This window comes from Coffea arabica, chromosome 2e, assembly GCF_036785885.1.
Source record: "Coffea arabica cultivar ET-39 chromosome 2e, Coffea Arabica ET-39 HiFi, whole genome shotgun sequence".
In the NCBI taxonomy this organism is placed as follows: Eukaryota; Viridiplantae; Streptophyta; class Magnoliopsida; order Gentianales; family Rubiaceae; genus Coffea; species Coffea arabica.
The window spans coordinates 76,256,955-76,383,092 of record NC_092313.1 but is presented as its reverse complement, the minus strand read 5'-3'; the positions used below and the strand labels follow the sequence as shown (position 1 = coordinate 76,383,092).

General features: G+C 37.0%; 15 protein-coding genes and 1 non-coding gene across 31 annotated transcripts; 10 read left to right on the top strand and 6 right to left on the bottom strand.

The window, feature by feature from the left end:
* Positions 1-3,118: 3,118 nt before the first annotated feature.
* Positions 3,119-5,939, top strand: LOC113733321 (transcription factor MTB1). 5 transcript variants are annotated; one of them, XM_072081277.1, is made up of 2 exons: positions 3,119-3,381; positions 3,805-5,939. In XM_072081277.1, the coding sequence occupies exon 2, from the start codon at positions 3,823-3,825 to the stop codon at positions 5,641-5,643; it is 1,821 nt and encodes a 606-aa protein (XP_071937378.1). In that variant the 5' UTR covers positions 3,119-3,381; positions 3,805-3,822; the 3' UTR covers positions 5,644-5,939. The 5 variants fall into 5 exon arrangements, with proteins under 5 accessions (XP_071937378.1, XP_027115452.1, XP_027115451.1 ...); XM_027259651.2 differs by having other exon boundaries at positions 3,802-5,939; XM_027259650.2 differs by having other exon boundaries at positions 3,613-5,939.
* Positions 5,940-11,858: 5,919 nt separating this feature from the next.
* On the bottom strand, positions 11,859-18,302 carry LOC113733320 (uncharacterized). Its single transcript, XM_027259648.2, has 4 exons — positions 17,681-18,302; positions 16,847-16,952; positions 14,047-14,137; positions 11,859-13,646 (listed from the first exon to the last, which is right to left on the bottom strand). The coding sequence occupies exons 1-4, from the start codon at positions 17,996-17,998 to the stop codon at positions 12,380-12,382; spliced, it is 1,782 nt and encodes a 593-aa protein (XP_027115449.1). The 5' UTR covers positions 17,999-18,302; the 3' UTR covers positions 11,859-12,379.
* Positions 18,246-18,317, bottom strand: TRNAQ-CUG (transfer RNA glutamine (anticodon CUG)). Its single transcript has one exon. It is a non-coding gene; the product is annotated as a tRNA-Gln (tRNA).
* A 2,560-nt stretch (positions 18,318-20,877) lies between these two features.
* LOC113733318 (uncharacterized) lies at positions 20,878-21,753 on the top strand. Its single transcript, XM_027259647.2, has one exon. It carries the CDS (start codon positions 21,153-21,155, stop codon positions 21,582-21,584), a length of 432 nt encoding a protein of 143 aa, XP_027115448.1. The 5' UTR covers positions 20,878-21,152; the 3' UTR covers positions 21,585-21,753.
* Positions 21,754-28,190: 6,437 nt separating this feature from the next.
* On the top strand, positions 28,191-30,474 carry LOC113733317 (aspartyl protease family protein 2-like). Its single transcript, XM_027259646.2, has one exon. It carries the CDS (start codon positions 28,452-28,454, stop codon positions 29,925-29,927), a length of 1,476 nt encoding a protein of 491 aa, XP_027115447.1. The 5' UTR covers positions 28,191-28,451; the 3' UTR covers positions 29,928-30,474.
* Positions 30,475-40,165: 9,691 nt separating this feature from the next.
* On the top strand, positions 40,166-45,472 carry LOC140037127 (E3 ubiquitin-protein ligase SINAT5-like). Its single transcript, XM_072081275.1, has 3 exons — positions 40,166-40,831; positions 44,097-44,483; positions 44,965-45,472. Exons 1-3 carry the CDS (start codon positions 40,562-40,564, stop codon positions 45,325-45,327), a joined length of 1,020 nt encoding a protein of 339 aa, XP_071937376.1. The 5' UTR covers positions 40,166-40,561; the 3' UTR covers positions 45,328-45,472.
* Positions 45,473-46,336: 864 nt separating this feature from the next.
* LOC140037124 (uncharacterized) lies at positions 46,337-52,226 on the top strand. Its single transcript, XM_072081272.1, has 5 exons — positions 46,337-49,116; positions 49,833-50,467; positions 50,603-50,812; positions 51,368-51,582; positions 51,750-52,226. Exons 1-5 carry the CDS (start codon positions 46,458-46,460, stop codon positions 51,793-51,795), a joined length of 3,765 nt encoding a protein of 1,254 aa, XP_071937373.1. The 5' UTR covers positions 46,337-46,457; the 3' UTR covers positions 51,796-52,226.
* A 120-nt stretch (positions 52,227-52,346) lies between these two features.
* On the bottom strand, positions 52,347-53,263 carry LOC140037126 (uncharacterized). Its single transcript, XM_072081274.1, has one exon. It carries the CDS (start codon positions 53,118-53,120, stop codon positions 52,494-52,496), a length of 627 nt encoding a protein of 208 aa, XP_071937375.1. The 5' UTR covers positions 53,121-53,263; the 3' UTR covers positions 52,347-52,493.
* Positions 53,264-53,894: 631 nt separating this feature from the next.
* LOC140037125 (phosphatidylinositol 4-kinase gamma 4-like) lies at positions 53,895-57,313 on the bottom strand. Its single transcript, XM_072081273.1, has 2 exons — positions 55,407-57,313; positions 53,895-54,550 (listed from the first exon to the last, which is right to left on the bottom strand). Exons 1-2 carry the CDS (start codon positions 56,769-56,771, stop codon positions 54,176-54,178), a joined length of 1,740 nt encoding a protein of 579 aa, XP_071937374.1. The 5' UTR covers positions 56,772-57,313; the 3' UTR covers positions 53,895-54,175.
* A 3,005-nt stretch (positions 57,314-60,318) lies between these two features.
* Positions 60,319-64,404, bottom strand: LOC140037123 (uncharacterized). Of its 6 annotated transcripts, XR_011841077.1 has the most exons (4): positions 64,235-64,383; positions 63,393-64,140; positions 60,779-61,126; positions 60,319-60,605 (listed from the first exon to the last, which is right to left on the bottom strand). XR_011841077.1 is itself a non-coding variant. In XM_072081269.1 (3 exons), the coding sequence occupies exons 1-2, from the start codon at positions 64,260-64,262 to the stop codon at positions 60,965-60,967; spliced, it is 1,032 nt and encodes a 343-aa protein (XP_071937370.1). In that variant the 5' UTR covers positions 64,263-64,403; the 3' UTR covers positions 60,319-60,605; positions 60,951-60,964. The 6 variants fall into 6 exon arrangements, 4 of the variants coding, with proteins under 4 accessions (XP_071937370.1, XP_071937369.1, XP_071937372.1 ...); XR_011841076.1 differs by having other exon boundaries at positions 63,393-64,402; XM_072081269.1 differs by having other exon boundaries at positions 60,951-61,126; positions 63,393-64,403.
* A 2,679-nt stretch (positions 64,405-67,083) lies between these two features.
* LOC140037122 (dynamin-related protein 5A-like) lies at positions 67,084-74,747 on the top strand. Its single transcript, XM_072081267.1, has 16 exons — positions 67,084-67,434; positions 68,400-68,463; positions 68,575-68,679; positions 69,221-69,322; positions 70,087-70,137; positions 70,255-70,316; positions 70,513-70,603; positions 71,110-71,174; positions 71,959-72,153; positions 72,367-72,486; positions 72,737-72,807; positions 72,900-73,125; positions 73,283-73,333; positions 73,704-73,932; positions 74,049-74,188; positions 74,289-74,747. Exons 1-16 carry the CDS (start codon positions 67,306-67,308, stop codon positions 74,415-74,417), a joined length of 1,830 nt encoding a protein of 609 aa, XP_071937368.1. The 5' UTR covers positions 67,084-67,305; the 3' UTR covers positions 74,418-74,747.
* Positions 74,748-76,792: 2,045 nt separating this feature from the next.
* Positions 76,793-80,324, top strand: LOC113733309 (wax ester synthase/diacylglycerol acyltransferase 11). Its single transcript, XM_072081266.1, has 7 exons — positions 76,793-77,301; positions 78,008-78,598; positions 78,746-78,812; positions 79,045-79,154; positions 79,320-79,529; positions 79,659-79,796; positions 79,899-80,324. The coding sequence occupies exons 1-7, from the start codon at positions 77,029-77,031 to the stop codon at positions 80,046-80,048; spliced, it is 1,539 nt and encodes a 512-aa protein (XP_071937367.1). The 5' UTR covers positions 76,793-77,028; the 3' UTR covers positions 80,049-80,324.
* A 2,034-nt stretch (positions 80,325-82,358) lies between these two features.
* Positions 82,359-83,396, top strand: LOC140037385 (pathogenesis-related protein 1C-like). Its single transcript, XM_072081507.1, has one exon. The coding sequence runs from the start codon at positions 82,615-82,617 to the stop codon at positions 83,221-83,223; it is 609 nt and encodes a 202-aa protein (XP_071937608.1). The 5' UTR covers positions 82,359-82,614; the 3' UTR covers positions 83,224-83,396.
* Positions 83,397-86,225: 2,829 nt separating this feature from the next.
* On the top strand, positions 86,226-86,798 carry LOC140036472 (uncharacterized). Its single transcript, XM_072077910.1, has one exon. It carries the CDS (start codon positions 86,226-86,228, stop codon positions 86,796-86,798), a length of 573 nt encoding a protein of 190 aa, XP_071934011.1.
* A 1,127-nt stretch (positions 86,799-87,925) lies between these two features.
* LOC113733308 (cytochrome b561 and DOMON domain-containing protein At3g61750) lies at positions 87,926-90,058 on the top strand. Of its 2 annotated transcripts, none has more exons than XM_027259629.2 (4): positions 87,926-88,292; positions 88,560-88,956; positions 89,073-89,368; positions 89,457-90,058. In XM_027259629.2, the coding sequence occupies exons 1-4, from the start codon at positions 88,074-88,076 to the stop codon at positions 89,730-89,732; spliced, it is 1,188 nt and encodes a 395-aa protein (XP_027115430.1). In that variant the 5' UTR covers positions 87,926-88,073; the 3' UTR covers positions 89,733-90,058. The 2 variants fall into 2 exon arrangements, with proteins under 2 accessions (XP_027115430.1, XP_027115429.1); XM_027259628.2 differs by having other exon boundaries at positions 87,930-88,292; positions 89,064-89,368.
* A 541-nt stretch (positions 90,059-90,599) lies between these two features.
* LOC113733307 (protein REDUCED CHLOROPLAST COVERAGE 1) lies at positions 90,600-110,652 on the bottom strand. 6 transcript variants are annotated; one of them, XR_011841075.1, is made up of 27 exons: positions 110,254-110,651; positions 109,915-110,050; positions 109,760-109,821; positions 108,673-108,765; positions 108,012-108,084; positions 107,552-107,890; positions 107,376-107,443; positions 107,126-107,257; positions 106,525-106,566; positions 105,860-106,384; positions 105,590-105,747; positions 103,452-103,983; positions 103,306-103,368; positions 103,081-103,182; positions 101,812-102,129; positions 101,051-101,143; positions 100,853-100,954; positions 100,512-100,616; positions 100,193-100,326; positions 98,702-98,885; positions 97,294-97,425; positions 96,852-96,964; positions 96,223-96,313; positions 92,679-95,096; positions 91,998-92,164; positions 91,142-91,206; positions 90,600-90,849 (listed from the first exon to the last, which is right to left on the bottom strand). XR_011841075.1 is itself a non-coding variant. In XM_072081265.1 (25 exons), the coding sequence occupies exons 2-25, from the start codon at positions 109,973-109,975 to the stop codon at positions 92,886-92,888; spliced, it is 5,658 nt and encodes a 1,885-aa protein (XP_071937366.1). In that variant the 5' UTR covers positions 109,976-110,050; positions 110,254-110,652; the 3' UTR covers positions 92,720-92,885. The 6 variants fall into 6 exon arrangements, 1 of the variants encoding a protein (XP_071937366.1); XR_011841074.1 differs by lacking the exon at positions 91,998-92,164; XR_011841072.1 differs by lacking the exon at positions 90,600-90,849 and having other exon boundaries at positions 90,869-91,206.
* Between the last annotated feature and the right edge of the window lie 15,486 nt (positions 110,653-126,138).

Below are 126,138 nucleotides of genomic sequence, written 5' to 3'. Positions count from 1 at the left end.
CGAATGCTTAGTATTTGTAAGTATTTCATTTTAACAACATTCAATTATATTCATTTGTAGAAATATATCATTCCTTTTTTAATATAAATTTTTATTATTTTTTCAGGATCCATCTTCCGAAAAAAGACAGTTCTTGAATGATATACACATTCTATCATATTTCAAGTTATTGTTAAACAGATATTACATTTTAATTTTGTTGCTACAATTTTTTCACCTTTATTTACTCACCCTTTTATTTTTATTTTTTTCAATAATGTCAGCACCGTGCGTGGCACGGGTATTCCCACTAGTGTTACAGTAATACACAATGACTCAAAAAACATCTTATCCATACAATATATCAAAAAATTCAAAAAATTTTCATAGTAAAAATTTTTCATATATACTGCTACGGTAAAATTTTTCAAAAATACCTCAAAAAACAGTTAATCCAGACGAAGACACAGTTATTGAAGACGTTCTTGTTTGATAAGTGCGTTAAATACGTAAAATCAATGAATTAAGTACTTATACTATTAAATTTGTATGATAGCATAAAAGAAAAAAAGTTTTTATGATAACAAATTTATGCTATCTCTTGAGACATAAAGAACTAGTATTTAATTTGCTCACAAATGAAAATTATGTCACTTAACTTATTAAATGTTAATAAATTCATACTTTTAGACACGCATGCTTTCTCTCTTGCAAAGACTATAAACACGGACACTTTCACAAGTACACGCTAAATATATATATATATATATTCTCTCTCTTTCTCGTATAGACACACGATTTTTCCCTAACACACGCTTTCAAACATAATTTCTCTCTTATAAAACGCTAAACACGGTTTTATCACATAAACGCATTTTCATATCTGTAGTTTATCAATATTAAATAAAAATATTTTCAATAATTTGTCTCCTAGCACACACTTAAAAACATTTTCCATAATAGTAGTTTATCAATATTTAAAAAAGCATAGTTAATATAAAAGTAAAGATCTTTTGATCGCTATTTTTGGGAGTTTTTGTAAAAAAATGCTCTGTAACAATTTGATATATATGTGAGATAAAAAAGTAATTAGGAAATGCATTTACAGAAAATGTAATTATTTTTTTTGTGAAAAATCACAATCCAAACAAGGTTGATTATAATATTTTTATTTCAGTATTCAAATTCCATTAATTATCAATCAAACATTTATGATTTCATGAGAGTCAGCAAATTTATATCTCAGCGCTTAAATTTTAATCTTACTAAATGCCCCTTTAGTGCCCTTTTCTGTCTCCCCATCTAAAAATTTTAAAGAAAAAAATTGATAAAAAAAGGGGCTATGTAAAAGCAAGGCGATTGGAATCCAAAACTTTATAGGAGGAGCACAGTGAAAAGGTATTTGAGTCAAAGAAACGTAGCAGAGGCAGGAGGCAGAAGGAGGGCTGGCTAATGCCTAATGGCTGTGTTCCGTGAACCGGAAAAGTAGCGGAAGGCTCGTGAATCACACGTGAAACAAATATGTAGCTGTGGTGTAAGAAGCACGTGACGCGCCATTTATTAGCCCCCCCCTTTTTCCGCTAATTTTAGATTACCTTTTTGCACTGTGCTAACGTGTTTAGCGTGTGGCATAACTTAGCTGAACTACGTACGTCGTCTTGTGCGTCACACCATTTTCTTTTTTCTTTTTTTTCCCCTCGGGGGTGCACACACTACCGTGTTTTTTTATCCGTCGGTACCGCAACATCAAACGCCAACTTCCACTCTCAGCCGCATAATCATTAAATTCTCAAAAATTAGACCGACAAAGGGAAGGGAATTTATAAATAACTTATTAGCATACACAAAATTTTCCCCTTCAATTCAACGTGAAGAAACTAGAATTATTGAATCTTAAGTCAGTCAAATCAATCTTGCAGATACACAAAAAAAAAAAAAAGTTTAAAAGCATTGGAAATTATAAATTTCATGAGAGTTTGACTTGCTTCTTACCTAACATCGTCATGTGCAAAGTAGACTTGGAAGGAAACTTGTGACCTAACATCATGATTAATGTGTTTGAACGGAGGATTATTTGGCCAAATTTATTTATTTATATCACCATTACAATTTTCAATACATCACATCGCAAAAAATACTATATAGTAATTATTCTAAATATAATATTTCAAATAATGTCCTATCCAAACACATAATAGCTCAATTTTATTCGCTCTGCCGCATTGAGAGTTAAGTTAACCCCGTAGCAGGGAGTTAATCCAGATTAATTAAATAAATCCATGGAGTGGCAATTTTTTGATTTGATTTTTACTTTTTTTTTTAAAAGTATATATTTTCGGGGTTGCTGTGGGGGGGGAGCATTCTAATCTTGTGGATTACAGAAAAAAAAAGAGAAAGCTAGTTGCAAAATAAGGAAAAATGCATTATTGCTTTTCTTTTCTCGCTTGGCATTGAACGAGCATATTCTTATCATATCTTTTATCTTTTCTAAAAGCGCGGTTATAAGAAAGAAAGGATTAGATTGAGTAGTCAGGTTGACGAAACACGCACCGTAACTTTTGCAATCAGCTAATAACAACGGTGAATGATGAGTTTCACCACATTAGACTTGATAATGCGAATCAGATGATGAAGGACGAGCGAGTAGTTTGTTTTAATGTCATCACATCCTTCGTTTTTAGAAAATAAACATTAAATACGCTCAAAGTATATATGTGAAACGTCGAAAACGGAATTAATTATTTTAGGAAAAAATCATCCGTGCCATTAGGGTACTTGGAAGCTGTACGATTCCGCGTTCTTCAGATTTATTTATATTCACATCTATCTATCTTTCTTTCTTATTATTAAATAATAAAGAAGCAAATCCAAAAGAGGACCCAAACCTCATGCTTTTCTATATTTTATTTTTATTTTTTAAAACCCCTCGATAATGTCAAACTCCTTTCATTTTCAACCTAACCACGGTTAACTTTTCAACCCCTAATCAGAACTCTCGACTAGCTTTGCAGTAGCGGCTAAGACACACGTCGGACCAATACAGTTGAGATTTAGACAAACGATTCTCCAGAAAAATTACATCTTCACTCCAATCCCAGAATCCCCCCACCCCAACCCCCCCCCCCCCCCCCCCCCCCCCTTTCCCCCAATCCCAGAAAAAGAAAAGAAAAAAAAACCGTTCTTTTGTACTGCCCAGCTATTTTAGTAGGAGAAGTGGTATTTATTATTGGTAGAATAGAGAGCTTCTGGCTTTGGCTTGTGAAACAGGTGGTCGTTTGTTTTCCGGAAAAGGGAGCGAGTTTTTGTATTTCTTTTTTATAAAATTCCTCCACTTGAGTTCTCAATCTCACTTTCCTGGATAAATCTTCACTGCAGAAGCAGAGTTGGGTTTCTCTACTTCTGGTGTGTATCCATTTTTCCTTATCATCTACCAGTGCTTTTTTTTTCCCCCTATCTGTAAGCATGCATATATTTTAGCCTTAGGCAGTGGTAAATATTGTGGGGTTTTCTTGATTTTAGCTAGTATGCTTAAAAAAAAGCCGAGCTTTCGAGATCTGAAACTCAAGCTATGGCCAATTCCGGCATTAAGGTAATAAAAGCTAATATGAATTTGTCTTGAATTGGATTTTTCAGCTGTTGAATGCTTTGAATTTCAACGTGCCTGTTGAGAAGATTCTTCTATTTTTCATTTTTTCCAGTATTTGGCTGTTTTTCTTGGTTTTTCTCCTTCTTTCTCCTCTCTCTCTCTATCTCCCCCCCCCCCCCCCTCTTTTTTTCTTTTTTAGTCGTTTGGGTATTGAAATTTGGAGTCTTTTCTGGTAGGAGGGGTGGTTAAAATTGGAGATGAAATTTGAGGTCGGTATGGGGGGATTGATTTGGAATGATGAAGATAAAACTGTGGTGGCGGCTGTTTTGGGGACTAAGGCTTTTGATTACCTGTTCTCGAGCTCCCTTTCTGCTGAAGGTTCATTGATGGCAATGGGGAATGATGAGAATTTACAGAATAAGCTTTCAGATCTCGTGGAACATCCCAACTCCTCGAATTTTAGTTGGAATTATGCGATTTTCTGGCAAATTTCCCGGTCCAAGTCCGGTGACTTGGTCCTAGGATGGGGAGATGGGTGTTGTAGAGAGCCTAGGGAAGGGGAGGAGTCCGAAGTTACCCGAATCCTTAATCTTCGCCTCGAGGACGAGACTCAACAGAGGATGAGAAAAAGAGTTCTTCAGAAACTGCACACTTGCTTTGGGGGAAGTGACGAGGATAGTTATGCTTTTGGATTGGATAGGGTTACTGATACTGAAATGTTCTTCCTTGCCTCCATGTATTTCTCCTTCCCGCGAGGAGAAGGTGGTCCGGGGAAGTCCTTTGGATCTGGGAAGCATTTGTGGGTATCAGATGCACTCAAGTCTTCTGCAGATTATTGTGTGAGGTCATTCCTTGCAAAGTCTGCTGGGATGCAGACTTTAGTTTTGATTCCAACTGATGTCGGAGTAGTTGAATTAGGCTCAGTTAGATCAATCCCGGAAAGTCTGGAGCTCATGCAATCAGTAAGATCTTCTTTCTCGTCGTTTTCGTCTTTCATCAGGGCCAAACAAGCAGCAGCTGCGGTTATGGGAGCTGACAAGAAAGATGGTAATGCGCCTTGTCCGAATTTGGGCATTGGAGAGCGGCCAGATGGGATTCCTAAGATATTCGGGCAAGATTTGAACCCAGGTAATCCCCAATCTCGGGAAAAACTTGCTATTAGGAAGCCAAATGAAGAGCACTGGGATGGTTATCCTAATGGAAACAGAATTGCGTTTCCAAGCCCTCGAAATGGTATTCACGGTGCAACGTGGACGACTTTCAGTCACGTAAAGCCAGGGAATGGCGCAGAACTTTACAGTCCTCAGACACAAACAAGCAAGTTACAAGGACTTGTTAATGGCTCCGGTGATGAATTTCGGCTTGGCAACTTTCAGCATCAGAAACCAACACAGATGCAAATTGACTTCACTGGAGCAACCTCCAGGCCTGTAATTTCGAGGCCTCTTTGTGTGGACTCTGAACACTCAGATGTTGAGGCCTCATGTAAGGAAGACGTTTCAGTTCTAGGCGATGAAAAGAGGCCTAGGAAGCGAGGCCGAAAGCCTGCCAATGGTAGAGAAGAGCCCCTTAATCATGTAGAGGCAGAGAGGCAGCGGCGAGAAAAGCTGAATCAACGGTTCTATGCATTACGAGCCGTTGTGCCTAATATTTCCAAAATGGACAAAGCTTCCCTATTGGGAGATGCCATTGCTTACATAACAGAGCTACAAAAGAAGCTCAAGGACATGGAATCAGAGAGGGACAAATTCGGTAGTGCCTCCAGAGATGCATTGCCTTCAGAAGCTAGCCCAAGCTCTGACGTTCAAAGCCTAGTTCCTGAGATTGACATTCAAGGTGCCCATGATAAAGTCATTGTGAAGGTGAGCTGCCCTTTGGACACCCATCCTGCATCCAGAGTCATCCACGGATTGAAAGAAGCGGGGGTTAATGTCATCGAGTCTAAGCTAGCAGCAGGGAATGACAAAGTGTTTCACACATTTGTTGTGAAGCCTCAAGGATCAGAGCAGTTGACAAAGGACAAGTTGATAGCAGCAATTTCGCGCAGCTGCGAATCGACCTCCTTGCAGGCATTGTGATCAGTTGGGTAAATGATAGCATCACATTTGACATAGTCATTAGGTATAAAATGTAGTGAGCACCCTTTTGAAAAGCTTCTGCAGAGATTTTGGTATACAGCAAGCAGTTCAAGCTAGAAATAGAGAAATAATTTAGCTTTTAACTGTGTAGGATATTATTTTCGTTTTTGTGTGTTTGTTTATAGTATACATCGTCTGTGATAAGTGAATTTACAAGATGAATTATGTTCTAGAATGTATTGGTCCTATAAATTAGTTGTTTTTCAATTGGATTATATATGGTTCATCTTCTTTAATATTCGATTTAACTGTGCAAATGACTGCAGTGATGCGCTAGTTATTTCATTAGCTCAGCAGTGCTTTTTGTTTCTGAAGAAGCAGGAGGAGGTAGGTGAGGAAAACGAAATTCATAAACAGCGAGCCGGTTCTCCTTGATTTTGTTTCCTCTTACGGTTTTTTTTCTACCCACCCAATTTTGGAGTGGCATCTCCTCCTCCGATTAAAATGGGAGGACCACTGCTTTGAGGATGAAACTGCTCTTTTCTTCTCCTCTTTTGGGTAAAAATGGGAATGGGGCCTGTTGGTTTGGTTACGCAGGTGAAATGCTGTACAACTTTATCTAAACTTGTCATCTATGTATATACTGGAGTGGTAGAGCTGGGGGGTATGGAAAATGGAGCTGACGTGGTTCAAACCTGAAAGAGAGATTATTCTGTGTTTTTCTTGGTTGCACATTTGCTTGGCGGTAGGCTGGTAGTGGTAAAGTAATGAGTATAGCCCAGATTGCTGAATGGACGTGAGATCGGAAAGGGTCCATTTCCACATTATTATTGTTTCTCCTTGTTTAGGTAAATTTGAGGTATCTTTGTCGGTTCCAGAATGAACGAACGAACGCCCTGCCGCACTGTGACTGACTGTGCGGAAGGCAAAAAGATGGTAAAGCACACAAAAAAGTAACAGAACCGATTCTGCACGGTAGATAAGTGGTTAAACTTTTGACTCAACCCCCCCCCCCCTCTTCTCTCCCTCCGGCCCCAAGAGAGAAAAAAAAAGGATCTAATTACTGAGCAGTAGTAATTATTATTATTTTTTTTATCGAGACGACAATTGTATAACCTATCTATTATAGACTACCGGAGAGAGAGAGAGTCTAAAGAGGTTTTGTATTGAGGGCTAGTAAGTACACAAACTTTACTAGACCAAGGGAGTGCAGTAGTAATTCATTGCTCAGTTTCATAAAGAGGTTTTGTATTAACAGTACACAAACTTTACTAGATCAAGGGAATGCAATAGTAATTCACTGCTCAGTTTCATAAAGAGGTTTTGTATTGAGGGCTAGTAAGTACATAAATTTTACTAGATCAAGAGAGTGCAGTAGTAATTCACTGGCTCAGTTTCAAGAAGATGTAAGAGGAAAAGTATGAATGAGATTGAAAGTGGGTGTAGGAAGTGAAGTAGATGTGTCTATAAAATGGGATGGGGATGCTGAGCCTGAGGGGTACATAAAGAAGAAGCCCGTGGAAAATGCGTGTGAACTGTGTTAGGTTAGTAGTAGTAGTACTTAATAATGCTAGGAGCAGCAGTACCGCAGAGTGGAATTCGCGTGAATTGGATGGAGTATTCAATAATAATAATTGAAAAGGATGGAAAATTTGGCCATTTGGAGCAGTGATTGTGATTGTGATCGTGATTGGTGATGATGCAGTGTGGAATGGCGTCCTGCGTAACGCTCAACCACCGGTTTCAGTTTTCAAGTTTCACCCGCGCCAGCTGCGTGTGAATGTGGTCAATCAAATACGACATCCCTTGTCTGCGTCTCCATTTTTGATGCGTTTAAGGAGAAAAGGTGTGGCAGTGGATAAAAACATGTGACCGAAAATTGGATAATAATAGTAATATTTACTACAGCAAAGGCCTAGTCGTCTTTTTCCTATTTGCTTTTCTTTTGCATTCTAGTAGAGTACCTTTTAGCTTTTCTGGCCATACTTCTCTGTCTCCACTCTAATTTTCAACACTTGTACGTGCATTCGAGTTTTCAGTGCAATCGCTTCTATGCAGCAAAGGCCTCCCACTGCTTTTTCTATTTTTCTGTTTCTTGTTTTTCTTTTTAAAAGAGTCTGGGTGCGTTCGATTTTCATCGTTATAGAGAAAGCATGTGCCCAAATTTATTATTAGTATAAATTTATCGACGGTGACACTCTTTTTTTTTTTTTTTTTTTGTCGACACAGAGGTGTTCGGATCAATTCTTACGGAGCCCGACTAATCCCCTGCGGCCCGGGAGAGAAAGTCCCACTCCACACTGAATACGTTAACAGCGGGACTCGAACCCTGGACAGTGACACTCGAATATATAATTTTTCTTCTTTTATTGAGAAAGTCGGTTACTATTACGTTCATTTGGTCCAAACACCAAAGGAAGAGGAAGGAAATGGAGGTGGAGGACTTAAAAGAGGGCAAATAGAGACCAACCTCCATTTAATAAAACCAAAAAAAGAAAAGAAAAGGGGAGTGTGTATTAGACGGACCGACACTGTGAGGGGCATGCATGTGCTTCTTGGCAAAGACAAACTAGAAAAAGGCCGAAGCATGATCCAGTAGTTGTGAAAAAAGCCTAATGGTATAAAATATACGTCCACAAAATGCTATCCTCTCGCGGGCCCTGTTCAGCAATGATAATACACAACTAATTGATGGGGAAAGATAATATGAAATGAGCATCTATCCATACATTATTGTTTTTTTTTTTTTTTGGTAAAGTAGACTTAGAGAATCATCATGTGGTCATTGGTCTAATTCCATTTAACCTAGCATTTGTGTGTGTTAAACATGCACATACGTATGGTAGCATCAACCACGTTCAACTCGAGGACCACCTAGAAATTGAATGGAAAGAAAACCAATCCCCAACAAACTTTCTTTTAGCAGGTCGGTCGCGAGCACGCCTTCATTCATTGACCTTGAGTTGGAAATATTTTCCGGATTCTCGCAAATGGAAAACCAACCCCTACTTTTTCAAGTAGGGATTAAAAGATGAATCAAACTATTTAATATTTAAATCAATACTAGAATTCGTTTGAGATTCGATAAAAGTTCGTTCAAGTTCGGTTTAATAAAATAAATAAATTAAATTTAAACAAAATTTTAAACGCATTAAAATAATCAAATGAGCTTGAACATTAGGATGTTTGATTGATTGGACTCATTTATACCCCTAACTCCAAGGCTTAAACGAGCTAAACCCCACCCTGGCACCTGTAAAACATTGCAGCATGTAACGCATATTTTGGCCTCGATTCGAGTTTTATTTTCAACGAGTCGGAGCTCAAATTTAAACAACAATTAAGGTTCAATTAGAATATTGAATTGAATTCAAGTTCACATATATTTGACTTGTTAATCTTATATACATTTACTATTGACATATTTTAAGGCTCGAATAATCTTTTTATTTTTTTTATTTAAATATCTATTGATATTTTACACAAAATTGTACATTTATTATTTTATTATATCAAATTATATACATATTTTTTTTATTGATAAAATGACACTAAAATTTTAAAAAAATTAAATGAAATTTTGAGCTCTTGTATCAAAATTAAGTTTTAAACGAGTATAATATTCAAGTTTGAGCCCAAAGATTCGAATTTTAAAATTTGATTCAATTTGACTTGTTCACAACCCTAATCTCTATTCTTTCTTTTAGCTTTCTGTTACTTGGCTTCAATTACAGAATTAAAGGGCAAAAAAAAATCTCATCAGTGTTCTCATTTCACAGGCCTAGAAAATTGCAATGGGAATTGCATCATGATCTACCCCTAGTACTACTTCCCGAAGGAGATGCAAAAATTGTCATTAACCTCCTGCAGCAGCCGCAAGAAGTCAAGAAGACTTCTCTTCCACCGGTGCTTTAATGGCAGAACTTCGGAGCAACTATCTTTTTTTTTTTTTTAGGGGAGCGGGGGCGGCTTCTTGAACAGACCGATCTTGTAGATTTAGTGACATAGGTTTTGCCACATTTTCAATATTTGAGTTGGTGAGATGGTGTCCATTGAGCTCCCTTCCAGTCAACAATTGTTTGGACAGTGAAATTTAGTGAATCCCCCATTTAACTGATTGATTTTCAAGCGTTGTTGAAAAGAGATGATGTACTCAAATTTTGCCAGTAAATTTATATAAATCAGATCTACTTAAGTATTTACTATTTAGCATACATCACATACAATTTATTTTAAATAATTTTTAAAATAATCTCCGATCCAAACACGGGGGTTTCGATTAGCAATTGGCACACGAAATATCCCAAGATTCACTTAAATTGGTAAGGTCATTAATGAGATTCCTAGTTTGACTATTAATCCCATTCCATTCTCTTCATGAGGCATAAAGTTTTCCTTTGAATCATAAAAAAGGAAAAATACAAATAAAACTAAAAATTGAAAAACAAACAAACGGAATCGTGATTAATGGGATGAAGGATATTTTCTCGTAATGCTTCTTTAATCAGCACGTGCTCGGAATGCGGTTAGGTCAGACTCATCGTTTTTGGTGATTGGCTTTTTTAATAAAAGGTAGGCATCAGTCGGTCAACGCGTGTTTTGAGCGACCTTCGATATTCATGTGAACGTGACTTCTTGTTTTAAAAAAAGAAAAAAAAAAAGAATCTCGCCATGTTCAGTGATCATCATCGTGAGGTGTACTGCTCTCAGAATTTCAGAGTGTTTAAAATCCAATTCAGAATTGTCAAAAGTCAAAAGCCATACATTGACAAAGATCTGGGATCACAGGCCCACATTAAATTTTCTCCACTCCATATATTAGCTTATCATTAGTGTTACATTTTTCTAATATGTAATTTTGGCCTTTTGGGGTTGAAGATTGGTTATTTGATTGGCCATCAGTGAGGGTGGCAGTGCTTGAAGTGGATGAAGAAGAAACCGAAGAGATGAAGTGGAAGGAAAATAAAAAAAAGGGGGAAAAAAAAACAAAAGGGGTTAAAAAGATTAAAAATGAAAATTGATTCTCATTCCACCACAGGTACCAAACGCCAGTTTTTACAAAAAGGAATCTTGATAAATCCATTGCTATTGAGTGTGTTTGGATTGTAAGTTATTTGAGATATTTTTACTGTAGCACTTTTTGTGATGTGATGTATGTGAGATGAAAAGGTAATTGGGAAGATAAAAAGGTGTATTGAAAATTGTAATGTTGATGTAAGCAAATATATTTGGACAATCTAACTTACAATCCAAACACACTCAAACGAGATACGAGTAATCCAAACACACCCAAACAGGTGATCATAGTAATCTACTAAGCAAGCAATAGATACGAGTGTCACTAACTTTGGTACTCATTCCCCCCTTCTTACCCATTTGCCAAACACCTTCTTAGATTAAGAGTTTTGGTTTTTGGTTTTTTTTTTTTCCAAATTTTTAGCAAGGAAAGAGTGGGATCTACAAAACGCAGAATTAGAGCAGGGAGCTTTAGATTATCTAATTGCAGCACATTTTAAAATAGAGGATTTTAATGAACCCATATTACGTTAAAATGCAGAAAAATTTATAGTGCTGTAGCTATAATTATGAGCAAGCTAATGATTAGGGTTGGCTAAGCAAATTTATCATTGTTTGGGAATGATTGTTTGAGGAGAGAAAGTAGGGTGTAAAAAAAAAAAAAAAAAAAAAAAGAGTTCTGAGCAAATTATTGAAAATACAACTTTTTTTTTGCCTTTTTGTCTCGTTTTATATTTCTCAATTTCTATTTTGATTTATACAATAATACTTCTAATGGCTTAAAAGTAGAAAACAAATAAAGCCCACTTTTGAATTGTTTTCTTTACGCAATTTTCAAGAAAAAAAACATACTCCCTCTGTCTCATAAGGACAGGCCTATTTATTTTTTCACACAAATTAAGAAATTTAGTTAATGTAGTTACAACAATTATTTTTTGTTTATACTTTTCTCAAATACCTTTTATTAAGATTAGATCATTCATTCAAAATAAGAGACATATATTACTATATCTTTAAAAAATGATAAATCTAGTTATTAGTGATGTGTTTAATATTCCAAGTAGAATAATTAATTAATGGAGTAGTGCATTTGCTAAAAACTATGTACATTAAATATGGGTATTTTAGTAAAATAACAAACTAATTACTCTTTTAACAAAGAAATAGGCCTATAATTTGGAACAAACACACCAGGAAAGTGAGCCTAACTTTATGAAACGAATTAAAAATCAAACAGGCCAAGTAGGTCTACACAAATATGAATCGACATGGGGCACTGAATTTGATTTTTATGGGAGTACATTAGATTACAACTCTAAATTAGAAGCTGATTTGAAGATATCCTCAAGTTATATGCCAAACTGAGACATCAAAACAAGCTTGTCATCGGCAGATTGACTAATCCCTGACAAACATGAAGCAAAAGAAACTTGGTTGATTTGCAGTGTTCTTATCACCCAATGCATAATCTCATTTCAAAAAGCCATGGCAAGATGCCACAAACCACCAGAAACCCTCTACCTTTTCTGTCTTTTCATCTAATCAAGGAGGCTAACACCGCAATCACATGCAGGGGGTTTTGGCAAAATTTCTTGCATGGATGTTACCCAGCCTATCCCAAATTAGGTGCTTAGGCTAATGGTTGCTTCGTTCCCTCATTGGAACAAAACGAATTTCATTGGCTTACCATAAAACTTTGAGTATATTTATTGGTAGTTAACTAATCTTGAAACTTTTCCTCCACTTTAGCAGCTGTAACATTTGGGATAATTTCATTTTCCTTTCCATTGCTCTGTCCATGACTTTCGAATTTCTTTTCGGGACAGTATTTAGAAATATGCCCCTCCTTACCACACGAGTAGCATAGCCTCTTCGTCTCTTTTTTCCTCAGACCAGACTTGTTTTGAACTTTTGAGCAGTCCATGAAAGCATTTCTTGAAAAACTTTCTTGATTACGCTGATAACGCGCCTCCTCTTCGACCTCCAGACGATGCAGCAATGCAGTGAGCGATAAAAATTCCTCTTGCATCAATTTTGCACGGTACTCTTTCCAAGAAGGGGGAAGTTTTGAGATTATGACGCTAGCATGAAAATTTTCATCCATCCAGATTCCTGAAGCCATGATAGTAGCTAAAATCCTTTGAAGTTCGTGAGTCTGCTCCAAAACAGAAACACCATCAACCATCTGAAATTGGATATATTTGTTGACCTGGGACCTTATTGTTCCAAAATCCTCGTTGTAAACTGATTCAAGTTCTTCCCAAAGCTCTTTAGCACTGCAACCTTTCTTTGAGTACTGATTGAAGAGATTGTCTGATAGGGAGTTCAAAATGTAGTGGCGGCATATGTACTCATCATCAACCCATTTCTGTACTGCAGCTTTGGCTTGATATTTTTCCTCAAAACTCATTGATTCTGCAGAAATGCTCGGACAGGGGTCCTTGAGAACATGTGCAACCTTCAATTGCTTAAGGAAGAACTCCATCTGATGCGCCCAACAATGGTAATTCTTTCCGTCTAAACGGGTGGTCATGATCGGAACAAGACTTTGAGGGAAACTGGCAACCGAATGCTGTGGCATGTGTCCTCCAGGAGCAAAGGCAGATGTAGCAGCTGAATCCACTCGAGGATGGTATCTCTGATTCAATGTCTGTCCTTGAGAGCTGGGAGTGGCCACTGAGTGATTTACATCCAAACCATCATGTTTCCACTCACCGTCTCCCTGGCTTTGATGGTCCATCACACCAAAAGAATTTACTTGAACCAATTCAGTTTGTAATGATTGTCGTCCATTAGGGATGGCCATCCAATTGTTTGTCCCCAATGCAACACTGTTTCTTTCTCCAACTTCTCTTTGAGGATCAACTGCATCAGCACAATTTGATATATCTGTTTCCATTTTGTTTTTATCATCAGGAAAAATATCTTGAGAAGTGATGTCACCCACCAAGAGATCTACAGCTGACTGCTTTTCACCAACTGCTAACCTACAATTTTTTCCATTACACAAACTCATTAATAGACAAAGCAAATGTTTGTTGACATTGAATCTTATCATTGGATGACATAATACATAAAAATTTGATTTGGGGCAGGGAAGCAGAACACATTCACAAAAAGATTGAATATTATCTCCAATGCAGTGCAGATCTTAAAACAAATTGACAACTTTAAATCCCAAAAAAAATTATCAATAATAAAAACAAATATCGTTGCTAAGTTCAGGGCCAGGCGAGGGCTCCTAGAGTCCTCCCTGCTGCCAGGTTCAGGGTTTGAGTCCTGGGCCTGGCAGTTGGGGTGGGAAGCATGTGGAGAGGGGTGGGAGGAAAAAAATAAAAAGACAAGAAAGTTATTGTTGCTAAGTTCAATGAAAAAAAGGAAGGCCACCTTGTTTGTGATGTCATCTTTGCAATCGCTTCCTCTATGGCAGGGAAGCTACTCCTGAATAATGACCATTGCCTACCTGTCAAACTAATTCCTGGATTCAAAGTACACTTAATTATCAGTACCAGCCAAAGGAGTAACGGTTATGAAAAAAGCACTTCAATTGAAGGAAAATTCATCATTTCTACAAGATTTAATATGCTTTAGTTTCTCAGCAAATATCATAGAAAACCATAATCCAAAGATTTCCAAATCCAGATAGGTGCTTCAGATGAAATACTGTCTGCAATTATGTATCTTTTAACCACTTTTTAGTTCCCAGCCAAAGCATAGTGCACCACTCCTCTGTCTTCACAGAAAGCATTATGAAGAGATACCCTTAACAAATTACAAAAATTATATACCCTCCTAAGTGCAATTGCAAAATTCATAGGAAAACATAATCCTAGCCTGTTTGACTTAACATGTGCAAATGCATATCAAAATTTGTGGTACGAAGGATAGAAAAAATAGCAAGAGAACGTAACTGAAAAAAAACATTTGACAAAACAAATGTGCAAGAGAGAAACGAGAAATGAGATGCTTGACAGCTTAAGAGCCATGGTGCAATATGACATACAACATCTCAGGTGCCACTGATACCACTTAAGAAAAACAGGTTAGAGATGTGCTATGTCAGTGCCACCTTGTAAAGGTATGCTTAACTTTTTCCAACCCAGCTACAATTTCTTAAGAGAAGAAATGGACATGCAAAATGAGTTTGGAAGCTGTAGAGGCAGAACTTCCATGCTAGGGCATTTAGTTGGACAAAGAAAAGAAAAAGTTACCAGGAAGGCAAATACTTGGGTAGACCTGGTCTATGGCCCCACCCGTAGACCGAGTGACCCAGAATTTGCTACGTTATCAATGCGAATTTAATACTTAGAAGCCAAAAATTTTCCCATCTCTCTACCCACCATCCCGATCCACAACAACACCGACTGAATCAAGAAGTTCTTCTCTCAAGGCTTCTGGCATCCCTCCCATGCCTTCCATTCTTACTCCTGATGGTAAACATCCCAACCAAGTAGTATACTAAATATACAAAGAACCAACTACTCTTTTTTTTTATGGTCTTTATAACATCAACCAATTTTGCCTTCGAATCAGGCTTACATATGCAGAGCTAAGCCATTCAAAGTTGGAATTCATTCTTAAAATCATATGAGAAAGGAGACAGAATGAAAAAAAGTCTAACAAAAGAACTGGGGGCAGAAAATTTTGGGAGAAGAGAGGAAGAAAATCCATCAGTCACATCTTTCATTTGATTTCTAGATCTACTTAAAGAAATTATAAGTCTTGCATTTTTGGACGACATGAGAAACTATAAAGTAAGTGATGGGACTAGGTTAAACTCTTGCATGACATGACAAGACAAATAGAATTTGTTTGTTTGTTTGGCGATCTAGGTTAGTTGAAATAAATTTTAGGAATAGCCTAGCCCGGTTTTTTGCCCATTCCCAGCTCCTAGATTCCCAACACATGTTGCCCATTCTTTCCAATTTAGCAAATGGGAAGCCTTTGCAAAAGCTTTAGCAAATGGGAAGATTACCCTTAGCCTTTACCTTTAAACAAAAAAAAAAAAAACTTAAGGCTGCACGGCAGGCCTGGTTGTTGCAATTATTGGCCAACTATTGGCTACCGTGCTGACTAAGCATGGTAGCCTTGTCTTTTTTTTTTTTTTTTTTAAAAAATGTGGGTATGAGAACATGCATTTGTCGGAACAACATTTCACCAAAATTTTTTTCCAGCTATAATCTAAGGAATTAGCCGAATAACCGAGAAGATGATGTGGCACATTTTTTATCACTCGGTCTACAGGTGGGGTCGTAGACTGAGTCTACCCAAGTTTTTGCCTACCAGGAAAGACCTGCACAAGGTTGTCTTGGCAAATATAAAAAACCACCTGACATCACCCGGGTGACTAGCAGATAACAAGAAGCTTTTTATGTCCTTCAGGTTATACAGTATAACAAACCATCCAAGAACTACTTGTCAAGGTTAGCAACACTTAAGAACAGGATACCTACCAAGATGCGGAAGCATATAAAAAAACCTAATATTTAGGTTGAGACGGGCCAAGAAACTCTATGTGAATTTGAACAGAGGGTACCATTTGTCTAGTAGAGAGACAATCTACTTTCTTTCTTGGACTGAACTGATAGCTTTAGCTTTCCCATTATATATTGTTTTCTAGCCTCAAAAAAATAAATAAAAAAAAACAACTAGAGTCTTACAAGTGCTTGCTTTACATCCAGGTGTTAGTCAGAGCTAGAATTGATATAATGCAGGGGTATCTTTCAGCATGTGTCACCTTCTACAAACGCAGCCTGAGTGACCATTGGTTTAAACTCACTCAGAGTGTTGCACTCATGGCCATGCCCATCCCCAATAGGCAGTAGGCACATGCCACACACACACACACACACACAGCTTTCTTAACACTGTCACTAAAACCTTCCAAAAATTTGAAATGCTCAAGGCTTCCACCTAAATAATGCCTGTAGAATCTTGTAAGTTATATTCTTCACCGGAAAAGAATTGAAACCCACTTTGGTCCTCCAATGTTCAACTCAGATGTCAAGGAGAACAATCAATCATTGCTTGTGCAAATTTCTAAAGTTAATGTAACAGATTTAGAAACTAGTGTAGGCCGCCCATGATTAACTCAATTTTAAATCTATGCCCCCGGAGACTCTGATATAGTTTTTCTGACAAATATATCTAATGTCAAAAGATGGTAAGAAGACAATAAAAACATTACCTTTGCCAGAAAATAATTGCTTCCCATCTTTTTCAAGGTAATCCCGAATTGAAACCAAGCATTTCCCTCTAAAATCATGAACTGCCACACTCCTCTTGTCTGATAACTAAGTGCAAAACATATATGTGTTAATGAGAAAAGAAACATTTTAAACTGAAGAATAAAAAGCTACAAGTTAGATGCAGATGGTATGTTGCTCCCCAACTATCCTTTGGCTTCAAATCAGATGACAGATTTTGTCACCCTGGTTCTCGTGGCGAACTTGCATTCTCGTCCTTGTTTCATGTGATAACCCACAATTTACAATGCATACCATGACTTACACGCATATCTACTCACAGTGTCTTTTAAATTCATTGCCCAGTAAATTGAGACTTTTCTTTTTCAATCCTATCTCCGTTGACATATACATATATCGTGTGCATTGGTATTATTGGGAAATTAGAAAAGTAAATTGAGTGCCCTAAAAGAGAAAAAATCGACAAGTAAACCAAATAAGATTCAAGCAAAAACTCAAAAAAGAAACGGAAAAACATATAGAAAAAAATCTAGCTAGTAATCAAGTATAACAAGTAAAGCAACTCCCAGCTCCTTGCTTGTTGATAGCATTCGAAAACAAATCAGACTTCCGTACATGACATATTATAGTAGCATAAGAATAACCCGCAGTCAGCAAAAAACTAATCAAGCTGTGAACTTTTTCCAATGACATCCAAGCTGTCAATTTTCGACACTTCAATCCAAAAGCAAGAATTCAATCTGAAGTAAATAATGGGAAAAAGAAAAAATGCACAAACAAAGAAAACCCGGCAGCTATATCCAAATCCAACTTACTTTGCAAATAACTCTCCCAGTACTGCAACTAGGTAATTCTTGGTCATCTTTATTCTTTTGTGGCACAGAAACCTTGCAGGCGTTGTTGCTGTTGACATCATCCAACATTGTTGTAGCTGTTGAGAGCAGGAAGGATTCCAGAGCTTGTCTGACGAGACATTTGTGGGCCAAGTCAGAGAGGTCGGTGGACAGCTGGTGGGCTGCGGCTGACCGGACGGAGTACTCGGTGGCCGTTTCCAAGTCGGCATTTTTGAGGATGTTCACGACTGTTTCTTCGATTTTCCGGCGTTTGCTGGTTGGGATGATTTCTTGTTCCATTTTGGTGTCACTTGCCAAGCGAGAATTATGTTTAATAAGTCTTTCAAAGCGGGCTTGGATTGAGAAAAAAAGTTAGTCAGTTTGGGAAATTAATGGTTGGGCATTTGGAGATTTCATGCATCAATTGCGCCAAAAGAGGGAAACAGCTTTTCGATGCTGCTTAGGGATTTCCGATTTGGCACTAAGAAAGCGTTATTCATTAGAAGCACTGCGCTAAGGAAAAGAGGAGGCGCAAGGGAAAAACTTAAGGTTCCACCGAGATTTGAACTCGGGTTACTGGATTCAGAGTCCAATGTCCTAACCGCTAGACCATGGAACCATTTCTGATGGAAGCTTTTCTCGCATTCTCATATATAGTATAATCTTCCCCACAAGGATTTTTCTGAAGAGTCGTTTATTTACCCATTAATATACTAGCTAGACACTAGTCGACTAACTACCTTTTGTGCCTTTTGACCAAAAAAAAAAAAACTAACTTTTGTGCCAAACTACTAATAAAATATAACGATGTAACTCTGCAGTAAACAAAGCGTACCAATGTATGATGATTCTTTTGTTGCTAAGAAGATTTTAGTCTAGCGGTCAAGGTTGAGATATAAGAAATTAAAAGTTTCGAATTTTCAGATATAAATCTCCTATTTCCCTTCCCATTTCTTAAAATCCCACCATTCCTCTATTAAAGGAAGTATAAAAAAATGCGTTTGTTTATGCTAAAATTTAGTTCAACCTAAATTGATGTTGTATGGTCTATCTTCAACTTGAATATGATCCGAGCTTTATCCTTAAAAAGAAGTTTCGATGCTTAAATCAGTATAACCTTTTGGAGAGAGAATTCCGAAGAGATGAAGTTTTTATATTGAGAGAAACTCTCAAGATTCACTAATTGATCAAAAGATAATGAATAATGACCACATAAAAAAAACTTTGCTTTTTTTTTCTGTTATATACAAATATAGTGATAACGAATTTTTCTCATTGCGAGACACATTAAAATTTAATATAAGTTTCCAAATGAAAATTTAAAAAAAAAAAAAAAAAAAAAAAGGGACTTGACGGACCTGTGCTGTATCTTCACTCCTGAAATAATACTTGGGTCAGGGCCCAATAATTTTTAAGAGTAAAATCCAAATGACTTATTTTGGGTCAAACAGCCCTACCAAGTTCGCTAAGTTGTATTCAACAATTTTTTCAAAGAAAGGATTACTCCTGCAATCCATGCCAATCAACCTTCCAATATTGAGGGAGAGGATCACTGTATGGTGTCAGCACGTCGTGTCACTTTTTAAAGTTTCTAATCCACCATTAATTATATGGACAAATATGATTTCATGGCGTATTGGAATCACCATAGCCGAGGGCCCAAGGCCAAGGCCAGGCCTTGATGCCATCGCTTCCTCGTCTCTACAACTCTTGAATTAGATTATGATTTCGGTTAAGGAGCACTCTTTAGGATTTAAACGTTAATTTTTTTAAATAAGAGTGAGATTAACTCGAAAAAAGTATTTAAATTAAGGGATAATAAGTGTGAGTGTGTGTGTGTGTTAATAAATTAGGTGTAATTTATGTGTCTTAGAGAATGGGGGCACTTGTTTTTTGTTAAAAAAAAAAAATTCCTTATAATATAACTATGTAACTCAATAGTATAAATCAAATAATATTGCCACTATTCATATTTCAATGTCTGAGCAATTCTTTCTTTGAATAGACAAGATTACCCCTTTTAAATCCAAATGCAATCTTGATTTGAGAAGGGTAAGCGTGATAATTTATTTTAATGTTTGTTGTGGCATTAAAATGTGAACTTCAGCCATCTTTTAATCCTCCCATTTTAGATAAGGAATTTAGCAAGAGCACCTCCAATAACAACATCCTGAAATTGTCATAACAATATCGTACCCTCTTCAACGTACTTACTTAGAGACACTCAGGTTAGTTAATTTTTTTTCAACAAACGGAATTAGTACTTTCATATATTAAACTTGATAATACAAGAGTCAGTTACAAAACGGGGCAATTGCCCTCATATCTTTCCGAGCCATGTCCATCAGCCATACCGGAAACTCATTGTTCCATTCTATGTCATGTACTAGCTTAATTGCATTTTGAGCTAGTGTATGGCTACACGTGTTGCCTGTTCTATACACAAAAGAAAAGTTGCACTCTTGAAACTCTTTCTTCAGCTCCTCAATGTCCTCTAGGACTGTTGCAATGTCCTCTAGGTTAGTTAATCGTGCATCAAAAGTTGTAACACATATATTGAAGTTATAATTCTAATTTATGAAAAGAAGAGTTTTAGTGAAAGTAGTACCTAAGATATATACGCACGTCATGTTAATTAAAATGGTATAAAGTAATGAGTCTGGTTGGATAAAAGATTATTTGAAAATTTATTTTTGAAATAAATATTATATTATTTTTTCACGATGTGAAATATGGGAGTTAAGAATGTACTAAAAAAAACGTTGTTATCAAAAACATATTATTAAAAACATGTTCGAAATGTTGTTAATGTTCCTCACGAGCTCTCTCGTTGCCAAGGGGCTAATTACTCTGAATATGGTCGGAAAACAAACTTCGGACATCTACCGCTCTGACATGGGTCTGTTGCAAATCTATGGCTGCCGAGCTGTGTCAGTCAAAAAATTTTTTCCAGTCTGACACCGACAGAGTCCGGCAGTGGAAAAATCTGTTTTTTTTAAAAAAAAAAAGTTGTCTGTTACTAGGCTGACAAGGCTCGGTAGTTGACAACTTCTGCAAAAGAGTGCCGGGCAGCCGGTCAAACTTAAAAAAAAAATTTTTTTGCAAACTTGTTAACATTATTAAAATATGACCAGTATTGACCACTGGTCCAATTTTTGTCTCTTTTTATACAAGGAGAAAGCTGCTGGCGCCCATAAACCATAAGAAGCAAGAAATCAGGTCGACGCCTTCTGCTCATCCTTCTGAGGCATGCGAGGTGTTTGTTAGTTTGACTGAAAGAAACCGAAACCCTTTCAAGAGAAGTCCTCCTGATATGTAGTACTACAAAATTTTATTTTATTTTTTTAAAAAGAAAGAAGGAAAGAAAAGCTTTTGGGTCACAAGAATTGGTGGCATATTTATAAATTGTCAAGCGAGTAACTTCTTTCATCGCCAGAATTATTAGCAGTCAAGAATGCAATCTCTGAAAGACATAGTACCAGCAGCGGAGAACAATATAAACGCCAGGTTCATCTTGTTGGAGAAAGGGAAGGCGACGATAGAAGGGCAAAAGAAGACATGCTTGGCCCTGGTAGCCGACGAGACTGCGGCAGTGCACTTTGAGCTGTGGGGGGAGGAGTGCGATGCATTTGAGGGCGGTGACATTCTGAGTTTGCGTAATGGGATATTCTCGTACAACCGGAACAACAACCTTGTGCTGAGGGCTGGCAAGCGAGGACAGGTTCAAAAGGTAGGAGAGTTTAGCATGGCTTTTGTTGAAACGCCCAATATGAGCGAGATACGCTGGCTGCCGCCGCCTCATAGTTCTTCTTCTACTGCTGCTGCTAATGCCTATGTCCAGGATGCCGTCGTTTCCCCCCACTCCCGTATTTTTCCTCCAATCTAACTGAGGAGTTTTCTTTTACTAGTACTTACTTTGACGACTTTTCAATTTTAAGCCCTGGATTGAATCTTGAATTAGCTGTATGATGCTTCTGCATACCCGGTTCAGTAGTCCATTTGCATGCTTGAATACTCGAGAGTTGGTAGTTGCAGTAATCTATTGATCTTTTCTATGTTTTGGTTTTGATTATTGTTGAGCAATGGTTACTTGGATGCCGATTCTTCTTACAATTCCAACAGACCATGGGATTGAATTGAGTGAGTTAATTATTTTAGGCTCATTGTGCAATATCTCAACTCTAGGTTGCCGTTCATCTCCAAGCCAGCGTTTAACCATGCAAATTTTTTTTTTTAAGTTAGACTAGCTGCCGGGCTGAGAGTGCCCAGAAGCCAGCTTTTTTTGCAGAAGTTGTCGGCTACCGGGCTGACAACTTTAAAAAAAAAAAAGATTTTTCCGCTGCCGGGAAGCGGTGTCAAACTGAAAAAAAAATTTTGACTGACTTTTGGACACAGTCCGGCAGTCATAGATTTGCAACAGAATCATGTCAAAGCTGCAGATGTCCGAATTTTTTTTTTCTCGACCATATTCTGAGTAATTAGCCTTGCCAAGGGAAGGATATGATGTAAATATCTATCTCGTTCATTTGTAGTACATTCCCATGCTGCAGAGCAAACATGTACTCGTCATCCTTGACATTTTTCAACGGAAGAATCCACTTTGTTGTACCACGGAGAAACCTCTTTTTCTTGTTCCTCCCCTTTTTAATGAAGTCCTGTTCTTTTGCAAAACAAAGGTTCAAGCATCAAGGCGTTGAAGGGAATGGAAAAGCGCTCCGCGTCGACACCACCCACTGCAAAAGTGGCCATGACAATCAGCTTTGTCTTTTTACCAGGATTTCGCTTTAAAATTTCCTGCGATTTAAGCATACAAAATGGCTTCTTGCTTCCAAAACCCTCCAAGCCCAGTTCCAGACTTTGATGGATGGCAGGCCAGCGTGGTACCAACCAGCAATATTCTCGAATTTATTTATACCAGTAAATGTTGCAAGTTTGTGCAAATTAACAAAAAATTCGTTTCAATTAACATGAAATCTTGGAGATCGACCAGGCGTGATGAAGTTTGTTTTTGCTTTCAGACCAGGCATGAGATTACGATTGCTTTTCAATTAGCTATGGGATAACCGTGATCAGCATTAGAATTTCTTTCTTTTTTTCTTTTTGTTTTTTTGGCCTAATTGTGGTGATTTTACCCTTAAAATTGAGGTTATAGATGAAGGAGACTACAGACATGATACTCCAGTAGTTCGTGTTAGCACCACAGAGGCTTTATATCTTGTAGTAATACCATTTGATATACTCAGCCTCAGGACTCAAACACGGTAACGAGAATGTAAGAAAAATGTTGGCTCATTATGCTTGCTTGAGTAAGTAGTAGATGACAGATATAACTAACTTTAGCTAATGGGTCGCAGCTAAACAAAATAATTTAAAAAAATTAGCAAAAAAAAAAATTTATAAAGTATAAATTTGTGAGTTGACTCCACCAAGACTATTTCATATCGAAAACTTCTGGTGATTCGACCAATTTCTCGGCAATTCGTATATCTCCGAATCATCTCGTTCCGATGATGATTTTGATGACTCGGCCAAGTCGTCCGAGACTTTGAACCATGGTACTTCCAATGGATAACGGTGCGGTGCAGTAGTAGAAGTTTAATTGGGGATTTTTGGTCCCAGAAAGTCTGCGCACTTAATGGCAGCCGTCAGCAACGCTGGGCATTTATTTCTTGTACTATCCGTTATTTCTTGTGCTTAAGCTTTTTGGTACGCATTTAATTCTCTTTCAGGAGTTGGTTGAGTTCTTGATTCTACCAACGGCTTGTTCAGTTCTCTCCTGCTGTGGAAATTCCTTTCTTTCCCGTAAGAGGCAACTGGTTTCGTGACCCTTATTCTCTTGAAGCTCCACGACTTTGAAACGTTAAATTGCCATTGTCTTACTTTAAGTTCTTATACATCATGTTTTGATGGTTAGTATTTGCCGCAAATGCTTATTGGTTATGGTAGATCCATTGTTTCAGTACAAAGTTGTTGATGAATGTAGCACAAAAGCTCACTATGAGTGCAGAAATTTGTCTAATAATTTCACTCTTCACAGAAGCAAATCCATCCGCGGATCCAATTCTGGGTGGCATTATCAACTTAAGCAGATCCTTCCTCACACTTGAGCAGATACAAAGGCGGATCCGGTGCTTGGAGCAGGAAACATTCTGGACTGATTCCGTGTAAGGATCCTGAACCCAGAATTTGGAGACACGACTGGGGAGTGCTCAAGCTAGGATCCGCGCGCGGATCTTTAGTCAGTTTCAAGTCTCAAAGACGTCTTCCATTTACACAACTGGAGTGGTCAATACAACAAAATTAAAATTACTCATATAATACTTGATCTATTATTACCGGTCATATTTTTCTTTTGTGTTTTTTTCTTGAGAGAGAGAGCATTAGTCAGAAGCTTGATAAAATAATAATATTTTGCATGAGTTGTGCAAAATGCAGAAGGATCCGGAAAAGGTTTACGCGTTTGTATATTGTAGTAATTATCTGCACGAGCGAGTGCGGAGGCTAATGAGGAAAGGAAATCACGGGTGCTGCCCCAACCACCAACCCCCATTCCCATCCCTGTCCTGTAGCTTCATAAAATCATATAATTGATGGCCCAACGTCAAGACATCTACGATTGAAAAGCCGAAGCAGCGGCTACTTAAAATAGAGAGATTAGAGAGTTGTACAATGTACTTTACTGCCATATACTACTACTAAGCATGACTGTCAAAAGGATCCAGTCATCTCGAGTTTGGCCTATTTGGTTCGAAAAAAACCCAATGGATCTTACCTTTAGTTAAGTTGGGTTAAATTTGGATCTAAATATTAGGTTGGAATTAAATGTGAATCAAGTTTGAGTCTTATTATCCTCAAATCCGATATAGATTCGGTCATTTAATTTACATATATATATATATGTATATATATTCAGATTTGATATATACATTTAATTATGTATCTAAATATATGATACTAATACTTTATATTTATGAGTTATGTGTCAAAATATATTAATGTATGTAAGATGTATTAAATATAAAAAAATTATGTCAAAAGAAGAATGACAAATCTTAATACAAGCAAATTGAGAACTTTTGAAGATATATTGATCGTTTATCATGTTTTATTATTATTTTTCATATACTTTAAACTAATTGGATATATTATTGTTGAAAATTCTTGATTTATATACTTTTTAATGTATTGTTACTAGTTTGTGTATAGTTTTAATGTCATGGTCTTTGTGGATGTTGAATTAACTTTAGAAGTTAATAGTTTTAGTAATTATATTAAGAAAATTTAGGAGCACTACGAAAGTTTGAGCTACATCCAAATTAGGCATACAACTCGAATATTTTGTGAGTCAAGTATAAGTTTCACATTTTTCAACTCGAAACTCATAATCCAAAACTCAAAATAGCATTAACTACATAAGTCGAGTTTTTAAGTCTAAATTTGTTAAAACCCAACTCAGATGGGCTAATTAATAGGCCTACTACTAAGTTTTAAACTACTAGTAACTTATAAAGCGCTGCTGCCATTACTCTTTTGAACTATATCACTATTATTAATTTACCTTCTAATGTATCTTTTAGTCACTTTATCCTCATAAGAAATTCAACTCATTATGTCAACGAATTTTGCACAAAATACTTTTTATTTTATAGCATTACTATATTTTTGTTATCATTTTATCCCTTGACATTATAGTCATACAATCGCTTTACTCCCTAAAATTATTTTTTAGACATTTTACCCAATCATTAATTTAACCAATGTGTTTAAAAAATTTTAAACGTATTTACCTTTTTAATATATAATTAAAAATAAAAAATTTGAAATGATTATTCTTCTTTCTTTTTTACTCTAATAGTTTCAAAACACAAAAATTTTTAAAAAATCAAATTTATTTTTTCACATTTATTAATACTACGAAAAGAAAAATAGATAGGAGAGAATGAGACAGAAAATTAGATTTTGCAAAAAAAAAAGAAAAAAATTTAATATTATTGTATTACTTTAATATCGCTAAGACTAAGATTGGAATTGAGTGGTAAACAAAGAAATAAAGTAATTTTAAAATAATAAAATTCTTTCTTATTTATATTAAAAAAAAAAAAGAATTGATCTCTCTCTCTATCTCCCCTTCTCTTTCTTCCCCCTATCTTTCTATTTTTTTTCAATATTAATAAGATTGTGAAGAAGAAAGAAATTGATGCTTTGACTTTTTTTTTATACTAAAATAGAGAAGAGCCAATCTAAATTTTTATTGTTTTTATTATACAAATGAGAGGATACTTTCTGCTAAATTTTTTTAACTTGTTAAATTAGTTTAATGGTAAGATAAATTATCTAAAAAATAACTCTAAGGGGTAAATTTTAAGGGTTAAAAAATATTTTTTCACTTGAATTAACAAACTCATTTAAATTTGAACATTAGTTTTGGAGGCAAAGTAATTAAAAAGTAACAATCCAAACTTCTCTGTCGGATATATGTCTTTTTTCTTTTTTTCCATTTTTTTAACCATAAGTCTGTCAAATATGTGTTTTCTTCTTAAAGCAAGCATTAGGAGAGTAACACCTGGCTACAACTATATGAAGTTGACTACATCAACGACCACTTGAATTCTCGCTCACCGTCTGTCCCCAACTATGCGAGGTCAGTGTAACTAATACTGCTAGTGGAGGATAAAGCAGTCCCCATTTTATACAGTGGTTTACTTTTCGGGATAATTTTAAAAACCTCTCTTGAGGTTTCTGATAATTTTGCTGCTGTTCCTTGAGGTTTTAGAAATTTTACTTATCTCCCTTATAAATTATTTGGGACCTATTAGGCCACTACTTACCTCATGGATGGTCAAATAACGTTATTATCCTTACAACTTAGGAAAAATTACATATTTATATGGAGATAAATAATTGAGTCATTTGTACTAAATTAATCATTATTTGGAATATAAAAAAAAATTAAAAATTTTGAATACTAAAATTTATGATGATAATTTTTAACATTTTAATATATTTTATCTATATTTTAGTAGTTCTTATAATTTCTTCCCTAAAAAAAGATTAAAATTTCTATTGAGATATATTATTTCATAAATTATTCAAAAGAATAACAAGACGAACATGAAAATACACAAAAAAAAGGATAAAGTATTAAAATTTGTTTGCATTTGGATTTTATTAAGTTGTGAATAAAATATAACTACAAGTAATCTATTCTTTCATTTCTTCTCCAAAATATTTGGTGTTTCTATTCTTTTCTTTGTATACGTAATCCAAACATGATGATTAGAAATAATTTTCTCTACTTGATTTATTTGTTTTTTCATTAAAATCATACCCTTCTATTAATCCAAACATTGCCTAAGAGTTTTTTTTAATTACAAATGATGGCAATTTTTTGTTAATAATGTGAAATAATGGACCCCATAAGTTAAAGAAATAATTCAAAAAAATAACAGATTTTTAGCATATTTTATATTTTTAATCATTATCAATCTATTGTGATGTTGTTTTCTTGATGAGGCTCTACTTTGTCTTGTTCAATTCGTGTTCAAAATCTTTCAAATTCTAATACTAAGAATTTAGGAATTTTACGCATAAATCTTGATTCCAAATTAACAAGTTTTTCTCTTTAATACTTTGATTTTACTATTTTACGTAGTTCTATCAAAAATAGTCATTGTTACTAAATTTTATTGTGCTCATGTTAAAGTTTAGTCTTTATTTTCTATTTTTAACTAATATTTGCTTTTGATTCTAAGTCAACCAACGAGTAATAATTTGAAGGGTACTTTTAGTATGAAATATTTTTCTCACTTTTGAAATCATTTTTTTATTATTGATTTTTTTTTTGAATTGAGTTAGTTTGTTACAATAACATATTAGTTTTAAGGAAGATTAATGAAATTTTTAAAACCTCAAGAAAATGCAGTGAAATTGAAATTGTCAGAAACCTTAGGGGATGTTTATGAAATATTTTGTTTGGATTGCTTCATATTTCCCCAATTTTATTTGCTTACATCATCTTTACAATTTCCAACACACCTTTTTATCTTCCCAATATCTTTTTATCTCACATACATCACATCACAAAAAGTGCTACAGTAAAAATATCCCAAATAATTCCAAATAACTTACCATCCAAACAGACGTCCCGGATGAACAATCAATAATGCATCTCTCTACCGAACTAAATCGAGTGTCTCTCTCTAGACAGCTTTCAATTACTCCTGCGTTTCACATCCCATTTTCCTTTCAATCCCACATAGATGATTTGAAATATTAAGTGTGTTTGAACAGGGTTTATTTGAAATATTATTTAAAATAATTATTATAGTAGTATAATTTTGTGATGTGATATATATTATATAAAAAAATTTAATTAAAAAGATAACAAATGTCTGTTAAAAAATAACTGAGAATCCCCACGCCCCTACTATACTGTACTGTACTAGCATATTCGAGTGCTTTGTACCGGTAGTTTAATCCTAAGCAGCAGATGCCTCCAAACTAAAGCCGCTTTTTCCCTTCAACTTTAAACAACGCACCGGTACTGGAAACCTGGAAATAGCCCCATTCCCAACCCCCCGTCCACACCATCCCGGTGGGGCTCTGCACCATAAATAAGCACGAAACCCCACTCAACTCATGCTCACTGCCCCTTCGTGCCACCACTGCTACAGCTTGGCTAGCTGATATTTATTCGACCACACCTCCTCTTCCCTTTTTCTCCACTCTCTCTATCTCAAAATTCAAAAAAGGAATGAGGACTCCCACCATTGCCCTTTCCCTTCTCCTCCTCCTCTTCTCCACTTTCCTCACCTCCACCTCCACCTCCACCCCCACCTCCACCCCCACCCATAAGCTAGACTGCCAAACCTTTATCCCCAACTCTCTTCCAAAACCAACCCAGTCTATCTCCTGGACCTCCGACGGTGAACCTCAAACCATTCTCTCCCAAGAAACTGCAGCCGGTACAGAATTCCAGTCCAACAATTTCTCCCTGGAATTGCACCACGTGGATGCACTCTCCCTCTCGCCCCATGCCTCCCCTGAGTCCCTCTTCAATCTCCGCCTCCAACGCGACGCCCTCAGAGCCAAATCCATCTCCGACATGGCCTCCGGCCGGGGACGACAAGGCGTCGGCCTCGGCCGCATGAACTTCAGCAGCTCTGTCATTTCCGGTCTCTCGCAGGGCAGCGGCGAGTACTTCACGCGCCTTGGGATTGGGACCCCTCCCAAGTACTCCTATATGGTGCTGGACACCGGTAGCGACGTCGTCTGGATCCAGTGCTCCCCCTGTAAGAAATGTTACACCCAAACCGACCCCGTTTTTGACCCTTCTCATTCTTCCTCCTTCGTTGGCGTCACCTGTGCCTCCCCTCTCTGCCGCCGTCTCGACTCGCCCGGCTGCAACAACCGCCAGAAGTGCCTGTACCAGGTTTCCTACGGCGACGGTTCCTTCACCTTCGGCGAGTTCTCCACGGAGACCTTAACTTTCCGCCGAGTGCGCGTCAACAACGTCGGCCTCGGCTGCGGCCACGACAACGAAGGCTTGTTCATTGGAGCCGCCGGCTTGTTGGGCCTCGGACGGGGTAAATTGTCTTTCCCGAGTCAAGCGGGCAGGCGGTTCGGCCGGAAATTCTCGTATTGCTTGGTGGACCGGTCCTCTTCCTCCAGACCGTCCTCCGTTGTTTTTGGGGAATCCTCGGTTTCCCGAACTTCCGTTTTTACCCCTCTGCTAACCAACCCCAAGCTCGACACCTTCTATTACGTGGGGCTGAACGGGATTAGCGTTGGCGGGGCTCGGGTCCGGGGCATTACCGAATCCCACTTCAAGTTAGACGCCGCAGGGAACGGAGGGGTGATTGTGGACTCGGGCACATCGGTTACCCGCTTGACCCGACCAGCATATATAGCTCTGCGGGATGCGTTCCGGGCCGGAGCTTCGAATCTGAGGCGGGCCCCAGATTTCTCGTTGTTCGACACATGTTTCGATCTCTCGGGGAAGACGGAGGTGAAGGTGCCGACGGTGGTGCTGCACTTCAACGGAGCAGACGTGTCGCTGCCGGCATCGAATTATTTGATTCCGGTGGATGGCAACGGGAGGTTCTGCTTTGCATTTGCGGGGACAATAAGCGGGTTGTCCATAATCGGGAACATTCAGCAGCAGGGTTTCAGGGTGTCGTTCGATTTGGCGGGTTCAAGGGTCGGGTTTGCTCCGCGCGGGTGTGCTTGATTTGCGGAGTTAGCGGGGTAGTTTTGGGAATATGGAGAAAACTCTTGTTTTCCTTTACTTTTCCTTCCTTATTATTATTTTCTTCTTCTAATTATGTGTGAAAGAAAAAGGACCCAAAAAAAAAAAAAAAGAGGGCCTATAGCCTCTTTAGACTTCCCAAGAACCAAAACCGTTGAGTAGCAGATAGCTGCAGTTATGGTGGTGGACCTGGTTGCAGAGCAGAGGAAGTTCACATGTTGTTTGTTGTGTTATGAGATGTTGTTAGTAGGAACAAGGAACCTGATGATGGTTTAACTCAAATTGTCATTTGGAGTATGTGAATGAATCCCACCTAGAAGAGAAGATACGTCCTGGTATCTATGTCAGTCCGACAAGACGGCGTGGGCACCGGGCAGCCGCAGGTTTTTCTTGTTTTATTCGCATCTCTCCATAAGATTTGGTACCTAGCGTCTGTGACCTTCCTGCAAGCAGTCAGTCTGTATCAGCTTATCTTTGCTTGAGGATTTATTTACGTGATCCCGAATGAAATGATTTTTTATCGGTTAAATCGAGCTTAAAATTCCTGAAAACAGGTGCAAGTGATTTGATCGTACTAGCCATTGTGCAAATTTTTTTAAAACATTTTATCAGGCAAAGAAGAAGAAGGTACATTGCAAGTAGTGCATGTTGAAACTTGAACGTACGTACGTATATTGGTTGTATTTGTACCCGAAGATGCAACACAAGACATATTCAATTATTATTGAAAAATGAGGCGATGCTAGAGTACGGTATTATTTGTGGAATGCGGATGCTAGTACATTTTAAATACTCCTAGTAGATATCTATCACGCATTAAGATGCTACTAGCAGTGGTATTTACCACTGCTATTTGCACCAGCTACTATTATTGGCTTTTAAAGACCGTGGCTGATGGTGGTTGGAGAGATAGTAGCATTATTAGTTCTACCGATTTCCTGAGTATCGACGGATAGTATCATTTATTATCTCTTTTTTGGTGGGGGTAAGAAAGATGAGGACAACATGCGTTACTAAACAAACTAGGAGTCGTCAACAAAACGAGGCAAAGCAAAACCTCTACAATCCAATTCACGAAGAAGAGGAGAAATTTTCACTGGTCTAGAAGTAAACAAAAATAAATGTCTTGATTAGCTTCTGCTCCCTTTTTTGCCAAAAAAAAAAAAAATCAGCACATTGGTTGGCTTATCTATAGATATGCTCAAAGCTTTAATTGATTGGAAGCCTTCCATCCATAATAGTCTCTCAGTCGCACACAAGTGCACCTTGACTCGCACACAAGTCGGGTTTGATATGGGGACTGGGAAATCAAGAGGGTATAAGAATGAGGAAAGTGCAAAAGCTGCTTTGGCTGAGAAGGTGAAATTTGTTGATGGTTTTTGACTGGTTTGCAAAATGGTGTCGAGGAAAAGGGAGAAAAGTAATAGGAACCCAATGGGTTTGGTGGAAGGCAATGAAAAGTAATAGGAACCCAAGAGAAAAGTAATAGGAACCCAATGGGTTTGGTGGAGGCATTGCCTTCGCCTCTGAGAACGTCGGTTTTGCTTGTAAAACCATAGATTAACTAATGCTTTTCGATTTTGTCCTTAAAATTATGTCCACCGTGAGAGAGGTATGTTATTTTTAATCACAAAAATAAGTAAATACGAACATTATGATCAAAATGACTTATAATTTATATATGTTATGAATTATTCTGACTGATTTTAAACGTTAGGGATTAAATTTTTTTTTTTAAATGTTAGAAACCAATTTGTCAAATTTCCCTTACAACATAGTGCAAAATTCATCTTGGACTAATTTTCTTTTGGGTAGAATTGTTTCTTGACTTTCATTTTCATGGCACTTTGTTTTGAGAAGAAGATCATTATCCGAGTCATAGTAGTGAAACGTACGGTCACCCATCACCCTCCATTTGCTACAGAAATCTAAACCAAGAAAAAACAAGGAGGAGGAGGAGGAGATCCTGGCTGGCCTGGAAAACATCAATCAATAGAATCTCTGCACTTTGGTACGTACTGTACTGGCTCCGTTAATACGTCCAAGACTCCAAGGATGGATTGAATAACACATGGAAATCTCGGTTTCATCCGCATCAAACAAAATAATATATAATTGACGATCAAAAAGTATTTGCAACTTCTGCTTTAACTTTACTAATAATTCCTTAAAAGTATATTTCCTCTTTTGTGATTATGTGGATTAGGTAAGCATCCATGTGCGCGTGACGTCACATAGCAAACAACTGATTCATGTTTTACTTCTACAAACTTTTTTTTTTTTTTTTTTTTTGTGGAACTGCATGCTTCGTCATTATAATTCTTTTTCCCCTTACACTTGTCTATAGATTATTATAGAAATCCCTTACCATATGAAATATTTCATTACCACGGTACAGATTTTTAGCATTTGAACCAATCTTTACCACAAACATGCTTGAGAGGATCTAAATTGCAAAAATTTATTTCATTTAAGAAAAATATCATTTTCACTCCCATTTTTATTAATCAATCACACTCTGAATATCATTTGTTTTTAGTGTACGTAATCTAGATGCTTCGAATGCGAAAAATCTAACTTATATCATTTTTTTAGTGTAAGTGACATGATTTGAATCTCAAATATCTCACTTATATTTTCTCAATCGAACAACCTAATCAATCCCTCTTCCTCACTTTCAGTGTTATTTTAATCGTATAATTTTTATTTATTAAATTATATGATAAATAAATGATGAGAATACAAATAACACAAAAAAAAATTGGAGTTGACATAAACATTTCACTAATTTGGTGCCTCTAATTAGGAGTGAGGTCACGTCACAGGTGAGGAATTAGAAGGTTGAGGTTGAACCGCACTTTGCGGTGGTTTTCCCTTTGTGAAATGGCAAAATTTACGCTCTGACAGGAGAGGGGCACATGGGGGGCGGGGCCAGGGGAGTTGTACGGTGCTTTTATTGGATTTGAGATACAGTCAATGACGTTAACCTTGGTTGGTCTTGCTCGTGGACCCCAGTAATCTTTTTCCTGTCACGTTATATATTCCCTATATCCAACCTTTCGGTGATTTTCGCTGGGGATAATTTCAGAAACTACCTTGAGGTTTCTAACAATTTCACTTGATTCCTTTCAGGTTTGAATAATTATAGTGGCCTCCTTGGTCAAATAAAATGACTACAATGTACTCCACCTAATTAGTTAAATTCATGACGGGGCATATACAGTCGGGAAAAAAAAATTCAACTACTAAGTTGAGCCTTTTTCCTGCCTTCCATTCTCAAGCAACAGCCACCATTCTTCCAATTTTCACTTTCATCTTCCATCTTCTTCGTACTCTTTTATTTCCTCCCATAATCACCTTTTTATTTTCACCGATCATTGTCCTCCGTTGCTAACAATTGCAATTAATTTTTCATCACCTCCAATGCCTATTCCTTTCTTTCTTTATTATATGTCAATAATGTTAGACCCTCTTCCCTTTCTCCAATATCTTTATATTTTAAAGAATTTAGCAAATTGAAATTTGCCACATCAATAAGGTATTGACAGTAGATTTCATTTTCAAACTAGAGGGAAATGAAGTGCATAGCTGTGACTTAGGGAAAAAAGTTAAAATTGATAGCTAAAAGTGGATGAGGAGTATTATGTCTGTTAAGCAGAAGGTCATTCTAGAATGTTAAGAACTGCATTTTGTTTCTCTCTTTTTATTTCTACGACAATTGATTGTGATTTTTTTTTTGTTTTGTAAAGGTAGAATTCTCTATTTCTAGGTGTTGGTAATAATGATGAATTATACTCTTTAAGTTTGGGGTGTTGCTCTTATTGTTGGTCTTGATGGTTGTGAACTGTATTATTTGCGGGCGTTGGAATCCCAGTTTGGTGTTTGCAATTAGTTGTTAATGGAGCGTTGATTTTAGTTAAGAAAATTAGCTAGCAATTGTTTTTTGTGGTGGAAATTAGTTGATTTATATTGGAAGAATTATGGCACTAGAGGTGGGGGATTTTGGGGCTACCAAAAATAGTTATGATTTGCACAGACGTCGATTCGAGTTAGATGACTAATTCTGGATTGTGATGAGTAAACTTTTTTTTTTCTTTTCTACAAGAAGGTATTTTAGGATATTTGATTAAAAAAAGGCATATTACGCCTATGTTGTAATACAAACAATAAAAACAAGGGAGGTAGATGTTATTTTTTGAATTTGAGGGGAGCTCTGTACAATTATGATAAATCTTAAGGGAGCTTTCTAAAGTTATCCTCTTTTTGCTGATTTAAATTTGTTCTTAACAATGATGATCCCCTTTTTTTTTTCTCTTTTCTTTTTTAATTAAAAATTTTTTAATTTTCTTCTAGGAAGAGAATGGTAAAATTTAAGAGGCAAAAAGGGGACAGGGGACTAGAATCTGAAATCTTTAATTTCTAAATTAATTATAATGCAATACTCTTTTTTTTTTTTTTTTTATCATCACTGGGGTATCCGGGCCTACACCCGACTAGTCCCACAGCGCCCCAGCAGAGCGGGCTCGACCGATGCTGAAGAATTTAACAGCTGGGTTGCTGCCTGGGATCGAACCCAGGTGGAACTCAGCTAAGGAGCCTCCTTCCACCAGCAGACCAACCCAGCGCGGGCTATAATGCAATACTCGAATTGTCAATTTATCACTACTTTTACTTTGTAACTTAAACTAACAGTTATGACAATTTTTAATACTCTACATTATCAAGCTGCGAGGCATATTGGCCAACAATTTCTTTTTTGTTTAGAAAATTGTTTTCCATTTTGGGGTAGAAATTGTTTCTCTTTATTTATTTTGGTAAGTGGATGAGCAATCTAGTAGGAAATCACAGGTAGGACCAATGATATTAGACTCGTGATAAGAGTGTGAATGCCTGGACGCGTTTATTTGCATCTTCCATGTGAACAATGGATGATTGATTTGCTGACTCATAACTACAAAAGGCCAACATGGGTTTGTTGTTGTGATAGGAGACGTTGGAGCACCATCACATGATCAAATGCTTGCAAGAAAACTAAATAATTTTTTTTTTGTTTTTAGAAAAAAAGTAAAAAAAATCTCTCAGAAGTGAAGAAGATATTATTGATCTAGTGATTAAAGTTAAAAATTCAGGATTTAAATATAGGTCTGGGTTTCAAATTTCTCCTCTCTCTCTCTCTATATATATATATATATATATATTTAATCTCACTCTTTTATCTACTAGAGAAAAATTGAAAAAGACTAGAAGAAAAATAAAATAAAGAGATAGGAACATAGATGGATCTCTTTTTTTTTTTTTTTTGTCATCACTGTGAGTATCCGGATTTACACCCGACTAATTCCACAGCGCTCCAGCAGAGCGGACCCGACCGATGCTGAAGAAGATAACAACTGGATCTCACTGTACACATAGATGGATCTCACTGTACATGAATATCAATAATGATGTGTTGCTATTTCTCGTGGCACCAAATTCTGCAATGGCAATCCAAGAACATATTATTTTATTGTGATTTATCTATGAAAAACGGTGCACATGCACCATCTGGCAAGCATGTCAGTGTGATGAATTTCTTTACTCTTCCAAGTATGTTTCAGGTTGACCAAAACATTTCATCTTCATCATTAATATATAGTTTTTTCTTATTATGCGGAAGCATGTTTTCCCATTGTAAACCTAAAATACCAACCACCTCAACACCTCGAGGAGGATGAGAAACATATATTATTTATTCATTATTGTCACGGGTTTGTATTACCGATGATGAAACATTTTATTCCTTCCGTGCAATTACTATATGGTAGTACCAACATTCCTTTGGGCCTAGGCCTGCCGTTTCCCATTGGGCCACACATTTCATGATAAAAGACATTAGGGCTCGGGTTCACAGGTATTAGGCTCCCATGCGATTTGTCTTTTTCTTAGGCCCCCATGGTGTTGCGGTGCTTTTTGGTTAGGTGTTAAAAGTTTTTTTAAAAGAGTTTGGTGAATGTTATCCCATAAAATTAGGAATAGAATTTTTGGTGTTAAAAATGATTTTAGCAATAGTTCAAATATGGTGATTTAAGAGTAGCTTTTGTGATTTAAAAAATAAAACATCAAATTTAACCAATCTTATCCTATATTTTGAACCAAATAAAAAGATAAACACTTTTTAAAAATTTCAAATTACACATTATCCAATACAATAAGTACTTATTGAACTATGTCTCCACACAATATATTTAAAAGAATTTAAGCAGTTATTAGTACTTTTATTAAAAGCTCTACTAGAAAAGTACTTTTTAATAAGCTACCACAACCCCAAACGGGCTCTTAATCCATCAATATTGTGAAAATTGTGTGAAACCAGAACAATCGCCTTGATCTTGCCATAAAGGAGCTAAATTGAGACATTCAGCGTTCATTTCTTATTTGATGTGTTGAATTAACTTAAAATTTGTGTCTTAGTTCCTGGAATGTTAAAAACGAAATTTCAGCTACTGGAACAAAAGAGCAAGTTGATTCCAAGTAAAATATTGATTCGGTTATGTGTCAATTACAAGTTTATCGAGTCAAACGTGAAGATATTTTAGTTTTAATTTGATAGTTGGCTTGATCTTGTTGAGCTAATTTGAATCCGAATATACTCTGCTATTGGTATGGAGGTTTTTGAGACACTCAAAAAACGAAAGTGCACTCTGTACTTCACACTCATGATTCATGCATGGATTTTTCAATCTTTTCAGCATAGGCGGTGTAGGGATGCAGAAGATTCAAACTACTTGCTTGAGCTCACGAGTAGTAGATCGATTAACAGTTTCACTTTTGCTTGATATCGATCGCTACTCGTTTGAGTTCATGAATCGAGTCCGAACTCTAAACTCTAGTACTCGAAAGTAGACTCTACGAGCTCATTCGAGTAATTGCATTTTTTAATTAAATTATTAATATTACAAAATTTTAGTAACAAAGCATTTGGCTGCACTGCAAGAATGGATCTCTGTCCTCGTAAGAGTGGAAAGAGCAGATGATAGGTTCTGAGTCAACACACTGAAGGAGTTGATTGATATTCGAAATCACCTTGAATCGGCGAAGAGAAGAAGCGAAGATTCAGGTTGTGCTCATCCTGAAATTACGACTTCTGAGGAAGAAAATTTTTGGGAAGATGGTCCACTGGAATCATTTGCAAATGTTTTATCGAAGGGAAAAACAGTGAGTTATGTGTTGCATCCACTTCCAAACCGGGATGTATTGGCTAATCAGAGGGGTTTGGAACTTGAAACTCATTGGGTAGGGTACAGTGTAGACTTTGATGCAGTATTTCCAGCAGGAAGAAGAAATTGCTGAGTTGAATGCTCAGGCACATGATTAGAGAGAGGACCCCATTGAGATACACCCATGTCGGGCCCCTTTGAGGAAGGGGGGTCTTTGTTCGAGAAAAGACTCGAGAGTTTGTCCATTTCATGGACCAATCATCCCTGGAGGTGACGTAGGAAAACGAATCAATCTGAACCCAGATCTTGAATTGGGGTGTATCAACCACTTGGTGGCGGAGATGATTCCTGATTTAGTCGAGCAGTTAGTAAAACAGACTGAGAAATGTTCGTGAGAGAGACAAATAAGCAGCTAAGAAGAGACAGCATGACAAGCAGGATTTGAAAAGAGCAAAGCTTGCGAAAGTTCAAGAACACAATGAAGCAGTTCTACGGGATGCTGCACTCGCTTCAGCTTCAAGATCTTCATACATTGCTCAGGATAGCCAGTGGTTCAAGATCTTTGGCTACAAACAACAGAGACACCCTCGCATCAAGGCTAAAAAGGAAAGAAACTACTAAAGCCAGGCTAGCTCAGAAGCTACCGAGTGCCTGTGCTAAGGATGCTAAATTAAGACAATTAACTGGGAAGAGGAGTCAAATTACAGGCAAGCATTTCCGAACCAATGGTAGATGAAAAGACTTATTTTGATAACGGTGAGTTCAGCAAATGATTCACAAAGAAGGAAATCCCTTGGATCTGGTGTCATATTCAATGGAATGTAATGATTCTTGACGGATTTTTTAGTTTATCTAGATGGGATATAATCTTTCTTTTCACTGTTTTTTTTTTCCCTTCATTTTGTAACCTCGGCGGGTTTAATTGGTGAGCTTAAAGTTGGTTAGAATAAGCTGGTGTGAATGGTTTTTTTGGATGAACAAAATTCTGGACAAACATCTAACCTAAAATAGGAATCATTCTTAAACAAACGTTGTGTGATTTTGGTCCTCCAGGCTCCAACCGCCACAAACCACGGTGGTTCTTGCTGAGCAGGAATGAGTGTGTCAAAATTTTAGGTACCGACCTGCATGATTTTGGCCATGATAGGATATTGTGGTACTTCATAATCGTCCTTCCCTGCGCCCTTTACCCCACTTTCGACAATGCATGTATTATCTTATCTTCTCGAGTATTATATTCAATAAACAGCTTGGAAAACTCTCTTCTGTTTTTCTCAAATTGAGCAGAAGATTATTATGGTGCTGCAGCTGCTTTTCGAGACGATAACCTCAGTCCAGCCTGCACAGCTTTCAGCTTTCTTTATTGAAAAGAAAGTCCAACACAACAGAGGATTACTAGTTAAGTACTATTGGTTTAGCTGATGATCAAGTCCAATAATACAAGCAGAGAACTTTGATTAATGGCTTACAGGTTGAACTGCAAATTGTGATCAGTGGGAGGATGACGTAACATTCCTCCTCAATGATTAGCCCATTACAAGCAATGAATTGATTTGATCGATGCTTCTGTATGTTGTTTGTGGTTCTGTAGGCTGTAGTGGACCTTTTGCTTTGAAGTAACTTTTAAACTAAGCCATCATTTATGCCACTTTGACCCCTACTTTTCTATCTGCAATTAAATCATATACGCACAAACAGGTCTCTCATTCATAAACCACAGCAGTAGATAAAGAACGCACTATTCAGTTAGTCTATGCATGTTGTGAAACAGTAATCTTTTATCTTGTCCGCCATGATAAATCTTGTTCTATGAATCATCTTCTTCTTTTTTTTTTTTCCCTTTTTTCGTACCGCACTAGGCTCCAAACCTTTAAACTGCAAGACAACTTCGATTATGTCATATTGGATGCAATTTCATTCTCATTTCCTTTTTTTTTTTTTTTTGTGGGTAGGTACTAGTGAATTTGTTTGGATAAGAGTTTATTTGGATGATTTATTTGAAATAATTACTGTAATATTTTTTGTGATGTGATGCATGTGAGATAAAAATGTGATTGAAATTTGTGAAGTAAATTATTTTACTTTAAATCTTGTTTGTTCAAACACATCCACTTTTTGTGATGTGATGTATGTAAGATAAAAAGTATGTTTTATAATCTCCAAGAAAATACAAAATCACAGCCAACAAGCAAAGTATAGAGTTCTATGACATAAACTTCTCGATAAAATCACAAACTTCTCGATGAAGACACCTTTCAAGGATAAACATCCTCCAAAGTATAGAGTTCTATGACATAATCATCAACAAACATCATCTTGCTTCTATATCCACAAATCATTTCCAATTTTATAGAAAAGGAGAAAGTTAGTGTCACGCAACAAGCAAGACTTGAGCGAGATTAACTACTACTAACTACCAGTATTAATTGAGATTTACCGTACCCTTATTTATCCATATAGAGTAGCATTTTTTTTTCTTCCTTTTGGGAAGTTATATTTTGGATAATTTCTGAACACAATAGATCTACACTTACTCTATATTAGGGAAGGGGACCTGAAAAGACCTAAAGAAAACTCGAAGAAAACTAAACCACCGCCGGTCCAGACTAATTTCTACGCACTCGCTGACCACGTTCCAGAAAAACATATTAGTCTCTATAACATAATTTAGGATTTATCGTTCAGGAGACTGTTGCATATATAGCTACATAGAGGAGTCAATTTTCAATTCCATATATAGTAAGACGTAGTATATGGAAAACATGGAAGTTATTTACATTTACATTTCCATTTTCTAAATGCAGAACAAATTCTACCAATGCTATTTATACTGGTTTCTGAGGCTCTGTGCAACTGAATGAATCTCCACCGTATTTCATTTTACGGTTGTTTGGCAAAGTTTTACAGTACCACATAGGAGAAAACAAAAGCAAGAGCAATTTCAAAATTTAAACAGTCATTCGAAAATTTCAAAATTGGAAACGAGACGAGTTTTTTAAAGTTTAAACCACCTTGGAAGTCTGCTTAAAATATAGCACTAGTTAGTCCCTAATGTCATCTACCCCTCGCATCTCCAAACCGCTCTGGCAAAAGTGAGAGCCACCCCCCGCTCCCGATGTTTGGAGAGGCAGAAGAATAAGAAAAAAAAAAATCCCCCAATCAAAAAAAAGAAAGCATTATACTCTCTCTCCTTGTTTCCTTTTCTTCATCCTTGAAGAGATCAAAACCTGAAACAATTTGACCACCGCATTCTGCATATTCAAGCCCCATTACAGCCCCAGAACACATACTAATTGCTAGTATTATCCCTTTTTTTCTTTTAAATAAAACTGTTAGTAGTAATTGTTTCAGGTTTGTACATAATTGTTCCCTTTTTTTTTTTTTAATTTTTGTTTCTCGTTGAAGATTTGGGTTTTATGAATGGAATCAGATAGCATTGAATGCATAACATCTTCAGATGGAATTGTTGATGAGGATGAGATCCACCCCCACCCCCACCCTTCTTCTCATTTGAACATTCATTCCCAGTTTTCATCCTCTACAAAATCATCCCACAACATCAATCTCATCAACAATAATAACATCATCAACAACCAAAATGCTGGGGTCCTGATTCCTTCCTCTCCCAGTGTCCATGAGCTCCTTGAATGCCCCGTTTGTACCAATTCTATGTACCCTCCAATCCATCAGGTCTGTTATTTTCTCTATTCAGATTATGGGTTTGCACTATTTTGCTCTTTAGCCGTAATTCCCTCAAATTCATTTCAAAGGTTGGATCTTTATTCCTCATGGGTTAACTGATGCAAGATCGCCTTTTTTTTTTTTGCTTTTAATTGATTGTTCTGCTTTCTTTTTTCAAACTGTTGGATGATAGGGATTTGTGGTCCGTTTCATGATTCCGTTATATCCAATATGTGCACAGTATTATGTTAATTGTGTTTTGTTTGCTCTTCAATGATTCTTGTCAAGTTGGTGGAAATGATTGGGATGCATTCTTGGGTAATTTTGGTGGGTTATGAAATAAAGTTGGGTTTTTTGTAGAAAGGGCATTACTGGTTGAATAGATTTAACTGAGGTTTCCGAGTTGCCCTGCTTTATTGTTATCCGTTAGTTTGAGGATCTAGACATGCTAATTTGGGCTGTTATATGATACTAGAGGTTTCTGAAACTTATAAGAAACTTAGGTTTGCCTTTTTGTTTCTGATTGAATTTGTTGGTGTCAAATGGTCTGAGTTGAAAAGCATTCAAAGGAGCAAGATGTGTGTTGTTGTGGAAACTGGATATTGTACGTGGTGGCTCTTAATTCTTTTTCTCTGCACAGTCCTCCTTTATGTGCTACAGGTCGGAAGTCTATGCAGCAAATTGCACGATATATTGCTTGTCCTTCAGAAGTTTCTGTTTATGTGATCTAAATTCAAAATGAAAATTTCAATGACGCACTTTAACTTTACATTTTGTGGATAAAATTAGGTTCAGATGAAGGGAAAACAATTTAGGTTTTTTTGTTGGAAAATTGTGTTTATGGCACTTATGTTGTATATTCTGTCTTATGGCTCTTCTATAAGATTTTTGCTTTATTGGAACTTGGACTAAATTAATGTGTACTGAGCAGCATAGAGTATTAAGCTAAGTTGTCTGCCTCTTTCTTGATCAATGACATTTTTGGAATGTCAAGAAATGATCTGATAGGAAAATAATGACCAAAGGGATCAAAAGGCATACAGGGGAAAACTCCTATAGAGAAAGTGGGAAAGAAACTTCTAATTACTTTATTGGCATTAAGAAAAAAAAAGGACAAGGAGAATACTGTACAGGGACCAGGCTTGGGAAGGGGTGTAGTGGAAGAACAAAGTGTATGAGGTTATTCAATAGTTGCTGTTTCTCTTCTTTGTGGCGTAAACAAGAAGAAAAGAGGCTGTAAAAATTCAAAAAGAACGAGATAAAGGGGAATTTTGTTGGCATTGTATCTTCTATTATTTCTTGCTTGGTTTAAGGAAAACGTGGGGGATCAAAATTTTGTTTGTCCTAATTTCTTGTTTTGATAGCAGAATGAAACATTTTATGTTGGTGTAACTTCTACGTCCGAAGAGTTAGCTTAAGCAAGTTTCATTCACCTACTGCCTTCAAGGCACAAAGCAAAAACCATGGGATATGCAGGATCTGAATTTAGTCTATGGAACTAATGTGGCTCAGAATCTTTTTCTATCTATAACTTGTGCTGTTTAAAATCTTACCCATGTGTGAGTACCCAATATATTTTATCCTGTTGGTTTAGTGGTGTTTGCTTATATTTCTCTGTCAAGCACCAGGGATCTTCTTTTGATTTGCATAATTGTTACATCCTCTTTCTTTTTCTTATCAAACATGATCTGTGGTAATTTTCCTTAAATTATCATTGTCAACTCATAAAATTGTAGCTTCAAATAAGATTTTATTTTGAATTATCCAGCAGTAGTTGGGGGCTTAGACACCTTAAGTGTGTATTTCCAAGTAATGATAAAAGCATCCTAGGTTCTATTGGTGGAATCTTTTCTTTATTATTGTTGATCTTTGGTTGAACTTGGAAGTTATTGCTTCAATTATCCAGCATTACTTTGAAGTCAGGGATTTAATATTTCGAGAGCTGGGATAATCTCTTACTCTCAGCTATAATTTTGCAGCTTTATTTTTGAATAACGTCATATATGTGATTGTACATGATGTATCTCTATAAAGGGTTATTTTCCATATTAAAGATATTTTTATTGGAAACTAAATAAATATCGTTTCTTTGGTTAGTGGAAACTCTGTTGCCCGATTCTTAGACTCTTTCTTCTTCTTTTGCCTTTCTTCCTTCCTCTGAGTTTTACTTTTTCTAGCCAAACTCCCTTAATTCTTTCCTCTCCTTCTCGATCATTTTTCTATGCATATGTGAGAAGGGAATAATCAAGTAGAAGAGTAGACCGCATGCCGCGCTTCTGCTGTCCTCTTCCACTCCCAATCTTTTCCTCCACCACGATCAATACTGAACTGCCACTGTACAAGCCCTTATCAGGAGTAAGAGTAAACCCTTATTAATAAACAATGATGCCAACAAAAAGAAATTGCAGGGTTAGTATAAAAAAGGAGGTTATCAAGAAGTCAATGGTTACAAAACTAAAACTAGTATTACTAGTGTTGGGCCTTGGTGGCTGCACATCAAAAAGTGAATGGACTGTTTGGTTGGAAGATTTGGAGAAGAGACAGGAGGAGAAGGAGAGGGAAGAGTGGAGAACAGGAGAGGAGGAAATTTCGGAATAAAAGAAAAATAGTTGCAGACAAAGGAGTTGATACTAGAGTTTATACTCACTTTCTCAGGAGTAGTTTTCTCTATATTCAGGATATGAACAAAATCAACAAATATCTTTAATCTAAAAAAAATCATAAACCGTATACGTACATACACCTTAGAATAGTACGTCTTGTGGTAAAGTATTTGAAAGTTAAATAAAACTACTTCACTATGGAATTTTGCCCATGAGATAATGTACCATTGACTCTCTAAATTTAGTGGATATATTACATTTGATTACTCCTGAGTTGGTCAGATTAACTAAAGATACATCCTCATGAAAGCAATCGATGAATGTGAGTGCATGTGTAAGTACTTTGACTGCTAGAAGCATTTTAGACCCTCTAGTGGCATTTTGAACTGTTAATAATGCTCCACCATTTTCATTTATCTTGGAGCTGTTTGTTACATGTTTCATGTCAGTTCTCGAGTTATTTTTCTGAGAGTTGCTTGAATTGTTTCAATCTCTCTAACTAAATCTCTATTTAGTATTTAATCTATTGAAAGTGATTTGTTTTAATCTATTTACAATTTTCATAGCATCTTAACTGTTTCTTCCAGAAAGATCAGGTTTTCCCTTTTTTATCATTGCATGGCATTCTCTTTAACATGCTTTTTAAGCAAATGCATTGTTGTTTACTGCAGTGCCACAATGGGCATACGCTCTGTTCCACCTGTAAAGTGAGGGTACATAATCGCTGTCCAACATGTAGGCAGGAGCTTGGTGACATAAGATGTTTAGCACTAGAGAAGGTGGCTGAATCACTTGAACTACCGTGCAAGTATTGCTCCCTTGGATGCCCTGAGATCTTCCCTTATTACAGTAAATTGAAACATGAGGCTGTGTGTAATTTTAGACCTTACAACTGTCCATATGCTGGTTCAGAGTGCTCAGTTCTTGGTGATATTCCTCACCTAGTTGCGCATCTGCGAGATGATCACAAGGTGGACATGCACTCTGGCTGCACTTTTAATCACCGTTATGTCAAATCTAATCCTCGAGAAGTAGAAAATGCTACATGGATGCTAACTGTAAGTGATTTCCTTTCTGTATTCTTTCCTTAAATATTGCTTCCAAACAAATTTGGACTTTATGGTGGATATTGAATATTTAGTTGTAACTTATGGGTTAAACCTTGGAGCCAGCTGTACTCTGATTTAGTTAAGTTCATGAGAATACTTTGTTATTATCATATGTAGGTCATCGTGTTATGCAGAACCTATTCATTTCAGACTTCCTTTCTCTGTTATGCTCATGTTTTTTCCGCTGCTCCTTTAGAAGAGCTCTTGTTTCTATGATTTCAGTGCTTAGTAGTTAATAACTGCCCAGTGTTTCCAAAGAATATCTGCCCCCACCACCTCTTCCCCTTTTCTTTAAAAAAGAAAGATAAGGCCTAAGGGAACCAAATGCTCATTATGTAGCAGTGACTTCAAAAGAATTTGGCCAAGGACTGCATTTTGCTTCCCTTTACTGGTGAGTGATGAGCATGCTCTATACTGTGTTCCTTTTCAGGTTTTTAATTGTTTCAGCCACTACTTCTGCCTGCATTTTGAAGCTTTTCAACTTGGCATGGCTCCTGTTTATATGGCGTTTCTTCGATTTATGGGAGATGAGATGCAAGCTCGGAACTTCAGCTACAGCTTGGAGGTTGGAGGCAATGGCCGGAAACTCACCTGGGAGGGCACTCCTAGAAGCATTAGAGACAGTCACAAGAAAGTCAGGGACAGCCATGATGGTCTGATTATACAGCGCAACATGGCTCTGTTCTTTTCTGGTGGAGACAGGAAAGAGCTCAAGCTACGTGTAACGGGGCGAATATGGAAGGAACAGCAGAATCCAGAAAACGGGGCATGCATACCTAATCTCTGTAGTTAAAATTACTCCCAGTACACTAATCTATCTGTACCTTTGCTGATTTTTTTTCTTTCTCACGTTATATGTGCCTTGAGATGTCCAAAATCATTGAATATGTGCATCAATTGGCCGGAGTTGATTAATAAACTCTCTCGCTTTCTTGGAATTGTTGCTTATATTTTTTACAATCAAATTTAAGATGAGAGTTGCTAAAGAACAAGCCTTGTTCCTTGTCAGGAATGATGGGAGTATTTCTATTTCTATTTCTGTTGTGTGTGTTTTACGCATGCATGCAAGAATGGGCATTTTCACGGAATCATATGCTTTTTTCAATTGCACGGCTAAATTGTTTGAACTTTTATTTTTTCTTTTATTTGTTTTTCAAAGGTTATTGTTCAACAGTGATTTTTTTTTTTTTTTTTTAAAAAAAAATTTACCCCATAATTGGAAGTTAGATGCTGACAGACTTTTTCCAATATTATCTACCAATGGCAATTGCAGAGGAGGGTGCTTCGTGTAAATTGAGGAAAGAAGCGATGTGCAAGATTGTCATGTTCCAAATAATTGGATAAAATGCAAAATATTATTGAAAAAAATGAAGGAAAATTAATAAAAAAAAAAAGAAACGATAGAATGCAAATGAATTCGCATTTTGTATTCAGTAAGTATGCCGCTTGATAAGGAATGAAAAACATTAATTTTATTATGGTTTCTAACCTGTCTTCCCTTCCCATCTTCCCCATCTTCCCTTCCCATTAGAAGATGGCCATGGATGGGGCAAAATCTTCATTTCGAGGATTTTAGTCGTCCAAATAATCATTGTCTAACTGATCAAGAAAATCCCATCCAGATGTGGTTTTCAATTTCCCAACATTTGGGAGCAGACCATGAATACAATTCCCTGTTAGAATCCCAGAATCAGTTCGACGTCCGTCGCCCGCACTAGTTAAAAAATACTAAAAAATAACAAAAAAAAGAAAAGAAATGGATGCAGTTAATTTAAGGTACAATTCTAATTCGTGGCGTCTTCAAACAATTTTTTTTTTTAAAAAAAGGGAAAAAGAAAAAACGAAAAATACAGTCTCAAGCTATCTGCAAAATAATAATAATAATGATGATGAACCATTTGCACGGGGTTTTATTAGGAGTTTATGCACTTTTTCCCCCTATCGTCCAACAAGAATGTGAACTACTTAATACTTTCATCCATGGATCTTCTCAATCGCTCCACAACCTCGAGCAATCATCTACTCTCCCCACCACTACCAACTAGTGATAGTATTTTCTCTCCCAATTTTCCCTTCAAATCATGGAAGAAGAAGACCCGTTCATCAAGGCTCTCAATACCCAACTCCAAGAAATTCCCTCTTTCCCCAATATACTCACCCCTCTCTTCGCACTCAAGATTCAAACTTTGTGCTCGACTTCGCCGCCCCTCCAACCGCCAAAACTATCTGAGGAAAAAGCTCACTCAGCACAAACAGGTCAGTCCCAATTCTGATTCTCAGAACGCTGCTACTAGTCCTGATCCTGATGCTGCTAATCCTCCTGGGAATATCATCAGAGGAACTGAATTGGAATCAAAATCAAAACTTTTGGGTGGGAACGTGTTCTGGGATAAGCTAGAGGATTGGGTTGAGCAGTATAAGAAGGATGTTGAGTTTTGGGGTATAGGGACTGGTCCTATTTTTACTATTTTTCAAGATTCTGAGGCTAAGGTTGAAAGGGTTGCTGTTAAAGAGGATGAGATTTTCCGAAGAAGTGGGGTCGACCCTTTGTTGTATATGGAGGGAAATGTGAAGGATTTTACTGAATTAGTGAATGAGAGAGTTTCTCGTGCAAAATTTGTGGCTAGAGAATTGGAGAATGGCAAAGATGTGCTTCCCGGGAATAGTTCTGTGGTAAAGTTTGTTGCTTCAGAAGCAAAATCTGACCTTGTTAATATGATTCAGGGAGTTAGTCTAAGACCTGTTCTGCAAACGAAATTGCCCACGGTTGGAATCACAGTGGCATGTTGTGTCTTTGTAATCCTGGCTTTCAAGCGATTGTTTACAATCAAGGAAGGTAAGCCGGAGTACACGAGGTCTGAGAAAGAAATGATGAGGAGAAAATTAAAAGCTAGATTGGAGAAAGAGAAGACAAGGAAAGGCATGTTGGAAGTAATTCAGGATTCCACAGAGCCAGTAACTGCTTCTATTGAGCGGCCTCAGCTTGATAAGCAAGAACTAATGAACAGCATTTTGAAAGCGGGGGGATCAAATGACACTCCTGTCTCACCCAACTACGTGGTGGTTAGTGAGGATAACTTATCTGTGGATGTTGATCATAAAGTTCCGGAAACCAGAGCTCTGGCGAGGCAAGTGCGAGAAAGTGAAAAAGGGGATTCTTTACCTGATAATAGTGATGCAAAAGATCATCAGACTTTTAATGTATTGTCCAATGGAGAGGAAATAAATCAGAAGCATGGATTTGCCAATAGGTCTCAAGTGGAGCATCCTGATGGATATGAAGGAAAAGCAAGGGATGGTAGTGGAACTATTGAGCATACATCTTTGTCTGAAGATTTGGAAGATGAGAGTGGGCCTAACACTGATGACGCTTCAACTGAAAATGCATGGACTCAATCCAGTCAACTCATAAGCAAGAAATTCCTAGATGGCAGTGACAGGCCTGTGATAGAAAAGGATGTCACTAACTTAGATTTGCATTCATTTGATGCAGTGCAAGACTCTGAACAATCCAAGACTTCCAACGATCATTTGAACAAAGCTAGTCATAGTTCTGTTGCAAGGAAGTTTAGGGTGATAAAATCTGTTAAAGAAGCAAGAGAATACCTCGCAAAAAAGCATGACGATATAGGGTCAACTTTTGAACATGAAGCAAGAACTGAGGAACGGGTTCACCCTTTTTTGACTGAGTTAGACCAGAAGGAAAGAGATGTAGATACAAGCCAGAGGTCAGATGGAAGTGAAAGACCACCCCACACTTCCACTTTGACCAAGATCCATGATTCTATCTGTACACCTGAGATATCTTCTTCAAGAAGAACAGAATATCTTCCAACCATCGGTAGACATCCCAAGATTGTGGAAGGAGGTCAACAACTAAAGGATGATCTTGGAACCATGAGACTTTCAGAAACTGAATCATCTGCAGCAAAGTTACCTAAAGAGACGGAAACAGACATTGTCATGAGCCAGGAAGAGCAAGATGACAGCAAACCTTTTCCTCTTTCTGATTCCATTGAATCTTTAGATTTTTCAGTTACTTGTGTAGACTCAATCTTTGGAGGAAACCAGAAAACTCCAGCCAAGGAGCATAGTAGCAAGGATGTTAAAGAACCAAAAGGAGAGGTTAATCTTCAGTTGCCTGGAAATCCATCTGGTGAAGAAAGCAAAGGCAGAAATTGGAAGCTGGCTTCATCAGTGAATAAGGAGAACTGGCTAGAGGAGAACTTCCATGAAATTGAACCCATTGTTAAAAAGATTGGAGTTGGCTTTACAGACAACTATATGATGGCAAAGGCCAGGACAAATGATGATGTGAACTTAAAGGCAGACATGGGTCAACTTATGCCTGGTGAAGATGGCAATGAACTTGAATGGATGAAAAATGAAAGGCTGAGAGAAATCGTGTTTAAAGTTCGTGAAAATGAAATGGCTGGAAGAGATCCATTTCATCTAATGGATGATGAAGATAAAATTGCATTCTATAGTGGTCTTGAGAAGAAAGTTGAGCAAGAGAATGCTAAGTTAGCGAATCTGCATGAATGGGTCCACTCAAATATTGAGAACCTTGATTATGGAGCAGGTAATAAATTCTTTGTCAGTTTTTCTGTTCAGTTCTTAGCTCTTAGATACGGAGCTAAGAATCTGAAGTAAAGCACTCATAACTTTGAGAAAATATTGAGGTGGCCTATTACATTACTTCTGTCTATTGCTTAAATAAGTTAGACTCCAACTGTTTTCCTGGCAACATTAGCCGACCTCTCTCTCTCTAATTGGGGGTGTAGGGGTTTTGTCGGAATGAGGGTTGGGCAATGTTTGAATTTTTTATGAATTTGGAGTTGCAGTTTCATCGGAGTAGCGTGCTAAAGTTTTTTCCTAGATTTTATAAGCATGAAAAATGTACCTGAGAATAAGTCCTCCCTAGAGCTTCTTTCGGTGTTTTTTTTTTTTGTCGAAACGTGTTAGTTTTATAAATCATCACAAAAGCTATGCAGTAATTGGACAAGGGTACAAAGGGACAACTGTCCTATATTTCTTTCCGTAAAGCTATACAGTAATTCTTTCGGTGTTCATCTTGTTTTTCTTTGCCCTATATTTCTCTTATGTTGGAATTAGTGTTATTTTTAAAACTTATGAACAAGCTTCAATGAATCTGCCGCTGCTCTGAGTTTGTAGTATCTGTCTGAGATTCTATGGAAGTTTTCGTCTGTTTTTGACTGGTTTTTCATGTTTGTGCATTTTTTTCCCTTCAAAATAATTGCACAACAAAAGATCTGATATTTTTATCCTTTTTTATAGATGGCATTAGCCTGTATGATCCACCAGAGAAAATTATACCTCGGTGGAGAGGGCCCCCTGTGGAAAAAATTCCTGAGTTTTTGAAAAATTCCTCAGCTCAACGGAAAGAACTTGTTCCTGACAATGTTAGGAAGTCAAATATCACAAAGCAAAATGAGGAAGACTCTCTTCAGCTATCAAAAGAATCTTCATCAGGTGAAGCCTCGGCATTGTGTAATGAATATACAAAGCCTCAAAAAAAGACTCCCAAAACTCCCAGGACAGTTGTCGAAGGGAGTGATGGCTCTGTTAGAGTTGGCAAAAAATCAGGCAAAGAGTACTGGCAACACACGAGGAAATGGTCTCAGGGGTTTCTAGAGTCTTACAATGCAGAAACAGATCCAGAAGTCAAAGCCATTATGAGGGATATGGGGAAGGACTTGGACCGATGGATTACTGAGAAAGAAATAAAGGAAGCAGCTGATTTGATGGATAAATTGCCTGAAAGGGGTCAAGAGTTAATTAAAGAAAAACTCAATAAGGTTAAAAGAGAAATGGAAGTATTTGGTCCACAAGCTGTTGTGAGCAAGTATCGTGAATATGCTGATGAAAAGGAAGAGGATTACTTGTGGTGGCTGGATCTACCCTATGTACTGGTAAATTGTGCAATAAATCTCTTCTACGCGATCAAAGTGTTGGTGGTCTCATGTTTATATGTCAACTGTGGTGAATTTTTTAAATATAATTTTTTTGTTTTCTGAATAATGTGGTTTTCCCTATTTGGTTTGTAGTGTATCGAACTATACACAGAGCAAGAGGGGGAGCAGAAAATAGGATTATATTCGTTAGAGATGGCTGCTGATCTTGAATTGGATCCTAAGCAGTATCATGTGATTGCTTTTGAAGATGCTGGCGATTGCAAAAATATGTGCTACATTATTCAGGCACATATGGAAATGCTTGGAAACGGAAATGCCTTCGTTGTTGCACGACCCCCTAAGGTAAATGGTGCCTGCGTGTATTTATATCACTATGCTTTTGCAAATTTTATGTTAAAATTACTTGCAATATATTGTACTTCGATTGGCTGTAAGTGAGAAAATCAAGGTGACTCAAGGATATTTCTAAACAACGGTAGCTATTATTTCTGAACCGGGAGAGGTTGTTTAGTTCAGGGGAGCTATCAGTTGTCTCTTCCAGAAGTAATTGAAGAATCTGATTCAGGGTTTACCTTGGATAGAGAGGATGGTGAAAGTAAATACATCTAGGCAGTGCATGTTGCCTGATTAGTTTGGTGAACTAAAGCAAAGCTATTGGACTTCAGCAATGCTTGAATGATTATACTCGAGTAATAGTACTTAAATTGTTAGAGAAAATCAAGGTTTAATGGACGTTCTTACTCTGCTGAATCTCATATATTTTCTGTACTGCTACTGGACGACTTTGTTCTGTGACTGTGTAAAGATTTTCAGTAACGATAAATCTCGAAAGTTATCGTTGTTATTCAAATAGGCAACCCTCTCATTCCCGCCCTGACTGTTGCTAACTGTGTGCAGGATGCTTTTCGGGAAGCCAAATCCAATGGATTTGGTGTATCTGTCATCAGAAAAGGGGAGGTGCAGCTCAATGTGGATCAATCACTGGAAGAAGTAGAAGAATTAATTGCCGAAATTGGAAGTAAGATATATCATGGTAAGATCATGCAGGAACGCTCTGTGGATATCAACGGCCTAATGAAAGGGGTATTGGGTGTGAAGAAACGTGTCAGAAGGTAAACTTGGTCTCCTGCAGGCCTGTACAAAAGTGCAGCATGCTTCTTTTTGGCTCTACAGCAAATTTAAATATGTTGTGGATGAGTACGACCATTTTTGTGTTTGTTTTTTTCCCACCTCCTTTTACCGGTTTGTATGTTATAATCTCGCTCTTGTTGTGAACCAGGAAAAGGTCGAGGAGGAAGCTGAAAAAACCTACCAGCTCCTTGTAACTCTTGGTCCCACAAAGTTGGATGGTTTCCACTTTTTCCAGTTCAGAGGGAGGGAGTTTTGAGTTATGGATTGGACCCTTGGCATATGCATGTTTTGCTTTCTGAAGCTGAATTTGGAAAGTCAATTTGCGGCTGGTCAAGCTCGAAGTTTTTCTTGGCCATTGGTTATTACAGTGCTGATGTTAGACGTTTGAACTGAATTGGATGTAGAAATTGTATCTTGAAGCCTCCCTCATTCAGCCACCTCTTACAGCTGCAATGTGATGAAAAAAGAAGGAAATAAGCATTGCACTCCTTCAAATTCCTTTCATGTTTGTTTACTTTTCGCAATTGGCTACAAGAGGATGGGATGGGATGGGAGGATTTATTATCATACCATACCAATCCTTGCTTACACTCCATGTTAGGAATGCATTAACAATTCTTGGAAATTTTTTTTGTAAATACAAAACCCAGTAGCTGCTGCTCCTAAAATTTACAAATTGCAATACTACCTCTCTCCTTCGCTAGTTAGGTACACCTCACACCGAAAGTGCAGAGTTTTCTTTCCCTTTTGGTTGGATGCATTTACAGCACAAACACCATAACAAATGTTACCTTACCTACTAGGCTTGGCTTGGCCTAGCCATTACTCAATCTTACTAGTACTACGTTAAATAAAGAAAATAAAATAAAATAAAAAAAGAAAGCCAGCATCATCAGCAGTGGAAGCCCAAGACAGAACCGCGGGTGACCTCAATCACCACTCCACACCTCACCCCAGTGTCCACCCTGTGGGTGAACACCTTCAGCACCCGCACCCTCCCTTCCAGCTTCATCCTCGTCTCTATCTCCATGGTGGGGCCTGCCACCATGGGCCCCACTGACCCCCCACCACCAGCGGCGGCGGCAGCTTGGTTGTCACCAACTCTTGCTGCCACAGCAGGCGGCAAAGGGTAAGACTGAACGTTGAACTTAGCAGACATGTGCTGGGCCCGGCCGCCCTGGATCTTGCCGGCGGGAATGAACACCAGGCCGACGGGCTGCCCGGAATAGACCAGCTGCAGGGAGCTGTCGTAATGGGTGAACTCGTCCCGGTTGGGGTTGGTGACGGTCACGTACTGGAAGAAGGTGAAGTTGACGGTGCCGTTGGAAGCGGAGAAAGTGGGGAACTGGACAGCGTCCACGGCTATCTTGGGAGCTTTGGGCTTAAGAAGCAAGAAGTAAGCGACAACAGCCCCGGCGGCGAGGATGAGAAGGAAAACTGTGGCCACTATACAAGAAGCTAAATTAGTACGGCCTTTGCTGCTGGACTTAGATCTAGGAGCATAAGGGTCGTGCATCATGGTGGTCGAGGCTTGGGAGTACGTGTTCCTCTCTCTCCCTCTCTTGATGACTGTTCAGTATGTTTTCGAGCGAGAAAAAGCTCTTAAGAGAATATAGGAAGGATTTGGTGAGAAAGAAAAAACTAAAAAAGGGCTGGGTGGATGGGAGAAAAAGGGGAGAGAGAGAGAGAGGAGGGGGGGGGGGGGGGGAAGGAGAGAACTGGAGAAGGGGGATAATCTCAGTCTAGTAAGCTTTAAATCTACTGCCGCTGAGATGAGATACCGCTGTACAATCTCTTGCTTTGTGTTTTGTCTGACGTCAAAGATTGTTGTGTTCATCATGTTACCTGTTGGGTGGGAGTGGGAGGATTAGGATATTTCAGGAATGCTGACTGTGCTCTCTCTTTATTGTAGGACTAAGCTTGCTGTCTAAGGGTTCTGGTTGCATCGAGCGCGTTTATTTATGGGTGAGGAACACCGGTTTCTTGGCACGCTTTTTTGGTTTTGGAGTTGTTGTCGGAAGCTTAAGCTAATCATAGGAATTTGAGTCAGAGATACGTTTGGGATAATTGTGTTTGAAGTGAATTGGGTACCAAGTCACGGATTTAAGGAAGAGAGCGTTAAACAAGGAAGCGGACTAAATCAAACGCCTAACAGGTCAGGTATGGTTGTGAAGTCCCATACCCTCGTCCTCCCCATGCAAACTCCATTCGCATAAGAATTAAGACACCAATCAAACATCAAATCAAACTCCTCCCTATGCAAATCATATCAATGAGGGGGGAAAAAAAAAACTGATGCTCAAGTTTAAGATCATAAATCACAGAATATAAAGGGAGGTGTCCTAAAAATTCTGCATTAACTCTTTCAAGAAACTAGAGCCTGTCTACACCCACTAAGGGTCATCTCCAGTTTAACTGATGAAAGATTTGGAATTTAAAAAGAATTTAAAGCAAATTTTCACTTGAAATTGAGCCACGAGAACCCACTACCAACGTACCACTATTTACCGTTATTGTTATTCATATATGCACATACCCTCACATATGTGCCGACTTCTTCAATGCACCACAGACCTACACGATTTCATTGAGGCAGCGATCCATAATAGCGGACACACACTCAAGGAAGCCGGCTTCACTCGAACCTGGCAGCACGGAATCCATAGCTTCCTGAACTATCTCCTCAATCATCGACGCCTCGTTCAGTCTCTTTCTGCACATCATGTTACCGATGACAAATGGAGTTAGCCCCCTCTCGGCGCCTTTCTTCAGAAGCATGGTGGATATGCGTAGTATCCTCGCACATTTAACAGGTATATCCCACCCATAGAACTTCAGCAAGGCAATATCTTCTTCAGCATCCAGTGATTTAATGTAGTTAATGGTATCAGGACTGAAAGGTTTACGAGCTTGTGGCCAGTACAGCCAATCAAATGTGCAATCTTCAAACTGCAAGACAATTGCAACCGTATCAAAACGTAAGCTACAATTAATTATTTTAACTACCTATATAACTCTTTCTTTCTATGCAAAACTTTTAAGTACCCATCATGCAACAATCAATAATCACCCATAAGCCCACGAGGTTGACAGACAGATCTGACAAATCAAAAACCAGTAAGGTCATAGTAAAATGAGTGAAGGGTAAGCTGATGCATCAGGCAGTAAGTAATACAAGCTACTTAACATTGGTATAAAAGCCATGACCACAAGGCTTCTAACAACATAATCCGTGTGTGAATCTAAAGGGAAAAAGCTAGACGAGGATCCTAAACTCACCTCAGAAATATCAACTGATTCTGTTTAATCTTAAAAAAGAAATTCCATCTATTAAAAATGAATTTGACAAAGCCCTTAGTGTCTTCGTTCTTGGAGGCATATTCTTCATCAGATAAAGATTTGAGAGTTACAACATATTTTTGGCTAATTTCAATATCAACTTATTCGGTTTCTATCTTATATTCGTATCTCAAAGCCAATACATTGAGCCTCAGAAACATCCTTAACAGATAAATAAATGATCAAAAGGGAGTTTATATCTTAAGAAAACAAACCAATATCAATGACACGAGTACTCTATTCGAGCTCTAAGAATTACAGTATTAGGCACACAAAAGAACAGGATGGTCAGTCTTAAGCCAAAAATCCATGGTTAGAGCAATGCATATAACACAAAATAAAAGCAGGTATTCTATGTTAGGGTTTGACCATGCAACATATAATCAGAATCAAGGGGACCTAAAGGATTGTGCAGTTAAGGATTAAATAACCAAGACCATCCACAAAGGAGAAAAAGAACACTTACACTTTCAGGCAAGCAGTAACCATGATCAATTGGAATCAGTGCGGTCTTGCCATCATCACCTTTGCTGACCAAAATGTTTCCACTATGCCTGTCAGCATTAGCCAATCTCACGTCCAACACTGCAATTTTATGTACCTCTTCCACTGGGAAATCACTAGGACCCCAATCCTCACAACTTCCATTATTTTCCGTGAACAACTGCAAGGACCCAATCTTCATATTTACTCCACCCGGATGATTAAACTTCTTATGCAGACACCTAACCATACAAGTAAGTGGCACCCCAGAAAAACCCTTATCCTCACCTGAAAACGAGCGCCGACCACTCTTTGGATGATCCAAAATATAGGCAGCGCATTCCCTCAACGCACCTTCTCCTACTCTCGTTCCTTTCTTAAGTCCTTCACCATCAACAGAGAGGGGCAGATCTCGGGGGTTATTCACAGCCATAGGCTCCTCATCAGTTGGCTTAAAAACTGCCAGATGCTTACTTTGTGATGAATCCAACATAAAATATGCTCCTCCTGTGCCCTCAGAGGACCTCACCGGATCACTCCCCGCCTCTAACCCATCAATGGCGGAATTTATCAGTTCCTTGAGAGCCAAAGGTAATTCAATCTTTGGGTTAACAATTACAGGCTCCAAGATAATCTCCCTATCTGGAGGCTTCCTAGGAACAAAAGGACTTTGATCTGTTACCTTCCCAGAACCAACTTCTCTGTTCACATCATACTCTCTCACTTCGTTCAATTTAGGTGCAACTATGGACAACTCAAAGTTTTTCTCAACAGGCCTGGCCCTAATTTTAGCAGATTTTCGCACAAACAAATGAATGACAGCATCATTATGCTTGCAAATATCGTTAATGAGCTTCTGATCCTCAAGCCTCTCACCATTGCACAAGACCTCTTGATCCTCAATGTCATTTATACCATTCTTAGTCTTGGAAATCTGATGTTTGACATAAGCAACATCACGGTTCCTCTCAACATGAAAGGTGAACTCTTTCCCACAGGCAGTCCTCACGTGAATAGATTGAAGATCAGAAAGTCGGAGAACCAAGTGCAGAACATTCCCATCGCTCACTCCATAATCCTTAACTAGAGAATTGCTCCTGGCCAATTCTCGGCCTCCACACACCAATTTCTGATTTTTCACCACAAAGCCTTTGCAAGTCTGAATCCGCAACTTCACGGATTCAATAGAATCGGATGCCAGGACCCTCATTGGGACCACGGACCCAGACATAGCAAGGTATATCCAAACGGACTCCCGGCTATCCATTAGAGGTGATAATAGTGGTGAAAGTACCACAGATCCCTCACTTCGGATTGGACTAATTACAACAACACCCGCTGACGACATTTTTCTATATTCAAATTCCTCAAACCCTAAATTGCCAAAAATCAAATTAACCTATGGCAAAGGAATTTTAAAAAAATCCACCAAAAGTCACCACCTTTTTGCACCCATGTCTTTTCTATGCAAGGCTCCTGTACAATATATTCAAACTGTACAGAAACTTTACACGAAAAAAAAAGGAACCACCCAAAAACGTTATTGATTCAAGACGATCCAATATTAACAACAAGAAGAACAATCTAGAAGTACCCTAAAAAATACAGAGCTGAATAAAATTAGGGTTTCCAAGGCCGAATTAAATGGAAATCGTCGCAGATTGAGCACAAAGGAGCCGGATTCTTACCAAAATGAGCAAGAACCGAGGAAGGGGTAGTGATCCACGAGGCAATATAGGGGTGACGAAGAGGATGAAAACCGGCTAGGAGCTGTACGAAATTCCTCCCTTTTTTTTTTTTGCTAATATTTCATTTTCTCTTCTTCTGCTTAGAAACGAGAAGGGAGAGAGAAAGTTCGGGGATTGGTCGTCGGCTGTTGGATTGGGGAAGAAGAAATGAACGCGTTTTGGCCGTCGGGTTTATATAGTCGTTGAATAGCTGCTTTGACGGGGAAATTTTTTGCCGTTAGCCATAAGTTTTGGGACCGTTTATGGTATAGTAGTACTTTTTATCATTTTCCATTTTTTCGGCGGAGGAGTTTGCTAAGGAGTCCCTGGACACTTTGTTAAAATAGTTTCATCTCATGTGTTAAATTATTTTTTTTAACAAAATCGAAACTAATTTAGGAAAGTATGAAAATGTTGGAAAGACAATAAATGTGAGCGTATATACTTATATCGTAAATTAGGTATATAATTTAATTGTCTCGAGAGGCCTTCGTCAAACATATTCTATGGCTGGGGCAAATTATATTTGTGTTAATTTCATTTTGGCCCTTGAGAGTAGAGTGAGTCAGCATCTACAAGTGTTACAGTCAGACGAAAGCAAATGCAATCGATACAGATAAGCAAAGCCTGTCCAATTGGGCCCAATTCACAATTATGCTTTATTTTTAACATTGATGGATAGGTGACTTTCACATAAATTTGTAATTAAATATATGCTATTGAATCATAGCCTCATCATCGACGCGTTATATAATTGAGGAATACGAATGGTGATAAAAAATTTCAATCTATTGGGAATGTACATGCTTTTTAAAAAAATTTTAGCTGCACCGTCAACATATTTTCCTATTTTCAATCATCTTTTTAAAAAAAAATTCAAATAATCTAAAAAGACATTTTCAATCACCTTTTTTTTCTATAAAGGACATTTTGAATGATTCTTCCTAAAAATTATACTAAACAAGTGTTTCTATTTAGGGACTTTGAAGATTAGACTTCATAGTTTATACCTGAGAGCTTTCAATTGGTACGCAAACGATTTGTAAAAACTCTTGTAAGCAATCGATGGTCCCAAAAATATAATCAACCTATGATGATAATTGCAATCGAACCCATTCAGACGAAATCGAAAAGTTGGGGGTTTCCCATCTTTTTCTTGACCGGACGACAATAGTTAATTACTCTTGTTAACTCCGTTAATGTGTAGTCAAGTCCTTGCCCCTTTTCTAGTTGTATACGAAAAAATGTCGTCAGATTCTTGCTCCTAGTCCGAAATGTTGAAAGCCAATTTTTATCTTGTTATCTAGCTTTCAAGACAAAAAAAAAAAAAAAAAGGGGCCATCTAATGCATGTGGATCGCTATCCTTGAAACCTACTAATAGTTAATGTTAATTTCGTCCGAGTGAAAGAGATCGTGGCCGTGTGCTAGGCAAAGTTATCGCGTTAGCTTGTACCGGAAAGGGGGAAAAAATTAGCGTGTTAGCCGGGCCTTCGCTTTCTTTTTCGTCCCACGTTACTTTTCTTCCATTTCTTTCCCAACCAAAGTGGTGAAGGAGATGGAAGGAACCTGCAGGCAGAGCAGTGGGCTAGCTAAGCTAACCTCTCTTGCAATTGTTTCGGTACCAAATCACTCCATCACCCTTTTCTTCTTCTGACAATTTCATGCTGTTAAACGCCGGTCCCAAGTTTTTCAGTTAGTTTTTATCTTCTTGAGAGCTCATTCCTTTTCAAGCCCAAATGTGTTCCAAAGAGCAAAGGAAATTGGAAATGCGCGAAGATTTGGAATAGAAATATATGGAAACCGAAGCAAGCAATCCGCCTGCAGAACATTTACATTCCACAACCAGGACATTTGTTTGAATTCATTTCATCAATACTCCCCCAAAAGTCTCGAGGCAACAAACATATTTTCTCCAGCAAGAATCACTTGCGGAAGAAATCATGATGCACTTTTTTACAGGGATGTTCACAATACGCTTTCAAGTGCCTCGACTCAAATCTCGACCTCTGAAATGGTGTATTAACTGGCAACAACCAAAAGCATCCGCAACTAATGAATGTGCTAATTGTTCGCAAGGTTTTGAAAATCGAGATTCGAGACCCTACCTAGGACCGTTTTTTGGTTGGCAGGACTGGATCGTAGAATCGGTAGATCTTACAAAAAATGTAATATATTGTCATACTTATAATTTTTAAGTTTGCAATTCATAAATATAGTAACAAATAATATAATTCATGTGCAATTAATATAATTATATTATTAATTAAGGTTCGAATCGTGCTATATAAAGTATTTGGGGAAATTTAAAAATATATAGAAATTTGGGACTACTTATAATATATTCAAAATGTATTTTGATGAAACTAAACAACTTGTTCTTTCTTGTTGTGAATCCAATTTCAATTATGGAACAATATACATAGAAAAATTGACTTTCTATTTGTACAAATCATCTTATTAATAAAATAGTTAAACACATACATTTGGTTAACTATGATTTATTGATTGATTATTACATCATTTTTTATATAATAGGATAATTAAATATTACATAAATAATAAAATGTTTCAAATATATTTTAATTGATTAAAAAATCGATATACAATAAGCAAATAATTAAAGAAATTTTGAGAATAGAATTTTGTGCTACAAAACATGTATCTTGGGTTCAAATTTATAACCTACCACTCATCCACTTAGAATTAGCAAAAGTATTAATTCATTTCTATAGACTCTAAACCATATTAATTTATTATAATAACGACACCAACACTAGCTCCATGTGATAGCCCATAGCAAAGACCATCCATCCACTTTAGTGAAACATACGAGTCAAATTTAAAGATTCATCAAATTTTGTAGGTTTGGAATTGGGTAAGTTATTTACATGGATTTAAAAGCCCTTTGAACATAGTTTACAACACAACAAATGACACTTAATTTCAAGTTTTCTACATACAGATATAGTCAAAATACTAAAAATTGTTACTTAATTTTTTGAAAATAACAGGATCGTAGATCACGATCTTGTTAATCTTATTAATTTAAGGCTAATTTTTTATCCTACTAACGATTTGGATCGTTAGCCTTGATCCAAATCGTAGGATGGTACGATCCGAATTGCTATCCTAACAACTAAATGATTGTTTGTCCTCTAGAACATGTCTTCCGAGACATTACAAGTATTCAATTGGTGTGTTGGGATACAGCATTGAAAACACAAAGCAAGTACCACCCATTGGCCAATTTTACAACTAAATAAAAAGCAGAAAACAGTCTGGTTCCAAATCTCTGGCACTCTTGACTGTACATCTCTTGTTATGTATTTGAGCTATCTGAATAGGAACAAATCTCCTGGTTGAGGTGTCCTGAGCTTGGTCCTTGGCCAGTTGCATCCGACTGTATTGTGCAGGGTCTTGACTTGCCATCCCCTATTTGTTGTTATCGAAACAGCTAAAACATAAATGAGACTCTCGTGATTAGCTAGACAGTGAAGGTGGAGTTGAAAGCTTTTATTGGTGTTGTAAAGAGAGTACATGTTACAAATATTGCAACCCTTTTGACATTACATACTACAAAATAATAAATTATATTAACAGTATATCAAAAATAGGAAGGCAGCCAACCTGTGTTGGATGTCACAGGGTTAAGCACTAAAACTGGACCTCTCGCTCGAGTTTATGCTACAGATTAAAAGTTAGGTTTGTGTGACATGGTAACCGCTATCTTTTCATCAGACGCCAAGGCTTTTGGAAACCCAGGTTGCAAAGGATTGTACCAGTCTATTTGACAATGTACCTGCTGAGTACCGATCACATAGCAATAGCACAACCCTGACAACAGATCCAAGCAACAATACTTCCAAGCAAAGCTCCAGCAACCACCTGGGATGGAGTGTGCCCAAGAAGCTCCTTGAGCTTTCTCTGACTAATAGGATGACCCTGGAATAAGTCTTGAATAATCACATTCAGAACCTGGATTCCAGCATGACCCCAATTTTAGCTCATACGACATAGATTAGCCGAAACTTGAATTGAAGTTTCGCAAGAATATTAACTTTTATAAATAAAAAATATATTAGCTTTAACATGTGAGTCCTAATTGCAAAAAAATTTTGCCTGCTGAATTACCACGAAATGACTGAAAACAGATTTTCAATGGCAGAGTGCCTAGGACAAAAGCCACATCAATTACAATGCCCAACATGTGATGCCAAAAGCCAGACTTATGTCATATCAAATGAAAATGGCATGCTCCCGTATGCTCATGTCACTTAAAAACATAAAACACTCCATACGCAGAAGTATGCCAGATCATAAGCTTGCAATTTTTTATTTGTATGCGTATACATCATCAAAGACCTGATGAATTTGGATTCCTCTTTAAGTACGTTCCAGAGAGCATTTGGAATTACAAGTATGAGATCTTCAGTTGGTACAAGCTCCTAAAACACCTTTTTATGCGACTATCTATTGGTATTCTCTTCAGAAGCTACTTTGTGCAGAGATGTTCAGAATGACTGAGCACTATGTTTCGACATCCTACGATGATATCAACTTCAAGTATTACAATTTTAGGCACACTCTTCATTATTAGGATATTCACAAAACCACTAAGTTGATTTCCTGTCTTAATTTCTTTTAAGGGGCAGCACAGACTCTGGAGATTCATTTTAATCCTTTGATAACAATAAGGCTGGATGAACAGTGTTGTTTTAACTATCTAAAAAACATTACCACCATCTAATGCTGCATATTGTCATCTTGTTGATCCCCCTGATTGAATTAGGCATTTAGCTTTTATTACTGAATCATTCAAACGGATGATGTGATTTTCTACCACTGCCTTGTCAGTTTGTTACAGTTGCAAAGAAGTGGCCAGCAATATTTGCTAGACTAACAAAGCATTAGAGACAACATAACAGAAAATTTCACTTTTTGATTGAAAATTTGGCTTGTTGATGGTGTTAATAAATGTATTGTAATACAAAACATAAGCAAACGTACAATAAATTAACAATACTCTTCCCATTAATGCCGACTGGAAAACCCCTATTTCTATAGCATTATTCTTAGATCCCAACTGGTTCCAAACTGATCCACCGTAAACTAGTTCCTCATGCAAATAAAGCACCTTGTATTCCTGGAGGACCAGTTCCATGCATCTTAGACTGGAAATCTGAAATCTCTTTATATGATCTACTCAGGTCAACAAATAATCATTGCACGTGATTCAGAAGGGCCTCTCATCAACCCCAGCAATTCTACCGCATATGCCTACACTGTGTCACAGTGTATTTGAGCATTTCAAATTTGTTTTAAGCCTAAGTTTTGTCAAATTAAGCAACAAGAATGTACCGCTGCCCAAAAGCTAATGCATTGAGAAATATAGCATAAGGAAAGCACAGCGCAAGAGAGATGTGAGAAATCTGAGCCTCAAAGTAATTACCGATTAACCTCCAATTTGTATGATGACTTGATATCCTCAAAGTGTTTCAAGAAGGTAAAGTGAGTGAATTTCAAAAAAGAAGAAAACTAACCATACAAAAGCAGCTCAGTTCAGCCTAAACCAGTCAAATAGTTAAAGTAGACCTCTTGCAATTATCCTATGCAACAGCAGTTTTAGAATAGTATTGACCAGATCTTTTTGTGATGTATATACTAGAAAACACGAAGTTCCTTCGGTTCCGCAACATATTCCTAAAACACCATACAGGCTCACAATTAAGGCAACAAAATTTCAACTTCTACACTAGTTACTGTCACTTGCATCTCAAAGGGTTCAAAAATTACCTCCTCATACACAGTAGTTTCTCCACATTTGTAAAGCTAGAGTGTGAACTCGAATCATCATAAAGTTAGCCTGGAAGATAGCTAAATTATAAAGCAGCACTGAAACCATATAGAGTGGTTATGGAGCATAGGCTAGGGTGGTATTGTAGGTCTTAAATTGTGTGGGAAAGTATGAAAACCATAGCTAATAGCCTGAGCTGACCCGTAGTTGCATTTCACAGGGTACACGTGAGTAGCTATTTCAAGCTCTATTAATGTCATTAAAATGGCTTAGCACTTTGCTCAACAAACCTAAGTTCTACATGTATAACTGATATATGAGTAACCAATTCGTTCCCCATAATAAAGGCGCAAGCTTTTCGCATAAACCAAAGAATGGTTGTTCATAAAATTAGGAGGAAAGCATATTGAGCTAAAAACGGTACGGGATAGAAACCAAAAAGTTTACCTCTGCTTGCATCCCAGCATGTCTTCTGACACCAATTGCATCATACATGACTATCAAACTAAACCACAAACAGACCGGAAATAACGAATCTGCAACTCCATGACAGATAGCCACTGAAGTAGTCAATGCAGTGCACAATGCGGAATGAGATGATGGCATTCCTCCAGAAGCAAACATTATCCTCAAATCCCATTTCCTCTCCACCCAAAAGTTCAAGAAAACTTTAATAGACTGCGCTATCGCCCAAGCAAAAAGTCCCGAAACAAAAGTCGGGTTCGCAGCTAACGTAGCCACGAAGGGACTTATTTTAACCTTTGCTGTTGACGTCACACTCAACAGAGCTATCCCAATGGCTCCATTTTGCGAAAATTTTCCCTCAAATTCACACGGCAAAGCCTCAAGGCTGCTACAACCCTGAAAGCTGGATGCCCATTTGATCTTTGAGGCTTTTAATGCGATATCTTTTATTTTCTTGATGATTGGAAGGAAAGCTGAAAAGGGTCTCTTTCTTAATGGCGACCTATAGATTCCCCAGTTTGAATTCGGGTTTCGAGGATTATTTGTGTCTGTCAGAACTGAGCGGCTATTCAATTTATTGGAATTCTGGAAATTGAAACCCGAGAAGGAATGGAGGGACTCTAGAGACTTGAGGTTTGACTTGGATAGATGGAAGGCGAAGGCGTCGAATCGGGAGTTTATTAGAAGCGAGTCCATCATCAAAACACAGGGCTGCTGGTCAGAATTCAATCTGCATTTAAACAGAGGCAGCAGATGAGAAAAGATGGATGCAAAGTTGGAGAAGCTTGAAGAATTGAACACGGATTGGGGAACTAAAAAGGTACCATTCACAGGATTGGGGAAGAGTGACATAGGGATGTAGTCTTCTAGTTATTTGATCCTCTAATTTATGTGTATCAATCAAAGATGCCTTCTGGGACCATGGGATATGCTTCATGAGGAGGAGTTCATCTTTTATACAAGTATCGGAGATGAAGAATGTGGTTCTCCATGTTTGCACTTTGCACTAATGTTAAATCCATTACTTTAAAAAGAAAATCATAAAAAATCGAAATCAAAAAATGTTATACACTACCATGTTCATTGTTTTAATTTCCTTCCTTTTCAAATATCAATAGCTAATTGTATCATGTGATTTCAATTTTCAAGACTTTATATGACTCATAAATTGTTACTCCTATTGCATTGAGATGATTAATGACTGTAATAATTGAAAATAATTATTAATTACGTACTCAAACATTGAAGCATAATTCATGATTTAACGTATTAATACCATTGATCTCAACCACTCAAAATCTTTTTCCTTTATATTTTCTAATTTTGAAAGTGTGATTACGAATCCCTTATTAGACGCTAAGCCAATTGGAACGTGAATCACTCATCACTGTCACCAAAGTTAAATATGACATTTACTGGATGATCGTTGTAATTAAATAAAAGCTTTTTGTGGAATTAACAAATAGTTGAAGAAATTTATGATAATTGAATGTTACACAAAAAAAAAAAATTTTTTTTTTCTCAAATTTGTATTGCCGTGAGATTGGGCAACTACAAATAAATCAAAATCAAATGACTAGGCAAAAGTTAACTAGCATGGCAAGCAAAGCAGCCCAAGGCTCCAAGCTGCCTGGACGTGCCTTTCAGAAAGCTCAAATTTGAATAATAATGTGTCTTTCAAAGGCTACATTACATCCAATGTCCTCGAACTATTTTCAAAATATTCTTTATAGTCTTCAAACTTTCAAAAAATTTCTATAGGGTCCTTAAACTTTGTCAGAGAAATCAATTTTATCCTCCGCCAATTGGGTGCTTTCATTCTACTAAATCTATCAGGAAAATCAAAAATTGTGTTGAAAAATTATGTCATGATAAATTGATTAACACTTAAGTCAGTGTGCAAAAAACTCAGATACTACATATGTTTGTTTGGATTGAGGATCATTTGCCAAAATTTATTTGCTTACATCATTATTACAATTTCCAACACACCTTTTTATCTCACATACATCACATCATAAAAAGTGCTATAGTAAAAATATCTCAAATAATTTACAATCCAAACCATTGTTCAATACTTAGAGAACAATAATAAGGGTTATTATTATTTTACCCCCTTAAAAACTATATATGTATCACTACTATATATTTATCTTCTAATTTTATTTTTTAGTCACTACACCCCCATAGGTAATCCAGCTCAGCATGTTATTATATTTGTACAAAAATACCCTTTTATTTTATAGTATTACTACATTAATATTATCACTCTATCCTTTTAAATTATAGCGATACAATCACTTTACGACCTAACATTATTTTCTAGGCATTTTACCCCATTTTTAACCTACCTTGTATATTCAAAAAAATTTTAATGTACTTATTCTTTTTATGTATAATTAAAAATAAAATAGTTGGAATGATTATTTTTTTCTTTTTATTCACTTTAAGAGTTCCAAAAATATAAAAACAAAAGGGTTTTCTAAATTTTTTCACACTTATTAATACTGGGAAAATAAAAAGAGGTAGGAGGAAAGAAAACAGAAAATTAGATTTTGCAAAGAAAGAATATAATATTATCATCTTATTTTAACGTCGTCAAGATTATGATTTGAATTGGGTAGCAAATAGGAAATAAAGTAATTTTAAAATAATAAAAGCATTAAAATCTTTCTTATTTATATTTTTTTAAAAAAGAATTAATCTCTCTCTCTCTCTCTCTATTCTTTTTTCAATATTAATAAGATTATGAAGAAGAAAAAGACTAATGCTCTGACTTTTTTCTTATACTAAAAAAGAGAAGAATCACTCTAGATTTTTAATAATTTTTATTATACAAAGAGAATGATATTTTCTTTTAAAGTTTTTTTAACTTGTTAGTTTGTTTAATGATGGGATAAATTGTCTAAAAAAATAACTCTAGAGGTATATTGGTAATAAGATTATAGTTTATGAGAGTAAAATGATAATAATTTTAAAGGTTAAATATGTTTTTTCACTTGAATTAACAAATTCGGTTAAATTTGACCATCAGTTTTGGGGTAAAGTAATTAAAAAGTAACATTAAGATGAAAATTGATTGTGGCACCAAGTGTTAAGAGAGTAAAGTGGTAATAATCCAAATCTAAAAAATAAAGGATTGTTTAAGGAATATCACTAGGCACTCATAAAAATGCAGTTCAAATGTTAATATTTTGAAAAATGTAAAATTAAATTAAAAAAATTTTGTAAATGCAAAGTAGGATAATAATTGTTAGTGTATATACATATTTATAAAATCAGTTAGGTGTTACCTAGGTATATTATCAATTGCGCACTCATTAGAAATATTCATAAATGAATACAAAATTTAGAAACAAAACAGTTGTGAAAGCTGAAGGGAATTGAAGTTGCCTAATTAAATCGAAGAAGGAAATTTTAACCGAAATAAAAAGGAAGAAGGAAACAAGAAAGAGGCAATTTTCCTAATGCAGCGTACAAGAAAAACCGCACGACTTCCAAATCCAATCGTTGAGGGTCGGACCAGCCCATCCCCCACCGACTCCCACGCGGTTCTTCGTTTAAATTCTTCCTCGTTTTTTCAATTCTTTTTTCAAGAAAAAAAGAAAACTCCCCAGTCTGCGAAAATCAGTAGTGCCCCAACTTAAATACAGAATTTATAGCCTTCTCGGCCAATTCGATAGTACGTGTATTACCTTCTTGCTTCGCCGGCAATCCACTCCCTCTCTCTCTAGCTCGATCCACCGTACAAGTAGATCGGCGGCCGATCTCTTGTGTAGGATATTGTTGTTATATTGCCGTTAGTGGTTTGTACCGAGTCAAACTCGGCGGATCTTTAAGTTTCTTTCTCGACTCAGAAGAGGAGGGGAGGTATTAAAGAAAATAAAAACGAAAAATGGAGAACTTGATATCGTTGGTCAATAGGTTACAGAAAGCTTGCACAGCTTTAGGCGATCATGGCGAAGACACTGCTCTGCCCACTCTTTGGGACGCCTTGCCTTCCATCGCCGTCGTCGGTGGCCAGGTGCTTTTGATTTCCTGTAGATCTTATTCCATTTATTCATATTTATATTGTTATTGTATTTGCATTTGTTTTTTTCTTCTTTTCCGAATTTATCTGTATTTTAAGCTCAGATGCGATGGAAAATTTTTTCTTGGATCTTCTTTTGTTGAAAAAATTAATGTTACTGAATGTATTCTAGGTATTGTAATATTTTATTTCAGATCTACAGTTTTTTTCTGATCTTTGGGTACTTCTAATTTGTATTTAAGTTGTTAAATTCTATTTTTTTTTTGCTGCTTTTTTATTATTAGTTTCGATTCTATTCGTAACATGTATGCTTATACGTCCAGGAAGTCATGATCTTAGGAATTGGTCAAGGACTTGATTGTTATTTGTAGGCCCTCATGTCCTGTAACACGTTTTGTTTTGTTTTTGGTACTTGAGTTCTTTCTTTCAGTAAAGATTGTTAAAAAGATATTGGTTAACAGAAGACGTTGTATGTTATGGATATGCAGTATCACGTTTTGACAAAATTGTATCTTGATCATTAAATAACATTACAAAAATGTCATCATGTTTTTAATGGGTTTTATCTTTTATAATCAGCACAGTCAGATGGTGATAAAATGATTGACAAGATTGTTTCCAACTGTGCTTAATCAATGCAGGCAATTAGCCTGAAAGACTAGTGACTTTTAAATAGAGTATCTACGATTTTGAATCTTTGAACTCAATCAGCATTTGTTTGTCCTATCTGTCTATCCCATTCTGGTTTTATATTGCGATGGCATTATGCTTCATCTTGCTATGTGGGTTTGGAAGTCTAATTGGTCTATAACAATAGCATGTGTGCATGACATTGTAGTGGTGTTCATGACCTATATCATGCACACGCCTTGGTTTATTTTAAACTCAAAACTTTTGATTTCTTTGTTATCATCTTTAGCTTCTTAGTCTGATAATCTTGAAGTTTTGATAATTTGTAGAGTTCTGGGAAGTCTTCAGTGCTTGAAAGCATTGTTGGAAAGGATTTCTTACCCCGTGGATCTGGTAAATGTCTTTTGCTTATATCCTTACTGTTAGACATTTGTTTCCAGATTCATGATCTGTCCAGATACCTTAGATTAAGCCTTTAATATGTTCTTTGCATGTCGTCTGCAGGTATTGTTACCCGGCGACCCCTTGTCCTACAACTTAACCGCATTGAGGAAGGAAGAGAATATGCAGAGTTTGGACACCTCCCAAGGAAGAGGTTCACCGATTTTGGTAAGTTTTTGAGAAATATGTCAGCCAAAAAATAAGAGGAAAACAGGATTGTTATTTGAATGTCCCCATCTGGCTTTTCTTTCCACTTGCAATGGTTATCTTGTTGGATAATGTTTGAGGAATTATCAAGGGTTTCTTCTTTTAGCTAAGCCATGCACATTATGTGGAGCATTATTGCCATTAGTTATTTATGCACCCTCTATGGATGTTCTTAGATTTAATGAGGATATACTTATGTTTGTATTTAGCTGGGAAGATAAAGTATGAATGAGAATTAGATGATAAGTTATTGTTTGATATAATTGCCATCCCTTGGGTACCTTATACAGTATATTATAGCAAACAATGGTTATCACCTTTAGTAAGGGCTATATTTAGGTAAATAAAAATGTGATACATTTTACACATCATTAGTCTCCAGAGATTCCGTATAGTAAGATATATTGCTAGGATTTGGGAGCCTTCTGACTAGAATATTTGTGTTGATTTTATGTTGTTGTATATGCTTTAAGATGCTAATGCTCACCTGTCTTCTGTGCAGCTGCTGTAAGAAAGGAGATTGCTGATGAAACTGATAGAGAGACGGGACGAACCAAACAGATTTCAAGTGTTCCAATCTATCTTAGTATCCATTCCCCTTATGGTAAGTGATTCGTTCTAGATGGTGGGATTAATTGGTCGAAACATTTGAAGAATCTTATTTGCTTAAATAATTTTTTCAGAATAAAATATGATGCTATTATTTTGAGGAGTTGGTATACTGTATGAGAAGCTTGTTGAAATATAATTTGGATGGGAATTGATTTTATGAAGAATGTTGGTGGTTAATATTTATCCTGTAAGTTGATAGGATGTTGAGAATTAAATAGTGCATGTAGTGAAGTGGATATGACATCTGAAGTGTAATCACTTTGTTACATGCTATGCCCGACTATGGCCATCAATTCGAATATGCTGATGATGGTTCTTGTTTGTTGATTAACAATTTGGATTTGCTTTTAGTGGATTTTCTTTTATCCACTCATTGATTACAGTTGGGTTTGCTGTTCACATTTGTGCTTTAAGCAAATGGTTTTCAGTTTGAGAATAACAATTGCTGATCCTCTTTTGGGTTTGCCTTTGGAACTTGTTGTTATTGTCATGGTTGCATTATCTTTTTATTTATTTGTAATTTTATATTAGAATTTCCATTAACCATATCTTTTTATTATTGCTGGGAATCTGAAGGAAAAACTCATCTATGCACTGCTTTGATATTCCAGTTCTTCTCTTTCTTTCATAACAGTCCTCCGCAACATCTCCTTCCTTACATGATTCTCATTCAAATTAGTTTCCTGTACATCGTATTGGTTTTCTTGTATATCTTATTATTGCCTCATCTCACTGTTGGTTTTCTCATCATGGCAGTTGTGAACTTGACATTGATTGATCTTCCTGGACTTACAAAAGTGGCTGTTGGTGAGTTTAACATCTGCTGTTACTTCATTTTTTGAATTGAGTTGTTGTTGCCTAGTACTTTTTCTTCTTAGATTCCCAAAGTAGCTTTCATTGAGATTACATTTGGATCATCTGTAGAGGGTCAGCCTGACAGCATTGTTGCGGACATCGAAAACATGGTGCGGGCTTTTATTGAGAAGGTAAATTGCTACATTTTGAAACTGTAGCAGAGTTTCTTAAAAGCTTTGGCTAAAACGTTGGAACTTCTGCTAGAGTATCATAAATCATAACTACTGCAATTTTAGGATTCAGAATAGTGTTGGATATTCTTAGTTTTATTTGAGTCTAAAAGTTATTTTGTTATTTGTGTTTTGAGAAAATTCTCTGGTATTGCAGCCCAATTGCATAATTCTGGCAATTTCTCCAGCTAATCAGGATCTGGCTACATCAGATGCAATTAAAATTTCTCGTGAAGTAGATCCAAAAGGTATGATAATTAGAGTGTTCACAGGCCTACCTTTAATCAAATCCCAATCATTGGCAATTCTTTAGGTCTGTACATTGTGGGAGAAAAAGCTAGAATATGAATGATTTATGATGTGGGATTATGGCAGTGCAAAATCTGAGAGATAAGTCATTGGGTGATAGATGCAAAATAGGAGGAAAGTTGCGCATGTCAATGGCAAAAATAGCTGTGTCTAGCAAACGATAAAACAACAGAAAGAATTTGGAAAATAATGATTCCACATGCAATACCAGGTTGAGAATAAGCTATGCAGTATTAGGGGTAATGAATCTAGTATCCTTGCAGATATCAGACTTGCATAGGTACTGATTTCTAGGTTTTGGGGGATGAAGCATTCTCTCTCTAGTGGTTGTAGTAAGAATATAACTCTAATTACTTTTCCCTCTCTCTCTCTCTCTCATTCTCATTTTTTTTTTTGGGAAAAAAGAAGACTCTTGATTCTGTGCTTGCTTGATTGTCTCTTTCAGGGGAGAGAACGTTTGGAGTTCTTACGAAGATTGATCTTATGGACAAGGGTACTGATGCTGTTGATGTAAGTTTGCATTTCTAGATTGTCAGTTTTACTAGAATTTTAGGTTGTTTTTTAACTTAGTGTTCATGTGTATATGTGCATACATTAATATTTTTATATGGGTGTATTGTGAGGCTATAATTTGGCATGGTGTGTAGGATGAGCCCATTTGAAGTTTACAATTGAAAGAGGAGAATAAATTGTACTTTGTTTGCTTATTCACGTCATCATTTTTGAATACCAAATTGATATTTTGGGATTAGATATTGGTCTATGAGCAAAAAAAAATTGGTCTGCCATTAATTGTTGGTTGATTAAAATTTTAAGTCAAATATCAGTGAGCAACACTGTTGGCCTGCCTCCATTTTACAGTTGATGACATCATTGTTCTTAAAACACATTACAACACACATATGTGCACTCACTCTGTGGCTCCTGTGGGGTAACTCCAATAGGTGGTCTCGATTTTGCCTACAAGAGAAAGAGAAAAACTAAAGTGTTGCGTTATGGGATCACACACTGTGACGTTGATTCTGTATAATAGTCCTATGAGATGATGTCTATGTCTGTCTTTCTTGTATTACTGCTTTACTTCTGGAAGTTCAAAGTTATAAAGGAATTGCATTATGACATATTCTTATTCATACTTTGTTTTTTTTTTTGTAGATCCTTTAAATGAGTTTACCATTTGAATTGAACTATCTGATAACTTTTGTTTTCTGGTCTTCTGCATTTACTAAAATCTTAAATATTCCCATTAAACGATGACTTCTTGTTGATGGATAATTTTCCTTCTGCGCAACAGATCTTGGAAGGCAAATCCTACAAGCTACAGTTTCCATGGATTGGTGTTGTAAATCGTTCACAGGCTGATATTAACAAAAATGTGGACATGATTGCTGCTAGGCGTAGAGAGCGAGAGTATTTTTCTAGTACCCCAGAGTATAAGCATCTTGCTCATAGGATGGGTTCTGAGCATCTTGGAAAAATCCTTTCAAAAGTAAGGGCTCTTTTGCCTAAGCACATTTTATGTGGCTCTAAACGCCAAAATCTTGTCATTATCAGTAAACATGATAGATAATGATGGATAGGTAGTCATTCAAACATGTGAGATAGCTTCAGTTGTTTGTGCTATATGATTAGAAACACATTTATGCTAACTTGTGTGATTATGATGTCAATTGGATCGTCTAATTTAATTCTTTTGCCGTAGCATTTGGAGGCTGTTATCAAGTCTCGGATTCCAGGTCTCCAGTCACTTATCAACAAAACTATTATAGAACTAGAAACAGAGTCGAGCCGCCTTGGGAAGCCTATTGCCACTGACGCTGGGGTAAGTATGCGCTCCTTTTATAATTCTCTCTCTTTCTGGATCACATTCTGTTGTCTTTCAATTTGGTATTGGCTGGTCTTTCACATGGTGATTGTCACATTACTGAACCATCTGCCCATTGACATTAATTTCTGCTGCTCTTAACTGCTGTGGTTTTAATTTGAGTGCTCAATAGTTTTGTCGTCCCTCCTAAATTTTGTGCTTGTTGCATGAAGCACATGTAACATTTTCTTCTTTTCTTGTAATCCAGGGAAAGTTATACATGATAATGGAAATATGCCGTTCTTTTGATGGAATATTCAAGGAACATCTTGATGGAATGTATGTATCACAAAGGGTTCTGCTGTATTCTTCTATGTTGTCTGTTTTAGATGGTAATTGTTTTTTCTATTTGGTAATGACTTTCCTTGCAGCCGATCTGGTGGTGATAAAGTGTACTACGTCTTTGACAATCAACTACCTGCTGCATTGAAGAGGTTGCAATTTGACAAGCATCTTGCAATGGACAATGTGAGGAAGCTAATCACTGAAGCTGATGGTTATCAGCCCCATCTTATAGCCCCTGAACAAGGGTATCGTCGTCTCATTGAATCTTCTTTGATTACCGTTAAAGGTCCTGCTGAGGCTGCTGTTGATGCGGTATGCTTTTTTCAACTTAATGGTGCTTAATATCTTAGGTCTGCATTCAATATTGCTTATTCTGTGACATCTATAATGTGATTGAAGTTTCTTCTTAACAAATATACTTATGGATAAAAGTGGAGATGTGTGATAACTTATCATTATATAATTTCAGGTTCATGCTATACTGAAGGACCTGGTTCACAAGTCAATTAGCGAGACCATGGCAAGTTCCTCAATTTTTTCTTTCACTGCATTCCAAATTTGATTTATATATGCATGGACTAAAATCAAGCGCTCAACTATGGTGATTGGTTGGTATTTAAATTTATGTAATCCATTCATAGCAAATTTGCCATCATTTCACTTTGCTTCGGGAACAGAGAAACGCATTTTTGCCACTTTGTAATCTGCCACACTGCTTTCTTCCAAAACCAAAACTAGGTAGAGGGAAAATCTGAAATAAAGAAGGAATAAGCCATTTAGTTGAAAGTTGAGATTATTGATGATGGGAAGATTGTTTCATGCAAAATTAATTGAGTGATGGTGCTTCTGAGGCACTTCCCGCTAACAGATGACTGCTTGCTCCTGTACAGGAGCTAAAACAGTATCCCTCGCTCAGAGTTGAGGTCGGAAGCGCAGCTGTTGAATCATTGGAGCGGATGAGGGATGAGAGCAAGAAAGCAACTCTACAGCTTGTTGAAATGGAATGTAGTTATCTTACTGTTGATTTTTTCCGGAAGCTTCCGCAAGATATTGAGAAGGGTGGCAATCCCACGCATTCAATTTTTGATAGATACAATGATTCATACCTTCGACGAATCGGTAAGTAGTAAATGCATGTTATGATGATTTTAATTTATGCAGACGTGCTGTGTGAAAATAATTGGCTTGTCTTGGATCTGCTTGATGTAAATATGGCTCTTCTTTCTCTCCAACAGGGTCAAATGTGTTGTCTTACGTCAATATGGTTTGTGCAACCTTAAGAAATTCCATCCCAAAATCAATCGTTTATTGTCAAGTACGTGAGGCCAAACGCAGCTTACTCGATCAATTTTTTACTGAGTTGGGCAAAAAGGAGGTAAAGAATCCTTAGCTGGAGTTCCCATCAGCCTGAATTATACCGAATTCCATGAAGGAACTATGAAATTGTAAAATCACCTTTTAATATGGCTTTGCAGGGAAAGCAATTGGGTACTCTGCTGGATGAGGATCCAGCAATAATGCAGCGACGGGTCTCTCTCGCAAAGAGATTGGAGTTGTACAGAGCTGCTCAGGCGGAGATTGATACAGTTGCCTGGTCCAAATAGATAATGTGGGTCGACGGTTTTCCTTGCATACTTCTATAGCAGGTGATCGGAATTTAGCGGTAGGAAGCTGCAATTCTTTGATTGACACGCCATTCTTTCTATGGTTATACTGAGGGAAGAGCTACTGGCATGTCTGCCTAGCCTTTCTTACACGTGTGAGCAGGTGGACGAGGGGAAAATCTATTGTATCCTGGTGTAGATTTAATATCCATACGCGACCAGAAATTTTTGTCGGTTTCTGGAGTGCGCTTATTAACCAGCATCTTGATGTGTTGGGAGTGTTGTTTTACTACAACCAGTGTATCTCATTCTCTGTCTGATTGAGTTTTATTCTTTCACTTGATCATAAGCCAGCTTCAAATTAGAACCCTATGCTTTTGAATCAGGATGCAGCGATGCTTGTGACATTGTTCTCTGCAGATGGACCCAGAGATATGATGCCCGGTGCAGATTCGGGACTACAAAACGTAGGAAGCACCAGGATGGTTGGCTTAAATTTAGAGTAATGATCATAAGCCAACATCTGCAGTCCATTACGGAGTCCCAGAGGGAAATGGCAAACGTTGAGCAGATTTGAACTACATTTGATGTTACGGGTTTCATCACTCTAAATAATTGGGATACTCTGCCCGAGTGCTTTGCTTTTTGAGTCCCAAATTTTGCTAGGTGTGATATATATAATCGTAAGAATTCTCGACTTGTTTGGCTGGATGGTCGATAACGTCACATTTCAAAATTTGCTAGAAAAATCGTGGGCTGGCATTTGTCTTCTCGGACTTTTATCGAAATCAATCCTGCCGAAGTCTGATCTTTGTTTTCTCATTGAGGAGTCAATCGACGTAAAGCTCACTAGCATTAATCAGTTCTAATTCACTCGATGCCTACACTTCCATTGTAAATTTTGACTCTGGATCTCCAAAGTTCACAGCTCGACCATACAATTGTGAGCAGATTAATCCCTTTTTGTTTCGTATTTCTTTGGCTAGGGATGGTTTTGATGGATAATAGAAACCCTGAAGCACAAATGTATGAATTAGTGCATAACTTAAAGGATGAATATGATCATGCAATTATGGAAAAATGACTCTTCATCTCTTACATATTACAAAAATATTCCTTTTATCCTAAAACGAAGCAAATTTATTCCTCACATTTAAAAATTGAAACTATTATATTCTTGAATCCAACTTTCAATTTGAATCAAACTATCCAATAACCCAATAATAAATTTTGGAGATATAATTGATAGATCACTCGGTCAACTCCATCACATTTACATGACATTTATTGCATTAGAAAAGAAAAAAAAAATTAAAAAATTAAAACATAAAAAGGCCGTTATGTGTTCTGGAATAGTAGGGTTTTTTTTTTTTTTTTGGTAAATCTTTTCATGCACCGTTAGTATGTATACTTGCGAGTCTAGATACATATCATACATACAAAGTTTGGTGTTTAAATTTGAATTGAAATGATGTGGCAAGCATCTAGACCATCCGTGTATATAATGACAATATAGGAAAGATTAATCACTCTTTTTTATGTTATAATTTTTTTTTGGTTCATTAAATTTCATGTGAATATCAAGTTGAGTTAACCAAGTGATCTACCAATTATACCCTGAAATTTGTCATCGGATTGTTGGGTGGTTGGATTCAGATTGAAAATTGATTTCAGGGATGTAATAGTTTCAGTTTTAAAATATCAATGATAAAATTTATTTTGTTTTAAAAGTGAGGGATGAAAAGAATATTTTTGTGAAATATAAGGAATAAAACTGATCATTTTTTCCTACCGTTATTGTATCTTATGGAACAATAAATACTACCACACTACTATTGATAAAACATTGACATAAGAAGGCCAGTGACTGGTGTAATCGGAGGGCAGTTGGACTCCCTTATTAGTATTTGCTGCCAACCATAAAATGAGGTGCATATTGGATAGCAATCGGCCCAGTGACTCAAAAATCTTTAATTGCACCGTCTCAGCAACCAACGAGACGAACCCATATCCAGTTCAGATGATGATCACCACGATGATGCTGATGCACAAGCTTCACCGACTAAAATTTATCCATCTGTCACACACCAAAATATATGTGTCGAGACATCTGGGACCGTCATTTGCATGAACGTTGTGATGATGTAGTACTTGAGTTGGCTAATTTTTTTTCTTTTTGCGCAATCATAAGAAACTAATCATCTCTCTGACCTTCTATCATAAATAAAATCTTAATCATCGCAGTAAATGCTTGGGAAGCCTTATCTATTTTGTCTCAATTATGAGGTGTGCATGACCCAAGTTCAATTTTTCTTTAATTATCTTTTTGATAAATGAAAGACCATAAATCTAAATCTAGAAACCCGATTCCTCCCATCTAACCACCCAACTCAATTCTGCTGCTCCTCAGCATGTCCCAAGTTGTATCTATATAAGAGTTGCACCATCAGGACCAGGGCTTTCCTCTGCTACATAGTTCTAGAGTACTTACAGGGTAGTTTCTTAGTTTCCGCCAGTAAAGATCAGCTCTTTATCAGTTCACCATTTCTTTCTGGGGTGGTTAGTCCATTATCTTGATTCAAGTGTCGGGACGAAAAGAATCTATAAGCTAATGGATTCTCCAACAGGCATAAGATGGAGGAGACTAGGGGGCCTCAAACCTATTAAAACCAAGAGGAAAAGTAAAGAAGTAGAAGCGGATACTAACAAGAATATGGTAGAAGAAGAAGAACCATTAAGCCCCTCAGCTCGTTTGTTTCACGAGCCCAACTTCAATGTCCATGTCACGACCATCCTGGGAATCAAAACTCCACTTTCCCCACAAGTTATTAAGGAGAAGCTGATGCACACTTTGGTTAAGCATCCTCGCTTCTCAAGCTTGCAGGTATACAAATCATTTACTACTTGTTAATAACAGCATATATATATATAGCTAAGATAGACCTTCTTTCTGTGATTTTTAAACAAGATTTCTGGAAAACTAAACGTTGTCATTCTAAAGATTCAAGATTGATCTGAAGCTATTTCGATCCCCACCCCAGGTGATCTTAGAATTTGAAGTAGGAAAAGTTCACTTATGTAGAGTTTGCATTTGCCCAGAGCCTGAAAGGCTGAAATCAATGTTTTTACTAGTGATTCTTTGGTACCATACATAAGCTGTCAAACTAGTGAATGCACGAATAATTCCAAGAGAAATCTGCTTAAGCTGCTTGCATGCATGGCGCGTGGAATCGTCTCTCAAATATAAACGGAAAATAATGAGTTGCAAGGCACGCACAATCTTACTGGACAATGTGTATTGTCAAAGTATTAATGTACATATCACTTGTATGAATTTGGATAGGCATAACTATATATAAGTTAGGGCGTGTTGCCTAGCTACAAAAATGTACAACAAACCTTGATCATTGAAATTCCCTGTACAGTAATTCACTCCTCTCACTCAAACTAAAACTGATAATTTTCCAATTTTTCCATTCATTATCACTATTTTGGCTTGCCTAAGATACAATCTCATACCAGCCTTAATTTCAATTAGTAGCATATAGTGATGTCTACTGATGACCACATTAATTGGTTTATACTAATAGGTTGTGGATGAGAAAACTGGAGAGATGAAATGGGTTCGGACAAAGGTGGACATAGATCAGCATGTTGTGGTACCAGACCTGGACCGCAACATGGGATCACCAGACAAGTTTGTGGAGGACTACGTATACAACCTTAGCAAATCCAGTCTTGACAAGTCTAAACCTCTTTGGGACCTCCATCTTCTCAATGTCAAAACATCTGATGCTCAAGGTGTTGCGGTCGTCCGCATCCATCATTCTCTGGGAGATGGCACGTCTCTAATGTCCCTTCTACTGGCTTGCACCCGCCAAGTAGCTGATCCAGATAAACTGCCAACAATTCCAGGCCAGAATAAGAAGACCACCAACTCGTTTTCAGGCCTCTCAAAGCCGAAGTTCTGGAAGTATTACTTAATTGCTGTATGGTTGTTCATCCAATTAATTTGGAATACCATAAGAGACATTGTGATGTTTGGAGCTACAGCGTTGTTTTTGAAAGATACCAAAACTCCAATCAAGGCTCCCCCATGTTCCGAGTTAAACCCCAGGCGAGTTGTTTACAGGATTGTTAGCCTTGACGACATGAAGGTGGTGAAAAATGCAATGAACATGGCAAGTAGTTTAATTATTTTGAATTTTCTTTTCTTTATTTTTCTATGTTTTTCATTTTGACGTTTTCTTGGAAATATTTCTTTCAATGATTTGGATGTCACAAATTTTGAGTCGCTACTAGTTAAATGATTTTACTCTATCTGATAGACCATAAACGATGTTGCACTTGGAATTACGCAAGCTGGTTTGTCTCGGTATCTCAATCGGAGATATGGTAAGTCTTCACAGATCTTTGAATAATTAATCATTGATTACGACACCTTATTGTTTCCATAAAAAAGTCAGACGCTGATAAAAATATTTTAGTGTCTCAGTAAGCATTAATTTGTGCTTTCTGAGCATTATATTTTGAGTGAACCCATCTGTAAGTCCATACAACTTTAGAGATGAATATGACTATTTAGATGGCATTAGTGCTCATTAGTAATAAAGATTCCACTTTCCAGCTGAAGGTAAGAAAGATGAGGGGGAGACTCAGAAGAGAAACAACCTGCCGAAGAATATTCGACTGAGGTCAACCATCCTGATTAACCTGAGGCCATCTGCAGGAATTCAGGTGACTGATCTGTGATCTTAATTGGGAATAATGATAGTGAACCCAAAATAAAGATCTTAATTCTCATTTAGTGTCTGCATCTCAGTATGTGAACTTTTCTAGAAAAAAAAAAGAAAGAAAATTAATGATCAGGTTATATGTCTAATCTGATAACAATTGTTGCAGGTTTTAGCAGATATGATGGAGAAAGACGCTGAAGCCAAGTGGGGAAACTGGATTGGTTTCGTGCTTCTTCCCTATAAAATTGCATTACGAGACGATCCTCTGGATTATGTTAGAGAAGCAAAGGCAACCATTGATAGGAAGAAGAATTCCCTTGAGGCCGTTTACACATTCTCCATTGCTGATTTGGTGCTCAAATTTTTCGGAGTTAAGGTTGTACCAACTACAAAAGCTAGCTCAATGTGTTTTCTAATATGGAGGAGCAATTAAGATATACTAGTATCCATTGCTGATGAACCTAAAAATTGACCAAGTATGCATATTCTTTGAACCAATCTGCAGGCATCCAGTGACCTATCTCACAGAATTATCACGCAGACAACAATGTGCGTCTCCAACATAGTTGGACCACAAGAAGAAATCGGGTTCTATGGCCATCCAATTGCATATCTTGCTTCAGGTTCTTATGGCCAACCCCATGTGAGTACTTCATAACAATAAACTTAGGATAAAGATAATAATGGGTTATCTTTGGCTTGGCAAACAAGTATCGTCTGATGATTTGCTTTGCCTTGTTGATAGGCACTGATGATTAATTTCCAAAGCTATGTGAACAAGATGACTATGGTTCTATCAGTCGATGAAAGCGTCATTCCTGACCCTCACCAGCTGCTTGATGACCTACAGCTATCACTCCAGCTCATCAAGGATGCAGTCCTAGCTAGCTGCTAGTCCTGATTCATGAACTCAACAGACGAAAAGTACCCATCCACCAAGAGATAGCGCAGCTGAATAACACGCACCGGTGCTGCTAAAGTCACAAGACAATCAACTACTATGCATTTGTTTTGTTAAAAAAAAAAAAAACCCATTTCAATAACGTACTAAAGAATTTCAATAAACCTAGTTTATGATATAGCCATATTTTCCAGCCATCCCAGTTTGTGACCGAATGTAGATTGGATGAATAATCTAGAGGATGCACATATGCTCCTTTGGTTCATTGCAGTCCGGCCTTTTCAAGTTCTCAGTTTGGTACGAGGTTTATATCTAAGTATTGGCAGCTCATATTCAAAAAGTTTGCTCGTATTGGACAACAACAATTTTAGTATCTTAAATTTGGCCTTAATTAGGGCAAGTTAGTGTTATAAAAACTTGTTCATGCGTTTATTCGGCCAGAAATTTTTCAAGCAATCTATTAAATTTGTTTTCAACTTGAAAATTTAAATTTGCTTATTTAAAGATTTTAATTACATCCTGTCTAGTTGTAGGCAGATTTTAATCAAGAAATGAAGGACATTTAGCTGCCCTTAGCTCAAGTAGTAAACGCATCTTTTGCAAGGGTTTTCTAACAAGTTTCACTAGGCACTTGATAGTATACGTAAATGACATTTAATTTATCATATAAATACACATACTAATAATTTTTACCTAACCTTACATTTATACACTTTTTTTTTTATTTAATTTTACTTTTTAAAATATTACTACCTAAATTCCATTTTAATAAATGCTTAGTGCATACGCCTTAGAGAGACCCTTATTTGCAAAACACCATTGCAACACACAAAGTTCCGCTCAAGCTAGAATAATACGATGGCACTAAAAATGTTATATTGAATAACTGTAAAGATCCAAAGCTTATGTCGCATGTCAGGGCACTACAAGTCTACAACCAACTATAATGCATGTTCTTGATTAACCAAAAACAAGGTTTATTTTTTTTAATGATATAAACTGAGTGCACAATGCATCATAACACATTTGGTGTCTATAGGCGACATGCAAGATTCACATGTTTGTCAGATGGCACGTCCATGTATTGAGCACATAATAGAAGGTCTCTAAGTGCAACGCGTAAAGAGATCGATCATGAAGACTTAAAAATAAGTTTTTTGGTCGCTTGTATAAAATTTTATCATAGGTTATTATAGAAATTGTAAAAAAAACTTTTGTATATTTGAGGGTTTGAAGAAAAGATTTCTTTTTTTTTTCTTTCCTTTTTTTTTTTTTGTATATAACATTTTTACAACTTATCCTATGCTAAGGGGAGGGGTTTTTATTTTTCTTTTCCCTTTTCCTTTCATTTTTTTTAACATAACATTTTTACAACTGGTCCTGTGTTAGGGAGAGGAGGATGGCGATAGAGCTAACTAAGCTATTGAGAACTTGAAGAGAACTAAACTACCACCAAAAGTGTTCAAAAAATCTTGGATGGGAAATGTAAACAGGGGTTCCAAACTTCTTGGCTACGCCTAAGGAAGGACTTTGGTCTCTCTCTAATGGCCAACTGAGCTAGTTCGGTCGATTCCCTTTCTTTGTCTTCTTCTTCTTCCCTTTCTCTTCCTTCCTTTCCCATCGTCGGTCGCTGGCCGCACCATGATGGACAGTCACCACCACCTTGCCCCTCTTTTTTCTTCTCTCCTCCTCCCTCCTTCTCATTCCTTTCTTCTCCTCCCTCTCTTCCTCCCCTCTCTCCTCTCCACCTCCTCCCTCTCTTTCTTCCTCTGGCCCTCCTTCCCCGCTAGCCGCATAACCAACTGTACGTCCAAACTAGCCATGCAACCAGAAGGGGGTGGCAAAGAGGAAAGGGGAAGAGAGAAGGAGAGGAAGCGAGGAAGAGTAGGGAGAAAAGTGCCGGTTGGCATTGGGCGATGGTGAAAGTGGTGATGGGTTGAGGTGAGGGAGGAAAAGAAGAAAGAAGAGGGAAATTTTTTTGTATTTGGGCATTTTGAGATGTGCATTTTAAAAATTTTGAGGAAATTACACAGGCTTTTGGACTTTAAACTTAAATTAAAATGTTCAAAATCAATTTATACTATTATATGAGTTTCAAGATATATCAAATCGAACTCGGCCCAAGTTCATAATTAAATACATAATTATATATAATATATATTTTATAATTATGAATTAGTATAAATATAAATATATAAATTATTAACATTTTATATCATGATGTGTATAATTATAAATTATAGATTTTGTTACATAAATAATTATACCCATATACGGGTCGGAGACCCAAACCGTTGGGCTAAGAAATTTTAGTGGGCTTCGTTGGGCTTCAGGAGCCCATTCACACACACTCACAAATGAAGCGAACTGCTGGGACCGCCACAGAAATTTTCACTGTTTTCAGCGAGAAATGGTCTTTCAAGGAAGGAAGGGCTGTCCATTGTCCCCTCTCCCATCTTCGATCTCATGCCCCTCCACACTCACAAGATCCTTCAGTTCAGACATACATGGCAAATAAATCCCTCATAATTAAAAAAGAAAGAAAGAAAAAGAAAAAGCAATGGAAGAATCTTGGAAAACTTGTAGGAGTACTAGTAATTTCATCGCCTCGATCATCATCATCATAATGATGTCATCATGCATCTTAGCAGTTAATTCCTCCTCCATGCAAAACCAATGCCAAGGGCATCAAATACAACGTCCACCACCCCTGGCACCGCCATCGTTATTAACAGCAGATGATGAAGCATTTCTAGCAGACCACAACAAAGTCCGCCTCCACGCCGGCGAACCGCCTTTCGTGTGGGACTCCAAGCTGGCCTCTTATGCCCGGGTATACGCCCAAAAGCGCAAGCAAGACTGCGATTTGATCCACTCCGACGGTCCCTACGGGGAGAACATCTTCTGGGGTGAGGGAAACCACTGGGGGGCGGCCGACGCGGTGCGGCTGTGGGTGAGGGAACATCGCTACTATGACCGGGCCACAATTAGCTGCAAGCCCGGAAAAGTCTGCGGGCATTATACCCAAATCGTGTGGAGAGAGAGCGTGAGGCTGGGATGTGCTCGTGTGGAATGCTCCAATGGTGATACTTTTGCAATATGTTCCTATGATCCTCCTGGAAATTACGTTGGGGATGACCCTTTCGCTTTCAATGATAACACCAATTAGTACTAGGAATATTCATTTGTTTAACTTATATAGCTATAGTTTTTAATTTGTGTATATATATATAGTTTGATAATATTATGAGCATTAGTTAATGACGTTTGTGATCCAATGAGATCGACCCCGGTGCTGCTTAATTTCATCGGCTATTTTTGTCTTAGTTTTTCGAAAGTGTTGGCAATTTTTTTTTTTCCTTTTTTGGACCAAAAAATTTCTAAGAAAGGGCTGGCAATTTTTTCTTTTTTGAGGTGCACTTCCCCAATTTATTTTGGTCTGCACAGAGTGGATCGGGATGGGAGAGATGAAGATTGTAAATGTTTTAATAGTTGAATAGATGGTAGATTAAATTCGTGGATGATAGATAGTATATTTACATAAACTCTCAGGTGCTCAAACGAAATATTGTTACAATTAATTCATGTTACGGCATTTAAACTCATCAATTGGAAATTCTAAGTCTTTGTAACAATGTAATCGAGAAACGATGCAAATAGTTGGTCATAGAATTGATTATGAAATGAATTTTGCAACATCGTTAAATCAAAAAGGAAGTAAAGCATTCCCTCAACTGATGCCCGGAAGGCGTAGTGTAGTAGATTAACCATAGGCAACTAATACGCATTACAGCAAATCATTTCTGACGAGTTTGATTCCCTGCATTTGAGTTTGACACGGCTTTAATAAGTTAATAATTAGCTATCTGCTGATGGTTTCTCACATTATCAATGTTTTTTTTTTCTTTTTGATAAAATACAAGAACGATTTTGTTAATGAGATTGTTAGAATTCGTCCACCACCATTTGTCTGACAAAGCTCAATTGGGGGAGTTCCAAAAAGATTTTGCAAGATTGCGTGATTTTGCAAAGTGAGTTAGCCTCTCTTTTTTTTTTTTGGTTGCCCGCCCGGTATCCGAAGCTTTGCCCCGACTAATCCGGACCCGACCCGCATCGCGCACCTGGCTATGGTGGGTGAGTCTCCCAACAGGGGTGTCTGCGTACACTAGGACTCGAACACGAGACCTGCTTAAGCGAATCCGAACCGCTTACCACTCGGACCAACCCCTGTTGGTAGTTAGCCTCTCTAAGAATCCAATATACGTTTACTCTAAGAAAGCTAAATGAATATTCTCAATTATCAAGCCAATATCCGAGAGAATGTTTTCATTACTTTGGATAAGTTTAATAACTGAGGATGGATCCCCTTCCGAAATGTAACTGGGAATCATTAAGGTATTTGTCAGTGATCTGCCAAATCGGTATTGGTTAAGAAATCAAGTTTCTTTGATAAGCCAGTTATCATATATCTTTGATGTTGAATACAGCATCAACGTTGGTTAGACCATATTATGTACATGTACTTTTAGTATACATTAATATCTAAGTAATGCTTAGTACATGTAACGTATATTTACACCAAAGATGGCAACGTAATTCCTTCGATTGCGTTTGATAAAATACATTCAGACGGATGCACAACGCACCTGTCTGGATTTTTTTAAGTAAAGTCACTTTTAATGTTGGCAAATTGGTGGGAGCCACTTTTTTAAGTAGAGCCACTTTCAAATCTTGCCTTTCATCTCATCAAGTTTTAATGCATTGGTGGTAGCTCCAAGACCAAAAGCTGGTGGTTAAGTGGTGAACTAATTTATCAAAAACAAGGCCTCAGACACTATAATCTATACATGTACTTGCAAATATTATCGCGTAACTTGAAAAGAGGGATTCACTTTCACAGTCAAAGATTTTTACTCAAAATAAGGAAATGGATGAGCACCATGTCACGGCCAACGCGGGGGGCATTGGCATACTTGCATGAATTTCTCTAGTTCTTCCTGGATACTCGGCCGCGGTTTGTCCAAGGCCTATAAACACCGCCAGTTTCATTCCTTCCCACGTCAGTGAATACCCTTTTGTCCTCCCATTCTAGTTAATATTAACACCCTAGAAAAAAGATACAAGATAATTAAAAACCCATTACTAAAGCAAAATAGAGACTTCCAACTTGAGTCGCTTTTCATTAATCCCTTAAGAGTACACAATATTGATAAGTTAGTTCTTGTTCCTGCCAGCCATAAAAGTTGCTTTTGATATTTTGCTGTTCTTGAGTTTATAGAGTTGATTTGGCAAGAGAAAGAAAGGGAGAAGGGGTTGTACAGGTTTCAAAGTTTTGAAGATGGAATGGTCAGCAAAATATGCGACAAATGCATATCTTGATACCCTCAAACTGGTCGGTACCTTCCTCTTTTTTGTCGTTTTCTGCATGTTTTTAAACACCACGTTTGTCCATGTTTTGGTATTTAGTCGGTTATATATGTGCAATTTGTTGCATTGGTCATTTCAATCTATTTTGATTCTTATGATGTTCGATGGTAACCCAAGGAATTATAGAACAGCCGGGATAATGCTGTGTATTGCTATCATGTCATCGAATAGCCCCTCGAATACTTTTTGATTAGGTGAAATAGATCAAAGCACTATGTTTTCTTTGTTTACCGATGTCATTTTTATTTTGCTTTTCCCTGTTGTTTACCGATGCATTTTGATTCACTTTTGCTCGATAATTAGGCATCTAATCTTACATTCTAAGGTTTTGTGTCAACTTCTGAGGCTGTTGTATTCAATGTAATCAATGGCGGAAAATAATCGATGGAACGGTGCTTAAATGTCAATCGAATGAAGTTCATTGTTAGCAAATTTTATGTTACAGAAGTTGACTGCAAATGCAACAAGGACATTTCCATTTGGTGTGGAGTTTAGTTCATAGAATCATAAGAATCTGAAAGAAAGAAAACATTGAAGTCAAATCAATTTTTTGAATGATTTTTTAAATACTCTTATACCATTACATCAAATCCTCATCGGGCTAACTCTACTTCCTGTCTCGTTTACGCCCCTTCATTTCAGTGCGGTAAACACAAGGAGAACTGCAACCCTGGTGAATGTCAGAAAGAGCCTGAGAGCACTGAATTCATATCGGCATTAGCTGCTGGCATTCGTGCGCAGCTAATGGTTGAGGTCACATCTGAAGTCTCTCCATCAACGGTGGCATTAGCAGCAGCCGCCCGCCAAACCGGAGGCAAACTTGTGTGCATTCTTCCAGAAGTAAAAGAGAACAAATCCCAGCAATTGATTGAAGAATCAGGGCTAAATGACATAGTAGAGTTTGAAACTGGAGACCCTGTTGATGTATTGCACAATTATGAGAACATTGATTTCTCTCTGATTGATTGCACGAGTGATAATTACAAGAAGTTGTTGGACCAGCTGAATGTGAATCCAAGAAGATCTGTGGTGGTGGCGAATAATTTGGTGGAAGGATGTAAAGGTTTGGAAGGCCATCTGAGAGGCGTTGAGAAAGAGGCTAAAGTGAGGTCCATAAAGCATCCCATAGGCAAAGGGATGGAGATAACATTGATAGGAAAATTCAGTGATCATAATAAAAGGGAAAAGGACCGGGGAAGCCTCTCTAGAGCAGAGAAAAAAGGTGGTATTGTTAAGAAAACAGATAAGAGCAAATGGATAGTTAAGGTGGATGAGAAAAGTGGTGAGGAGAACTTCTACAGATTATCGCCAAGATGAGTGCTGAGTTTCTTACCACCAAGTACCAAGAAGAAGAGGAACGATTCCTGCCGCTGCTATAAGCAAAGTCTGTCAAAGTTTCGTTTACGGAGGCACGTCGAAGTATGAAAATCCCACTGTGCATGTAATGTCGATTAGACTCGTCTGAACTGAACGGTGTGCATAACAAGTTTCATTATCTTTTCGCATTAGTGTATTTAACTCACCAGAAGGAAAGATTTATTGTTTCAATAGATAGTACTTACAGCCTATACCTATTTCTTCCCCCTTGTATATATAACTTGAAATTGGATATGCATTACGAAAATTATGGAGTGTATATTACAACTACATCATGCTATAAGCTACGCGGAAGCATGGAATATGTTGAGGTTTGGCAAGTTGATTATGACATTAATTTCTGTAACTAAATCAATACCGTGTCTTCCTTTGGGGTTTCTTGGTACGAGAGTACGCAAAGTAAGTCTCATGTGGTCCAGTTGAGGACACCAAAGGCCAGACCCACGACTGTTCTTTACTTATAGTCAGCTAAGCTAGGTCCCATGACTGTTCTTTAGTTATAGGCATCAAGGTTGTTGGTTCTGTGAGATTTTCTTGCAATTAGGAAGGCAGAGTGAATTGCACCAAATTAGAGAGCCAAAATACTGTGGTTTGTTTGTTAGATGAGTACAAAGTTGACAAACCAAACCTCAAGGGTAAAAGTAGAACAAACTGCAAGTGGTTCAGAGATTGATTGAGGTAAACCAGTTGAATATCCATCCTAAAACTCCGACATGATGCTAACACTGCACCTTCTGACTACGAGCAAGTTAATAATTAATAAACAAATTAGTACAGAAGATGCAATCCCAGTCCCAGTGAATTAAGATGAAAGAGGTATGTATCAACTTGTTTTCAAAAAGACAGCTAACCTTACTCTCAATTTTAACCCATTTCTACGCAAGACCTCCTTAACAAAAAGTCCATTTCAAGCCTATTGATCAAAATTCACTTGGCTATTCACCATGAGTGATGAGAGAGACTAACAGTTGGATGATGTTGCCATTGTTGGTTGAAGGGTTTGGCGGGAATGATGATCACCCGCCACCTCCAACCAACCACCACCCTTTTTCCCCACCACGACCACCATATGTCACATAAACCTTCAAGAACAAGAAAATGCGAATCAAAATCTATTGCCAACTGGCCTGCTTCCCAATATTTCCTTGCCATCCCACCTTTACCACCATCATTTGCCACTAGAACTCCTGCATTATCCTGTCTGCTGTACTGTCCATGGATGTAAATTCAAGCTTCAGAATTTCACCGACGCAGTTGTTCATATTTTTCCTGGTTTTGTTTTATTCAGAAAAATCAAATGTCGCGGCAGATGGTTCCCCTGGTATCGATGGTGAAGCACTCTGCAGCGGTGATATGTCTTCATTCCTTCCCCTTCCATATGGCAAATTGCCGAATATGGTTTGTAAACGGCTATGGAATACATTCGTTCTACGAGTAAGTTATACTGAATGTCAGACAAATTAACGGTTCACCTTGCAGTGCATATCACTTATTTTCGACAAGACATGGGAATCAAATGCGGCAAATATTAACTTATGTTGTTTGTAGAACGAGGATTACATCCTCAGGGCCATTCTCTCATCCTCTTTCTGTCATTCCCGGCCCGTCTAAAACATGAACACAAAATAGTTATATACTCAAACGGATTCTCTTTCTTTCTTTTTTTTTTGACAGATGCGTTGCCCTTTTCTTGTTTTGCAGTATTCCCAGACAGAAGGCAATGTTGTCACAATTGTACTATCAACTGTATACACCACTGGATGGGCAGGCATAGGTTTTTCGAAAGATGGGATGATGCTAAATTCTAGCTGTATGGCCGGATGGGTGAATGTTGAAGGTCATGCAAGGATTAAGCAGTATTATGTAGAAGGCTTCACCCCTTCAGCTGTGAAGCCTGATAAAGGTGAACTGCCTCTGACCCACGTTCCACCATATGTTGCACTAAATGGAGCAAGGATATATTTGGCCTTCCAATTGAAATATCCAGTTCGTCTAAAGAGACAACCAATTTTATTAGCTTATGCAAGTGCCTATCCGCAGCACCACCATCTTTCTCTGCATGATGACAAAACAACAATAACATTTGACTTTTCTTCAGGTTTGTGTGGACTCCATATATAGGTTTATTCTCTAATTTGACTAGAAACCTTTCTTCGTAACTGGAGTTCATTGTGGACCTTATCTCTAATTTTGCTTGCTGATCAGGGAATTCAGATTCTGCACCCTCTCCCTCTGGTACATTTTATAGAGTTGATGACATGAGGAAAACTCATGGGGCGTTGAGCGTACTGGGTTGGGGTCTATTTCTCCCTTATGGAGCAATTGTTGCGAGATACCTGAGGCACAGGGATCCTTTGTGGTACTATATTCATTTAGTAATTGAATTTCTAGGCTTCATACTAGGAGTTGCTGCAGCTGTTGTCGGACTTTCGCTCAGCCACATGCTGCAGGTAGATATTGTTGGACATAAAACCATTGGGATTTTTGTGCTTGTCCTCAGCATCCTTCAGGTTGGTGGCCCCTGAACTTAAATATCTTCAGCTAGCCTACTATCGAATCCTGCATGTTATTTAACACTTTTTTACAATTTCACCATAGGTTTTGGCATTCTTTGCACGACCGAGTAGAGATAGCAAAAACCGCAAGTACTGGAATTGGTATCATAGCTGGACTGGAAGGACTGCTATCTTTCTAGCAGCTGTCAACATAATACTAGGGATTCATATTGCAGATGCCGGACCGGGATGGAAGATAAGTTATGGTTTTCTTCTTGGTCTAACCTTGATTGCGTGTATCTTTCTGGAAACAATGTCTAGACTCAGAGGATCTGATGACAGTAAATTTCCTCCATCCTTCCAGATGAATGGCAGTTAGAGAATACGGTGTGTATTGTATTGTACTATACAAACACGTTTTTGTATTTCGATCAATTGTAGATTTCTTGCATGCATCTCTAAGAACATGTTCTGTTGATGGAAACATGAGTTAAAGCTGCAGAAAAATGCCCCTCGAAACACACAATACCACAGAGCAAATTTTGCAGCTGGGTTCGTGAAATATGTATGATGCGTTCTACACTGTATCTCTCGTATAGGTTCCACTTTAAATGTGGCAAATGAGAATCTTCGGTCCGCTACCTGTAGAAGGATGAAAGTATGTTTTGATACACATGTTTTGGAGAAGAGTCCATAGCTCTCAAATATCTTCTTCTTTTTTTTTTCCGTGCATTGCTTTTTAGTTATTTTGCTAGTTGTTGCAGATTGGGGAGGTGACGAAACTATCAATTGAAAACTTTGTAGACGGCCCCTAGCCAAAGCTTACAAGATCTTTATTTTCATGACTGAACGATGATTATGAAGAATTCGGCTTCATTTATAAAGCCACAAGCAGAATGAACAAAAGCTGATTCACAGAGGCCAGAGCACAGACCTAATTTGTAGTTTATATACCATTTAAGCGAAATCCTACACCTCAAAGATAAGAAGTTACTACTTCTTCTTGTTTCAGATCACGAATCAGAGCTCTTCACAGATTAAGTACCCTTGGATAAAGCTTGGTTCCATTTAGCCCCTAGTTGGGTTTCCCAGGTTATATCACCTAGTGCCACTCACTCTACTTGGGAGAATCACAAGGCATAAGCTGAATATTCAAAGCACTCTGTCCCTTCCAGCATGACCATACTCGACCATCTTTAATAAAGCATCAATAGAAACCCACAAATATAAGTCGGTAGCCAAGAAATGTATTTCGAAACAACTTGAAAGAGTGATCTTTCTTTAGATTGACAGGTTCCATAAAATTGTAATTTTCTCCAGGCCTCTTACCATTTAAAGTTTAAACCAATTCAACAAATGAGAATAAATACAACAGATATTTGATTCCCGGAAAAGCAAAAGCGTCTGAATTCTAGATAGAGCATCTACCAACCAAAATTTTACAGTGCTTTAGTTATAAATCCAGATAGGTACTACAAGCACCAAGTCAAGGGCACCTAGAATACAAAAAAGAAATTCAGATCAATGAAAGTTTTGGATTGAGAAAGAAATAAAAAGCGAGGTAATGATAGCTTCCAATATGAACTATCCACTGTTAATGCTTAGTCAAGAGAATAAATCGTCCTATACAATTGAACAGGATTAATTTCCAAGTCAGCCTATCAAAATAAAGTAATGGCGGCCCTTTCTATTTTATCAAAAAAATTGAGGAAAAGCGTGAAAAAAGGACTTGTAACTTTGAGTCTTCTCTTATGCACCCAAAAGGATAAATTTTCAGAATAAACTGACCAAAAGGAAAGAGAATCGGCTCAAAAGAAACCTTCTAAACCCAAAAATGAATCTGCTGAAAGAACCTGCATATCAAAAGAAAAAGAAAACATGAAATCAGCAAAAAAAAAATTGTTAAAAATATGACTCACATATTCAGGATTTTATTAAGTAAGGTGAGTTAAACAGATATACAAGGGACCACACCATTGGGATGGGGTCACATTGAAGTTTCAATGAAGCAACTACGCAATTGACTGATGAACATCACACTAGTTGAGCAACGAAGCCAATGGGCATGGATGTTCTGTGCTTAACTCCTCATTCAGGAAGAACAAGAATTTGAGGGTAGTTACTTGAAGGACAAAAAGGATAAAGCAAAACTAATACAGGTTGGTTGCTGGTAAGGTTTTTTTTCTACTTCAACTAAACCAGGAAGCAGTAGAGATGCACACATACAAAAAGGCAACTCTACTAAAGAATGCAATGAGAACTTTGACATGATTTCCATATCCTTCAAAACAGCCAAGTCTCATGTAGGAGACCTCTTAAAAAATCCTCTATTTTCTTAAATGCTAATTGGTTCCATTAATGTGGGTAGCAAGAAATAATATATTCAGTTAAAGCACATGTACGTCTGAAAGGCACCTAAAAGAAATAAAGATTCATATCGAAGTGGTTGAAGAATTTCCAAACTTCAAACTATATTCATCAATTAGTATCACTTCAAAGTATCATATTAGAAATTTCAAACTAGAAACCTTGCCCTCTTAAGCTAGACCAAAGCCTTTTCCTGAATTATCTTGGCTCACTACATGAATCACTTTTTTTTCTGTTGCTCAATAAGAAAACTAACATTATTCGTCACATATCTTACAGGGAAAAGTGCAGCAGTAGTCCCTTAGGTTCACCACTTCTCCCGCTTGAGTCCCTTGTGCTTCATTTTCAAGATAGCTCCGTGTATTTCAGCCATTTAAAAGCCCTAATGTTTTGTTTCTTCAGCTGTTCTTTGCACTCAAATAGCTCATTTAGAAATTTGTGGGACTATATGTGAGAAAATGTAGACATAGGCAATTAGATTGAGATGGCTTCTGAAAAATGTAGACGTAGGCAATTATATTGAGATGGCTTCTTTAAACACAACTGATAGACCAAATGCATAAATAGTTGTGGAAAATTTGGTCGTGACTCATAGTACGACCGATTGCACCCAATATTCCATGAACTATCCCCTGAAGTAAAGTCATCCAGAATGACAGATAAGGCAGAAAATACACCAACCTTTGCTTAGAACCAACTATTTTTCATTAATAAGTTAAATATAACTTTATGAGCAGTTATCACCTCTCAGAAGTAGCATGTTTTTGTTTTAGAAGGATGCTCACTATTCATCAAAGGACAAATAGACTGCCAAAATCAAAGGTGATAGACTTTTCACAACAGAAACACTGCATACACATCTTTCAGATATAAAACCAAAAGTAAATTGAATAGAATTGAATAGATTGCTCATTTACCAAATAAAACCATAGTTGATCACCCAGATTTTGGGACTAACCTGAAGATTTCAAAATGCAGTCAAAAATCTAATGAACGTCATTCTGCTAAAGCTGTCTCTTCTGTATAACCAAGGCAAGAAATGTCATAAACTTCCCCTTGACCATCATCATCATCATCATATATATATATATATATATATATATATATATATATATATATATATATATATATATATATATATCTACGACAGGTGCAAAAGCTCCCCCTAAGTAGCATTTGGTGTAGTAGTTTCATTCGAAGCAAAAGTGGCAGATTTTGGAGCTTCCGTGTCTCTGATAACTCTGCTATACATGACCTTGAATGATTGTGAGCTATAAGGTCTCTTTAGCAAACTAATTGGCATTCTCAGAGTCTGTTTTCTGTTCCTTCTCCCCCTTATCAAAATGTTGAATGTTTTCTCATTATCATCTTTCTGCTGGTGTCTCCGTGGAACATGTTTACCACATTTTCCAGTGTATTCATTTTGATCATTAGGGTTGTTGGATTGATTCCCAAGAAAGGGGATGCTCGGTGAATTTGAAGCACTTGTAACTCTCTCATTTTCTAGATGAACACCAGAAATATCATTGAAGGTTTCAACTGCCTCTGATGCTGGAAGTCTTGTATCTTTCTTAGCCTCGTCACCAGAATGAAGATCCAATGGAAAACTTGGTTCCAAATTCAGACCCTCAGAATTGTCACATTCCTTCTTTGGCTCCAATGTGGGATCAGTTATGGGCTCAACTACAGGCTGTGGGGTAGGAAATTCTACAGGGTGGCAGCTGGGCCAAACTGTTCCATGAACGTACTCTGAAGCATTTGGGTTTACATTGTGCTGCCACGCAAATTGATTGGCATGGAATGGGCCACTAGTTAAAGGAAAAGTACTTGGAGGTAATGTTTGTGGTTGAGTATATGGTGGGTACATGAAAGGCAAGGGGTGTATCATGCTGGGGGTTGGCGGAGGAGAAGGGTACGGGTGGTGAGGGGAGGAGCAAATTGGACCCGGCAAAACAGTTGCAGGCCCTGGGTGAAGGGGCATATTTATTGGCCAAGGGCCAATAGCTGGAACAGTTCCTGGACCAGAAGGGAGGACAATATTCATAGGCAATGCGGCAATGCGTGCAACAGCAGGTGATGGATTGAATGGAGCAGCTGATGCAGACAACTTCTTGTTAGACAATTCTCGAGTATCACTAGAAAAGGAAACTGCAGTTTTGACCCCTCTTTGATCATCAGCCCCTTGTGAAGTGGAGAGCAAGTTATTTCCTGAATCACAAGCTACTGGTGAATCCTTCTCAAACTGAATAGCTCTAGGAGAATCAACAGAATTTGGCTTATTACCAGTCTTTGCACATTCTTGTTCCATTTGATCAATGTTAAGACAGCTGGATTGGTCTCTTGTCACACTTGCAGACACAGCTTCAGAATCCTTGTTATTAATTGGATCATTGGAAAGAGTTTCTTTTCTATCAGTGGCTTCTTGCTCATCTTCCAGATTGTAAGCTGAATTTACCAAGGCATCTTGAATGTTCTCTACCTTCATCTTTTCTCCATCCACTTTCATGGACTCGGAATCTTTTTGAGGTTCAATATATTCCTCCCCATTCTCCTGAGCTTCATCACTTTTAGGTGTTTCACTTTGGGAAACCCTAACCTGCAACAAAGGAATGCTACCTGGTGGGGCCACAGCTACTTCTTTATAAGAAGGAGACTTTCCCAGGCTTACAATTGAACTCTTCCTAGATATTGATCCAACCTCTGCTGATGCAGAAACTGGGCCAGTTTCTTGAGGAGAATTTGAAAACTCGCCTCCATTTCTTGAACTGTCTGTAGCTGCTTCCTTGGACGACAGAGACTTAATTCTATATGCTACAGATCTGACCATTCTCCTACCAAATTTGGTCACAGGAGGACTCTTTGCTACATAATAATCAGCATAACTTCCTGGGGATGTTGCCCGTCTCTTTAACAGGTAATATCGACTGCTTTGGCAGTTATGCTTCACTCTAGCATGATCCACATCAGAAACATCATCTTTTTTCTGATAACTGAAGACCTTGCCAATGGTTGGCCTTCTCTGCCGCAATCGTCGCCCATACAGACCAGCTGATCTGGGTCTCTGAACTGGCTGCCATCCTTCATCCCCTTCAGCATGTGCTTCAGGAGAGGTGACATCAGTAGCAAGTGGCTTTTCTGCAGCATTCTTACACAATTGAATTTGTCTTGGCTCAGGTTGTGCCCCCTCAGTACTTTCATCCTCAGCATTTTGCTTGGACCCAACTGCTTGAAAGGTGGATACACTGTTTATTTTAGGAGAACTTTCAGGTTCAGGAATTTGTTTCTCTTCTTCATCAGATGCTCCTTTCAGAGGATCTTTAGGAGACACCTCAGAGGTAGGTGAAGCAATGCTGCTTTGGTAAGATTTTCCCTTCGTCTGCAAAGAAAACACGGTAAGAATCCATATAAGCATCAATTTCCTTAACCAGCTATCAGAGAATTTTCATTGAAGGATCAATTACAAAAGACACTTAAAAAATAGATATTACAAAAAGCTGCAAAAAGATTTGCTTTTTTGAGTAAGGCAACCAGTATAGGTGAAAGAGGAAGTTGGAGAAAGAAGATTCGTCAGTAACCCCACAACATTTGGTCTACACTTTCGGTCGACTAACCCAAGCTAGAAAATGGAAAGTTCTATGCATTCCCAGAACATCCTTTATTTTTCTCCTTGTCAACTATCAAGTTGTCTATCCTAAATGCTAGAGGTTAAGAAGGAACATTTTTATTGATTATATGAACCTCAAGATAGAGACTTTGCCCTTTAGCAACATAGAATGTGTGTTGATCACACTAATTTCAATTCTTATCCTTAACATGACAGAGCAGGTTGTGGTTCTGAATAAGTGCCCTGGAAAACCATTCAAAAGCTTTCATGCACATACTCCCCCACTTCCAGTGAACCTACCTTTCTTTTTTTTCTCCCTCATTTTTTTTCAACCACTGGACAAACTCATCTACCTCAGATGTTTTAGCAGAACAACTTAATCTCAGTTTTTACAGATAGGTATAAGTAATTTTATCTACGTGAATGTGGTACTAAGGCCTTGTTCTCAATTTGCTTTAGATTTTGCAAAATCTAAGTATGGAAAGTGATTATAGAGAACAATCAAAAGGTGATAATAGAGAATAATCAGAATCAGCAAAAGCTACTCTTTTGGTGATTATGGATTTTAGCTTTTTTGGTTATTAAAAAAATCTGTAATCTGAATACAAAAGCAAATAAGAACATTTTAAAAACTGATTATTCAAAATCAGAATATATAATCAGCTAAAATAATCAATCGAGAACAGCCCGTATGGCAAGAAAAAGGGCTCATCAGAATGTCTAACAAGAAACATACAGCCTGTTTTTAATAAATTTCACTCAAATCATTTCCACCCAATGAATACTAAAATAGAAACAATAAAGCTTCTAGTGGATCTTAAGGATATCAACAGCTAAGAATAAAGTCTTCGTTTGCCACCCATCCAGAGAATAATGAGACAAACCAAACAACACTTACCTTTGTAACATAATTTTTCTTCTTTGCCCCCAGATTATCTCTCCCACTGGTATCACGGCTCGGATTTATGTAGTCAAGCAAATCTGACACACTGCCAACTATAACAATCAGTAACTGGAACATTCGGGCCCAGCAGTCCACTGGGCATTCACAATAACTCAGATAATTGGCTGCTTTATATGGGCATTACTCCAATAAATCTATCTATTGAGAATATAAACAAGTACAGGATATTATTTTGCATGACTCTCCTTAAACCAGTGCTAATAGATTGAGAACTCTGCCTGGCTACTGCAGTTTCCTTATGAAATTACAATGATCCTCTAAGAGAAATCACTTGTTGAATATGACAGCAACAGGTGACTTCAATGAATATATCAAAATTAACAGAAAAGTAATGAGATTTGTAGCATGTCCAGTTGTGGCAAAAGACTAAAACGGAAAGTATGGACTATGCACGAGTGTCACTGGAAATGCCCTTAGGCCAAAGATTTCATAGGGAAGAAAACAGCTAGTAACATGCCTGAGCATAGTGTTCTACCATTTGTTTGTTATTACTCCAGTAGTTCCCAATAGAGAACAGTAACTGCATCAAAATGGCATTTGCATGCAGAAGCTGCACTATATACCTGAGGTGGCCCTTGCTGGCAATAGATGCATCAGGCTTCCGAGTACCATTTCGAGCAGCTTCTTGTTGTTCAAAAGCCTTGGATTCAAAGTACTCAAGCCATGCAGCAGCATCCTGCAGCAGTAAGTTACATAAGTCTCAAACATTCAAGGCCAGCACTTTGATCAGAATAACGTTAAACTGATGTGCTGATGTATATTTTCAATAGAAAATATATAGCTATCAAGCCTGAAAATTGAGCCTTAGAGCTCGATAAGAGGTCATATTGTTTTCATGATACAAACTGTTTACAACTTCTCAATCTTCAGCATTGGAATAACTATGACCATAATCTTTTTTCCCCTGGTCTGATGTGATTGATTGTCCAAAAAATTAAAGAAGGCACCAAATAAAGTGCCAGAATACTCAGATGGTTTGATTGAACCCACAGAAAAAAGAATAACCTGTGTGCGAAGGTCATCTGGGCCTAGCTTTGCCCGTAGAATTTGCAAGGTTGTCTGTTCATGCTGAACGCTCAAGGGATATGCCTCCATCAAGGAGAGTGCAATTGCTATGGCATGGTAACTTGCAGCTGTCTATACCACATAAGAACATAAGGACATTAGATCGAAGGGCATAAACTAAATTTGACAAGTCATCAAGTACTAGAAGATAGCCAATGAAAAAATTGCAGTGACCAAATTGTTACTGACTTATTTAAACTCAGCAGATTTATTTGGCTAAAGCAGCACTCATACTAGGAAATGCCCAACTCTAAAATAGCTCTCCAGCTCTGGCCACATAATAACATAATCAAACAAACCATCATCCATAAGAATTAGTGTATTCATGAGAACACATACTTGCAGACTTGCAGTGCACCTAATTTGCAAGCTAGTGCCAGTTTATCTTTATTCTGAGAAGTAGTAAAGCTGAACAAAATCCATAAGGCCTGATTGAAACATCAATGATAATCCCCTTTAAGCTTTTTATAATGTAAGTACATTTGAAATCAGTTTTCCTTTTGTTATCCGTGATAGTTGCAAAAACTGGGCAAGGTATCAACAATAATGTTTCAAACTTAGAGTTGGAAAGTTGACTACTTTTTCCACATAAATTAAACGGAAATATATGTTGGCGATTTTGATGTGTTCCATCTCTTTATGAGCTGAATGCTTGACTAGATGAAAGGGGTGTGAGAGAAGAGGAAATAATGGTTGGTGTAAATGCATATACTTTGCAGAATCTTACAGCCGATCCAACTCACTTTTTTCTTCCCCAAATTCCCTGCCCGGAAGCACCAAATGTAAGTTTCATTGTACATTTTTTATATTCTATAGATCTCATCATAGGCACGTTTCATTGTATTTGGAAATTGATCAAGCGAAAAGTAAGAGTTAACAGGTAAACTTAAAATAGTAAACTCAATGAGCTTCATTAGTATTTCTTGGTTTCTCCTCCTCACACTCTCCTTCCTCACACCAAACAGAAATGAGATGAATAAGATCTATTTTACCCAGAATAAGATCATAGTAAAAGTCTCCAAGGCCTTTTGGATATGATTTCATCCCAAAAAGAAGGCGGGATTTTTTTTCATAAATAGCTGGGATAGAGATCATAAATGATGTTTTCTGAAGAAATCCAATTCATTATGGAATCCCAAGTAACTATCAAAACAAAGGCAAACACACAAAAGATTTGAAGATTAATTAGGACATATTATCAAATGAAACTTTTGCAGAAAACTTTGGGCCAAGTTACTCAGACTGATTAACTAATATAACATGCTTGAAGGTGCAAATTGCACAAGATGGGATACAAAAAATTTCACAAGTAGCACAGTATTAACTAAATAAGTCGAGCAACAAGCACCTGAATGTGGTCAGGACCAAGTAGCCTTTGGTTGCATTTAAGTGCTTTGTGGAGGTATCTGAGGGCAACATGCACATTACCCAATCCTTCCTCCATCATTGCGACATTTATGTATGTTGCAGCAGTATTGGGATGTGATGGGCCACATGTAAGATGCAACAAATATAGAGCTCGCTTGACATATCTAAATAAATAAACAATGGCATTGCCATCAGTGTATTAAAGCAACTCATACAAATATAAACAGAGAATATCATCACATTGAGAAAGCTGAAGGCCAAATTGATCTGACCATCAAAATCCATTCAGAAAAAAGAGTGACAAAGTCTAGGAAATACAGTAGAAAGCACCAGAAATATAACAGGAGTATTATAGATCCTCTTAAACTGCAAAGTTTACCACAATTTTCCAAGACCGACAACTTCATTTGTATATATCCACTTAGTTCTTTTTTGGTCACAAATTGTGGTGAGCTACAAACCATCACGTCTTTGTTGGTTTCCACAGCCAAATTTATTGCTGTTTGTCCATAAGTCGTATGGTGAAAAAACTGCTACATGATTCCTTCAGACTAGTAAATTTGCACACTTTCTCAAAAGTCACTAAATGTCAACATTGGCCCAAACTCAATAAAATCAGGTCAATTGGTTAAGATCATTGTTCTTGATTCAGAACATCGACTGTGATAAATCAATACATTCACGACAACCAGATCATAAGTGACAAAGGTGGTAAATTTACTCTCGATACAGAAAGAACAAATTACGTTTTTAACTTCCAAACTCCTACATGCCATGTTTATCATTATATATGTTAAGGTCATATACCATGCAATGAAAATTTTGAAGACTTTATTTTGAGATTGAAACTTAATTACAATGGTAAAGGCAAAAGTGTCCTTTAAACCATCATCACCTGGGCCAAGACAATTTTCTTGTTTTTTTGCTCCTACACTAAACAACTTTAGTCATCCAAACTAATCTCCAAAACCATCTCCTTAGTCCTGTTTTCTGACCCTGAATTCAATTATCTCTAAAAGCATTTCCATTTCATCCCTAAAATGTTAACTGACTCATAAATTGGATTTAGATGTATCTTTCTCAGGTTTGGGTCACTGGTTGGTCAAACAGCTCCCCCGAGTTAAAATGAGATTTCAGGTTGCAGATCTGAGAAGCAATTTTCCACAACTACAAATCTGTCTAAATGATAAAAGAAACTAACTAGTAATGACATGATTACTGAGGTCTTGGATGAAGAAAGCTGCTAGTAATGGTGATTTGATGGATTACTAGCAATCTAACCTTCACAAAAGACCGCGGAGACAGAAAAATGTCAGTGTGCCTTATTTTGAGGTACTTATAATTTGATCCATACTAGACACATAGCCATCACAAGAACAATATAGTGAAAAGGAACACAATCTCAGTGAAAAACAGTATCTCATGACATCATGCAAACCTGAAACAAAACAATCAGGATAAAACCACATACTTGAGAGCTAGCTCTGTATGTTGAAGTCTGTAATAGAATACAGCAAGATCTCCATAGCTTTTCATTGTATCTGGATGATCAAGTCCTAACTCTCGTTCATTGATGTCCAAGGCCTTTTGTTGGTAGATTGTGGCCTATTTGGATGTATCATTCAGAATAAATATATGAGCTGCAGAGTAAGAACAAAACTAAAACACCAGAGCAGGACTGAAATTGATGTATCTTCCAATTCTGAACTGGATATGATCATAAGCTTTCCAAAAGTTGAATTTATTTCTCTCAGACATGAAAAGGCAACACAATAAACAAGAGAATGGACCTGATTGAAATCTCCAGTGTGATACAGAACTACCGCAAGAAGGCTATAAGCTCCTGCAGTCATTCGATGGTACGGACCACATACTGCTACAAGCTTTGCTAGAGCCTGAGAACACAATAATTGCAGCCACATCACATAATAATCCATAAAATTATGGCTTTAGGAGTTAGTTTTCCAAAACAAATTAGTATCTCATGTTTTCATTGCATCCAGAGTTAATTGGTAATAGAGGAGGGAAAGGAATGATAAATACTGAGAAGAAAATAGCATGCAAGTATAAAGGACATGAAATCATAGTCAAAAATCAAAAAGGCTTTTGTACAATCTTGGATATCAACTACCTTGGTTCCATAGCTTACAGCATCTTCAAGTTTTCCCTTATCAAGAGCTGTTTTTGATGATTCCAGAAGTTGTCGTCCATCTGCAGAAGAGCATGCTGCTTGCTGCAAATAATAATAATAATTTGCTGAATGGTCAAGGTTTGGTCACATTTGAACAAGATAACAAGCAACAACAAGCATTACTCCCTTAATGCACACCTTGTGAACTGGCACTAGGCTCACAATGTCTACTTTTGGGAAAGGGTTTGGAGAATTCATATCAAAATCTCTTGGAACCAGCTCAATGCCAACCTGCCCAAAGAAAAGTACAGCTGTCAGACTTAGTTATCCTCCATGCAGAATTTTAATCATAATCAGTTACGCATTTTCTTCTTCAGGGGGCAAAAAAACCAGTTGTATCTTTTGTTTAATTTCCCAGAGATGCATTTACAGACAAAATAAAATAATTCCATGTGAATTATTAATTTCCCAGCCTCTGATCACGTTACCTATTTAATAATTTCAAGATGGAAATATTTAGTCTTTAACATTGCAAAAATTTACTGGTTTTGTTACTGGACCTGTAAAGATATCAAGTGAATATGCAGTTACAGAAATTACACAATGCAACTCCCTTGCAAGTTCCATATCATCTGTCACACGAGTGTCTAAACAGGATAAACTTCAAGTTGTGCATATTGTTAGCATTACTCACAAAAAATTTTGAGTAGTCATCATGCAAGTTGTTGCCAATAGCAAGATTTAAGGTAAGCTAACGAAGGTAATGTTGCAAAAATAACAATCATGCAATTTTTGCACCCAACTCCACCACTAAATTGTTAATGAGATATATGACATCACCAAAATAGAAATTATTCAACTCGAAAGAAAATCATCTAAGTCAGTATACCTTCTCAAGTAACCATGTAAAAGTATGAAAAGCATGACTGAACATCCTATTCCCAATTGAGGTATAGTACCTTGTGGCACAAACCACGAAGAATTGCGAATTTCCTCACATCTTTGTAGTTTGAGCTGCTAAGGTCCCATTCATATCTCTTCTTTAGGAAAACCTCCAGCCATCTCCATACAAGAAAATGAACACCACAACACTTACTTGATTCTTCATTTTCATGTACCCCAAGCATCATATTTAATGCAGTAGCAATCACTGCAGACATGTTCTCAGTCTTGACAACAGAAGCAATAACTGCCTGCAGTATATGCTTGAACGCCCTTACAATCATCTCGTGTATACAGAGCGATTGCACATGTGATAACTTCTCTGAGAGCTTAACCTGTTCAAGACAAAAAACAAAAAATACCAAGCGTGATTTAAGATGTATGTTTTCCTACATGGTAACAATTAGACTATCACATGGCCATCCCCAATGATTGAATAAAGGAATTTACAAAGGACAATTATACTAGTAAAGATCAGGAGTTGGATGATACATGTTCAGAATATTGAAGAAAAAGAATGTTAATGAGACATAGACTAAAGCATTGACTTCTCTGGTCGATCGATTGATCAGGCTCTATATTGTCCAAAGACCAATTGAACCTCAATGAGACCAAAGTAGAACAAACAGGTAGACTATCATAAAGCAGACTATCTGTAATATGCTAATAAGATAAAGTACATTTGTGCAAAATCAAATGAAAATAGCATATCTTGCTAGTATTCATCTTTCCTCCATCTAATCTAAGCCAAACATTTGCATTTCATCTTGTTAGCAATGCACATTACTAAGAGAGATTGCTGCATTTAAATTGTAAAAATATCCTACCACATTTAATTAGCATTTTACCTATTTTATTAGAGAAACAACCATAGATCAACATATTTTTTTCAAAGCAACTGTTTAATGTACATATTAGCACTATACCATATTACAGGAAACAGCTTTTCTAGAAAAAAAAAAGATTAAAGTGCAACAATAATGTGCAGAACTATTATTCTTAGTTTTTTAAATAACTATAACAAGGATGCTATACAAAATCCATTTTCTATGCAAACATAATGTGTTTTCCAGTGAGAGGTTGAAATTGAACAATTGTTCTCATCTCCACCGGTGAATGGTAAAGGTTTTTGCAATTGAATTTCAACTGTGCAATTTCAGTACCACTGGAAGTGATACATGGCAAATTAGTTATAATGCACAGAAAACATGGTGCTAATACCGCATATCTGATGTAAAAGAATCTAGTACAAGGTGGGAAATCCACATCACCGTAAAACCACTTACAACTTGTCCAAGAGAACGCATCCTAAGGCCTCTTGTATGCATAAAATCAGTCAACGTTCGACCATCCACTGGTGAGAGTTCCAAAGAACCAAAATCAGCAACCTGCATTGCATAATGAAATGCCAGGGAAACTCAACTTGGTTGTTGTGTTAACAAAAAATTTAAAACACAACCAGAGAGAGAGAGAGAGAGAGAGAGAGAGAGAAGAAGATATTCTATTATTACCAGTTTAGGAAGAGCAACTTCATTGTAATACTTCTGTGATAAGCCAATCAGCTCTTGCATTGACTACCAATCGCAAGTAGCAGGTTAGTGCAAATCATGCAGTTTAGGGAATCTTTATATCAACTGCCAAAAATAAAATTGTGTACCTTGCGATGAAGCCTAGTCTCAGACTCTTTTAACCGAGTAAAAGCAGACTCAGACAATAATGTCTTCAGTATTAGCTCATGTTCATTGGCATCAGTCTCAACATGAGATTCTGTACATAGTGACACTGATTTTTCAGCTTCCACACTCATGTCATCTGCAAGAGGCTTCAAGTTTCCAGATTGACTTTCCACGCTACTTCCATCAGAATTCTTCTTTTTGTTCTTCAGGGACTTGAGAGGAATTCCAAGTCCCTCAACCTTCATTTCATTCTTTGTCTTCTCATTAGGCAGTTTCTTATCTTTTTCTGTTTTTTTCTGATCTTGCAAATGTTGTATCCAGCAAGCCCCAAGTTCCCATCTCACATAAGTTTCCCGTAGCTCTTCTTCTTCCTGAAGCTTGATAAGACTCTCTTCCAATATACTCTCAACAAAAGCTTGAGAAGAACTGAGATCTTCAGATTCCAAAGTTTGAGAATGTGGTATGCATTTATTTTGCTCCAAAGCTGCTTTGTCATGGAGAAGAAACCTCAAACTGCAAGAAGGTTACTTTTAAGATCAACTTGTACAACAAAAAGCAGAAATAGAAGCAAAATAGAGCCTATGGGACAAACAAAATGTATAAGGAAAGTTTGAAAATCAATTTATGAAAGTACAAGGAAAACTAGATCACACAACTTGTTAATGTAGTTGCCATCTTACATCAGTAAAAGTTTGAAGAGAACAGACCATGGCTCCTACCAATCTATTATCCTATAAGAGCATTGTCTAAGGGTTAATCTTTTCCTAACAAACTGTAAGGTTCTTTAATCTTTTCTGTCTGACTTGTGCATTTGGCTTTGTTTTCAATCTACATAGACTCGTGGGTACAGATAAATTTGGATCAACTTAAAAGGATTATCTCTTTCCCTATTATTTACCCCCCAAAAAACAAAAATCTTCCCTTCAAATCCTATTTTTTTAACACGAAATAAACAAGGTTATCATATTTTCAAAAGCAATTATCTGCAAAAAGAGCTCAAATTAAAGTAAAGAGATGGTCAGAGTTCAAACAGAAGTAGGCAGGGAGGCACATGTTATCAAACATGCTTCTTGCATTTCTTGTAACTTCTAAGAGAAGGAAAGAAAAGGAGGTAAGAAATCAAAGCCCTACTACTATGGAATTCAACTTTCACATCCTCCTCAAAATGGAACAACATGACTTTCTTCTACTCCAAGTATCCCATCATGACTTCATGTGTCTACTATATTAGTGGTGAAATGAACTTATGAAGTCTTCTGGTTTTCCGTTTTCATTGAATGACAGCCAAGAAAGAGAAAGTGCTAGTTTACTGTCTTCTCTGTATTCTTCAATGAGGAAATATGCATCTTAAATTAATTAATTCAGCCAAAACATACATAGAAGTATAGATATGGTAGACACAACAAATGCTTGTGGACAACATCTTTGAAAGTTTGGAGAATATGCTTCCTAGGCATGCTGAATAAGTGAATCCTTTTGTGTCTTTGCACGTGATAAGTAATAAAATTTTGATGCACTAATGCACTCTAGAGTAATATATCATTTTTCACATCTTTAGTTAGAAAGAAAAGAAAGTGAAACTTAATAAAAACCAAGGCATCATTTATTTCTGTATAAAGTTTTCACCACTATTTTCATTTGCGAATCAATTTACAATTTTGATTGTGGGTTAATCTTTCTTAACAAAATTAAGCATCTGCAGTGTTTCAATATCATCATGAATAGAGTATTTAGTTACTATCATGTACTTGTCAAACTTTGGATAAGTCCTCCTTAGTGATTGTGTTTCCACTCTGATTTGATTTAGTTGACATTGACAAATATGTTCGAAGATGTGTCCAGCATTGTCATATAAGTTTTAAACGCATTGACATACTGCCATCTTTTCTGTGCCAATGATTCATAGTTCCTCAATAATGCTTGACTGGATACATATATAAGCATTTCAAGCTGTAAAATTAACAAGGCCATGAATCAAGCTAACAAGTCATTTTACAAGTTCCAAATAAATTGCAGTTCCATGTCACCAAATAAACAAAGAGAACAGGAAAAGAGAGAAATCTAGAGTCGTAATTAATTACTTCTTAAACAGCTGAATGACACAATTTAGTGGGTGAACCTGTTAATGTTGAGGGCGCTGGCTCCTCCTTCAGGCTGAGCAAGCAGCTCAAGGCTTTGTAATGGAGGACCCAAATTCTCATCCTCTCTCCCTTGCACTTTTACGGTAACAATATGACCACAAAATCTTATGTTAACAAACCCTAGAGTGGCAATGTCCTGCAATTAAAAGCATTATAGATTCAGTTAACTGAACTGGAGCAAATGAACAAGAAAAGGCCAAGATCTTCATTCAAAGGCATTGTTAATGATATCCTTAATGTTCTCTTACATGGGCAGCAGTATTTTCATCAGCTGTGATCCCCTTCAGTAGGTTCCTTTCAATTAACTTTTCTGTATCTACATCAGTGGCCTGAGCCCCATCAATCTTAGTATCTACCTTGCAGCTAGCATCTGAAACATCTTTTGTGACAGATACACATAAATCTCCTACTCTCTCTGTATAAATTGTCTGAGTGCGTACAGCAGAATAAGCTAATTCTGGCATTCGCATTACAAGCTGGACAGCGGAAATAGCTCTAAAAATGGCAACATCTACAAACAAGCTATGAAGAAGGAAAGCTTTTCTGTCTCGAATTTGCCTCTCCTCTGCTGTCTTGCATGGCATAGAAGCAAGAAATGAAAATTCATTAGCATAAGGTAGTAAATCACTTTTGCCATCTCTGCCAAGACCACCTCCATTTCCTCCCCACCTTTCATCCTCAGTGGGAAGAGGTGGAAAAACAGAAGGTGGTAATGCCACTACAGGGGGAATAAGCCATGTGTTAGCTCTGAAGCCATATGGGAGATTTCCAAACTGCAATACCAGAAATTACAAGAGAATTATGAGGAAAAACGAATCTGGATGAAAAAGAAGATTTGGCATGGTGTACCAAGCAATAAACAGGAGCAGAAAAAGCTTGACAGGGAATAACAGAAATGGACAGATTTCTACACCTTGTTACGCTCTGCAAAAGCTTTCATTAGATCGTTATAGGCCTGAAAAAAAAATAAAGTTCTCTGAGGCTTGCACGAATATCGTTAATCAGCCAAATGGAGGACTTTGGAACCATCTGATGCAGCAGCAAGTATATCTCACACACCAAACGACAAAAGAAAATGTACCCAACTTGTTGTCAGAATAAGGTAGATTTGGCAGACTTTAAAAAGTGGTAAGAATTTTAAAGACTTAAACTTGATCACGTCAATTATGACACAGAACTAACTAAAACTATGATGGAAACTCAAGCATCAGATTACCTATAGCAAAATGTTCCTACTGGGACAGTATAACACACGATATTCTTTATTTTTATCAGTTAAGAAAAAAGTCATAAAATTGCTTGCAAACTTACCTTTGCATGACACATTCTTGTATGTGATGAGGATGAATTCTAAGGACACACAAGCAGAATATGAAGTAACACCTCTCTCCCTTTCTGATCAACAAATATTCCACATACAATGAAACAGAAAACCAGACATGGTTCCACAACCAATTAACAGAGGAGAGCTACCACATGACATTTTATAGATTTAGCAACTCTTCTGAACTAACCTTGTCAAAATTTCTGCTGAGTTGTCTTAACAGATCAACAAGATTGTGACACAGAATCTGCTGCTTTCCATTGCTAGAAAAACCTTTTCTGCTAGCTTCAACTGCTACCAGCTTTCCATTGCAAAGCTTCACCTGTTTATGAATTGAAACAAAAAAAAACCAGAATTATTACTATGACTACTCAGGTTGATTTCAAAATTAGACAAGAAGAAAAAAGAAATGGAAAGTAATCGATTTAGACGTTTCTCACCTCAAGAGAGAAAATGTGATCAGTGCCCAAGCTCTCATCATCCTGTTGTTTCGTTGCTTTCCTTATAACTGCCATATTTAATGATAACCCATTGAGGAAGCACATTAGTACCCGGGGGAAAAAAAAGACAGAGAGCTGAAATTTAGCGCCAAAATTAGAAGACGATAAACACTTACATTGGAGAGGAGGAGTGAGATGAGAGAGGGAAAAGAACTCGTAAAAGCTACCAAGCTTAGGGCACGCGCTGCTCATTTCTCCTTCTCCGTCGATTGAAGCAGCATCTTTCGCCGCGGCCGCAGCAGCTGGAGACGACGGCGTTGGCGGAGGTGAAGAGTGTTGTTGTTTATTGTTTCCGCCATTGGACTTGCTCGACTTCTTGGATGCCTTGGTTGTATCCGGCGCATTTTTGTCAGCCTTGGAGTCTCTGTTCGCCGACGGCCCGAAATACGTCGTGCAGGCCACTATATCCAGCACCCTCCTAACGTGCGCCGTGGCGCTCTCTTCATCGTAGTCCTCTGTAAAGGGAAGGAATAAATTGAAAAGTTCAAGGGTAATAACGAGATTCAAAAAACCACCTGTACGACGGCGTTTTAGCTGTTGGGCTAAATTAATAGCCCCCCTTCTTGATAGGCTTACCTTCTACGAGAGTGAGAACGCAAGGTTTCAATGCGGCAACGTCCACTACGTCTTTTAGTTGTGGGCCTCTTACCTATTAAGCCCGATAAAGGGCAAAATGGGTAATTCAAAAACGTCAGAAGGAACCTCCTTTTCTTCTTCTTTTTTTCTTTTTTTTTTTTAAAAAAAAAAACCCCACAAAAACGAAAAAAAAAAAAATTACAAACAATTTGCCTAAGGGAAGAAATTGTGCCTAAGGTAGTAAAAAGTTACTATCACTACCGACTGACTTTCATGGGCAAGTAATTTTGAGAGGTTGACTCTGCCCTACACCTGCAGGGTGTATGTACTTTATCTAGCTTTGGCATATAAGATTTACTTCATAGCAGCAGCGGCCTTACTGGCTTGCCCTTGTGGGGTTTGCCATCCCACATCGGTTCTGGGGGGGGGTTTGGGTTTGGTTTATAAGTCCCTGGAAGGATCTCAAGAGTTGCCGGCTTTTGAGGTTTCTTCTGGGATTAGGTTTATAAAAGCCGAATTTCTAGACTTCAGTTTAGAAAAGGTCAAGATAACCTCCTTAAAAAGTTACCGAAAGTGAGAGAAAGAGACGAATAAAATGTACAAGCATGATTTGAAACAACATTAAAAAAAAACAAAAACAAAAAAGAAGTACAGAATTTACCTCATGGGACAATGAATAATTGGTAATATTGCAAGTCACGGTGTTCACGGTGAGTAATCGACGGACATCGATAATCCTATCCGTTGAAATTCCCTGTTTCAAAATTGTGTGTCTTCACAATTAACACAATAGAAACTAGAAAGTAATTACATATTGGTTACAGGAGATTCATCTCAATATGGTCGTTAATTGACAAGATTAATTTGCTTAACCACAAATAAATTTAGTATATATATATATATATATATTTAAGGAATTGACCGCTTGTAGATAATTTACACCAGTAATGCAGTCTACCTACGCAACCTCCTACTATCACTAGAGAGAGTTGGGTTGACCGGTAAAATGAAAGGGATTGTAAGTAGGAAATTCTGAAAAAATTTGCTATCACTCGAAACTTGCCTCCTACTATCACTAGAGAGAGAGTTGGTGAAAGGGATTGTAAGTAGGAAATTCTGAAAAATTTTGCTATCACTCGAAACTTGCTCGAGGAGTTGGGATATATGGCAATTTATGAAAACATATTATTATTATCTTCAAAAACGGATGACTGGAAATTTAGGCTTCAAATCTTGATGCAAAAATCAGAAAAAACCAAATTCATTCCACACGACTGCTAGTTCAAGAACAGGTCCAAAACGCCACCAACAACATGAAAATTGATGAATAGCCATCCTATTCCAAGATTGTCGTTGGACGGCCAAGGCTTAGTGGGTACTGTTGGGTTCTGGAAGTGGAATTTAGAGAAACGAAAACCTTTGGTAGGTAGAAATAGAATAGAAAGATACCACACATATTACACGCACTGCACACACTCGCTGTCCAGAGGTTATCTCAAGTCTACAATAAACGCAGAAGAAAAGGAAATAAATGAGAAGACTTGCTCTCAAGTCGGAAATTCAGCCCCACCGATTTTATTTTAGTGGTTGAAAAAAAAATTGACCGTGCACCTTAACCCCAAAAAAATCCCACAAATTACTCTTACTATCTTAATACTCCTCCTGCTTAGTTTTGAGCCAAATTAATTAAGACGCGGTCATGCTTGATACTAGTACGCCACCGTCTCTACTAGGCAAAAGCTACAAACCTTGAGAACCACATGAGTTTCATCAGGAAGGTTCACCCTTATATCCATTACAACAGGAAGAACTGCAGAAACAGTGAAACAAATCAATAACATATTCATGGTTACTCGTGCTGATGAAATGAAAGTGGGTATGATATGATAACCAAAAATGATACCCTTCTCTTCTTTCTTCTTCTTGTCTCCTTTCGTCTTGCCACGAACATTCTTTGGTGCCATTATCAGCCTGCAGCCTTAATCAGAATACTGGCAGGGAGCTCGAAAAATCAATTTCTTCTAGCAACTCTTCAAGCTCTGTATTATATGTGCAGAATTCATATATATTCTCCAGAAAAAATAATTAAAGAATAAACAAAAACTTTTTATTCCATATATAGCACTTGTTAAGAGAATTAGTATAGATAGTAGGATTGGAACTTGGAAGTACTGCTACTACGTACAAGATGACAATATATATATGAGAAAAAGATGCATATACATATGTGTATATCTATTACCGGATGACAGAGTGCGAGATTTTGGCGAAGAGAGCTCTTCAATTAATGCAGCATTTAATATCCGAGCATCAATGAGAAGTTGCACAACCCTCTATTACTACTACAACAACTATATATGCTGATAGCTGGGAATGGATATATGTATATGTATGCTGTGTATTATGTGTAACAGCTGTAGTCTAAAATTCTGAGGTTTATGAGAGGTTTATAGAAGTGGATAATGAAGCAAAAGAGGGGCAGAAATATTATTGAAGCTCAATGGAACAAGACTCAAGAGAGCAAGGGTTGGGGGGACTGGAGAGAGAGATGATAGAGGGGAGGTGGGGTGTGATAAGGAAGGAAGGGCGGAGATTTAACAGTCAGAGGAAATATGGCATTTTATGGCAGCTTCTGCATTCGACATTGATTATATATCTTGAATTCTAATAAGTATATGGCACATATAAAATTACCGTATATTTTCTTAAAATTATCAGTTCTCGAAATAATAATATATATAATAGAAAGCTCCAGTCCAGTGGGATCAAATTGTGATAAGAGGACGAGGCCGTCCCTGTTGAACCTTTGCAGGTCCCCGGTAGACAGATACGTGGGTGGGTGGACCACTTTTTGATGAACTTTACGCATAAGACTACAAAAGCAAAATAATCTCTACCAGGGTCAGCCAAACACAGCCGTTGCTCATTGTATCAACGGCTCCTGCTCTTCCAGCAAGTACATGCGAACTTCGACAATTCTGATTTTGTTCGCTGGATTGCATTTTTATCTTTCTGGTGGTCATTACTTTCTTCTTGTGTACTGTTTTCTCATTTCTGGGGGACATCAACTTGTGCAGAACTGTATAGAGTCATATTGCTGGCAACCCTTACGTATAATCCCAAAGTATGTTTGCTTTCCTTGAATCTGTGTTTTTTCTCTTCTAGTGAAGAGGGATCTCACCTTGCATTAATCTTGAAACGGTTAACAAACATCTGCAAGCTCGTATAAAAATGCATGTAGTGCAAGTACATGTAGAGGATTGAAAGATTTGAAGTACTTTGTGTTGTCATATATAAAATCTGAGTTGTATCCATGTACACAAGTTCAAAGGGAAATTATCAAACGATCATTTGCCTTGATTCGTTAATTCTTCTCCATGTTAAGAAGAGTGCATGCAAAGGAAATGTCTGATTTATTTGCGGTGATAAGCAAAGCTTGCAGGAGCGTGAAATACATCCCTTTAAGTAATTGACGCACTGGAGGAGTTTCTTGAGTTCACGCTGCTCAACTGTCACAGTCTACTGAAGAATGCGAAGAAAAGCGTCTTTCTAATTCTGTTTCGTTACTTCTCGAGAAATGATTTTTCCCATCATATATGAACTACGTGCCAGACTCCATAGCAGATTGTATAGATTGATGACCCATTGATGACCCTTAGTTACGTTCTAAAGGAAGAAAAATACAGTGAGGGACTGGAGTCTGGACTATAAGCAGATTCAGGAACAAAATCTCATGCCGCTGCATATTCATATGACCTTGTCCTGGTGGGCTTTTTTGGCATCCAAGTTCCAAGACACATGCTGAGTTCCAAGACGTATGCTGTGTCCTGTGGAAAAGGCCATTAACCAAAAAAAAAAATTACTGTATTATTGTATGTGTTGATCCCTCTGGAATGTATTAAGCAAATAATAATGAAGCACTGCTCAACTTATAATGAACAGAACACCGATTTATTTTCAGAAAATGATGATATGTTAATGGATGCACTAAGATCCACCACCCATTTGATGGTCAAAATTTTGTCAGCTACCACAATTATTCGACAAAAAGAAACCAATGAAATCAAGATGCCGAACCACATGAAGGAACACTAACACGCTCTAGACTTCTCTTGATAGCGACAAAATCAGCCTAATAAGAAGGAAAAATCGTTTAAAACGTTGATTACATTTGGTTTTTTTGTATTTCATTTTTAAAATGTTAATTTTACGTTCCTTATAAATTTAAAATAGCAAAATTTGGCCTCAATCTAAGTTTTCGACCAACTTTTTGTCTGAAATTACTATGTAACCCACATACAGTCATTTCTTATGTATAAAAAAAAATCATTTTTCACATTTTTAGTAATAAAAATAAATATAAATTGGATCAGATCTCGCCTTTTTTTTTCAAAGAAAAATGAACATGATTTGAATCAGATCTTATTTTTTTAGCGACAAAAATGAATGTGCATCATATCATATTTAACTATAAATTGGATCTCACTTTTTGACCTTAAAAAAATAATCACGAAACGCATGACCTTGCCTTCTACAACAACCCGAAACGCATTATCCGTTAACTGTTCATTCTTTAGCATTGCTCACGACTCTTCTATTTGGTAGAAAATTTAACAACTAAATCTTTTGTTTTTTTTTTCTTTTGGTGCGAAAATTCATCCAACCAAATCAATCCCTCAAAATGTCAAGGACCAAAAAAGTTTTGCCCTCGCTCGAAAACATTTGGACCAATGAAACTTCTTTTAAGAACAAAAATATGTAGAAGACCTGCCTGGTGACCGCAGAATAAATAACACTACTGTCCTTTTTTTTGAAAAATTTAACATCACAATAAGAAAAAACAGAAATTAAAAAGACCAACGGGTAGACACTTGGCTTTTGTCACAGGTGCCATTAGGCGAACAAAAAACAGTAGTGAAAGCAGCCAGCCAAATACTAACGATTGTATCCACTATGAGGAGTTTTAATTATAAGAAAAATAAATATACCGTAGAATTTACAGGTTTTACTGTATCATATGCCCCGTCGTATTGTATCATAATCCAAATGCCTTGAAAATAAAATTCACGAGTTGTATTGTATCATAATGCCAGGTTTTCAAATATAGTTACCACAGTTGCTTGTGCTACAAAGTATATTTACAAATTAGAGAGATGGTTTTGTTTGGACAGCCCAAATAATATATTTTGTTTATATCGTAAACGCATTTTTCAACCCACCTTTTTATATTTTCAATCGCATTTTTATATCGCATACAGCACATCACAAAAAGTATCACAGTAATTATTGCAAATAATACTCTATTCAAACAACATTACTTGAAATGTAACCCCAAATGACAGACCTGCAAATAAGAGAGAAACCTTTGAAACAAAAAAAAATTTGATTGAAATTAAAAGCAGATAGAAGTCAATTATAATCAAAGAATGGGTGACACAAAGACCACCAATAGCAGTAGCATGGATTTTCGGGGACCATCTAAATTAAATTAGACCACTGATCCAAAACAATGGGGCGGCATCGAATATTGATCACCGTTGTTGTTTATGCTGGAAAGAGCCGTATCCTTGCTTTAAAAAAAAACCAACCGTTTGGCCCTCTCAATCCAGGCCGTGAATTGTTAATTAGTTGTCTCCTCAGTGTTATTCCACCCGCCAGTTTTTGGTTTCTCACGCAATATTGCTGGCCGCCGTACACTCCATGAGGCCTTAATCCACAGCCGTGATTGGCCGACATAAACCAATCCCGTGATACTTGAGTTCCAAAAAATCGTTTCCAATACGTTTCCACCGAGGAAAAGATATTAGTACGAGACTGAAAAGTTAAATGCTAATTTACGTAATAGAGTCCAAAAATCCTTTTTAAATACTTTTTAAATACGTTTCCTCCAATGAAAAGACGTTTCGAGATTGCAAAGTTAAATGCTAACTTGCGTCATACAGTCCTTAATGCTGCATTCTCAAATCAGCCAATCCGCCTTGCCTTGGGGCTTCTAGTAATTGCCAACCCCCTTTAGCGGTATAAATTAATCAAGCTACTTGTATCGGTCTAGTGAGTAGCTCGATCAAATTCGGTGTTGATCGAATTCGAGTCGAGTTGGAATTATTTGATAAGGTACTGGAACGGAGTTTAAATAGAAAAAAGAAATCAAAATTCAAGTATTCTCCGAGTCTTATCGAGTGGTAAATTTATAATATAATTTTTAATTATTAATCATAAAATTATGAAATTTGAAAAAAAAAAAAATCGTGTTTGAAAACTTGATTGAATTCGAGATCGAGTAAAGTAAAATAAACTAGAACTAAACTTTGAAGAACTCGAATTCAAGTATTTTACTTGAGGAGTGAAATTCGATTCAATTGTGGCTCTAATCCTCTTGACCTTTTCTAAACTGAAGTTTAGAAATTCGGCTTTTATAAACCTAATCCCAGAAGAAACCTCAAAAGCCGGCAACTCTTGAGGTCCTCCCAGGGACTTATAAACCAAACCCAAACCCCCCCCCAGAACCGATGTGGGATGGCAAACCCCACAAGGGCAAGCCAGTAAGGCCGCTGCTGCTAAGAAGTAAAGACCCCTCACGACACTCAGTAAACTACCCCTGCATGAATTTGCCTCTTGACCTTTTCTAAACTGAAGTTTAGAAATTCGTGAATTGTGGCTCTAATCCTGACCCGTGAATAATTAATGCTCTCTCTCTCTCTTCTCTAGTCAACCCTTCGTTTACTAATAAAGTAGTATGTGTGATGTTATTGGTCCATAGCGTATCACCTTTATGCAGTTCTCAAAGGTCTCCTCCGCAGATTATAACAGAAAGTAGAATGTACGACGTTATTGGTCCATAGTTATCACATTTAAGTATTTAGTTAACATGATGAGTAGGGAGTACAGAACCACTGGGCCAATGGCTCAGTGGCCACTAGAGGTGGCAAAATGGGTGATTTGGGCGGGTTTGGATTGGGTAAAATGGGTAATGGGTATAAATGAGTCAACCCATTTATATCCATTTAATTAGATGGGTATAAATGGGTAAGTCAAAAAATGAGTTGGGTAACTCAATTATCCATTTATAACCCATTTATTCTAATTTTTTACAAGCTCATATAAATTCATTTTGTAAACTAAATTATCAATTTATATCATTTTACACCCATCATTAATTTTAAATATTTACTTATTATGCCAAATAAGTCTAATTATCAATTTTTTTCCTTCCGCGTGCCATGTTGCAAAATTACATATTATTTAATAATTGAACAATGAGAATCTAAAAATTTGGACTAAATAATATGAAAGTTAACAAAAAAATTTAATCCAAAACTTTGAACCCCTAGTATTTTTTCGTTTATAAATTTAAAATTTCATTTGAAAAGGTAAGAAAGGAAGCTAAAATTTGTCATAAATTGATGATGCTAAAAAATGATCAAATTAATAAATTACAAGGAAATAAAGCGATAAGATAAAACCAACAAATAAATATAATAAATAAAACAAAAATACTTAACATAAAAAATAGTTAAAAATCCTTATGAAGACTAGCAATCACTTCATTTAGCATACAAATATCAACCTGAAGTCAATATATGTAAATTACTCAACAGTACTATGAGTAATCACAGGTAGGTTGGATTATACAAGATATACAAGAAACTGAAAATGTAAATATGATAAAGTCAAAAGAAACTCTTTAAGAAAAAATTGTCAAGAGCACGACTACTCGTGTGATTTCTCCTCTTTTCCCATGAAAGTTAAGTTACAGAATGCATCTGTGCTAGCCATTGTGCTATTGGGCTTGATTTGCTTGCTTCTACTTTGCTGCAAACTTACTACGTGAAGCAGGTGTACCGAATAGTGCCAAAAAAAACTGCAGCCAGAATGGTTTTCATTGCCACAGGACAGCGAGATGCACGAGAGAAGTTGACTCTCAGGGCCTGGTCTCTACAAAATCCAAATGCAGACGGTGGTACTATTAGAGCAAAATATTTGCCATAAGTTTCTATACCATGCCTGCTCATGTGTTCTCTTGATAAACTGAACTCAGTATTATTCTTCAAACCTTTGCGCAGCAGCTCAATATGACTAGAATTCTGATTAGAAGACGGGATGAAGTAAGCAGCTTGAAGGAGTGCCAGTAACAATACAAATATCCACTTGACAGTAAAAAGATAGCAACCTAAAAGTTTGCTGCTGGCTCAACACAAAATAGAGAAGATTCCTGGCAACCAAAACCAAAACCAAATTCAAAGTTCTGTTTTTTGCTACTTAAATTTCATCTAGACAGAAAGATAAAATTCTTTTCACCACATTACTAACAATCTCCATGATCATGAGAATACAGCTTACCTAAATATGAAGGTTAGTAAGTTTAGCAACTAAAGGTGCAAAGTCAATACTCAGTCTTTCTTTATCTTCATCATCTTCAGAAGCTGAAATCAAAAGTAAATTCAATAAGTGACCAAAAAAGTAAAATACAAGATCATGTGCACTGAAAGGTTAAGTATAACATACCTGTTACTCCATATAACCAGTCCCTAGTACATAACAAGACCACGTGCAACTGATGAAAGGCAAGCTTATATTCAAGTGCACTATCCAGCATCACAAATGTAGAGTTCCATCTGGTTGGGACATCTTGATGCACCCTCTTATTGCATGGCAAAGAAACTTGAACAATACACTCTGCAAATTTCAACTTTCTTGATTCACTAGCTCTGATATATTTTACACACTCTCGGATCTTTGAGACTGGTTTGGAAATAACTTTGACACCATCTTGGACAATCAAATTTAGCACATGTGCACTGCATCTTACATGAAAAAATTCACCCTCACAAAATAGTGTATTTCTTAGCCTCAAATGCTGCTTCAACAGATTCACCATACCATCATTGTAAGATGCGTTATCCAATGTGATAGTAAAAACTTTTTTTTCAACAGCCCAATCTCTCAATAAATCTATGACTTTTTCAGCTAATATTGGACCACCATGTGGTGGTGGCATGTGGTGAAAATTTAGAACCCTCTTTTGTAAAATCCAATCTTCATCCACGAAATGAGCCGTCAATGCCAAATACCCATCTGTTGCAATAGATGTCCACAAGTCTGCAGTAAGGCAAATTCGACTTGAAATTGAATTTAATTCTGTCTTTACTCTCTCTTTTTCTCTTTTGTACATCTTTTCAATATCAGTCTTTATCGTGTTTCTCGAAATGGGTAAAGCATCTGAATTTAAGTATATACACAAGTCTCGAATTCCTTCTTGTTCCACCAGTCTATAAGGATGGTTATGCTTCACAATAGCAATTCCCATCTTTTCCCGATAAATTCCTTGGTCAATTGGAGACCGTTCTTCAAAATCAGATTGTCCACGCTTATTACAATTTGAAAGATGACGCCATAAGTTGCTTGTTCCGGTTGTTCCACCGCATGCATAATCACGCTTGCACCATTTACATTGTGCTCTTTGTGAGCCATCTGGCTCAACACATAATATTTCAAATTCCTTCCAAATCAATGACGTGAGCTGTCTCGAACGCTTAGAAGAACCTTGGATCAACTCATCTGTATTGGTAGGTTCATGGCTTGTATAAGAACATTGTTCCTGAATGTGCTCTGACAACTCATCTATTGGATCATGATGGGATAGCATTTCTGTTATCTATACTACCAACTTTGTACACCTTATCTGATATTTTTCTGTCTAAGACTCTCAGCCTTCCAATTTTGTACACCTCATCTAATATTTCTGCAACATTGATCCCAAGAACTACATGTTTTTACCAAGTATTGTCAATTTGGTCCAGCCATAAATCTACAGAGCTTTCTACTAAATAAGATCTAATGCAATCTGCAAACAAAGGTAAGCGAAACAATCATTTAACCAGTCCAAGATGTCCAAAAACTTAAGAATGGTAACATACTACGGTGCAATATTTAATTAGATTCAGCAATCTGCAAAACTGAACTTAATTAGATAATCCTAAAATTAATTATACCATTATTAGCCTTCCAAAGTTAAGCTTAACTACTTCAAATTCTTGACTGTCAAAACCACATTCGCCAATGCTTGATCCGCATGCATGCAAATGCAACCAAGAATTCTAGCAGACATGCAATGCAACCAAGAATTCTAATTAGGCACTATTTTGAATTCTAATTCTGGAGATCCGAACGAAAGAGATAACACAAGCGAACCTTTTTTTGGCCGTTAATCAAGGCAAAATAGTTGGCTGCATCGCTTGTGTGTCACCATTCATTCCGTCTGCAGGATAATAACCATTGGAATGTCTCTGTCAGTCCCACTAGTGTCTGTCATCCTATTAGACCACTCACTCCTCACGAGACAGCAGAACTACTTTTCGAACGATGCCCATATGAGCTCAGAAATCGGACATGGAAGGGGCAAAATACAAAGACGGGGAGAAGAGATGGGGGAAACAAACACTGGAGGAAGAAGGGGGGAGGGAAGCAGTGGGCTTGCTGGTGGGGAGGAGAAGAAGATTGACGGTGAAAATGGGAAATACAAAGGGTTTGGGAATGCAAGTTAAATGGGTTAAATGGGTTAGATGGGTTACCCAATTATACCCATTTAATAAATGGGTATAATTGGGTAACCCATTTATATCCATATATAAAAATTTAATGTACCCATATCCAGTTATTAATGGGCGGGTATGGGTAAAATTAATTAAATGGTTTTATTTGACACCTCTAGTGGCCACTAGGGAGGGACTTAAGTCCCTCCTTGGGCTGTAGGTTGAGGGTTCAAACCTCACCTGCAGCGAAAAAAATCTAAGGGTTGTGCCATAGCACTCCCTTGGTCTAGTTGGGTCTGTATACCCACTAGCCCCTACCACAGCCTCCTTAGGCTCCCCCTCCCCCCTAGATTAGGATAGAGTAGATTGTACAAATGTATCGTTGCTGACAAAAAAAAAAAAGAGTAGGGAGTACAGCACATCGCTCCAAGCTCTCCTCCACAGAATATAACTTTGATCAAAAGAAGCTAATACCCAACACCGCCACCTCCCCCAACCAGGCCTCTTCCCCCAAAAAAACAAAAAAAAAAAATTGAGAAGAACACCCCAAATACTATTTGGATTTGAAGTATTTTCCGAATACTAATTTTTTCAACTACAATATTACAGTAACATGCATCAAAAATACCCCAAAAATACCACACCAAAAAACATATTTAGAAAAACTCCAAATCCAAAAATACTGTAAATTTGTGTTAGTCTATAGACAACATCCAAATAATCCCGAAGTCAGAAAAGGCCAATACATCAAACTTAAGGATTCAGTTACTACAAAGTTGATTTTTGCTAGCAAAAAAGCTTTTATTATATAGCATATATAACTGAAATCTTTTACAAGATAACATGATAACACAAATAGGAAACCACCAGAAGCTGTAGATTTCCACATCAGAAATTAAGGATTTTAAGCCAAGTGACCTCAAACTCTTGGAACTAATGGGATCCTTTCAAATTGAAGCAGTTGCATTAGCACTGAAAATTAACCTATCAGAAAGAGCCAGGAGAATAGAAGAGGAGGACTTGAACCAAGAGGCGTCACATTTGTAAACTGTAAGAATTCAAGATACATTGTAAGTTATGCCTAGCCAGGTCACCAGCCTCACTTCTGAAAAGCAAAAACCTCCGAGAGAAGTTCCATTAAACTAGATGTTCTACCAAACGTTAGTAAAAACATATACATAACCTATAATAAGTAGGGCCCAGCAAGGACTGGCATCCTGTCAACTGACACTGCCTAAGGAGAACAATAAGTTTGGAAATTGGGTTCACATGCAAATCAAAATTGGTTGGAGCAAGTGGAAAACTCAATCAGTGCTGTCAATCTCCAGCTCCAACAGGTTAGCAATCTTACCTACCATCAGCATTCAGTAATCACGTTCTACAATCGTTGGACCATACCAAACCCTCAATACTAGCAGAATTCTGCACACCAGGAAAACAGTCATCCTGCAAATTATGGATTAAGGAAGACCTTTTATTTGCACAAGAGATGAAATGGAGTATAATTGATATGCATGCACTCCATCCATGTTCCTGGTTTCTCTTTTGACTCGCAGAAGCAAATAGCCTGTAGCTAAAAGTATTTCACCTCATGCATATCAATGGTGTTGCGCTTAGCAAAGTTAGCCACAAAATGTAATTGAATTTCAGGAAGTAACAATCTGACGCATGAAAATTCGTTTGCTAGTGAATATATCTGAAACTTGGCAAGCAAAATACTTTGAGAAGATTATCACATAAGATCATTAATTCCTTTCATCCCTTTATCTTTAAATCTACATACACGTAGATGGATGACAGTTACAAGGGGATTAAAGCCAAAAAAGTGGAATACTGTAGAATGCTAACTTTGGTCACTCTGAAATATATTGCCAAACAGTTTCCTAGACAAAAGGTAGTTGCCTTAAACCTTATCCTGACTCTTGGGCCTTTAACCCAATGTGGATGACCATCAGTATCACCATCATTTCTCAGAAATATCATGTCCTTGCATACAGAAGATAGTTTGTACCCAACCAACACTGTATCATACAGCATAAGACAATCGCATCCCCTCCTCCTCAACAACGACAAGATTTGATTTTCAGCCGCATTGTTCAAAGTCTAAATTCGTCAGAAATATGTATCTCATATACCAGAAAACAGTTCAAAAAACAAAGCACAGGCATTCCATGATCAGCAACATTAAAACAAGAAATTAACCACTGAATCACTCTATTCATAACATGAAAAAAAGCATTTTCTTGCAGATTAATATAAGTAGCAAGTGAAACTAATCCAGCTTCAAAGTAACTGCAACTAACTAATCAAATGTTCATAAGGTCATGTGATAAACATACTTTCCTCAAGAAATGATCTAATCATCCATGACTTGCGTTTCAAGACAAAGTGACAAAAAATGCAATATAGATCGTATTGACAGTAAAAAAACAGTCTTAAATCTAGTACACACCTGATACCACCCAAAAAAAAGGGCTTCTTTTGAATTTAATCAGGAAAATGCAGTAAAGTGAGAAATAACTTCAAAAACGGCATTGCAAAATATAAAAGCCCGTAAAGAAAAAATTTTAAGTAATACAATTAAAGGATCAGCAATAAGGTTTGATCATTGCTGGAAAATTGATGGCAGCTGAAACGGGGTAAAAGCAAATAATGTAGGGCGAAGTCTAGGTTAGCATTCAATTCTAGAATGCAACCCACGCCTTTTATTACAACCCATTACACCAGTCTTATTTAAGCAATGGTGTAATATTGCTCTCGAAGAGGTAGCGAATGTTACATTGCAACAACTTGTACAAGAACAGGGGCCCTCTTCTTTCTTTCTTTCTTTTGATTTTCTTCCGTTCCTACTTTTACCCCATTACTACCATCAATTCATCCTGCTCATACCTTTTACTTATGCCATCACTTCCTTCACCGTTAAAGTAGACTATCATTTATTGAAAGAAACCAGGAACTAAAAGAAAACAGTGAAGGATTAATCGCAAGTTGTTAATTTATCAAGCAAATACCTTGTTCGTGTATGCATTGCTTTTATGGTACTGCATCCTTGTCCTTAGAAAAGGTTCGCCTTCTTTGGCGGAAGCAACAAAGTTTTTTTGTTCTTTCAGAGGTGTTTTAGCTCTCCTCCGGCGGAGACCGGTGGGTTCTGCTCCACCAGTGTTATGTGGGAAGGCCACTTAGACTTAATTGTCTGCTCCGCCGTGTCCTTAGCTTCAGTGAATCGATCTTGAAAGGCGGCGGTCTATGTTCTTCGTGCAACTGCACTAGGAGTAGGGCTGGTTATGGACTTCAAGCATCCACGGCCCAGGGGGAGTAAAAGCTTCATAAATGAAAAAACTGACAAAGAACAAAATAAATAAATTGTGCAAATGAGCAATATAGTTGTCGTCCAACGTTTTTTAGCTAACAAATTAGCCTCCACATCGTTAATTTTCAACAAGTCGATCCTTAAATTTTAATGCATTACGTGAAATAATTTATCAAAAAAATTAAAAAAAATACACGCAAACGCACATTTATTTGCTGTTTCTACTTCTTTTCAAATTGCTCAAGGGAAATCTTTCAAATCCAACCATTCAACCAGAATGATTCTTTATTTCAATGGAAAGTTAATTAGTTTAAAAAAAAGTTGAAACATGTGGGGGAGGTTAACCAATTTGAAATTTCTATGACCAATTGAATAGGTGCTTATGTATTTTACAAATAAGCAATTCAAATTGAGACCTGTTTAATAACCCAATTCGACACTTAAATTTAATGAAATCAGATATTATCATATTCAGATCGTTTGATAACCAAAAATTGAATATCTTAATTAATTAAGTTGCACTAAACTTTATAAGCAAAATTTATTTTTAAAATTAAGTGATAAGTTATTCACTTATCAGTGAATGTGATATACATTCAAATATAATATATTTGATACTTAATAATTCAATAATTTAATAGATTCAATTTTCAGTTTTATCAAACACAACTTGAGTCTATATTGGGACCGATAATGAGAACCTAGTTGTGATTAAATGGTCAAGGATGACATACAAGGTTTCCTTTTTCTCTTTTGGTGAATAGCTATTAAATGGAATATTGGTGTCACGGCCCATTTTTTGCAATGAAAAATATAGTGTTTACAAAAGATATGATTTTATTTAAAAAAAGAGTAAAAAAGGACCTAAAACAAGACTTTAAAGAATGCGACAGTTTGGGTCCAAAATTTAGGCTAAAAGGGTTTTTTAAGAAAAAGAGGAGCCGTCACTTGGAATTGAGTTTTTATGTACCAAGTCACCCTCAAAGTACTTCTAACAAAAATAAAGTAAAAATAAATAAAATAAAACCCTTTTCGACAATTCCAAATCTTTGAAAATAATAGAAAATGAGTTCGGAAGTCACAATTGAAGAAAGGGAAGGCAAAAGTTCGATTGACTCGAATTTAAGGCACCCTTTCAACTTAGTTTAAGCCAATTACGAGGTTTAGTCAAAAATTTTCCTAATCTAACACTTAAATTTATCACATTTGAATGTTTCCTACATGAATGCAAATCTAAATTTATAAAAAACATCGAGAGGGACAAAATATTCATTCAAGGGTTTAACTAATACCAATCACATTAATTGCGAAGACCAAAATAGTTTTTTGAAGGAGCCACGAGTATGCAAATGATAAAATTAAAAAAAATTAAATTATATATATAAGTATAAGTGGCCAAAGAATAGAAAATGCAACATAACGGGTATGAGAGACAAAAATTCATGACATAATTTTTATACAGGGATTAATAGGGTATTTAAATTAAAAAGTTATAATCACCCATATCCATGTTCAATGAATGATTCTCCTAATATAAACAAACAAATGAATTAACTTATTTTACAATTTCTTAAATGAGATGCAATTCTAAATGATATGATTAACACATATAAAGGGTAGGAGATAATGTAATAAAAAATATCATGCAAATGAGAAAAGATCCTAAAAAAATAAAAATATGCATAAAAATGTAATGGATATCATACAAAAGATGAATCTAATGCGTGAACAATCTAAAAGTCTAGCGTTGGATTAACCCATTTTTAAAAATCCTTACTAGCGTTGGACTAGCAAGTAAACGGAGGGAGAAGAAACAACTAGCGTTGGACTAGTGTGGTGACGTCATGCATTAATAATACATAATAAAACAAATAAGGCATAAATTAAAACAAATAAATACATAAGAGCACATAGCACGTAACACGTAAACATAATATCTAGATGAAAAAATCCTAAGGAAAGCGGATAAAGCATATAACACATAAGCCACATAAACACACAACCTACCTATTACATCGGAGACCCTTACTACAGTCTAAAATGGAAAAATAAAATAAAACAAATCTAATTATCCTATCTATTACATTTTTGAGGTATTTAAATACCTCCCAAATAATTATAAAAATTAACTAAACAAATATAAGAAAATTTGAATGAAGATTTGAATCAAATAAATAACAAAGCATGTAAAAAAAATATAAACACATAGGAGCACATAAGAGCACGTAATGAACATTTGAATAATAATAGGGATACCTTCCTTTTGAAGTGGTGACTAAATGGAAGTCAAATTGGCCTATTTATACTCAAAATGAACAAAAGAATCATGACACCAATTTAATTGAAAATAATAATAATAATAAAAATACTAAATTCACATTAATATGTCAAATGTAAAGAAATTGAAGAACATCTAAAAATTACAAGTTAAATATATTCAAAAGTATCATAATTAGCTATTAAAGAAAAGAAACAATCATAATAAAGAGAGTCAAAATTCACTAGAGACTAAATTGCAAAAATTGAAAAACTTTTAGGGTCAAAATATAATTTTTCTAAAGTTTAGGGGTCAAAATTAAATAAAAATAAAAATTTAAGGACCAAATTACAATTAAATTAAGGACCTAATTGAAAGAAATTTAAAATATTTTGGGCCGTAGTAAAACTACTCCAAAGATCAGGGGCTAAAGTGCAAATTTCGGTTTCTGATTTGGGCAAGAAAAAGGCATCGGGCCTCTTTTATTTTTTTTACTCGGGCCAAAAATTCCTAAGCCCAGCCGAAACCCAGGAGAAGCGAGCAGGCCAGCCCGTCTTTTTATCATTCAAGCCCAACCAAAAATGCATGAACTCTGACCTCCTACCCCAAACCGAAACACAAAAGAAATAAACCAAAACCCAACCAAAAAATAACCACAAGCCCACCTTAAAAAAAAAAATTAGCCCAAACCATTTTTTTTCTTCTTTTCTTTTCTTTCCTTTCTTTTCTTTCTTCTTCCTCCCCTTCCGTTTCTTCTTCTTCTTGCCTGGCCAGCTGAAGCTCCTCGCTACCGCCAGCCATGGCTGACATGGCGGCGCCGGCACCGCCACCGCCGGTCGCCGGCGATTTTTCCGATCACAAAATTTCACCAAAATACACTCCCTCACTCGATTTTTCGCGTTGAATCCATTTTTTAAGTTAGTTTTTACAAAAAATGACCCGAAGGTGGCCAAAATGCCAAAAAACAGCCCAGTTTTTTATCCTTTTAAAACCCTTAAACCTTCACCAAAAATCATAAAAATTATGCCAAAACCCTCCTTCTAACTTCTACATTACAACTATAATCTTAGTTTGACAAGTAAACAATAACAAAATGATGCATTAAGTCAAAACAGCCCCCAAAATGAAGAAAATTATTCTAATGCTCTTAAGGCTCAAAAACTCCAAAATTTTGGATAACCAAGCATTTGCAGGCTTTGTACTAGCTGTAATCATTCATTTTAACAAAAAAAAATTGCACAATAATAGGTACTTTAATTCGGTTTTTTATTTAGGCATTTTTTCAAACACCTAGCATGCATATACAAAAACTATTTCCTTTTTCTTAATCTAGCTCAAGCCATTTCCCAAATTTTGAACAACACAACAAACATCAATAAAAGACAGCAAAAGCCAGAAAATTAAACGATAAAATATGGGTTTGACATGGTTAATAAAGCTGGAAAAATACCTCAACTCAAGCAAGAGCTTCTTCGGTCAAAATTTTGAAGGAAATCCAACACCTCACACTCCAATTGCTTGTTGTCTTCATTTCCTTCCTTCACCTTTCTTTGCTCCGAGAATAGGTGCATATGAGATTGAGAGAGCCAGAGATGGAGCCGAGAGAAGATTGAGGGAGTGTTTTGTGGCTTGTTAAAAGAAATGAGAGGGGGATTCGAGAGAGAGAGCCGAGAGGTTGTATTGGGAGAAAAAGTGGAGAGTTCCTTTTTTTTCCTCTTGTGGCTTGTCTGTTGAGAGAAAACAGAGAGCCGAGAGTGACTTGGGAGGACTGGAGGAGGAAGAGTGATTTTTGTTGTCTTCTCGTCTTGTCAGGGAGAGAGCCGAGAGATGTATTTTTTGAGGGATGAAGAGGGAGTTTGTGCGTTAGTTTTGCCAAAATGACCTAATGAAAAGAAAGGTGCATGGGATAAAAATGATGGCTTTTTCCAAAAAAAGATGCACGGAGATTTTGAGTGCAAAAATGGATCAATAGTGTATTTAGTTAAAGAGAAATAATTATGATGATTTTTTATTTCTTATTTTTCTTCT

Coding starts and splice junctions, on each gene's coding strand:
- LOC140037124 (XM_072081272.1), top strand. CDS start 46,458: ATGCACTTTTTCCCCCTATCGTCCAACAAGAATGTGAACTACTTAATA. Junction 50,468..50,602: donor TGGATCTACCCTATGTACTG/GTAAATTGTGCA, acceptor TTTGGTTTGTAG/TGTATCGAACTATACACAGA. Junction 50,813..51,367: donor TTGTTGCACGACCCCCTAAG/GTAAATGGTGCC, acceptor AACTGTGTGCAG/GATGCTTTTCGGGAAGCCAA.
- LOC113733318 (XM_027259647.2), top strand. CDS start 21,153: ATGCAATCTCTGAAAGACATAGTACCAGCAGCGGAGAACAATATAAAC.
- LOC113733320 (XM_027259648.2), bottom strand. CDS start 17,998: ATGGAACAAGAAATCATCCCAACCAGCAAACGCCGGAAAATCGAAGAA. Junction 16,953..17,680: donor CTGGGAGAGTTATTTGCAAA/GTAAGTTGGATT, acceptor TTTTGCACTTAG/TTATCAGACAAGAGGAGTGT. Junction 14,138..16,846: donor GCAATTATTTTCTGGCAAAG/GTAATGTTTTTA, acceptor CTTTGAATCCAG/GAATTAGTTTGACAGGTAGG.
- LOC113733308 (XM_027259628.2), top strand. CDS start 88,074: ATGGATGTAAATTCAAGCTTCAGAATTTCACCGACGCAGTTGTTCATA. Junction 88,957..89,063: donor AACATTTGACTTTTCTTCAG/GTTTGTGTGGAC, acceptor CTTGCTGATCAG/GGAATTCAGATTCTGCACCC. Junction 89,369..89,456: donor TTGTCCTCAGCATCCTTCAG/GTTGGTGGCCCC, acceptor ATTTCACCATAG/GTTTTGGCATTCTTTGCACG.
- LOC140037127 (XM_072081275.1), top strand. CDS start 40,562: ATGGAATCAGATAGCATTGAATGCATAACATCTTCAGATGGAATTGTT. Junction 40,832..44,096: donor TGTACCCTCCAATCCATCAG/GTCTGTTATTTT, acceptor TGTTTACTGCAG/TGCCACAATGGGCATACGCT. Junction 44,484..44,964: donor ATGCTACATGGATGCTAACT/GTAAGTGATTTC, acceptor GTTCCTTTTCAG/GTTTTTAATTGTTTCAGCCA.
- LOC113733309 (XM_072081266.1), top strand. CDS start 77,029: ATGGATTCTCCAACAGGCATAAGATGGAGGAGACTAGGGGGCCTCAAA. Junction 77,302..78,007: donor CTCGCTTCTCAAGCTTGCAG/GTATACAAATCA, acceptor TTATACTAATAG/GTTGTGGATGAGAAAACTGG. Junction 78,813..79,044: donor GTATCTCAATCGGAGATATG/GTAAGTCTTCAC, acceptor TCCACTTTCCAG/CTGAAGGTAAGAAAGATGAG.
- LOC113733317 (XM_027259646.2), top strand. CDS start 28,452: ATGAGGACTCCCACCATTGCCCTTTCCCTTCTCCTCCTCCTCTTCTCC.
- LOC140037122 (XM_072081267.1), top strand. CDS start 67,306: ATGGAGAACTTGATATCGTTGGTCAATAGGTTACAGAAAGCTTGCACA. Junction 68,464..68,574: donor TTTCTTACCCCGTGGATCTG/GTAAATGTCTTT, acceptor TGTCGTCTGCAG/GTATTGTTACCCGGCGACCC. Junction 73,933..74,048: donor TTCATACCTTCGACGAATCG/GTAAGTAGTAAA, acceptor TCTCTCCAACAG/GGTCAAATGTGTTGTCTTAC.
- LOC140037126 (XM_072081274.1), bottom strand. CDS start 53,120: ATGATGCACGACCCTTATGCTCCTAGATCTAAGTCCAGCAGCAAAGGC.
- LOC140037385 (XM_072081507.1), top strand. CDS start 82,615: ATGGAAGAATCTTGGAAAACTTGTAGGAGTACTAGTAATTTCATCGCC.
- LOC140037125 (XM_072081273.1), bottom strand. CDS start 56,771: ATGTCGTCAGCGGGTGTTGTTGTAATTAGTCCAATCCGAAGTGAGGGA. Junction 54,551..55,406: donor GTTACTGCTTGCCTGAAAGT/GTAAGTGTTCTT, acceptor ATTGTCTTGCAG/TTTGAAGATTGCACATTTGA.
- LOC113733321 (XM_027259649.2), top strand. CDS start 3,548: ATGGCCAATTCCGGCATTAAG. Junction 3,569..3,801: donor TGGCCAATTCCGGCATTAAG/GTAATAAAAGCT, acceptor CTTTTCTGGTAG/GAGGGGTGGTTAAAATTGGA.
- LOC113733307 (XM_072081265.1), bottom strand. CDS start 109,975: ATGGCACCAAAGAATGTTCGTGGCAAGACGAAAGGAGACAAGAAGAAG. Junction 103,984..105,589: donor AGCGCCCTCAACATTAACAG/GTTCACCCACTA, acceptor ACCTTCTTGCAG/TTTGAGGTTTCTTCTCCATG. Junction 101,144..101,811: donor TTCGTGGTTTGTGCCACAAG/GTACTATACCTC, acceptor TTCTTTGGGCAG/GTTGGCATTGAGCTGGTTCC.
- LOC140037123 (XM_072081269.1), bottom strand. CDS start 64,262: ATGTCACTCTTCCCCAATCCTGTGAATGGTACCTTTTTAGTTCCCCAA. Junction 61,127..63,392: donor ATGCTGGGATGCAAGCAGAG/GTAAACTTTTTG, acceptor GCTGGAATCCAG/GTTCTGAATGTGATTATTCA.
- LOC140036472 (XM_072077910.1), top strand. CDS start 86,226: ATGGTTGAGGTCACATCTGAAGTCTCTCCATCAACGGTGGCATTAGCA.